We start from the raw sequence: 144,179 nt of genomic DNA on the forward strand, positions 1-144,179 counted from the left end.
CTTTCTGGGTCAGGGTGACACAGTCTGCCCTCGTTTATATCCTCAGGGCTTTAAATCATGGTGACAGCCCCGCTGGGCTCTGACTGCCTGGGGGCTTCCAGGGCCAGCTCGGCTGCTCCTCACCTGCTGGGGAAGAGGGAACAAGGGAGGAAGAGGGCTTGCTGCACTCCCCTCTCCCATCTGCTCCAAGCCACACCCCAGCTCCTCTTGGGCCTCTGTTTATAATCATCAGAGCCAGACTCTCTTTTCACTGACTAGAAGCTTCCTAAACAGAAATGTATATACATACATATACATATACATATATATATATATAAGCCAGAAAAAAACTGATTGACACAACAGCTCACACTTACCTTGTATTATTGCTAAGCTTCAAAGCAAACACCTGCTACTGTCAACAGAGCAAATGCTAGAGCACTAGGCTGGCTAAGTTCTTTCTTTAAACAAATTCTACCAAACCTCTTCAATCCTACTGGGCTGGAGGAAATTCTGAGTGCCCAACCAACTTTCAGTGCCAGACCAAACCTCTGAAGTCTAATGCCTCTTGCAAAAAAAAAAGAAATTAAAAAACACAGCACACAAGAAAGCCTTTTTATGTTTTTGAGGGGGAGGCCACAGTAGCTCACTCTCCATATGGTGGCTGCAGAAACATGTAGAAACAGAAATTAGGCAGGAAATAAAAACCAGGCTATCCAGAGCTGTAGGAAAGTTTGAGGCAGCAAAGTGACAAGGAGAAGGGAAATGGGTGGATGATTTCTTCTCTGAGATCAGAGCTGAACTACCCAGCCAACAACAGGGCGAGCCATGCAATTATCAGACAGCAAGCAGGTGTTTCTTATGCTCTCACTATGTGTTGCTGTTGAGTTTGGAGTTTGAGGTTGTCTCTGAGATGATCTGGGCTCTTCTGGAAAAAGAAATTCAGCCTTAGAAATCTAAATTATCCAGAGACGCCCATTGGAGCCTTTCCTGTCCTGCTTCTTATGACAGAAGAGATTCTGTTTCTGACGCAGGGGTGCCAGAGATGTACTGCCATCCGTTGATTCAACTCAAGGGAGATGCTCAGGAGGTCAGGAGACTCCTCAACTTGCATTGTGGTTGGTGGGCTGTCACATCACTGTTTTCTCCGAACAGGAGGCTAGGGTTGGGGTTTCCTTCAAAGGGTAGAGTGAGTGCCAACACCACCTGGAAAACGTGCTGCTCAGAGAAAGCATTGTAAGTGTACAGCCCGTGACAGCCACCTGGGCAATTTGGAGTTTTATTCTCTTATTATCAAAGTGGTAATTGAGGGAGCATTGTAAAATGGGGCTCTGATTAGGACTCCGAATTTATATTCCAGCTGGGGAAAAACACATGCATGTCACTGACAAACTCTCAATGAGCTATTGAAATGAGTAAGAGACACTTCATACTGAGAGTAATGGAAAGAGCAGCTGCTGGCAAACCCCAGACAAAGGAGAGGGCAGAATGGGCAGGGACCTTGGCCTTTTTGCAGGAGGACTGGGATGATTTGGGACAAGAAAAGGCAAAGGCATGGATGTCAGGGGCACCTAACAAAGTGGGCAAAGATAGGAAGTGCACACAAAACCTACAGATTTCTGAGGACATATAATCCACCCAGCAGGTGGGGAACTTTCCCCTGAGAAGGAGAGAGAGGATGAGGTCATCAGTCATATGGGAGTCATTGGGCTCCTAAGGAGGAGAATCAAGATATTGAAATCAATGTTTTACAGAGATTCATCTGGTATCGAAGAATAGACAGGATAGAAGACAGAAGAAAAAGAGAGAGAGTCTCTAGGAAGCTCCCAGAGCTCGCATGCTGAGGACCGCAGAGATAGGAGGAAGCAGGCAAGGTGACAGCTACTCCGCATCAGAAAGGGCAAGGCTCTGGGTCCAGGCGACTACAGCAGGCAGCGGGGGAGGGAGGCATGTGCAGATGCTGAGCTCTGTTTCCAACTAACTTGGTAGAACCTTCCACTGAAGCTTCTCTAGCTGCCACCATTGTCACATCCAAACTCTACCTGCACATTGGAATCTTTTCCTGCCAGTGGACTAAGCTCTGAGGCCCCTTGGGGCTATTTTCATTAACAAAAGTTTCAAGTGTTCTCACAGAGACCCCAAACAATCATAACTCCAGGTAGACATGGATTTATCTCTCTGTAATCATCCACATTTCATGCAAAGATGGGCACAATAAAGGACAGAAATGGTATGGACCTAACAGAAGAAGATATTAAGAAGAGATGGCAGCAATACATAGAAGAACTATACATAAAAGATCTTCATGACCCAGATAACCATGATGGTGTGATCACTCACCTAGAGCCAGACATCCTGAAACGCGAAGTCAAGGGAGCCTTACAAAGCATCACTACAAACAAAGCTAGTGGAGGAGATGGAATTCTAGTTGAGCTATTTCAAATCCTAAAAGATGATGCTGTGAAAGTGCTGCACTCAATATGCCAGCAAATTTGGAAAACTCAGCAGTGGCCACAGGACTGGAAAAGGTCAGTTTTCATTCCAATCCCAAAGAAAGGCAATGCCAAAGAATCTTCAAACTACTGCACAATTGCACTCATCTCACATGCTAGCAAAGTAATGCTCAAAATTCTCCAAGCCAGGCTTCAAAAGTACATGAACCATGAAGTTTCACATGTTCAAGCTGGATTTAGAAAAGGGACAGGAACCAGAGATCAAATTGCCAACATCTGTTAGATATCAAAAAAGCAAGAGAGTTCCAGAAAAACATCTATTTCTGCTTTATTGACTATGCCAAAGTATTTGACTGTGTGGATCACAACAAACTGTGGAAAATTCTTAAAGAGATGGGAATACCGGACCATCTGACCTGCCTCCTGAGAAATCTGTATGCAAGTCAAGAAGCAACAGTTAAAACAGGACATGAAACAACAGACTGGTTCCAAATCGGGAAAGGAGTATGTCAAGGCTGTATCTTGTCACTCTGCTTATTTAACTTATATGCAGAGTACATCATGTGAAATGCCGGGCTGGATAAAACACAAGCTGGAATCAAGGTTGCTGGGAAAAATATCAATAATCTCAGATATGCAGATGACACCACCCTTATGGCAGAAAGCAAAGAAGAACCAAAGGGCCTCTGGATGAAAGTAAAAGAGGAGAGTGAAAAAGTTGGCTTAAAGCTCAACATTTAGAAAACTAAGATCATGGCATCTGGTCCCATCACTTCATGCCAAACAGATGGGAAAACAATAGAAACAGTGAGAGACTTTATTTTGGGGGGCTCCAAAATCACTGCAGATGCTGACTGCAACCATGAAATTAAAAGATGCTTGCTCCTTGGAAGGAAAGCTATGACCAAGCTAGACAGCATATTAAGAAACAGAGACGTTACTTTGCCAACAAAGGTCTGTCTAGTCAAAGCTATGGTTTTTCCAGGAGTCACGTATGGATGTGAGAGTTGGACTATAAAGAAAGCTGAGCGCTGAAGAATTGATGCTTTTGAACTGTGGTGTTGGAGAAGACTCTTGAGAGTCTCTTGGAGTGCAAGGAAATCGAACCAGTCCATCCTAAAGGAAATCAGTCCTGAATATTCACTGGAAGGACTGATGCTGAAGCTGAAACTCCAGAACTTTGGCCACCTGATGTGAAGAACTGACTCATTGGAAAGACCCTGATGCTGGGAAAGATTGAAGGGGGAGGAGAAGGGGATGACAGAGGATGAGATGGTTAGATGGCACCAGCAACCCTATGTACATGAGTTTGAGTAGGCTCTGGGTGTTGGTGATGGACAAGGAAGCCTGGCATGCTGCAGTCTATGGGGTCACAAGAGTTGGACATGACTGAGCAACTGAACTGAACTGAATCGTCCACATGTGATGGCCCATGGTCGCCTGTATCTTAGACCAGCTCCCCCCTCCCCAGTGGCTCTACTATCCCTGTGGTATTCTCTTCTTAGTGTTCTCCGAACTGGCTTGCTCCAGCCTCCATGGTCTTGGCAGCAGGATGGAGGAAGGTGTGGAAGGAGAGAACACCGTTTCCTTTTAAGGAAATGACCTACAAGTTGCACCTACATCTTTGGTCAGACCCAGTGTGTTGCCACATCCAGGGGCAGAGAACTTGGGAGATGGAGTCGGTGTCATGGGCAGCCTGGGTGAAAGTTCCATAACCCTGAAAAAGGGACAGACGGCTGCTGAGGGGTCAGCTGCAGTTTCTGCTACAAAAGCACTTCACCTAAATTAATAAACCAGACCTTTCTGAGCAGTGGAGAAAGAATGGCCCAAGGAAATGATGGGACCATTAACAGAAACAAGAGGAGTGAGGAGGGGCCAGCAAGACAAGCGAGATGATTAATTCGTGTGGGGATGTTGTTTGTTTTATTGAATTATGGTTGATTTACAATATTGCATTAGTTCCTGGTATACAACGAAGTGGTTCAGTTATACATAATTCTTTTTCAGATTTTTTTCCATTATAATTTATCTGACAAGATAGTGAGTATACTTCCCTGTGCCATACAGGAGAACCTTGTTGGTTATCTGTTTTATATATAGAAGCTTGTATCTGCTGATCCCGTACCCCTAATGTGTACTTCTCCACCTCCCTCCTTTGGTAACCACGTTTGCTTCCTATGTTTGTGAGTCTATTTCTGCTTTGCAAGCAAGTTCATGTATCGAGTTTTACATTCCACATATAAGTGATATATCATACTTGTCTTTCTCTGTCTAATTAGTAGGATAAGCTCTAGGTCCATCCACGTTGCTATAAGTGGCATTTCATTCTTGTTTATGGCTAAGTAATATTCCATCGTGTATATGTACCACATCTTCTTTATTCCTCTGTCCATTCCTCTGTCCTCTGTCCTCTGTCAGTGGACAATTAGGTCGCTTCCATGTCTTGGCATTGTAAACAGTGCTGCTATGAACACAGGGCTGCATGTATCCTTTTGAATGCTTTCATTTTTTTGTGGATATATACCCAGGAGTGGGATTGCAGGATGATAGAATAGCTCCATTTTTAGTTTTTAAGGCTCCTCCACACTGTTCTCCATAATGGCTGCCATAAGTTACCTTACCACCAGCAGTATAGGAGGGTTTCCTTTTCTCCACATCTCACATGGGGTGGTCTACTGAACCTCCCAAGGGACACAGCTCCTACATTTGGAGACCTGGCCCTGGAGCTCAGGAGAGACAAACAGTCCTGATGGCCGAGACCATGAATGCCCTGCCCTAGGACTGAGAGATGAGCCTTCTCGAGGCCTGTCCAGCCGGCTCACAGCACTGTGGGTGAGTTCCTAGATTGTCTCCAAAAAGACACCATAAATCCTACTCTCCATTACTGTTGCATGTTCCCAGTGGCACTGGAGCTTAACCTTGGGGGAAGAAGAATCAGTATTTGAAACTTTGATTGATAATGACTTATCCTTACTAAGCAAGCTGCTGCCTTCTTGATGACAATCCCTTGTTATATGTGTGCATCTTGGTGGAAACGAGAGACCAAGACAAAAACAGAAGCACTGAGCATTTTCAAGCCACCTCTCGAAGCACCAGCTGCCTTTTGTTGTGGGCGCCAGCATTTTACAGTATCCCGAGTGTTTCACCCCCGTGGCTCTGTGGACCATTTTTAAGGTCTTTATACCAAAAAAGTAGGATTAGTGTCAAATAGATAGATGGATGCCATCACATTCACCTGGCAGAAGAAAGGGTCTCTGGCTGGAATGAAGTTGGCTCCAGAGCATAAAGTGGTCCCTGCTCCAGGCTGCTTGGCAAGATTCTAGCTGAACTGGGAGCCGGCAGCCCAGTGCTCTAGAAGATCAGTGTAAATGTCAAGTGCTGAGGGAACGTGTCAGATGTGGCAGAGAAGTGGGGCACTTTTCTAACCCACAGATCTGTGGAAGGCTCTCAAAATCACAACTGTAAGAATGCTGTTTTGTCTGGTGACATTCTGTGTAGGATGTTTAGATTTACCCTGTGTGCAGGGGAAACCAAGAGTCAAATGTAGTCCAGGTGATGCTTGGCAGTTTGCGTTTCTTTCCAGCCAGCAAGGTACAGTTAGCAGAGAAGTAAAGTCGTGCCCACTTTAGTAGCTCTGTGAACTCATGAGGCAAATGTAGCAAAGAGGCACCTGATGCCTTTGCTTCCAGCGCAGAAGGAAACTAAGACTGACGGAATGCGTCGTGCACGTGGAACACTTTACATACGCCACCTCATTACCATCCCAACACTTTACATACGCCACCTCATTACCATCCCAACAATCCTAAGGGAGGGGTCTTGTTACTCCTACTCTACAGACAGGGAACCCAAAGCTCTGAGAGGTTAAGTCACTAACCCAAGGTCACACAGCTAGTAAACTGTGTGGCCAAGATATAAGCCCAAGTCAGTCTTCACACTGTAACTCGGGGAAAAGGACGTTTAAGAAGAGGGTCTTCCCCGGTGGTTCAGTGATTAAGATGCCACGTTCTAAATGCAGTGGGGCATGGGTTCAATTCCTGGTTGAAGAACAAAGATCCTGAAGGCAAAATAAAGAACAAGCCATGCTGAATTTATTTCAGCTTAATATTTATGCCATGTCTTAAATAGGGCAGGATAAGACAAAACTTAGGAGTAAGGTATTGGATACCATTTCATAGGATGAATGAGAAGTGACATAAACACATTATCAAAAATAAATGTGCAGGATATACATGAAGAGGAGTACAGAAAAGGGTGAAATCATCATAAAGGGACTATACCAAGAATTTTTTACTAGGTAGTATTATATAAAATCCTGTACGGTTTTTCTATAAAATCTAATATCTATAGATTAGTAAGATTAAAGTCTATTTTAAAACTAAACTAAATAAGAACAGAAAAGTAAAAATACAATATGTGGCAGCAAATGAGCTTATTGAAAGAAATATGGAACCTAACAGAATGATTAAAATTAGAGGACTGAAAATACCAAATGTTAGTAAAAGTCTAAAGCAGCTGAACTCTCAGACACCATTTGGTCAGAGGTTAAGCTGGGTCTTTTTAAAACTGTTTAACATTATCTACTAAAGCTGAACACACACCTGCACTCTGGGCCACTAATTCCACTTCCAGGTAAATACGCAACACAATGCAGATGCTCGTCTGCCAAACACCCCGGCACTCAGGCATGTCTGTCTGTGATGGCCAGTGTCTGGACAGAACCCAGATATCTCTCCAGCAGATGGACAGTTCCAACCTTTTGGCTTTAAAGCCATTCATGATTTCCTGCTGTTTCGCTGATCTAACTTTATCCTCCATTCCTTTTCCTTAAAAGCTCAAAGTTCCAAAAAGGCAAAGTATCTCAATACAGGCCTCTGCCGGGTGCTGCAGGGAAATGGTGTTGAATACCCTCGGGCTTATGCAGTCAAGGCAGCTGGGGTCAAAGGATGAAGGATTGTGAAAGGACTTGGGAGTCACACTACTATATATAAAATACTGAATTAATAAGGACCTATTGTATAGCACAGGGAACTCTACTCAATGCTCTGTAATGACCTATATGGGAAAAGAATCTTAAAATCAGTGGATATATATCAATATAGATGTAAAACTATTCACTTTGCTGTACAGCAGAAAGTAGCACAACATTGTAAATCAACTATACTCCAAAAAAAATTTGAAAAAAGAACAAAAACAGCTAAGGAGTCAGACAGACAATTCACTACCCTGGGAAGGCTTGCCTGTACTTACATTTCAAAGCATAATAAAAACTGGATCCACTCACTTCTGTTCCAAAGGGCCATAACAATCCAAGAACACCAGTGTTTTGATTTAAAGAAAGAAGAGATTCACAAAAGGGCTAATAAACATACAAAAATGTCCAAGCTCATCAATACTCAAAAAACAAACAAAACCCAGCACAATTTTTGTAAATGTTTTGACATAAAGTGGCGGAAAGGTGGAGATAAGCCTTCTTACTCACAAGGGGAGGGAAGGGGGCAATGGTGCCTTGATACTAAGTCATTGAACACCTGAACTCACATATACACCTTGTCTTTTTTTCGAATCATCTAGGGAAATGATAGTGGATGCATGCAAACCGCAGGGTTAATCTTGGTAGCAAACCTAATAGCCCAACCACAGGAGGTTGATTAAATAAATTATGATGTATCTATCCATTTTGAAATGCTGCAGGAAAATAATGATACAAAAATATATTCATAATATATCATTTGCAAAGTGTATTGAACATATACATAAATCTATGCATAGACACATGAATAGAAACACTCAAAGTCTATATACCAAATTGGTGGGAATATGGGATGTTTAAATGTCCTTCATTCTGTTTATCTATGTTTTGAAAGTTTTCTAAAATGAATTCCCATGACTACTGGATTAAGAAAAACAATAAACATTATTATGTTCAATAGTATAAAAGAGTCAGCTGAGAACTGGCTGCAGCCTCGTGGTTCCCGGGCAGGAGCCCACCCCACACCAGCTCCTACCCACCCACTGCCTCCTGCCCCTGGGCTTCTCCAGCCTTGAAAGCCACAGCCAGCCTCTGTGATGGCGGTTGGCGAAGGATAGGGAGCTTGTGATGCTCCTGGGCTCCTGGGGGAGGAGGAGTGAGATCCCGTCAATGTCTCCTGACCACCCCCAACACACACACACACACACACACACACATGAATGCCCCCTACACAACTGCCAGTCTTTGCAGGATTAACAGATGAGGTCACTAGGAGTTGAATCCGTGTAACTGAGCTGGCTGCCACCTCACCACCAGACACAGCATTGTTTCTAGGAAATACATTCCAGGTTCCAAAACACTGACTTATTAGCAGTTTTTGGCAGCTGACACACAAGTAAACTGGGAAATGCCCAATTACCTCTTCTGGCAATTAGGGATTGTTCAGTGCCAGCCAACAATGAGGATTCCTGGAGGAGGGCTGCCCTCAAAGGTTCCATCTCTTGCTACTGGCTCGGCGACTGTTAAGTAAATCCAAGCTACGTGACAGTGGAATCTGCAGGTTCACTGACTATGGACACGGGGTCTGGTCAACTCTGCCAGACTCCACGGAGACACCCGCAGGTGCCGAGGATGATGTCACAGAACCCCACTGAGGCAGCCGTCATACTAAGTGAAGTCAAACTAGAAAGACAAATATCGTATGATATCACTTACATGTGGAATCTAAAACACGACACAGATGAATTTATCTATGAAACAGAAACAGACTTACAAAGAGAATAGACTTGTGGTTGCCGGGGGGAGGGAGTTGAGGGAGGAAAGGATTGGGAGTTTGGAGTTAGCAGATGAAATAACAAAGTCCTATTATATAGCACAGGAGACTATACTCAATATCCTGTGATAATCCATAATGGAAAAGAACATGAAAAAGAATATATACATATATATTACATATATATAACCAAATCAGTTTGCTGTGCAGCAGAATTAAACACAACATGGTAAATCTAAATAAATAAAAATAACAGAGCTACGTATAAAGTCACGTGTTCTTATAGCCATGCCACTTCCACGAGGTACTTCAAATATATCCCTCTGCCCTTTTTCTTCAAGCTTCTTTACTTTATTTATTTATTTATTATTTTTATTTTTGGCTGTGCTGGGTCTTTGTTGCTGCTCTCTAGTTGCGACTCTCTGGCTTAACTGCCCCACGGCATGTGGGATCTTCCTGGACCAGGGGTTGAACTTGTGTCCCCTGCACTGGCAGGCAGATTCTTACCTGCTGGACCACCAGGGAAGTCCCCTTCAAGCTTCTTAAAGCTACATTAAGGACCAGCTTCTATAGCTCATGAATCTAGTTAATCAAAATGATTTGTTAAGCCCATTAACTTGTCAAGAGTTCGGGTTTTATGAACAGAAGTCAACAGACTTTGGGCTATGGCAGCTCAGGATAAGAGCCAGCCTCCCAGTGACTTGGAAATTGGTGAGTTTGTAGGGTTCCCTCACCAGCAGCTGTGAAGCAGGCAGAAATGAAGCTGAGTTTGGGGACAACACTGTGCTCCTGTCTAGGTTGTGGGGCTGCCCTACAAGTGGGTGAAGGACCTCAGCAGTAGGGCCAGGCCTCCCTCAGCAGCCACGCAGGCAAATCTAGAAGGAAGACCAAGAAATGGGAGCGGAAACAAAGGGCTTTTCTATGCCAAAGTGCGGTGTGAAAGCTTTAGTGTATCCATTCCAAAAGCAAAAAGTACAATGATTTAACAGTTCTGTGCCCAGCTTTGCTAGGTGCCAGAGAAGTCAATGGCAACCCACTCCAGTACTCTTGCCTGGAGAATCCCATGGACAGAGGAGCCTGGTAGGCTACAGTCCATGGGGTCGCTAAGAGTCAGACACGACTGAGCAACTTCACTTTCACTTTTCACTTTCATGCACTGGAGAAGGAAATGGCAACCCACTCCAGTATTCTTACCTGGAGAATCCCAGGGACAGAGGAGCCTGTTGGGCTGCCATCTATGGGGTCTCACAGAGTCGGACACAACTGATGCAACTTAGCAGCAGCAGCAGCAGCAGCAGGGTGCTGAAAAGAGTACCAGGGTTACAGCCCTGAAGGGACTAGTTCGGCTTGGGATAAGAATTTACAGGACTACTAAAGACTATAGGGACACCTATTTTACAGGGCAGGGGACATTTAAGATGAACTTTGAAGGATGTGTAGGAGTATGCCAGAAATAATAAAGAGGAGCAAAGCCCTGGAGAGGTGAGCAGATGTGGCAGGTTTAGGGGATAAGAGTGGAGTAACCAGAATATAATGGGGCTTAACATGAGATGGGAAAGAGAAGGGTCAGATTATGAAAGATTTTATGCATAATGCTAAGAAGCTTGTGTAGTCTGATCATAAAATAAAGATCTCCTGATGCTTTACTAGAGCCTTGCTTCTAAGCATCATCTGATCTCTTAAGGATGAACAATAGTGTTCTTATCTCATTTCTTTGTTCATCTTTTTAATCTCAAGTGAGTACTTTAACCATCATAATTTCTTGTTCTTTCTTACTCTGACATGAAGCTGCTCAACAATGGAATAATTCATTTCTTTATTTCTCAATATTGCCCTTTTGAAGATTTCAGGTTTTATAAAAATCTGAATACTCATGGCTATTGTTACGCAGGGATAGCCTGAAGGCACTTCCAAAGCACAGCAAAGAGGCTAGTTTCCTGGGGACAAAAGGGCCTGTGTTAGATCTGATCCTGGAGCTCTGGCACCAGGGCACTGGGAGGGAGATTAAAAAGCAGAGTCAGAAACTGAGCTGAAATCCACATTAATATCAGCAGCGAGTCCAGCTGCACAGTCTCCACAAACCATCTCCCATGACGCTGAGAATATATGCATTTGAGGCACAGTAAGTAATGCCAGGCTTCATAACCCCCTTCCTTTCCACTCATCCCAGATAGCTGTGATACCAGCTGTATACAGCAGCCTCCACATTTTATTTTTCTGACTCTGACCTCTTTTGATTCCTGCATCCACCTGCCTACACAGCATCCCAACTCACACTTGACAGATCTTGATCTCTGCATCCCTCCTGTGGCAGAATGTATTTCCCAAAGAGGGCAACAGGATATCCACCATCCCATATGCTCCTCTAGAATATGATACTGACACCCCCCATGGACATCCAGGGTCCGTGTCCCCTGCCCTTGAGCTTGGCAGACCTCTATGACTCCCTTAAGCAATAGAGAATAGTAGAAATGAGCCAAGGGACTTCCAGGGCTGGGGCATTAAAATGCCACACCCTTTCACCTTGTCTGAGTCTCACTCTTGGAGCCTGGCCCCCCAAGAGGGGAGGGACCGAACACTGGTGCAGAAAGGTTAGGTGTGGGGGTTATGGCCAACAGCCAGTGTCAACAGCAGGCGTGCACGGAGCCTCAGCTGGCCCAGCCAGCGTGTGAGCCGTCTCACCCACCAGGTCCCCACTGAGTTCTGCCCACACAGCAGGCTGGTGAGCAGAACTGAGTTTGGGATGGTCTGTCACTCAGCGATTGATCGCTGAAACCCCCAGTCCTGCTCCCTTCTCCCCCACCTCCCCAACCAGCTGCTTCTCTTTCTCAGATATTAGAAATGTTGATTACCCCATGGCTCAGGCCAGTGCCTGGAGACACTCACTGTTTGCTCACTTTTCACATCTAATCTATCAGCAGATTTAGCTGATTTTACCTTCAAAATACATACAGAACCCATCTACTTCCCATTAGTTCACTGCCCATGCCCCACAAGCCTCTATCATCTTGGAGGACGGTGGGAACAGCACCCCCTCCCCAGCATGTGGAACCTCTCTTCTCCCAGAGAGGACACATTCTGTATTGGCTTGTTATTTCCCTAGTGTCCTGTCTCCTCCGACACGTAAGTGAGCTGCAGGGGGCAGGACCATGGCTTGTGCGCTGCTGCAGCCCTAGAAACAGAACAGACCCAGAATTGACAGGCATATAGTGAATGTCTGTGACCTAGACTCTGAAACCTGCAGCAAAGACCACTGTCAACGTAGAACATGAGTCAGTCAGAGGAGCCCACCTTTGTTTCTGCCTCCTTAACTCAGATTTTTGTTTTTAAAGGCCAATACAACCCAAATTGGCTTCTTTCCAAGATATGGTCTTAGACGAGCCATATCTCAGCTCCAACATTTTCCTTGTGTCCAAAACAGGAATAGTAAAACTCAGTTCTTGCAGGGGTCTTTGAAGGATGAGAAAGAGCATGAAAAGTCCCCACCACACAGAAGACACTGAGTATGATGTTAGCATTGTTGTTGATATTAATAAAAGTAAGTGGCAATCAAATTGGGCCATGAAGGAGTTTTTGTCCTGGGGGACTGGGAGTCATGGAAGGATTTTAACCAGGAAATTACCCAGTTAGATTTGTGTTTCACAGAGCTCTCTGTGGACCTTGGAGCCTCCCAAAAGTCTCTCTGGGACATTCTGTGTTGTGGGTGCATGGGCTTCACTGGAGTGTCCCTAGGTCTCTTTAGATCTCAGTGAGTCTGTGTCCCTGTTAAGGTCAGAACCACTGGGAAGGGAAGAAGGTGGTGAGGTAAGCAGACAGGGGCAGTGGGAGGTATGAGGAGGTGGCAAGTCAGGAAAACACTCACGCGGACCTACAGGGACCACGTAGTAAGGGCCTGAGGCTTCCCATCAACAGTCACGTGAGGAAGCCACCCTGGTATGGAGCCCCAGCCCCAGTCTGAACTTCAGATGCTGCAGCCTCTCAGGAGACCCCAATCCAGAACTGTCTAGTTAAAGTGCTCCAGATTCCCGAGTCACAGAATCTGTGTGCAGCAACACACTTATTGTATTAAGACACTAGTTTTGGTGTAATTTGTCACAGTGCAATAAATGACAGATCCCTTTAACTTCCTCCAACTCTGTTCCTGGGCATCACTGCTTTGACCCACTTAATAATCCCGTCTTCATCATATTTTTGCACATGGACCAAGGCAAATGGACATCAGAGCCTAACTCTTAGACTCTGCACTGCACAACCTCCCAGCTTCCTTTCCATAACAATATAACATTGGCACCACACTCTAAAGCTTACAGATTGCATGGTCACACTTCGTCTTCACAGGAAACTTAGGGTAAGGGAAACACTTGCATTTCCCCATTTTGTAGTTCAAAAAATTGAGGCTCAGGGGAACTGAAATGATTTGTCCAAGGTCACAGAGGTAGTGAGGGGTAACAGGAATACAAACCAGGTCTTCTGATTCAAAGCCCAGCCTCTCTCTGTATTAGTTTGCTGGGGCTGCCTTAACAAAGCAGCATGAACAGAATGGCTCAAAACAGTAGAAATGGATTCACTCACAGATCCAGAGGCTGGAAGTCCAAACTCAAGGTGTCAGCAAAGTCCTCCTGGAAGGTCTGAGGGAAGATGTGCTTCACAGCCTCCCAAGATCCTGGTGTTGGTGGCAGTCTTACCCACGAGTCCCCTTGTGACTGCACCATCTAACCTCTGCCACCGTCCTCATGTGACCTCACCTTATGCTGTGTCTCTCTACTCTTCTTATAAGGACACCAGTGTTACTGGAGTAAGGGTCCACCCAAAAGACCTGATCTCACTTCTTAACTACATCTTAACTATACCTGCAAAGACCCTGTGTTCAAATAAAGTCCCATTCACAGGCACCAGGGCTTAGGTTTCCATCTTATCTTTTGCCGGGACACAAATTAACCCAGAAAACCTTCATAGTTATTTTCTTGCCTAGTAGACAATCTACAGACAGTCACTGAACTGGGCCTAAACAGGATTCCTGGGATTCTCCTTTTCCCCTGGTGAAGCCTGGGAGAATTCACAAATGGCCACGAGGGGGCACCACTTGACCAGAAAATAACTGAAATGTGTGTTGGTTTATTAAATTCCTTCATGAATTGTTTTGTAATTTTATTTCTTAAATTAGGATCTTCCCATTTGATAGTCCAGAGAGATTCAAGGATTTATTGGTTTTCCAATTACAGGTTTCTGAGCAGCTTTAAAACTCACTGCTCCCACCTTTGGAGCCACCTTGTGCTGCTAGGTTCTTCAGGAAGAGGGTGTCTCCTTGGTACTTATTCAGGGCACTCCCTTGGGATGAGCTCAGTTAGAGGGGCCAGGAGCTCCCACTGATCCTGAGATTCAAGTCAGTACAAAAGTACGTGGAGGAGCAGGATGGTCATCCCTCTGGGACTGGCTCAAGCTCCTATCTCGCTAAGGGAATTTCAACTCTCAGAGAAGCTGCCCAAGAAGAGAAGTCTGTTCTGGCCACCGCTTGCTCCCCCACCCACCCCCTTACCCCTCTCTTTCTTCATGTCCCACAGACTCGCCCCCAAACCTACAGCACTGCTGCTGCTAAGTCACTTCAGTCGTGTCGGACTCTGTGCGACCCCATAGACAGCAGCCCACCAGGCTCCCCCATCACTGGGATTCTCCAGGCAAGAACACTGGAGTGGGCTGCCATTTCCTTCTCTGATGCATGAAAGTGAAAAGTGAAAGTGAAGTTACCCAGTCGTGTCCGACCGTCAGCAACCCCATGGACTGCAGCCTTCCAGGCTCCTCCGTCCATGGGACTTTCCAGACAAGAGTACTGGAGTGGGGTGCCATAGCACATCAGGTCACAAAAAGCCATCAGTTCCCCAGACCACATCTCCAACAAAGAAAATCTCCAGTCCCTGAGGGTCAGTAGTGAAGAAAAGCCCCTCGTTACTCACATTCAGTGTGCAGCTTGTAAGCTGAGCAAGAAGGGACAGCAGGAAAACCCACAGAAGCAGCCTCAGAATAACTGTCCCTGAGTCCCAGCCCTGAGTGGTTCACCCATCCTGGGGATGCTGGCTTGAAGCCTTGGCACAGACTAGGGGCTCCCCTGGGATGGTTTAAAGACTTGTCATGGTCTCCATGGGCCTCCCTGGGGGCTCAGACGGCAAAGAATTCACTTGCAATGCAAGAGACCCAGGTTCAATCCCTGGGTTGAGAAGATCCCCTGGAGAAGGAAATGGCTACTCATTCCAGTATTCTTACTAGGAAAATTCCATGGACAGAGGAGCCTGGCAGGCTACAGTCCTTGGGGATCGCGAAGAGTCAGACATGACTGAGTGGCTAACACATTCACATAATCTCCATGGCCATCATTCCTGTTCCCACACAGGTGGTACCAGCTTCCACTGATCCAGTCACTGATCCCACACATATTCAGGGGCATCTAAAAAGTGCCTGGATCCAGTGCAGGTGCTAGAGAGGGGAAAAGGGAGCACAACAGTGGTCAAGCGGGTCCTTAGACACTCCTGGGTCCAAGGCTTCAGACTCCTGGCCCAGTGACACTGAGCCATTGCTCAATTATGGAGTCGGGAAACTAAAAGAAAGAAAGAAACTGAACAAACTGGGCTGTAAGAATGGAAATGGACCATCTCAACAAAGGGGATCAGGGAAAGTCCTGAGTTTCAAGAGCCTCCTGAGAATGGTGAGAGAGTGAGGAGGGGGCCCTGCACACACACTCTGTCTCCCACCTTTGATGGCTGACATGGTGTGGCTGCAGCCCTGGAGAGCTCTGCTGACTGGGAAGTGGGGGGAGCAGTCTTGAAGGGGAGAGAGCAGCCCCCAAAATGGATAGCTTGCACTTTAGCCCACGGTGTATTTTCAACTCTTCTATACTTCTAATCAGAGGACTACCTCCCAGCAAGACATCCTCACTTCCAGACATGGTAGCTCCGACATCCACTGCATTTAAACACTCTACTTAGCCTCTGCCTGCTCCCTTGCATGTCCCTCAGGCAGCCAGGGCCCAAGTCCTTCAGTAAGGAAGCCCACCCCGACCTGGCCCATACCAGGACTCCCCGTGTGTGGGGACCACCTGTATCAGAAAACTGAGAAGTTGGTTAAAAAATATATGGATCCTTGGGCCCTGATGCAGGACCAGTGAATCAGAGCCCCTGGAGTTGGGATCCAGAGTGTGTGTTCCTGCCAGTCTCCTAAGTGTTTACAGTTTCAGACTCTGAAGAAGCCTGGTCTTCACGTCTGAGAAGACAGTGGGACCTGTATACTGTGTACCCTTTTGCAGCATTTGGGTGATGAAAAGTGTTACTTATGAGTTGAATTGTGTCCCCACCCCCACACCCATATGTTGAAGTCCTAACCCCTAGTTCCTCAGAAAGTGAACTTTTATTTAGGGTCGGGTTTGTTGCAGATGTAATTTGTTGAGGTCATTGCGGTAGGCCCCAGGCAGTGCTAGTGGTAAAGAACCTACCTGCAGGAGAAGACCTAAGAGATGCGGGATCAGTCGCTGGGTTAGGAAGACCACCTGGAAAGAGCATGGCAACCGACTCCAACACTCTTGCCTGGAGGATTCCATAGACAGAGGAGCCTGTCGGACTATAGCCTATGGGGTCTCAAAGAATCAAACATGACTGAAGTGACTTAGCACACATGGGGTAGGTTTAATTCAATGTGACTGGCGTCCTTAAAGAAAGGGAAAATTTGGACACAGATACGCACACAGGGAGTAGACCACGTGAAAATGAAGATGGGGGGTTTCAATGACCACCAGAAGCAGAGAGCAGCAGGAACAGATCCCCTTTCACAGCCTCAAAGGGAGCCAACCCTGCCCTCACCTTGATCCCGGTCATGTTGCTGCCAAAACTGAGGGACAATAAACGTCTACTATGTAAGCCTCTGAGTCTGTGGAATTAATACTTTGTCACAATAGCCCTGGAAAATTCATAGAGGAATCGAGGTGGTATTTGGCACAGTTTGGGTCCAAATAAATAGATGTGGAGACCAACAGAAAATTCCAAGTTTGGAGGAAGGAGGGCAGGCTGCAGATGGAGGATAAGGCAGGTGTCCTCACAGTGGGAAAATCTGCCCTGCCTCCCCTGCAATTTTACAGAACATATTATATTTTCCCATAGGAAAGCCAGTAATCTTCTACCAAAATTTCTTAAAAATCAGCCTAGAGAGGGTGGGGAAAAAGCATGAATGAGCTTTTAGGGTGACATAAAGATTCTATATCATGATGGTTGTTGTTGGTTGTTCAGTTTAGTCCAGTTCAGTCACTCAGTCATGTCCGACTCTTTGTGACCCTATGGACCCCATGGCTTCCCTGTCCATCACCAACCATTGGAGCTTACTCAAACTCATGCCCATCACATCAGTGATGCCATCCAACCATCTCATCCTCTGTCATCCCCTTCTCCTACCTTTAATCTTTCCCAGCATCAGGGTCTTTTCAAATGAGTCAGCTCTTCCCATCAGTAGGCCAAATTATTGGAATTTCAGCCTCAGCATCAGTCCCTTCAATGAATATTCAGGATTGATTTCCTTTAGGATGGACTGGTTGGATCTCCTTGCAGTCTCAAGAATCTTCTCCAACACCACAGTTCAAAAGCATCAATACTTCAGCACTCAGCTTTCTTTATAGTCCAACTCTCACATCCACACATGACTACTGGAAAAACCATAGCTTTGACTACATGGACCTTTGTTGGCAAAGTAATGTCTCTGCTTTTTAATATGCTGTCTAGGTTGGTCATAGCTTTTCTTCCAAAGATCAAGCTTCTTTTAATTTCATGGTTTCAGTCACCATCTGCAGTGATTTTGGAACCCCCCAAAATAAAGTCTCTCACTGTTTTCATTGTTTCCCCATCTGTTTGCCATGAAGTGATGGGACCAGATGCCATGATCTTTGTTTTCTGAATGTTGAGCTTTAAGCCAACTTTTTCACTCTCTTCTTTCACTTTCATCAAGAAGCTCTTTGGTTCTTTTTCACTTTCTGCCATAAGGGTGGTGTCATCTGCATATCTGAGGTTATTGATATTTCTCCTGGCAATCTTGATTCCAGCTTGTGCTTCATCCAGCCTGGCATTTCACATGATGTACTCTACATATAAGTTAAATAAGAAGGGTGACAAGATACAGCCTTGACATACTCCTTTCCCGATTTGGAACCAGTGTGTTGTTCCATGTCCAGTTCTAACTGTTGCTTCTTGACCTGCCTACAGATTTCTCAGGAGGAAGGTCAGGTGGTCTGGTATATAAGAATTTTCCAGTTTATTGTGATCCACACAGTCAAAGGCTGTGGCATAGTCAATAAACCAGAAGTAGATGTTTTTCTAGAACTCTCTTGCTTCTTCGATGATCCAACAGATGTTGGCAATTTGATCTCTGGTTCCTCTCCCTTCCCTAAATCCAGCTTGAATTCTGGAAGTTCACGGTTCATGTACTGTCGAAGCCTGGCTTGGAGAATTTTGAGCATTACTTTGCTAGTGTGTGAGATGAGTGCAATTGTGCAGTAGTTTGAAGATTCTTTGGCATTGCCTTTCTTTGGGATTGGAATGAAAACTGACATTTTCCAGTCTTGCGGCCACTGCTGAGTTTTCCAAATTTGCTGGCATATTGAGTGCAGCACTTTCACAGCATCATCTTTTAGGATTTGAAATAGCTCAACTAGAATTCCATCCCCTCCACTAGCTTTGTTCGTAGTGATGCTTTGTAAGGCCCACTTGACTTCTCATTCCAGAATGTCTGGCTCTAGGTGAGTGATCACACCATCGTGGTTATCTGGGTCATGAAGATCTTTTTTGTATAGTTCTTCTGTGTATTGTTGCATCTCTTCTTAATATCTTCTTCTGTTAGGTCCATACCATTTCTGTCCTTTATTGTGCTCATCTTTGCATGAAATGTTCCCTTGGTTGTTACATGACTGTATAAAATTTGTCAAGACTCATTGAATTGTATATAAAACTGGTGTATTTTTTTGCATGTAAATTATACCTCAGTCAAGTTGATTATTGGAGAAGGAAATGCCAACCCACTCTAGTAATCTTGCCTGAAAAATCCCATGGACACAGGAGCCTGGTGGACTACAGTTCATAGAGTTGTAAAGAGTTGGATACAACTTAGCAACTAAATGACAGTGACAATGACCTGAATAAAGCTGATGCTGAAGCTGCAGTATTTTGGTCACCTGATGCAAACAGCCAACTTATTGGAAAAGTCCCTGATGCTGGGAAAGATTGAGGGCAGAAGAAGAGGAAGACAGTGGATGAGATAGCTGGATGGCATCACCGATGCAATGGACATGAATTTGGGCAAACTTCAGGAGATGATGAGGGACAGGGGGGCCTGGTGTGCTTCAGTCCCTGGGGTTATAAAGAGTCAACACAACTGGTCAACTGAACAACAAGAAAGCTGATAACAGCTTCCCAGGTGACACTAGTAGTAAAGAACCCTCCTGCCAATGCAGGAGACATAAAAGATGCAGGTTCAATCTCTGGGTTGGGAAGATCCCCTGAAGGAGGGCATGGCAACCCACTCCAGTATTCCTGCCTGGAGAATCCCTTGGACAAATGAACCTGGCGGGCTATAGTCCATGGGGTTGCAAAGAGTTGGACATGACTGAAGTGAGTTAGCACACATGCACACAAAGCTGATTAAAGTAAAAATAAATCAGTCCAAAAAAGAAAATTCAGGTAAAATTAGTTTGGTGGTGACTGGGGAGAAAATCCAAAATATCAACAAAACAAAAAAAAATTTTAAAAAGCACTTATTTTTGCAAACCATCTTTTAAGCAAGAAATCAGGCTAACAATAGGCCATTTGATTTGAAACATAGTATAGAAAGAAAGGGGCTTCCCTGGTGGCTCAGACAGTAAAGAATCTGCCTGCAATGCAGGAGACCTGGGTTCTATCCCTTGGTCGGGAAGATCTCCTGGAGAAGAAAATGGCAACCCACTCCAGTATTGTCTATGCGGTCACAAAGAGTCGAACACGTCTGAGCAACTAACACACACATGTATTCGTGCTAAGTTGCTTCAGTTGTTTCTGACTCTTTTCGACCCTATGGACTATGGCCTTTGAGGCTCCTCTATCTGCGGGATTCTCCAGGCAGGGTTACTGGAGTGGGTTGCTATGCCCTCTTCCAGGGGATCTTCTTGACCGAGGGATGGAACCTGTATTTCTTATGTCTCCTGCATTGGCAGGCAGGTTCTTTATCGCTAGAGCCACCAGGGAAGCCCCTAACAGACACACACACACACACACACACACGCACACACAGAAAAGAAATAGAAAAATAGAATAAGTATAATTCCATGGTATTTTAATCAGAAAAATGGAAAGAAAAAAAAGTTTTGTAGTTCAGGCACATAGTTAATCTGATACAGAAAATATAATAAAAAGAGGAACCAGAAAATCTTCTTCTGAAAAAAAAATTAGAAGAATTCATGAATAATCCCTGAATATAAGTGTTATTAAATACAGAAATAAGCAGAAAAGCACTACCATTAGAACTAATGGAAGATTCACTTGTAAGTGTCAAATTAAAAGATGAAGGTGGGGAATGACCACGTCACTGAATTGTACCCACAGCTCCATCCTCAACTGAACACTGTCCATGTGTACTCATATAGAGCATTTGCCGTACATCCTGGTCAGGTCAACAAGTCTGCGTGCTTTTAGGGAAAGTCCAAAGCCTTGAGCTCAGTCTTCAGTGCCTATTCTGTCTCACAATCAGAAGTGCTCCCATAAACTCTCTCCCTCTCACATCTCCATACATTCAACATGGTGTTGCCCAAGCAAACCTGGATTGGCACATCCTTGGCTGTAAAGGAGGGTGACAAGAGCTACCTGGGCAGGTGTTGTGGGGGTCAAGAGAAGAGACAGACAGCCCCCACATGGAGCATTGTTTTCTTAGGTTCCCCTACTTGAAACAATTTAATGCCTTTTCAAGTCATGCTTCTGTGTTTTTGATGGCTTTTATACTGCATTTTTTCCTCTTACCCAGATTATAGATAAAAGGAAGACATGTCTAGTTTAGTTTGGCTTTCAAGAAAAATCCCAACATTGCTACATACTGGCAGTGAGAACTGGGGCAAAATATATATCCATTTGGACCTTTAATTCCTGACCTGCAAAATGAGATGATACCTACCTTATGAGTTTGTTGTGAGGATTGGGCTTTATAATACATGTAAAGCACTTAGCACTACATCTGATGCTTAAGTCCTCAATAAATAGTATTAGATGATACTTTCAAATGGCTTTCTTGCAATCTTTCCATAATTACATGGTGGCATATAAAACACTGACTTTTAAATTTCCCATAAATCAACAAGTTTAAAATTAAGTTCATTATATTAAATTAATCCAAATTAATAAAGAGCTTCTGAGTTTTATTCCAGTCATTCCTCATTCAACAGCTTTTTAATTATTGAAGCTATGTGACCAGTACTATTCTAGGTATGAGGATAGAACAGGAAATAAGATGAATACATCCCCTTCCTTTACAGAGCTTACAGCCTAGAGGACAGCAGACACTATATTAATACTAATAATTCATGCACAGGGTAAATGCTGCAGTTGTGGCAGGGGGCAAAGTAGGAGCTGTGTGAAGGACTGGGGAGGGGAGGAATCACTTTTTATATCTGAAAGTGAGGGCCTGAAAGTGAGGTGACATATAAGCAGAAAACATGAAGGTTCTGGAGGTATAAGCAGGGAGATGTCTGGGACAAGAGCATTTCAGGCAGAGGAAAGAACATGTGCAAAGGCCCTGAGGCCAGGAAATGCCTGGTGTGTTCAAGACACAAGAAGAAGACCTGTGTGATCAGACCCAAGAGACTACTTGTGGGGGTGGGGGTGGGAGGAGAGCTTCAGAGGAGAGGCAGACGCAGAGCCCTGGCAAGTGATGAGAGGAAGGCTTCTGAGTAGAGCGTGATCGCCCCCCAACCCCACCATTATCAGCTGCCCTAAAGGATTGTTTTTATGTTTTGCTTCAGTTCAGTTCAGTCACTCAGTCGTGTCCAACTCTTTGCAACCCCATGGACTGCAGCATGCCAGGCCTCCCTGTCCATCACCAACTGCCAGAGTTTACTCAAATGCATGTCCATTGAGTCGGTGATGCCATCCAACCATCCCATCCTCTGTCATCCCCTTCTTCTCCCGCCTTCAATCTTTCCCAGCATCAGGGTCTTTTCAAATGAGTCAGCTCTTCGCATCAGATGGCCAAAGTATTGGAGTTTCAGCTTCAGCATCAGTCCTTCCAATGAACACCCAGGACTGGTCTCCTTTAGGATGGACTGGTTGGATCTCCTGGCAGTCCAAGGGACTCTCAAGAGTCTTCTCCAACACCACAGTTCAAAAACATTAATTCTTCGGTGCTCAGCTTTCTTTATGCTCCAACTCTCACATCCTTACATGACTACTGGAAAAACAATAGCTTTGACTAGACGGACCTTTGTTGGCAAAGTAATGTCTCTTCTTTTTAATAAGCTGTATGTTTTGCTTCAGTTCAGTTCAGTTCAGTCACTCAGTCGTGTCCGACTCTTTGCGACCCCATGAATTGCAGCACTCCAGGCCTCCCTGTCCTTCACCATCTCCTGGAGTTTACTCAAAATCACATCCATCAAGTCGGTGACGCCATCCAGCCTCTCATCCTCTGGCGTCCCCTTCTCCTCCTGCCCTCAATCCCTCCTAACATCAGAGTCTTTTCCAATGAGTCAACTCTTCGCATGAGGTGGCCAAAGTACTGGAGCTTCAGCTTTAGCATCATTCCTTCCAAAGAACACCCAGGACTGATCTCCTTTACAATGGACTGGTTGGATCTCCTTGCCGTCCAAGGGACTCTCAAGAGTCTTCTCCAACACCACAGTTCAAAAGCATCTCTACATATTAATAGGCTTGCTCCAGCAGCTGTATAGAAAGTAGAAGGCAGGGAGGTCAGGAGAGATGCAGAGAGTCCAGTAAGGAGCAGAGGGTACACGGGGAGGGACAGCACAGATGATAAAGGTGGAGCCCAGGAGACTTGCTGAGGGTCACATGCAGGTACAAGCGACAGTGGAGTCGAGGACTGCAAGGGTTTGTCCTGAGCAAACTGCCGTGTGCTGAGACAGGAAAGCCCACAGAGGGCATGGGTTTGCTGAGTACTTTGATGTTTGGGTTTTATTTTGTGGGTATTAAGAAACCTCATACTTGTTTAAGTGAGAGATATCAAGTAAGCGATTGTATACAGAAGGCAGGAGGAAGATCTGGAAGGATCAACTTGACAAGATATTGAAAGCCCTGCGACCGGATGAGATCAGCTAATGAGGAAGTGAGTGAGGATAAGAGACCAAGTACTGAACATGGCACACACACACCTAAGATCCACTTCCAGAGGTGAAACTACAATGTCTGGAATAGAAAATACCCTGGGTGGGATTGACAGCAGATGAAACACCGCAAGAAAGATTAGTGATTTTAAAGATAGGGCAACAGAAATTATCCAAAATGAAACACAGACAGAAAGACTGGCCAGATATGAACAGAGTAGCCATTAACTGGAACAAATTCAAACATAGGTGTGGTCTAAGTCACCAGTGCAGAAGAAGGGGAGGGGAAGAAAGATTATCTCAAGAAAGAATGGCTGAAAAACTTCCAAATCTGATAAAAAGTAGAAACTCATACACACACACACCTAAAGAAGTTTAATGAAACTGGAGGACAAAAGCCATGAAGGAAACCACACCAAAGCACATTGCAGCACATCATAATCAAAGTGCTTAAACCAGAAATGAAGATAAAATCTTAAGTACTGGCAGAGAGAAAAGACACCTTGCCTACAAAGGTATAAAGATAAGAACGACAGCAGACTTCTGACCAGAAACAACATAAGCCAGAGAACATTTTAATAGGGGGGAAAACACATTAATTTAGAAATAAAAATTTATCAAAAATATTCAAAAGCAGAGATGAAATAAAGACTGTTTTAGATAGACATAAGCTGAAAGAATGCATCATCAGCAGATCTGTGCTTCAAGATCCACTGGGAAAGTCCTGCAGGCAAAAGGGGAATCACAGCAGTGGAGATCTGCATTCTCACTAGGGACTGGGGAATCCTAGATATGCTACCTATAGGCTCAGTATGAAATGCTTGCTTTTATTGTTGAACAAGGAATTTGCTGGAAAACGTGGTAAAACATACTGTGGAATATATAGGAAGGAGATTTTGACACGTGCTACAACATGGATGAGCCTGGAAGACATGATGCCCAGTGAAATAAGCCAGTCACAAAAGGACAAATGTGTGATTGCATTCACATGATGCAGTCAGATTTGTAGACAGAGAAATGGAATGGTCGTTTTCTGGGGTAGGAGGTGAGGGGAATGGGAGTCAGTGTTTAATAGGTGCAGTTACATTTTTGCAAGATGGAAAGAATTTTGTGAATGGAGGATGTAATGGCTGAATACTGTAAACAGAGGTGACCCTTGAACACTGCAGGTTTGAACTGCATGGGTCTACTTATATATGGATTTTTTCAATAAATATACAGTGAACCCCCCTTATGCATGGGTTTCGCATCCACAGATTCCACCAACCACTGATTGAAATTTTCCTCTGTGGTTGGTTGAATCTGTGGCTGTGGAACCACAGAAGCAGAGGACCAACTGCTCCACATCGTTTTATCCAAAGGATTGAGCATCCATGGATTTGGGTATCCACAGGGGCTGCTGAGACCAATCCCCCACAGTCACAGAGGGCCTGAATGACTGAACTGTACTCTTCAAGTCAGATGGTTGAGATGGTCAATTTCATGAGAGGAACTTTATCACAGTTTTAAAAAGAGAGTAAACTGGCTGCTTAAAGCAAAAATAGCAACAACATATGTGGGGTGTATAAGAAATGTGAGGATACAAGATGCACAGCACAGTGGGTGGGGAAGTTAGGGGTGAGTTGCTGGGAATGGAAAGTGGACAGTGATGAGGTAAAGGATTTACTATAAAATTGTTTTTTTCTGAAAAATTTTGTTTATTTTTGGCTGCACTGGGTCTTCGTTGCTACACGGGCTTTTTCTCTAGTTGCAGCAAGCAGGGGCTACTCTCCAGCAGCAGTGTGAGGGCTGCTTAGTGTGGTGGCCTCTCCTGTTGCAGAGCAAGGACTTTAGGGTGCTCTGGCCTCATTAGCTGCGGCTCCCGAGCTCTACAGCACAAGCTCAATAGTTGTGGCACACAGGCCCAGCTGCTCCTCGGCATGTGGGATCCCCCCAGACCTGGGCCTGAACCTGTGTCTCCTGTATTGGCAGGCAGACTCTTTAACACCAAGCTACCAGTGAAGCCCCAAGTAAAGTGAAGTGATTGTTGCTCAGTCACGGCTGACTCTTGGTGACCCCATGGACTGTAGCCCACCAAGCTCCTCTGTCCATGGGATTCTCCAGGCAAGAATACTGGAGTGGGTAGCCATTCCCTTCTCCAGGGGAATCTTTCCAACCCAGGGATTGAACCCAAGGCTCCTGCATTGCAGGCAGATTCTTCATCTGAGCCACCAGGGAAGCCCCAAGACCTAAAACAACCACTAAACAACCACTGAAGACCCTAAAACAACCACGAACATAATCTCACAAGTACTTATTCCTAATAAGCAAAAAGCAAATGAAACAGAATCATTAAAAAATGCCTCTGTCCACCTTAAAGGCTTGGAAGCAGGGACATCCAAGTAGCAGTAACAGGTATACACAGATACCAAAAATTATTGAAGTGTGTAGTTTAAATGTCAGCTATACTTCAGTGCAATTGTTCAAAATAAAAGCAGAATGAGCTGCCTGCACAGGTGAGAGCTCCCAGGGATGGCGTGGCAGGGGAGGGCAGGGAAACATCTCTCCACAACCCTCTTCTCTCTTCCTGGAGCAAGAATGACATTGGGCTCTCTGCCTGAGCTGTAACCACATCACTTGCTTTGGCCTGTAAAATGTCAAAGAAAGTGATTCTGTCAGCTCCCAGTTGGTCCTCACAAGCTAATCATGTGGCGCCATGTCCTTCTTCTGCCCCAGAGATGGTGGGACTACATGTGCAGCTTAGCCTTGGGTCAGCCTGGGTCTGCCAACAGCATGCAGAGCCGAGTCTCTGCCAGGACGAGGGAGCGGGGCAGGCAGGCTGAGGCAGAGACGGCCTTCGCAGACGTGTTGGGGCCTCTCTGTTACTACAGCTGACTTAGCCTATGCTGACTGAATACGCCCTGACACCACACATATCCCATTACAGAGGTAGTCTTGTTTGGCCCTAGAAGGCAAACCAGCCCAGCAGCTTCTGCGGGCTCCTCCACCTTAAAAATATGAGTTATATGTCACAGGTGTCACCAGCCTGAGTGTTTAACTAAGGGACCTTTTCAAGACTCCACCAACCTGTGCAGAACTTGGCACTTTCTCACAGTATCATCCAGATACTTCTGAGTCCCCAAACACTCAAACACAAGTTGGCTCCTGTTCTTCGCTTTCAGTTACCAAGGAAAGTCACTGCCACACAGACCGTGACCAATGCCTTCCGCCAAGCCTGGCACTGCCAAGATGCCACGTCCTTTTGTTCCCAGTGTCACTGCTCCCTGAAATGTCAGGGTCATGCAGGATTCTCATCTCTAGATCTTTCTAATGCCCCCTCCAGGGGACTAGGCCACGGTTCCAGGTCCGGCCCTGTGCCTAGGAGCCCATCTGTCCCACTGTCCCCAGCCACGTGGGCTTCTGCCAGTCCTGGGCAACAGGACTTTTTTGGAGCCTGGCAATCTCCAAAGCTCCTAATTGCTTGTTAAATGTGAGGCATGTCAGGGAACAAAAAGGAAAGTGCCCACTGACCTGAGGAGGAGGCAGTATCTATTTTGGAAGAAATCCTTCTCCTTTCATTTCCCTCAGAAGTATCTCCAGTGTGCCTTGGCTTATGGAAACCTTCTGTGAGGAGAAAGGAGAAAATAGCTGAAGAAAACACAAATTAATTTTGTGGTAAGTTTCCCTTACACACAATCATCACCACCTCAGAATCAAAGCAGTTTCCAAGAACACTTAGGAGAAACGTATTTTCTCTCAAAGATTCAAAAGTAGCTGAGATGCAAATCACCTTTCCCATTATTATTCAAGTAAGCCCAGCTCCTTCAAACCTCAGTTCTTGAGTATTTCCCCTTCTAGTTGTGATGTTTGGCTTTATATTTGCAAACTAAGACAAAAATGGCTTCTCCGGGTGGTTTTTCCAAAACAAACAATCTTTCCTGAAGGCCCATCTAAGTATTCATCTTCTAAGGAAACCCGCTCTCAGTTTTGAAACAGTCATTTAATTTTTATTTCTATCACTCTGTCCAGGTTTCACAATTCATCAGGTCCAGTTTCAATAACTCAGTGACTTCTTTCTTATCATCTACAGAAGTTCCTGACAAGAACACTTAGATGTAAAGAATGGATCACTATCTTTCTTCTGAAATAGCTCTAATCAGAGTAAGACTACTATACTCAGGAGTGTAGATCAACCCTAACCTGAAGAAAGTAACAATGTGTTCCAGCCACTGAACCAGGGATATATACAAAATAATCCTAGAGAACTACAGTTCCTACCACATTGCCTCTTGAGAAACCTATATGCAGGTCAGGAAGTAACAGTTAGAACTGGACATGGAACAACAGACTGGTTCCAAATAGTGAGAGAGTCATTTCCTAGGCAGGTTGATAGGGAGTCTAGGGGTCCCCGAGGAGAGAGGGGTCTGGAATTCTCAAGGAGGAAAAAAGGACAAACTTTTTTTCTTTCTCCACATTCCTTAGGATTATATACCAATAATGTATCCTGCCTAAGGACAGTCTTTGGATTCAACCTTCTGTTATCTTAAAATGTAAATTATGGGAGTAGGTCGGAGGAGGTCTTTACAACCTCCAGACATTCTTTGGATTATATAACCTCATTGTTAACACTAGCAAGCGGGTACTCTTTCTGCCCCCTTCTGATGCCTATGTCAGAAGCTTTCTCTATCTCCTTTATACTTTAATAAAACTTTATTACACAAAAGATCCAAGCGATCAAGCCTCGTCTCTGGCCCCGGATTGAATTCTTCTCCTCCGGGGGCCAAGAATCCCGGTGTATTCGTGTGATTCAACAACAACCTTTCAATAGGAAAGGGAGTACGTCAAGGATGTCTATTGTCACCCTGCTTATTTAACTTATATGTTGAGTATATCATGAGAAATGCTGGGCTGGAAGAAGCACAAGCTGGAATCAAGATTTCCGGGAGAAATATCAATAACCTCAGATATGCAGATGACACCACCCTTATGGCAGAAAGCGAAGAGGAACTAAAAAGCCTTTTGATGAAAGTGAAAGAGGAGAGTGAAAAAGTTGGCTTAAAGCTCAACATTCAGAAAACTAAGATCATGGCATCTGGTCCCATCACTTCATGGGAAGTAGATGGGGAAACAGTGGAAACAGTGTCAGACTTTATTTTTGGGGGCTCCAAAATCACTGTAGATGGTGATTGCAGCCATGAAATTAAAAGATGCTTACTCCTTGGAAGGAAAGTTATGACCAACCTAGATAGCATATTCAAATGCAGAGACATTACTTTGCCAACAAAGGTCCGTCTAGTCAAGGCTATGGTTTTTCCAGTGGTCATGTATGGATGTGAAAGTTGGACTGTGAGCCCCGAAGAATTGGTGCTTTTAAACTGTGGTGCTGGAGAAGACTCTTGAGAGTCCCTTGGACTGCAAGGAGATCCAACCAGTCCATTCTAAAGGAGATCGGTCCTGGGTGTTCTTTGGAAGGAATGATGCTAAAGCTGAAACTCTAGTACTTTGGCCACCTCATGCGAAGAGTTGACTCATTGGAAAAGACTCTGATGCTGGGAGGGATTGGGGGCAGGAGGAGAAGGGGATGACAGAGGATGAGATGGCTGGATGGCGTCACCGACTTGATGGATGTGAGTTTGAGTGAACTCCAGGAGATGGTGAAGGACAGGGAGGCCTGGCTTGCTGCGATTCATGGGGTCGCAAAGAGTCGGACACGACTGAATGACTGAACTGAACTGAACTGAACCACATTGCCCAGCGGGGAGGCGGCGCAGGAAGGGCTCCTCTGTGATGTAGAAGCAGAGTATCTATTTTCTAGGAGAATCAGAGAGAGGAACCATGTAGAGCCAGACAGCTGCTGGGGAGGAGAGGAATGACCAGGGAAGGACTGATGCCAATTTGGAGGACAGACTCAAATGGACTTCAGTAAAATGTATTTTCTGGCATTGCCCCCACCACCCACGTCACTTGGGAGGTTAGCCAGGGCATACCTACTGTGTCTTTTGAACAAGATTGAGTCTTATGCGATACCACGTGGTCCTGATCATGCTCCAGTGGAGCAAAATCCCATCCAAAAATCTTTTCCTGTTTATCACTACATTGCCAACAGAAGGGGATTCTGAATTCAGCTGTACTCCTTACATCAAAATATTCAACCAACAACTCCTACCCGTAGAAAATACACCCGCGGCTGAGGGCCGAGAGATGCTTCCTGTCCAAAGGCCACATTCCCCTAAATTGGAGTGCAGAGGGGTGACGACTACAGTTTTCTAGGGACTCTTCGGAACAGGTACATCCTGAGACTTTGTCAGCTTTCCCCAGAGGCCAGCTCAGCCCCACCGGCGAGGGCCCCGGAGGTTAGGAGTGAAAGCTCCATCCCCGGCAAGTCAGCCTGCCTCCCAGGCGGCAGCGCTGGCCTCCCGCTGGACACCTGCGGCCACCGCCTCCTAGGTACACATTCACCCCGCCGCGGGTTGATCATTACAGCTCAGAGGAAGTCCTTCCTTGGCCGAGTGCCCCAGATGACGACGACCAAGTCTTTGCGGAGGCGGCCCACCTGGCAAAGGGCGGCCTTCCTCTCCAAGGCGGGCACTCAGCCTTCCCTGTGAGGGAGCGGACCCTGCTGGCTCAGCCCCGGACACCCCCAGCCCCTTCTGTCACCTCCGGGCCTGCGGGCCGCCGGCGTCTCCCGACCCTTGCAGAGGCCGCGCGCCCCCGCGCGCCCCCGGCTTGGCTACGCCCCTCGCCGGACCCGCCCCAGCCGCCCCGTGCGCGCGCCCCCAGCGAGGACTGGGTCTCGCGCCCCCTCTTACCCTCCGCCCCTCCCCTCCCCTCCGCCCCTCCCCTCCCCTCCGCCCCTCCCCTCCCCTCCGCCCTCCCCTCCCCTCCGCCCCTGCCCCTCCCCTCCGCCCCTGCCCCTCCCCTCCGCCCCTGCCCCTCCCCTCGGCGTCCAGACCGGCGGGGCGAGGCCGTGCGCCTGCGCGGAGCCCGCAGTCCGGCGGGGCCGCAGCAGCTGGGGGCCGGCAGTTGCCTTGCGGACCGCGGGCCCCTCCCTCCTCCTCTCCCCTGCCCCTCGCGTACCCCACCGAGGCGCGGCCGACTCCCCGGCCTCCCTGCCGCCGGCTCGGCGGAGCCGCAGCGGCGCCCCGCGAGAGGCGGAGCCGCTCCCAAGATGTCGCAGACGGCCATGTCCGAGACCTACGGTACGGGGCGGGGGGCGCGGGCCGGGGCCGGGGGCGCGGGGACCGGGATCCCAGTGCTGGGGCGCGGCCGCCCGAGGGTAGCCCGGCTATGTGATCTGCTTCTCCGAGGGTCTGCTTGCTGCTTCTCCGCGTACTTGCCGGTAGGGTTTCCGTTTCTTCGTCTCATGTTAGTTCAGGGTTTAGGGAAGCCCATTAGAGACTGCGATATTGTCCCTAGCGAGGTATGTGAAGGACTTGGGACGACGCCTGCAGTTGAGTGTGTTCTTCGGCTCTTCCACTTTGACCTTTCCTTGCTTGAAATTCCTTCCTTTGCACGGATATTACAAGGACTTATGGATAGGCATTTCTTCCTTCAGAGATCTTTCAAGCTGTATGATGGCTCTTTATAAATGTGTCTTTGCAAGACTATAAACACCTCGGAAGCACAGCCTATTCTGCTTGATTTTTGCTTCTTCTGTAGCACTCACACCCGAAGGCAGCCAGCAGAGATTTCCTTTTTTTTTTTAATAAACGAAAGCCTTCCCAATTCATAATGTGTGTTTTTGTCCTGCGTGGTAAAAATAAACAATGGAGTACATCTCTGCTTTGTATCAAGGTTTACTAGTGTTTACCAGTCTGGAGTCACTCTGAGATGTGTGCATTCTCAGATTAAGTCTAATTTGGATTTTACAGCCCCAGTGAGGGGCTCGAGTTCAAAAACATTACCTCTAGTCAAATTCATCATGTCTTCCGTGTGCCCTGGCGTGCTGCCCCTTTTCTGTCAGCAGATAGGACCGGCTTTATGGGCTGGTGTGGTTTCCAACACTGCAAGGTACCCACCTGCACGGTTCTGGTCTTGGCAAGTTTACAGTCCATTGGGGGATACAGTGTTAATCCACTTATGATACTAATGAATGTTAAAAAAAACAACAAACAAACCCAGGCTGGAGTTCTGAAGGAATGTGGTCTCTGAAGGTATATTAAAAAGAAATGTGACTCAGACCTGAGGCACGGAGGCATGAACTGGTCTACAAGTGCCCAGGCCCTGAGGGATCCAGGATGCCTGTAAGAGGACTGTGGTTGAGGCCCCTCAAGCACCCAGGCATTTGCTCCACCTTCAGCCACTCCTATGCCTGGTACCTGCCCTGTTCTTGATAACACTGGGAGCAAGACAGCTATTCCTAGAAGGTTTAGGGAGTCCGAGAGCACACCCCTGGCTTGTAAGGATCAGTGTTGTCAGAGCCTCTCATGCTACTGCACTTGCCACATCCACGTGGTCTGCCTCTCCAGCAAGTGTTGGTTACGCTTTTGCTTTTTGTTTTTCAAGTGCTCCTTTCCCCACACTTTCTTTTCCTCTCTGACGTGGAGAAGGAGCACATGGGAGCAGTGCAGAGTCCAAGTAAGAAACCAAGTGGGGTTATGAGTTAGGAGGAGCACTGGAAGATGGAGCTTTTGTGTTTCATCTGTCTCACGTGAAACATGCATGCTAAGTTGCTTCAGTCGTGTCCGACTCTTTGTGACCCTATGGACTGTAGCCCTCCAGGCTCCTCTCTCCATGGCATTCTCCAGGCAAGAATACTGGAGTGGGTTGCCATGCGCACTTCCAGGGATCTTCCCAACCCAGGGATAGAACCCACATCTCTTATGTCTCCTGCATTGACTGGCGGGTTCTTTACTACTAGCATCACCTGGGAAGCCCCCATATGAAACAGTGTTTGCATGCTAAGTCATTTCAGTTGTGTCCAACTCTTTGTGACCCCATGGACTGTAGCCTGCCAGGCTCCTCTGTCCATGGGATTCTCCAGGCAAAAATTCTGGAGTGGGTTGCCATTTCCTCTGAAGTGGAGACACCATATTTCGTATGAAATGATAACCTTGATAAAACATGGTATCTCCATTTCAGACAGAGCTCATCGAGCATCACAGGTCAACTGATCAAATTCTGTTCATCAGGCTTTGACCTTTATTACTCTTATTTCATGGTAGCTTCCAAATATGTTTTTACTTTTTACCTTCCCTCTAATAGAAGAAATTAAGGGAAACACATAGAAAATTAGTTTTAGCAAGAGCAAGTGTGGCACTTCACAGTGCTAACCCAAAATAAAAGTCACCCCAAACCAAGCTATGACCTTCACTTATCAGTGATAGATTTGCATAGTATTGTTTCCCAGATGGAAAACAGTTTCCCTCCTTCCAGACGTTTGCCTCTTAGGTAGATGGTAAAGGAATGTTTTCCTAATCTTTAAACTCCGTAGTACTCTGTGCTCACTTTCTCTCTTCTGGAAAAGGAATCTCTGTAGTTTGACAGGGATATGATGAAAAATGAAGAACTATTGCTTACCAGTGTACTGTTCATGAGCTGTGTCTGCATGCCTTTTAGCTTTTTAAGGCAGTATTTCACCCTCCAGTGACTAGTGTTCAACATTTTGCTGCTCCAGAAGCACCAACCACATGAATACCACACCTTATGTAATACTTTATGTAATATTGCAATACAACATTGAAATCTCAAGCATACAGATTTCTGACTGAAAGTTCCTGCTGATTATCCCTAAACTGAAACAGTGCTTCACAGATACTTTAAGCATTCTTAAAGGCCTGGCCAGTTGATGTGGCTTGGGACTTCCCAAGGAGGTCGATTGGTTGATCACAGATTGGCTTTAGGTGATTTCTGATACCAAGATTTGTGAGACAAAAACTAACAAGTCAAATATTAATATCAAGCAGTGATGTTCAGAAAGGAGCTAAAAAGTGTAAGTGGTATAGAAGATGCTAGAAATTAAAAAAAAAAAAGATTTAAGGGCTGAGGCAGTTTGAGAATGAGGAAAAAAATCTAAGTCACTTCTCTATACACGCTGTAATTTATGCATTCTACCATGACAACAGTTTATGAAGCAAGAACACACATTGTTGGTCTTGTACTAGCTTTATTACAGTGTACTCGTAATATTTTTATTTTGTGCTTTAGTTTGAAAGTATTACAGTATTTACCATATAATTTTGAGAATTATCAGGATATTTTCTTTTTAAAATGTATGACTGTATGCTGCCATGGGTTGAATTGTATCCCCCAAAAGGTATGTTCAGGTCCTAAGCCCAGGCACCCTGTGAATGTGACCTTGTTTGGAAACAGGGTCTTTATAGGTGTAATTAGGTTCAGAGGAGGTCATGTCGGGTTAGGCTGAGCTCTCATGCATTGGAGTTCTTGTAAAATGAGAGGAGTTTGGATGTGGACTCACGAAGGAAGGAATGTGGTTTGAAGAACTACAAGCCCAGGAGCACCAAGAGTGGCCAGCAGCCGCCAGAAGCTAGGGAGGGGCAAGGAGGGAGCCCTTCGCTGGTGTCCTCGGATAGGCTGACTGGCAGCTTGACTTGGGACTTGTAGCCTAGAACTATGAAGACTACAAAATAAACGATCCAGTTTGTGGTATTTTGTTATAGCAGCCATGGGAAACCAATACATAGTAGTCAGAGTATGATTCAAGGAGAAATTTAGGCCTGAGAAGGCAAAGTGGAGTAAGCAGAATATTCTAGGCACAGGATATACGTCTTCAAATTCACCTTGGTTCCAGTGAAGTATGAGATAACTTGCTGTTAGGGAGATCACTTAATTGCCATTACTGTATTTTGTTAGGGCATATAAAAAATGTCAACAGAGGAAGCATGTGACCTCAGAATAAAGGGTATTTCCCTCAATTGAATGAATTTGTCATTTTAAATGCTTGTATTTTTGTCACCATGGAAAATTGGTGAACAAAGACCAGAATTTGGGGAACACTACCACCATGGTTCCAACTGCACGTGCCACAGCCCACTGGTGTGTGAAAGATGCAAAGTCTGGTTTTGCGTATTCACTTCTGCACCTGCGCAGCTCCCTGGCCATGCAGGTGCTGTTGGTCTAAAGACCACAGTTGCGTTATCAGGGCACTGTTCTGTGTGGTGCCGCCAGGCCATGGAAGTTTGAAAACACTGGTCTTTGAGAAATCAAAAGTTTATGAGAACTTTTCATGTTCCTTTGAACTGTGAGGCATTCCAGTCCTTGCCTGTTGCTTGCCTTTCTCTGAAGTCTCCTAAATATTTCTAGCCACATCAGTCCTTCAAGCTAAAATACGTTTGTTTCAACTTCCTACCTACTTCTTCCATGTGGATGGCCTAGGTGTAGCCTGGCCTATGTCCCAAATCCAACTGATTACCCATGGCTACTCCACAGACTCTTATTTTCCGCATTTGCCTAGGAGATAATCTTTGCTCTGAATATTTTTTGGAATAAGAAGGAAGCTGAAGTTTCTTTGTTTTTTTCCTTTTCTCTTAAACCATCCTCTAGAAATTGCTCAGACGATGTAATAGATTTTTTTTCCCCACTTCTAATAACCATTAGAATACTCACCAGTGAAAATAGTTTGTGGGCAAACCTTTGATTCCTGTGCATCCTGTAACACTTGTCTTTGGATGTCACAGCTTTCCCTGCCAGTCTCATCTTGGTAATGGATTGAGTTCTGTGTGTTTGATGAATACTTTTGCTTCTCTTTAGCTGTGAATCAAAATCTGAAGTGATGTGCAGGGTACTGTCATTTAAAAGATGGATCACGAAAGACAGATGTAGAGGATAGTGGACTTCAGCACAGCACATACGTCAAAGGACTCTGTCTCTACAAATTGTCTCCCTTGGTAATCCCCACTGAGCTTTCAAAACAAAAATAAGTTTGCATTGAGAGAAATTTGTCCAATAAACAAATCCCTGATAATGACAGATGTGATACCTGGAGGAATCACACTTGGTTGCTCTGCCAGAGCCAGATGCAACACTGCGCTCAGAATGGTACCTACCTATGTGTTGACATTTAGTGACCTTAGCCTTATAACTCTTTCTGTTTCTCTTATGTGCTAGGTTTTGGGCATTTAAAGTGGCTAATATTTAGATATGGAGGGAAGGACACCATTTATAAAGTACTAATAATTTATGGTGAGAGTATTATTTTATTAGTTAACTTTATTTGTTCGGCTTTGCTGGGCCTCCGTCGGGGCATACAGGCTCAGTTGCTCCATGGCATGTGAGATCTTCCTGGACCAAGGATCAAAGCAGTGTCCCCTGCATTGGCAGGTGAATTCTTAACCACTGGACTCCAGGGAAGTTCAGAGAGGATGTCTTTTAGAAGGAGGTTTATCATTTTTAAGTATGAATTTTTAATCTTCCAGAAAAGAGACTGAGGACTTAAAAACACAGCATGTCTCCCTTTTTTGTTGTAATATACAATATTATTATGTGCGATGTGCTCACTTCATTACAGTAGGTTCTCTGGTTCACTTGCTTACATGGGTTATGACAGCCGTCCTCATAAAAGAAACACTCGTTGCTGCCTGTGGGGACTTAGCAGATCTGTTTTGCAATTCAGTCAACTCTCAATGGTGACAAACCTTGTCTCTTTTGAGACCAGACCACAGACTCTTTGAAAGCAGGGGATTGCTTGTCTGGCTGTCTGTCTCTCATGCTGTGACCAGTCCCTGGACAGCCTGCGGGGAAGGCTGAATGAGCCTTTGCTTTGATTCCACTAGGTAGGTGGTCTGTTTCCCTCCTTGCTACAGAACATGAAACAGAAGGCCAGGGTGAACAGAAAAGCCAATTGGAAGGTTAGTTTAATTCTGTTCTTTACGGTAGAAGTCTACCAGTTTTTACATTGTATGTGACATAAACGCAACTCGAATTCAGACGTCCCCTAAAGAGGTTACCCAGGCATTCTTTTTGTAAATGGACTTCCCTCAAGAAGTCACATCTGAAATCAGCTTCCAGTGCCTTGGAACTGAGGGTGCACAGGCACCTTTGCTGTGCTTCTTGGGTGGCAGCACTTGACCCCTGCTCAGTTGAATGTACGGAGAACGCAACAGTCAGATGGCAGCTGGCGGCCTGGAGCTACGAGAGCCCAGAGGCAGGCCTCGGTGTGCCCATCAGGCTCTTCAGGGGGCCCTGCGCCCTGCCCTGGGGCCTGGGGCACCCAGGCAGACCTCTCCCCGCAGAATGGACAGACACCAGGTGACCTGAATCTGTGCTCACCAAATATTAAAATACCTAGCAGTTGGTAGTTATTAAATATGTATTTGTTAAATGTACTCCCCTGGTTTTATATCCATGTTTACTTAACCACCTCTGTTTATAAATTGACTCTACATGACCAAAAATTTAAAAAAAAATTCTTTTTAATTATGCTTATAAGAAAATTTCCGTTTAATAGATGTAAATAGTTAGCTCTTTTGGTCGTTTTATCAAGTAGGCTTCCAACTGCAGGTGGCATGGATGATATGAAAATGTGTTTTTGCAAATAGCTATAGATGAGGTTTCAGGACCGCTTGATTGAGAAGCACAGTCATGTTAGCACGGACCTAAATTCTTAGCATCTCTCTCCTCTGACCGTGTTATCCTCTTCTCTCATTTCCTGAGTCATGTAATCTGAGTACCCTTCCTTGTTTACATCCACAGAAAAGAGGAGTGCTTTCCCATGTTTATGAAATAAAGTCCGTCCTTCCTATGTGATTGGGCCAAGTTAGGTCAAGTGCCTGCCCTGGACCACTTACAGGCAGGTAATGTCTGGCTATGATTGTCTTAAGCCTGTATTTCTGGCTTCCCAGGTGGCTCAGTGGTAAAGAATCTGCTTGCCAGTGAAGGAAACAAAGGAGATGCAGGTTCGCTTCCTGGGTTTGGAAGATCCCCTGAGTTAGGAAATGACAACCCACCCCAGTATTCTTGCCTGGAAAATTCCACAGACAGAGGAGCCTGAATGTTAGATAGACCTCTACAGCAGTGGTGCCTCCTAGTCTCCAGAAAAAATGTCAGCTGCAGTTCAGTTTGAACTTAATTTCTTCCAGTTAGTTATCTTACTGAAGTAGATGACACACTTAGATGTCTCTTCTCCAGTGTGGAAGCTGCAGCAGAGCTGTGGAAAGGGCATGGGCCCCGCCATGGTTGTGTACAGGTCAGAGTCCCTGGTCTTCGTAGGAAGAGTGAAATTGTTCTTATTTTGCAGGCACAATATACTTTCATTTAATCTTTGTTCTTACTGTCTTTGTGAAACTGATAGAAGTATTTGGTATTTTGAAGACTAACATTCACCTTCAGAACCGCCTTGACCATGACAATGCTTTGGAGGGGAAATGAAAGTCAGTTATTTGATGACCATTGCTATTTTCCCACTTTCCTTAAATTAGCACCATAAGTAATTCTGTCATAAATACCTAAGTAAACTAGGATACTATACCTGTCACATACCTTTATAAGAATGAAGTCCTTATTTTGGATTGTCTTTTTAATATTAAAATCCATAGAGACCTTCCTAGTCTAAACATCAATAAAACTTTATTGGTAAAACTGATATTAAAGTTTGTTTTTAGATAAACAAGTTCAATAAATATTCACAACTATAAAAAGCATTATAAGTTAAAACTGACCCTCTCCGTATTTCTTCTTATATGTATTATTTAGTAATAAAGTAAATTTTCTCTAGTTACATTTCCCAAGAACAGTGTCATTTCTAGCAGTCATGTGACTAAAGTACCTTTCAGGTCAATATCATTGAATAAGATTCTTCTGGTATTGACCTGTTACTCTGTTTCCCTTATATCAGGAAATCTTTCCTTATTAAGGAAGCCATGGGTATGTCAGCCTGAATTATAATCTTAATCTCTAGATAAAGGGTGAAATTAGAATAATCTACACAAAGTACTTTCTGTTCTCATCAGGACAGAGTAAGGTGAACACTGGGACCCACTTACAGGTGAGGAAACTAAGAGGCTAGGTGCCTGCTCAGGGTCCCAGAGCTGAGGGCAGCGGGGCTGGCATTTGAACTCATTCTCAAAGGTAGTCAAGTTCGTACTCTGTTTTTCTTTCCCACAGAAATCTTCTCTTCCTTATACTCTTTGATCAGTGGTGACCCCCTGGATCGCACAGCTCTAGGGGCATATTCTCCACAAACACTGGATATTTGATACGAGTCAAAATCTAACTCTTAAGACAGAATTGGGAAGTGGGTGCTAATGCTGAAAACCTCTCCCATTTGGGAGGGGTGCTTTCATAGATGTGTAATCTCTAAAGTTGCAGATACTATTATGTACTCAATGCTTGCTTCAAACTTGTGGTTTGGAAAGACACACTGTCTGTGGAATCCTCAAATACAAAAATAACAGTTCAGCTTTTCCCCTTTTATTACCCTAGTTGGAGTGTTCTCTAAAACTTTTTGACAAACAACTTGCCTTTATTTCTTTAAATGATTTTTTCCTTTCAAATACCTCAATCAGATTTAACATTCTACTCCTTAAAGGATCCTAACTTGTTTCCTGGTTAAAGATAGTTGTTTTTTATTTAGTTCTCTTCATTTCTATCTACTTCACCAGCTACCAGCTTCCTTTTCTGGGTCATTTTCTACTTCAGGAGAATAATTTCTTTTCTTTTTTAAAAAAAATACTATTACATCAAGTAGAAATCACCTAAGAACGTGTGGTTTTGATGCTGGGTTGCTGGCTAGGCTTACTCGCCTGCTGAGGAACCTGGGTGCACACCTCAGACCTGCAGTGGGTCAGATCCCCGCGCGCTCGTCCACGCGGTACGGAGCCCGCCCTCCGCCGTGAGCAGCGCTGGGGGCCTGTGCCTTGGACATGAATTCACAGTGCCACGGTCCTCTCTGCTGTCACGTGGCACAGGCAAAGCCCAGCACCCGGCCTTCAGCCCAGCCGTGTGTGTGTGTGTGTGTGTGTGTGTGTGTGTGTCTGTCTCCCTGCTGCCTGCAGCTCACTGCTCTCCTGCCGCCACACTTGGCCACCTTGCCTCAGCCAGTGCTCTGCCAGGGGCTCTGCTGCTTGATTCCTGCCACCCAGTAAACCAGAGCTTTGTTTGAAGAACGTGTCGTCTGATGTTCTGTGCCTTCCTGTCTCCTCCCCGTTGCTGTTCCCCGGTGTCCTTGTGGCTGTTCCTTTACCCGCCCCGCAAGGTCCCCTATCTTGGGGTCCTGCTCTCCACCCCTTGCTCCACCCCAGCTCCTTGCCCACCCTGGGCAGCCACAGGGTCCCCATGCAGGAGTCACTCAACAACTTTGGCTTCTCGATTCCTTGATGTCATCGCCAGTCCCCTCCCAAGCCTCTCTTCTGCCCCTACTTCCAGGCTTTTACGTCTTACATCCCCAGCTACTCACTGCCCGGTGTCCCATGCCCCTCCAGCCCCTTCTGTTCAGGAGGTGAGCTGCTCTGTCTTCAGCTGTGCCGCCCGCAGCCCTGCCTTCCCCTGTCCGCTCCTCAGCTGCCCTCACCCTGGAAGCCCGGCCTGACTCTCCACCGCCTGCCCTGCCTGCTGCCTTGTGGACAGAGCTCTTCTCCCATTGAGATCCTGTAGATGGGTGGCCTTTGCCTCTGGCAGGGAGCTCACTGGTACCTGGCCACCTCCCCCTCTCCTGGCCCTCTTGCTTTTCCTCTGCATCGGTTGTTTTAAACCTTCCCTGTGATCTCCTTAAGCCCCAAGCTCCCCTACGCTATATGACTGGAGGAGAAAGGGGCCGCACTGAGGAGCCTCCCTGCTCTCCTGCCCTTTCTCCACCTGTGTCTGTCTACCTCCACGCCTCACCCCAGGCCTGTTCCTGCTGCCTGTGTCCCCAGCTGAGACTCAGCCCTGCCTTCTACTCAGATCTCATCTCTTGAGTCTCAGGGACGGGCGTCACTAGTCATCCGCTTTTCTTGTGGTCACTTCTTGTCTGCTGGCGTCCACACTACCCCCTCCTCTCACTGCCCCGGCTTTACTTTCCATCCTACCTAAGCTTCTGGTCAGAGCTGCTCGTGACGTTTATCTGCATCCTCTCACTTCCCCAGTTCTCCTGCAGCCTCTCGCGGCCCCCACCTCAGGTGACCTGGCTCCCCTTGGGGTCAGACCCTGGGCATTTCACAGCCGACCCTCATGAGCTTCCCTTCACAATCGGCCCTCACAGGCCCTGCCTCCCCAGATCTGCTCCATGGTCACAGGTGTACGTTGTGAATCTGCATCTGCAACAGGGATGCGTCCTCCAGATCTTCAGGCTTTCTTATCTCAGTTGTTGGTATCAGAGGCCAGAAACCATTCTCTGATGACCCCACTGTCCCAGGAAGTGGAATACATGGAGTGAATCCTGCAGTCAAGGCCATCTTCCACCTGTGCTTCCTTTCAAATCTTTGGGAACCTTAAAAGCAGAACCAGTGCTTGTGGGAGAAACTAGGAAGGCAGCGGGCATCTGGTCTACCCAGCATGACTGTCTCTGAAGGCTGGGGGTCAGCTGTTGGATGTGCGGTGCTGTCTCTGAAGGCTGGGGGTCAGCTGTTGGATGTGCGGTGCTGTCTCTGAAGGCTTGAGGCCAGCTGTTGGATGTGCGGTGCTGTCTCTGAAGGCTGGGGGTCAGCTGTTGGATGTGCGGTATTGTCTCTGAAGGCTGTGGGCCAGCTGTTAGATGTGCGGTGCTGTCTCTGAAGGCTTGAGGCCAGCTGTTGGATGTGCGGTGCTGTCTCTGAAGGCTGGGGGTCAGCTGTTGGATGTGCGGTGCTGTCTCTGAAGGCTGGAGGCCAGCTGTTAGATGTGCAGTGCTGTCTCTGAAGGCTGGGGGTCAGCTGTTAGATGTGCGGCGTTGTCTCTGAAGGCTGGGGGTCAGCTGTTGGATGTGCGGTGCTGTCTCTGAAGGCTGGGGGTCAGCTGTTGGATGTGCGGCGTTGTCTCTGAAGGCTGGGGGTCAGCTGTTGGATGTCCGGTGCTGTCTCTGAAGGCTGGGCGTCAGCTGTTGGATGTGCGGTGCTGTCTCTGAAGGCTGGAGGCCAGCTGTTAGATGTGCAGTGCTGTCTCTGAAGGCTGGGGGTCAGCTGTTGGATGTGCGGTGCTGTCTCTGAAGGCTGGGGGTCAGCTGTTGGATGTGCGGCGTTGTCTCTGAAGGCTGGGGGTCAGCTGTTGGATGTCCGGTGCTGTCTCTGAAGGCTGGGCGTCAGCTGTTGGATGTGCGGTGCTGTCTCTGAAGGCTGGAGGCCAGCTGTTAGATGTGCAGTGCTGTCTCTGAAGGCTGGGGGTCAGCTGTTGGATGTGCGGTGCTGTCTCTGAAGGCTGGAGGCCAGCTGTTAGATGTGCAGTGCTGTCTCTGAAGGCTGGGGGTCAGCTGTTGGATGTGCGGTGCTGTCTCTGAAGGCTGGGGGTCAGCTGTTGGATGTGCGGTGCTGTCTCTGAAGGCTGGAGGCCAGCTGTTGGATGTGCGGTGCTGTTAGCGCCCCTTCTTGGCCCAGCGCCCAGTTCCCTGCCACTGGCTGTCATTGTCCCTGTGGCCACAGCCATACTGTAGCATGTGCTGCCAATCTCCCGTGCTCCAGGAAATTGGAGGCTGCTTGAAATGAGTGTAAAAACGAGTCAGTACATTCCAAATGAGGTTTCTCCCTGGAGTTACTCCCCTGGCTTTGTGTTAGCTGTTTCAGTGAAGGCCATTTTTTCCTGATGTGAATTCGTCTGTGTTCCTCAATGACTGACTTTTGCCCAAGACTGATTTCTAATTACTCGATACCTTTCCTGTTATTTCATTCTACATTTATCATGCAAAATTAAAAATACAGGGACTTCCCTGGCAGTTCAGTGGTTAAAACTCTGAGCTTCCACTGCAGGGAACTAATGTATCCTGCCTGCCATGCATTACCCACCCCCCCTCCACCACCCCCCGCCAAAGTACATTAGTAGCATATGTCTATTTTAGATTTTCTGTTTTAGAATATGGTCTTTCCGCCACCCTACAGCGTAACTCATTCTGAGGAAACCCTCATCAGGTGAATGTAACGATCGTAAGTTGTATGCAGAAAATGTCTTTGTCATTTTGAGCAAAGCAACATCCACTGTAATAAAACAACATCAATCCCACTCAAATGGACAAAACTATTTGGTTCACACTTAGTTATCATATACAACCTAACAATGTATCTTACACCCCTCCATTAATTCCTCTGTGACATGGCTAGCTTTCTGCTCCTGGTAAGCCTTTTTGTAGCTGTTAGGCACTGTGCACTTGACGTGTAAAACATACATGACATGCAATGTGTATGACATCCAACTTCAAGCAAAGAAAGAGAAAAAATTTGTTTTTACAGATGGTAAAAACAAATAAATCAGTAAAATCAGCACATTTTCTGCTAAATCCATGGCTGTGTGCCTGGTGTGTTAAGAGATTTGCTGCTGTGATAAGCCATCCAACCTTATGCTCGAAGGGGAGAACGTTTGTACAGGAAGGCACTCAGCTCTGAGAGAGGCTGTGAAATTCACATCCCGTCATCCACAGGAGGAACTGAGTAGAACCTCTTCCTAAGTTGGAATTTTGTCACCTACAGGGAATGAGTGGTTGCCTTGGTTGTGTTTGCATCACCCAAACACGTGTATCTCCAGACTGGAAACAGGGCACATACCTCGCATCTCACCTGCTTCCCTCCCTCTAGGTAGGACTTCTGTGAAGCCCATCCTTCAGTAATCCTTTCAGTTTGGGATGTGCAGAGTAAACTTACAGAGTCATTGTCCTTTTGAGATCTTTATAGATTCATAGCCAGGTTTAAGAAAAATAGAAAATTTCCCCGTCCCCCCTGCAAAACTCTAAGGTAACCAGGATGTTGATGTTGGCCATAACTGCTGATACAGATCACTTCTATCAGCAGAAGTATCTCTCCTGTGCCTCCGAATACTCTTTCTTCCTGTCCCCACCCCTCCCTGTCCCCTGGCAACTACCAATCTTTTCATCTGTTTCAAGACTGTTCAGTAAATAGAATCATGCAGTGTAGAATCTTTGGGGATTGGCATTTTCACACAGCGTAATTCTCTGGAGATCCATCTAGCTTATTGCAGTATCAATGGTTCACTCCTTTTTATTGCCGAGTAGTGTTTCTTGATCTGCATGTATAATTTGTTTAACCAGTCACCTGTTGAAGAACATCTGGGTCTTTTCAGTTTTTGGCTGTTACAAATAAAGCTACTATAGACATTCATGCACAGGGTTTTGTGTGAACATAAGTCTTCATTTTTTCTGGGTAAATGCCTGGAAGTTCAGTTGCTGAGTCATCTGGTGGCGTGTTTAGTTTTTTTGAGAAACTGTCAAGCTGTTTTCTAGATTCACTGTTCCATTTTATATTTCTTCCAGCAATGTATGAGTGATCTAGTTTCTGTGCATCCTGGTCAGCTTTTTTGTTGTCATGACTTTTTATTTTAGCCTTTCCTGATAGATGTGTAGTGACACGTCATGATGGCTTTATTTTCATTTCCCTGATTATTGGTTAATGATCTTAAACACATCTTCACATTCTTATTTGTCATTGGTATATTCTTTTAAGTGAATATGCCTGTTCATGGTGTATGCCCATTTTCTAACTGGGTTTGATTTTTTAATTAATGAATTATTGGATTATAGTTCATTTACAATGTTGTGTTAGTTTTAGGCATCTAGCAAAGTGATTCATTTACATACTTTTTGCAGATTATTTTCCCTTCTGGGCTATTATATTGAATATAATTCCATATGCTGTGTGGTAAATCGTTGTTGCTTATCTATTTTTTGTATAGAAGTTTGTATCTGTTAATCCCATACTCTTAATTTATGCCTTCCCCCCACCTTTCCCCTTTGGTACTTATAAGTTTGTTTTTTATGTTTGTGAGTCTACTTCTGTTTTGTATATAGATTCATTTGTATTTTTTTTAGGTTCCACATACAAGTGATATCACGTAATATCTGTCTTTAACTTCACTGAGTATAATATTCTCTGTGTTGCTGCAAAGGGCAATATTTCATTCTTTTTATGGTTGAGGAATATTCTACTGTACATATACACCACATCTTTCTTTTTTTTATGTCATCTTGGGTCAGTGATGCACCACTTCTGTGGACCTTTATTTTATATTTTAGCTATATCACGAGGCATGTAGGATCTTAGTTTCCAAACCAGGGATGGAACCCACACCCCTGGCATTGGGAGCACAAAGTCCTAACCACTGGATCACCAGGGAGGCCCCTACACCACATCTTAATCCAGTCGCCTGTTGATGCCGTGGGTTGCTTCCATGTCATGGCTATTGTACTTAATGTTTCCATGAATATTGGGGTGTATCTTTTCAAATTAGAGCTTTTTTGTCTTTCTGGATACACACTCAGGAGTGGTATAGCCGGATCATATGGCAACTTATTTTTAGTTTTGTAAGGAACTCTTCTCTGTAGTGGCTGCACCAGTTTACATTCCCACCAGCAGTATAGGAGGGTTCCCTCAACCCTCTCCAGCATGTGTTCTCTGTAGACTTTTTGATGGTGGCCATTCTGACCAGCCTGAGGCGGTACTTCATTGTGGTTCTGATTTGTATTTTCCAGATGATCAGTGATGCTGAACATCTTTGCATGTGCCTGTTGGCCATCTGTTAGTCTTCTTTGGAGAAATGTTTATTTAGGTCTTCTGCCCATTTTTCAATTGGATTATTCATTTTCTTTATATTAAGTTGGATGAGCTCTTTGTATAGTCTGAAAGTGAATCCCTTGTTGGTCTCATTATTTGCAAATATTTGCAGTCGATAGATTGTTTTTTCATTCTGTTAATGGTTTCTTTTAATGTACCAAATCTTTTTAGCTGATTAGGTCCTGTTTATGTTTGCTTTTATTTCTTATTTCTAAGAAAATATTGCAAACATTTATGTCTGAGTTGGTGTTGATTCTTTTTTGAATGTTTATAGGATTCTCTAGTAAAACCACCCTGGCCTGAGTATTCTTTTGTTTTAAAATTACAAATTCAGTTTCCTTAATAGTTATATCACTATTTAAATTATTTTACGTTGGTGAGTTGTAGTTCTTTTTGTTTTCGAAGACTTGGTCTATTTCATGTGTTACTGTCGTTGACAGATTAAAGTGTGCGCTGTCACTTCCTCGTTGCCCTGCTGGGTCCAGTGCTGTGCCCTGAAATCGGCCATTTGTGCCCTCTTTGTGGTTGCTGTTGTTGTCAGTCTTTGTTACATAAACGAGTTAAAATAGCCCTGCGTATTGGTCCCTCTGCGGTTTTCTTCTTCATAACCAGCCTAGACGGTAGTTCGAAGCCTGCCGGCACCAAACTCTGTTCTTAATGAAAGGGTAACAGGCAGGAAGGCCAGGGGTCTCCAAACGGAGGAAATGGGCTGCAAGGGTTAGACATTTTTTAAATTTCTCTTTTAAGCGGCAGGAGAAAACAAACTACAAGTGTCAGATTTTTTTCCTTCTCTATACAAAATTTAAAGGAGGTTTCTTTTAAAATTCTGTGTTGCCATGATGACCCTGGTGTATTTACCCTCGACTCTGTCTTCAAGTTCCGCTTAAGAACTTTAGGGTTTCGCTTAAGACTCAGAACCAGTAAGGGCTCAACAAACCAGTATGTGTTACTCATACCTTGTTCTCCTAATCTATGTTAATGAAATGATATATTCACCTGGAAACCTGCCTTTCTTCAAGATTCATGTCAACCGTTTTGTGGCCCAGGATGACTCACCGGTGCCAGTGTTATCTCAAAACGCATGTTGTGGGCGAGGGGCCTGGCGCCACTCTGAGTTTGAGACATCGCCTCTTTCTCATTAACAGCTTGCTGATAGTATATAACGTACTGCTAAAGGCTAGCAGGGGGCACTCTTTCTGCCTCCTTCTGATGTCTATGTCAGAAGCTTTCTCTATCTCTTTTATACTTTAATAAAGCTTTATTTCACAGAAGCTTTCACAGAAGTGCTTATTTCACAGAAGTGCTGAGTGATCAAGGCTCGTCACTGGCCCCGGATTGATTCCTCTCCTCTGGAGGCCAAGACTCCCGGTGTCTTTCGTGGCTCAGCAACAACCTTTTACTTATACACTCAGTTACTTTAAATTTAGCCCCAATATGCATATTTTTAGCCATTCAGAGGCTGCCTGCTTTGAATACCCTGTGAAGCCACACACTCATCTACTCATCTTTGCTTAAACGAACTGTAACAGAGCTCCCGCAGGTGCTGCCAGCCCGGCTGCTGAGCAACATGACGTGGACACTGAGTTCGCTGGGGTGCGATGCTGGATGTCTGGGAGTCTCTAGGCCCTGTTCCCCCTTTGGAGACGGTAGGAAGGCCTCCTGTGGTGAGGGTTTCCCTCCCGTGCACCCTGTCAAAGCGCTACCAAGACAAAGGTGGTGTGTGCTGTGACCATCTCAAGGACGCTTCTTTTTCCTTGATCAACTTCTAGACCTTGACTCATCAGTTATGCTAGACTGATGAGTCAATTTTATTGACCTTTTCAAGGAACCAGCTGTATTTTATGGATTTTCTTTGTCTTTCATTTCCTGGATGTCTGCTCTTTATTTCCTTCCTGTGTTTGCTTTACATTTATTTGGCTCTTCTCTTTCCAGGTTCTTCAGGATGGGTGCTTAGACAATTGAGACTTTTCCTCTTTTCTAATATATGCGTTCAGTGCTCTGACTTTTCCTTTCAGCACTGCTTTAGTTGTAATCCACAGCTCTTGATGAGCTGTAGTTTCATTTCCTTTTGGTTCAGTGCATTTTTCGATTTCCCAGGAGACCTCCTCTTTAAATCATGGTTTATGTAGACGTAGATTGGTTAGTATCCAAGTATTTGGAGATTTTCTTTGTTGTTCAGTCACTCAGTCATGTCCAGCTCTTTGTGACCCCAGGGATGCACGCTAGGCTTTCCTGTCAGTTACCATCTTCCGTAGCTTGCTCAAACTCATGTCCTTTGAGTCGGTGATGCCATCCAACCATCTCCTCCTGTGTCATCCCCTTCTCGTCCTGCCTTCAATCTTTCCCAGCATCAGGGTCTTTTCTAATGAGTGGGCTCTTCGACTCAGGTGGCCAAAGTATTGGAGCTTCAGCTTCAGCATCAATCCTCCCAATGAATGGAGATTTTCTTATTGTATATATATTATGAATTTCTATTTTTATTCCTTTGTGTTTGGAGGACACATTCTATATGATTTTAGTTCTTTTAAATTTGCTAAGATTTGTTTTATGGCCCAGGGTGTGGTCTATCTTGATACATGGGCCCTTGAAAAGAGTGTGTGTCCTGCTCCATCCTAGTGGTTTTCTGCGCTGAATTCTTCTCTATCTTTGCTGATTTTCTGTCTAGTTTTTCTGTCAATATTGAGAGACAGGTGTTGATGTCTCTACCATAATTTGGGGTTTGTCCATTTCTCTTTTTAGTTTTGTCAGTTTGTAGTTTGATGTGTTTTTAGCTCTGTTTTATGGTGCACACACTGAGCTTTCCTATGTCTTACTGGTGGATTTTCCCTTTTATTGTTATAGTGACCAGTTCTGTCTTTGGTCGTTTTCTTTGCCATGAAGACTGTTGTATCTGATAATGATTTACTTTGATTAATATTTGCATGGTAGATCTTTTTTCATCCTTTTACTTTCAACCTGCCTGAACATCATAATTTAAGTGAGTTTTTTTTAGGCAGCTTATAGTTGGGCTTTTTTTCATCTTTTCTGTCAATCTGTCTTTTAATCGGTATATTTATGTAGTTTATATTTAATCTAATTATTGGTCTATTAGAATTTATTTTTGCCATTTTATATTTTTGATTTCTGTTCAATTTTTCATTTTTCTCTTTTCTTTTTCCAGTCTTACTGGGTTTATGTGAACGTTTTTTAGAATTCTTTTTGAATTACCTATAATGTTTTTGAGTGTATCTCTTTGCATAGCTTTTTTAGTGGTCGTGCTAGGTGTTACATTATAGGTACATATTGCAGTCTACTTGTGTCATTGTTTTACTAGTTCAAGCGAAGTGTAAACCTTACCTTCTCTTACAGGCAAACCTTGTTTTATTGTGCCTCACAGAGACACAAATTTTTTTACAAATTGAAGGCTGTGGCAGTGCTCCATTGAGCAAGTCTATTGGCATCATTTTTCCAATAACATTTGCATACTTCTTGTTTCTGGGACATGATTTGGTAATTCTCAAAATATTTTAGAGTTTTCCGTTATGACTATACTTGTTACAGTGACCAGTGATCTTTGATGTTACTATGGCGAAAGATTATGGCACTATGACTTGCTGAAAGTTCAGTTGATGGTTAAGGTTTCTTACCAATAAAATACTTGTAATTAAAGTGTATGCATTTTTTAGACATGATGCTGTTGCACACTGAATAGGCTGAAAGATAGTATAAACATAACTTGATATGTCCTGGGAAACCAAAATATTTGTGTCACTCATTTTATTGTGAGTTTTGCTTTGTTGCAATAAACTGGGACTGAGCCACAGTGCGTCTGAGTTGGACTTGGCGTTCCTTTACCCTCCCTCACTTACAATGGTCTTAAATATTTCCTCCTGTTATATTCAGAGTTACATCAAACAGTGTTAACCATTTTTGCTTAAACAGCAAAGTATGTTTACCAATGTTTTTATTTACCATGTTCTTCCTTTGTAGAATTTCACTTTCACTTTCCTTTGTATAATGTTTCATGATTATAATTCCTTTTATCACTTCCTTTCAGGCTTTTTTTTTTTTTTGGCATGGCTTTTGAAATCATAGTTCCCCCACCAGGGATTGAACCCTGGGCTCAGCAGTGAAAGCACTGAGTTCTAACCCCTGGACTGCCAGGGAATTCCTTTCCTTTCAGTTTGTAGGACTTCCCTTAGCCATTCTTTTAGGGTAGATCTTTTGGTGACAAATTCTGTTAGCTCTTTTTTTCCTCTAAGAATGTTTCAGTCCTTCACGCTAGAAGGATGTTTTTAGGGTATAAGATTCTGGATGGAGCGTTCTTTACTTTCAGCCCTTGAAAAATAGTGTGCCCCTTCAGGCCTCAATGGTTTCTGATGAGAAACATGCTGTCGCTGGTATTGCTTTTTCCCTGTAGGTAAGGTATCATTTTTCTCTGGCTGCATTCAAGATATTTTTGTTTATTTGTTTTAAGAAGTTTAAGTATGATGTGCCTTGACATGAATATATTTAGATTCTTGCTGGGAAGAACCTGGATTCCCTGATAGCTCAGTTGGTAAAGAATTTGCCTGCAATGCGGGAGACCTGGGTTCGATCCCTGGGTTGGGAAGATCCTCAGAAAAGGGAAAGGCTTGCCCACTCCAGCTTTCTGGCCTGGAGAATTCCATGGACTATACAGGTTGCAAAGAGTCAGACACAACTGAGCGTCTTTCACTTTCCCTTTGGAATAATCTAGCTTTTTTAATTGCCATCTTGCTAAATTTAGAAAGTTTTCAGCCATTATTTCTTTTGAGTACTTTTTCAACCCTATCCTGTTTTCTCTCCTTCTGAGACTCCAGTGACATGAAAGTTAGATTTCTTTTTTATTTTTTTGGTGGTCTAAAAGGTCCATGAGGCCTGTATCAATACATTTTCAGTCTATTTTCTCTTTGTTGTTCAGATTGGGTATTTTCTATCACTTTGATGCTCATTTCACTGTTTCCTCTGCTCCATTTTGTTTTGAGCCCATTCACAGAGCCCCGTACTTCAGTTATTGTATGTTTTAATTCGAAAACATCCATTTGGTTCTTATATATTTTTTCTTTGATGATACTTTCTTTTTTGTGAAGATTTCAGCTTTTCATGTGTTTTGAACATGTTCTTAATGCTTGTTGAAGCATTCACGATGGCTGCTTTAAAATCTTTGTCAGAGTTTTCACATGTTTCTATCATCTTGGCATTGGAATCTGTTGATATTTTTCCTTTGTTTGAGGTCTTCCTGGTTCTTGCTATGATGAGGGATTTTTATTCGAAACATGGACATGTTTGTATTATGTTATGAGACGTTAGATCTTGACTTAAATCTTGTTTAGCTCATTTCTGCTCTTGGGTGCTGCCTTGTTACTGCCAGGTAGAGGTGGAAGTCCAAGTTGCCGTCTGAGCATCTGAGGACATCCGGCTGGAGGGGCTGCTTCTTGTGCTGCTGAGTTGGGATGAGAGCTCTTGTGACCTGTGCCCTCTGCCCCCTACCACCGCCGTGTCTCCCCTGGCATGCAGTGGGCGCAAGGACAGCTCAGAACTGGCTCGCAGGAATGAGGGCCCCAGCCCTGTCCCTGGTCTCTGTGACAGCACCCAGCTGGTGTTGGGGGAACCTCATTACAGCCTCAAAAGCGTGGCGGTCTGGGTTCCCATCCGTCCTTTGCTGGCGTGGGCAGGGTGAGACCTGGGGTGAGTTTTTCCTGTAGTGTTTGTCTGGAGTAGAGCAGTTTTGTGTAAGTTTTCTGTCTTGCTAGGCTGGCCTTTCCTGGTCCTGTGAGAAGAGAGACCAGGCTTTTGCTGTGACTTCTTAAAATCTGCCTCCATTGGCTGTTAGCTTGTTCAGCTCCCTGTCTGGAAGATAGGAGGGAAAAGGAAAAAACCCACGGAAAAACCAGTGTCACTCCTCAGGCCCCTAGGTCTCTGGCCAGTTTCTCACCTTAGCTAACTTTTCCAAGTCTCCTTGTGTTTCTTTTATGTGTGGTGCCTAGGATCCTAGGTGGTACTGAGCAGGACGAATGAGGGAAAGTGCTTCTTTCTGTTCCCTCTTTTTGGAAGCAGAAGTCCATCTTGGTGCTTAGGGTAATCATTGCCTGTTGAATTCTGCATTAGACAGTGCGTTGTTTCTGTGCTCCTGTCCCAACGCTGAAGATGGTGACCTTTGGTTAACCCCAAAGGAACCTAGTTTCTTGTAGGGAGTTTTTCCTTCCTTACTGATTGCTGTTACAGTTTCACACCGGCGTTCTCCACGCATTCTCTCTCTCTCTCTCTCTTTTTATTCCAAAATACATTTAGACCTATGTTGGGCCCTTTCTTTCAATTCTGCATTTTTCTTAAACTCTCATATTTTCTCTCTCTTCAGTTCTCTATTTTGCCTCATGGTAATTTTCTCCAGTCTCTATTCCAGTTCACTAATTTTCTCCTTAGTTTTGTTAATTCTGCTCTTTAATTTATCCATTGACTGTTTCTAATGACTGCAGCTTTTATTTTTAGACACATTCTAGAAATCGATCTATTCTTTCATATTGTTTTATTCTTTGCTTATGGATTCAATCCTTTTTTATGGTATTACTCATGTTGAGTATACTTCATCAGATTCTTATTCTTTTTTTTGGATCATGAGGCGTGTTGGATCTTAGCCCCCGAGTCGGATCAAACCTGCATTCCCTGCATTGGAAGGCAAAGTCTTCCAATGCACCACCAGGGAAGTCCCTTATCAGGTTCTTTTTAAAATCAAATTCTTAAGAGTGTAATATCTTTGGACTGCGGACTCACTCATCACAGACTGTTTCCTGGAGTGTTTTGTTGTGTTAAATTGTGAGCTCGTCTTCAGAGCAGCTGTAAAGCCGGGACTCCTGAGTATTGGTTGGAGGATGTGTCCTTCCAGTGTGCTGAGTCCCTTCAGTTGTGTCCAAACGCTCGGTGACCCTATGGACTGTAGCCCTCCAGGCTCCTCTGTCCATGGGATTCTCCAGATAAAAGTACTGGACTGGGTTGCCATGCCCTGCTCCAGGGTATTTTCCCAACCCAGGGATTGAACCTCAGTCTCTTACGTCTCCTTCATTGGCAGGCAGGTTCTTTACCACCAGCACCACCTGGGAGCCAGTGTGATTCCAGAGTGATCTGCTTTGCTTCTTCCAGGCATCCTGGTGACATCACTGTCTAGGGCCATTTTTACTGTTTTAAATTTCTTGACTTGGAGTTTCACCATGCACATGTTTTTTGGTTTGAATTTCAAACTCCTGTGGAGTCAGCCCATAATAAATCTTCAAAGGGGAATGGGTTTTTGTTTTGTTTTGTTTTGTTTTGTTTTTGCTGAGAGGCCAGACAGAGTCAGAGAAGGCTCCTTGTCCCCCTGAGCTGGTGAGAGGATTTCCCAGCCTGTCCTTCACTTCAGGCCAAGCCTTGAAGAAAGTTCAGGTTGACCTCTGTACTCCGTCCTTCACATGGGTACAGTCTTGAACCCTGTCCCACATGTCTTAAGACCCAAAGTGACAGCCCTCCAGGGCCCCTACTGCTTTTTCCAGTCCTTTTTCCTGAAAGGTCAGTTGTATAGTTTTTTTTAAATGTGGTATGTTTTATCCAGCATTTCTAGATGTTTGACTCCAAAAGCGTTTTCAAACAAAAAGGTTTTCTAAGTAAGAAAACTTACCTCTTTGAGCTACAAGATTCAGAGTGTGAAGAGTTTTTTGGTGGAATTAAATATTTTCATATATGGAAATTGCACATCTTACTTGTCTTTTGTCCAGCAAGGTGAAATCAGTTGACATTGTTACCCTTTTACCTGTTGAGACTGTGGTGTAATCTGGAAGACAATTACTGTGTGTGTGTGTCTGTGTGTGCGCATTCTTACTCAGTCGTGTCTGACTCTTTGCGACCCCATGGACTGTAGCCCACCAGGCTCGTCTGTTCAAATGAAGTCCATTTAAGCAAAACTTCCAAAGCAGAAAATAATAAGGGGACAAGCTTTAAGTCAAAGTCTGTGCTTAGACATATGAGTTTTGTTTCAGGATTAGATGAATTAGTGAAACTCCCTTGCTGTGTACATATGAAGCATAAGGAACACTCCCATTTGTGTGTACAAATTATTTTCTCTCTCAAGACTTACTTTTGCCTCCACGGTGGCAGCATTTTTACCTGGTTCTCATCTTCCTGTGTTTACAACTTATGCAACAATGTATTGGGCTTTATTTCTCAGAGAGGATATTGAACAAAATTGAGAAATTTTAGTATTGTCATTTTAACTTAGAAATTTTAATTTCTTGGGCTGTAAAAGCTGTTCAGTGCAAATGATCAGACCTGGCATGTTTTATTTTGTGCGTGTGATAAAATGCACACATAACATGAGATTTGCCATTTTAAAGTCCCTGGCATTAAGTACATTCACATTCGTTGTACAGCTATCACCACCATTCATCCTCAGAACTTTTTCATCTTTCCACACGGATGCTCGTAACTGTTAAATGCTGACTGCACATTCCCTCTCCCCCAGCACCCCTACAACCACCATTCAACTTTCTGTCTCTGTGAGTTTGAGCACTCTGGGCACCTCATGTGAATAAAATCTTCTGGTATGTCTTCTTTTGTGTCCGGCTTATTTCACTTAGCACAGTGTGAAAATTCATCCATACTGTAGGATGTATCAGAATTTCCTCCCTTTTCAAGGCTGAATAATATTCCAAAGTATATATGTACCATATTTTGTTTATTATTTATCTGTCAATGGATAGTTGGGTTGCTTCTGTCTTTTGGCTACTGAGAATAGTGCTGTTATGAATGTGAGTGTGGCATGCTTTTAAAATGGTCAGTGAGATGCATATAACTGTATTTGTAAATGCTAACAATCCTAATAGCACTGTCTGATAAGTTTAAGTGCCCATAAATATGAGAGGTGGAATAGGCTTAATCTCTGAGTGATAATGAGTGTAGTTCTTAGGAACAGGGCTGGGCCAAGCCTAGGCAAAGAAATGGACTGCTTGGGCTTAGCTGGGGGAGAGAAGGAGCCAGGGCTGGGAATGTGTGGTCAGGTCCTAAACGGGAGTGTGGAGGTGATAGCCTCAGAGGTGCAGCCAAGGGAACCAGGAGCATAGAGCAGGGCCTTCAGAGCCACAGGTGAGCCTTGCAGCCTGGAGGTTGGCAGAAGTGGGTAGAGCAGGGCCTTCAGAGCCACAGGTGAGCCTTGCAGCCTGGGGGTCAGCAGAGGTGGGTAGAGCAGGGCCTTCAGAGCCACAGGTGAGCTTTGCAGCCTGGGGGTCAGCAGAGTTGGGTAGAGCAGGGCCTTCAGAGCCACAGGTGAGCCTTGCAGCCTGGGGGTTGGCAGAGGTGGGTGGCAGTCAAAATGTGAGGGTGGGAGCTGTGCTCCCAAGGCAGAACTAGACTCCTTTGCTATCAGAAAAAGCAGCATGAATCACCAGGGCAGTGTCAGGCTACTGGTGCCCCTCATTCTGACTTACAGGTTCCATGCTAGAAAGCCTCTTTTTACAGTTTATGCAAAATAAGATCCCAAATTAAATATATTCCTCTGTGTATAGAAGTGAAGAGCTCTCCCTGTATCGAATGAGACAAATTTCACACGGGAACACTGACCAAATTGGGCAGTACTGACCAGAAGCCGGCCTTCCCGTGAGCCGCAGGTGCAGGAACAGAGGCCAGGCCACAGAAGCAAGTGCGGGGAGAAGCTGCACCTGCTTTTTAAAAGAAGAAAGGAGTGAACTTCTCAAAGCCCATGAGTCTACCAAGTTTTTTCTTCTGTATAGAAAGCATTTGAAAGTTCTAAATGATTTTTACTTGTCACTGGATATGCACATTTATTTGAATAGCAAAAGAGAGATTTCAGTCACTTTTGTCATTATAGTAATTACATTCCAAACTTTCAGAAAAGAAATTATCCCCAGAGAAGTTAGAAAAGGCACTGGGTTAGCATGTAAGCCAGATATTGAAAATGTGGAAAGGTAAGTCAATGTATTTATTGCCATTTTCTCAAAATATTCAGTGACCTCTTTTTTCTGTGATGTTAACAATTACAATGTCATTAAATTTTATGACTGTAGTCTAAGTTCATAGCACCTGTTTTAATGTTATTGTTCACAGTCTCTTTTTGTGTTTCAGATTTTTTGTTTAAATTCTTGGTTATTGGAAATGCAGGAACTGGCAAGTCTTGCTTGCTTCATCAGTTTATTGAAAAAAAATGTAAGTGACGTCCACGGTCAATGCTCCTTTTATGTCGTCTTCTGAGAGCGTGCTCCTACACAAATTTGTTTACGGCAAAACTTCTGAATATGTTTTCAGGAAGAAAGTTGTAGTTTACAAATATTTTTAAATGACAGTAAAAGTTTATGTTATTAAATGTTTAGTAATCTGATTTTTTATTTAGCACTTCAGTTTCATAGTGGTTCATTGTTCATGATGTAGTAAATTGTCCTGTACATTTTCCAGATACTAAAATACCTTATAATGCTGTGGAATTCCATTTCCTGACAAGGAGTGGCCCAATAACCCTAGTTGTACATTTTGGATAAAGTAGTGTTTGGGCCCCAGTGGCCTTGTATTGTCGTTAAGGCAGCTGTTGTCATCAATCCTGTTTTACAGGTAAAGAAACAGGTAGTGATTGTACATGTGAGACTCAAACCCAGGCCTTTTGCCCACAGAAATATCTTTCGCCATTGACTTGCCCCATGTTGTAAGGGAAGTTACATTTTGTATTCCAAACTATTGTAAAACATGGTGGGTTTGAAAGGCCCTTAAAACGTACCGTTCTTTTATAATTATCGGAAGAGTTGTGGAGAATGACCTGTCTGTATTACTATAGTCAGGTGAAGGCACAAAAACAGAATTAATTTCATTTAATGAAGTTCATCCTAAGTAAGGGTGTGTGAGATATGTTAGATGGTGGGTAAAATGCACACAGAGGGTGTCCTGAGAAAGAGCTCAAAGAGTAAGATTCTAGAATGTTTTCTGCTGCTTCCATTTCCATCGACCAGGAGCTCATTGGAGTCTCTGTGTGGTGACAGAGACCCAGTGTGGCTTAGTCACGGAACCAGTGCCCACTGCGTTAACAAGCGTTCATCTGCTGGGTGGGCCCAGGGTTCTGAACCAGTCACTCAGACGTTGTATTGTTCCGTCTCAGCAGAGGGGACGCTGGCCTGAGCAGGCGCTCTCCCCACACATCCTCCCTTTGCTTCTCATGACCACAGCGACGGTATTTCTCTCCGCCGTGTGTTAACCTGGCTGTTAGTTGGCACCTTTGGAGGCGTTTCCTCCCAGGCTGGCCCACTAGCTGGGTGCTGGTGAAAGTCCAGGATGAAACAGCCTGCTGGACTCAAACCCTTTCCTACCCCAGGTCCCCAGGAAGCAGGGAACACAGCTGTCAGATGATTTCTGGTGCAATTAAATTTCATCCTATGGTGATAAACTATAAACCAGTCAGTGGACTGTGTAGCCAGGATGTTTGTTTTATCCCTTTTATATCATCACAGATATTTTCTTTTATAGACAGCTTATTCCAGTTGGGTTTGGCAAACTACATATTTTGCCTACATCCCTGCCCATTTAGACAGTATTGATTTTGCCAACAAATTCATTCCAAATGATTGCCACACACAGTGCTGAAGTTCATGAAAACTCAACAGCTGTAATAATTGCATCGAGGTCTTGGTTTGGGGAGGGGGTGGTATTTGCATTTTTTTACTCTATCTTTTCCTCTTTTTCCCTTAATCTTTGGTATCCATCAAGTTTCCTTCTTGGGCTACAGTGCTTTTCCTTCCCTTTACTTTTTTTTGTTCAGAATATTTGTCCAAATAGCTGAAACCATCATTGGCCGAGTTGCAGTCTGTCACTGGGCAGTAAGCCTCTCAAGATGGTGCCCAGTATTTTGTGCAGTTACCATTCTTGAGAACCTTAACAGTGGTCGGGTAGATATGATTTCATGTGGCAGGGTCACCAAGCGTTGGCTTTAATATATGGCTTGTTTAGGGGTTTTGAGAAAAAACTTGATTGGCTCTTTGAGAACAGAAACTGTATGTATTCTGTTTAAAGCAGTGAGTGCTTTTTATCATTTTATGTTTGGAGAAATTGAATGGCATAAGTAAATTACATTTTCTATTGACTTAACTCTTGATTTGAATGTTGCTTGTTTAAATTTATAAGTTGTTACCTTAATGTCCTAAAATTAAATTTCTTTTTCTTTTGCAGTCAAAGATGACTCAAATCATACAATAGGAGTGGAATTTGGTTCAAAGATAATAAATGTTGGTGGTAAATATGTAAAGTTACAGATATGGGACACAGCAGGCCAAGAACGATTCAGGTAGCTTTTTCTCTAACTTAATAATAATATTTGAAAACTTGGTTTGAAATAATCAATTATGGTCTCTTAATGTATATAATCCCCTCCTCCCCACCACAGGTTTTAGAAACTTCACCTGTGAAAGCTTTAAGACAAGCTAAAACTCCATTTTTCTCCATTCAGCATTGATTTATGGAAGAATACATTAGAATAGTGGTCCCCAACCTTTCTGGCACCAGGGACTGGTTTCACAGAAGACAGTTTTTCTACAGACGAGGAGGGGGTATGGTTTAGGTGGTAATGTGAGTGATGGGAAGTGATGGGGAGTGGCAGATGAAACTTCACTGGCTGGCCCACCAGTTATATCCTGCTATGTGCCCTGGGGGTTAGGGAATCACTTCCAAATGAACATTTTCTAATTTGGAGGATAATTTATTCTTTGAGACCTAGTGGCACATTAGGAGGTTATAGCATTGCACATTAAGAATTTTTTTAAATCTCTTTGGGGGTTGGTTTTGCTTTACATTAAACAGTCAGAATACCAGACCACCTGACCTGCCTCTTGAGAAACCTGTATGTAGGTCAGGAAGAAACAGTTAGAACTGGACATGGAACAACAGACTGGTTCCGAATAGGAAAAGGAGTACACCAAGGCTGTCTGTTGTCACGTTGCTTATTTAACTTATATGCAGAGGACATCATGAGAAACGCTGGGCTGGAAGAAGCACAAGCTGGAATCAAGATTGCCGGGAGAAATATCAATAACCTCAGATATGCAGATGACACCACCTTTATGGCAGAAAGTGAAGAGGAACTAAGAAGACTCTTGATGAAAGTGAAAGAGGAGAGTGAAAAAGTTGGCTTAAAGCTCAACATTCAGAAAACAAAGATCATGGCATCTGGTCCCATCACTTCATGGGAAATAGATGGGGAAACAGTCTCAGACTTTATTTTTGGGGGGCTTCAAAATCACTGCAGATGGTGATTCCAGTTATGGTCTCTTAATGTATATAATCCCCTCCTCCCCACCCGCTTACTCCTTTGAAGGAAAGTTATGACCAACCTAGATAGCATATTCAAAAGCAGAGACATTACTTTGTCAACAAAAGTCCGTCTAGTCAAGGCTATGGTTTTTCCTGTGGTCATGTATGAATGTGAGAATTGGACTGTGAGCGCCAAAGAATTGATGCTTTTGAACCGTGGTGTTGGAGAAGAGTCTTGAGAGTCCCTTGGACTGCAAGGAGATCCAACCAGTCCATTCTGAAGGAGATCAGTCCTGGGCATTCATTGGAAGGACTGATGCCAAAGCTGAAACTCCAATACTTTGGCCACATTATGCGAAGAGTTGACTCATTGGAAAAGACTCTGATGCTGGGAGGGATTGGAGGCAGGAGGAGAAGGGGACAAAAGAGGATGAGATGGCTGGATGGCATCACTGACTCGATGGACATGAGTTTGGGTAAACTCCTGGAGTTGGTGATGGACAGGGAGGCCTGGCATGCTGTGATTCACAGGGTCGCAAAGAGTCAGACATGACTGAGCAACTGAACTGAACTGAAAACAGTCCACAAAATATTCTCTCCTTAGCACTTTCGTTACACTCAAGTCATAATCAAAATTTGGAATAATAACCGCCAGATCACTGCAGATAAGTTCCGTGTTTGATATTCCATAACTACTGAAGTGGGCTCAGTGGCAAACGATCCCCCTGCAGGAGGTGTGGGTTCAATCCCTGGGTAGGGAAGATCCCCTGGAGAAGGAAATGGCAACCCACTCCAGTATTCTTGCCTGGAAAAATCCCATAGACAAAGGAGCCTGGCAGGCTACAATTCATGGGTTCACAAAAGAATCAGACACAACTTAAACACTAAACAACAACTAATAACTGCTAAAGCAGGAAAGTAGATTAATATTCTGGTTGTGTTTTTTGAGTTAGTACACAAAGTCAAACAAAAGATATTCACAATTTCAAAATTCAGTTAAATAAAATTCAATCCTAGTGCAAGAATTTCACTTAAAAAGTCAGGTATAGTATTTTAAATGCTTAATAATTGTTTGCTTCAAAAAGTATCATAACTAGACTTCAAGCAAGAATACAAAGCTACAGTAATCAAAGCGGCATGGCATTGCACCGAAACAGACATGTGGATCAACAGAACAGAACAGAGAGCCTAGGAGTAAATCCACACAGTTAACCTTCCACAAAGATGGCAAGAATATACAGCAGAGAAAAGACAGTCTCGTCAATAAGTGGTGCTGGGAAAAGGGGACAGCCTCACGTAAAAGAATGAAATTAAAACATTCTCTAACACTGTGCACAAAAACAAACTCAAAAGGGATTAAAGACCTAAATGTGAGACCAGATACTATAAAACTTCTACAGGAAAACAGAGGTAGAATACTCTCTGACATAAGTCACAGCAGTATTTTTTTGGATCCATGTCCTAAAATAATGGAAATAAAAGCAAAAATTTTCAAAATGGGACCTAATTAAACTTAAAAGCTTTTCCACAGCAAAGTGAACCATAAACAAAGCAAAAAGACAACCTACAGACTGGGAGAAAATACTTGCAGACGATACGACTGACAAGGGATTCCTAAATTACAAAATGCACAAACTCATACAGTTCAGTATTTTAAAAACCCGATCAAAAAATGGGGCGAAAACCTAAATAGGCGTTTCTCCAAAGAAGACATACAGAGGACCAATAGGCACATGAAAAATGTTCCACATTGCTAACTATTAGAGAAATGCAAAGCAAAACTACAGTGAGATATCACCTCACACTTGTCAGAATGGCCATCACAAAAAATCTACAAACAGCAAATGCTGAGGAGGGTGTGGAAAGGAAGGAACCCTCCTATGCTGCTGGCCGGAATGTAAGTTGGTGCAGACACTAAGGAGAACAGGGTGGAGATTCCTGAAAAAACTAAAAGTAGGGGCCCATTAGAGGGCAGGGTTAAGTGAAGCAAGGACTAGAAGGATGGGAGTTAATTGAAAGCTGCTGACCCTTATCTCTTCCCCCACATCCTCTTAGTTACTGACAGCCAGGTGTGTGTGTCTCAGGCAGAGGAAATGATTCTTCTCCACAGAAAAACAGCCACAAGGAAAAGGCTTAAAGGTACTAACATTTTGATTTCCCCAATGAAATAGCCCAGTCTCTGTCCAGCCATCTCACAGTGGAGCCCCCCAATCCCACACATAAAGAGCATGTTTTACACGTTGGTATTCCTTGCTCAATATAAATGATCCATGGATCACCAGATATGTGAAGAAAGCTTCTGAAATAAAAGAAAGAGCCCAAAATAAGTAAGAACTTTCAGGGAATAGACAAAAACTAAAAACTACTATGTCCTCACAAGTAAGAGTAAAGGTTGCATCAAGGAAATAAAATTTAAATTTAAAAAGAGAAATTAAAATCATGTATTGAATAGAGTAATACTCTTCCAGAAAGTTAAACAATAAACTTAAGGTGAGAAAGAGAAGAGACAACATAGAGGATCATCCAGAGTTAGTCCAGGAAGGCCAAGACCTGACCAGTAACGCCTTCCTGAAGGCAGAGGAGGAGACGAAAGAATAAAAGCAACAGTTGAAGATTTTCCACGGAAGGAAATGAGTCTATAAAATTCCATCTTACACCAAACACAGATGAGGCCGGGGTCTGCCATGTGAAATCTCAGAACGCCAGAGGTGGGCTGGAGATACCAGAGATTCTGAGAGGGAAAAGCAGGCACATCTCAAGGATCACTATGACCATTGCACTGGGCTTTTCAGCAGCAGCAGTTGAAAGCTGGAAGATAATTACAACCTTGACTTCAAAACTCAACATGAAAATTTTTTTCCAACCTAAAATTGTACACTCAGCCAGACTCTCCATTAAGTATGAGAGTGAAATCAGAGTGTCTCAGTGATACAACACGGAGTGGGCTGTAGAGCAGAGGGAGGAAGCAGGGGCCAAGGTAGAGGGGAAGGGCAGGCGGCACTGGGTCATCTGTCCGTGAAGCTGTGTGGCCCAGACGGGCTGTGTCATGGAAGAGGAGGAGGAAGAGGCACTGGTGAAGCAGCTACTGAGAAGTCTGGGTACAAAAGAATCCCCTTTGGAACAGTAGCAGGAGCATCCTGCTGCCTGCACCATGCTTGTTCAAGACGGGAAGTGCCAAGCATATTTTATTCTGCCCCTGGGAAAATCTAATTAACAGGGAAAGAGTCATGATTCAGGCGAGTGCTTACTGAAGGAAGACTCCTGGAGGTTGTGAGAAGGGACGTGATGTACCTGGGTGGGCACTCAGTTCAGACTGGTGTGCCCCCAGGAGGGAGGGAGCATGAGCTGCACCGCTGGGCCTGGGGCAGGGCGTGCGATGGCCCGTGCCCTGGAAGACATGGACCCCACGCAAGCAGAGGAGCCACTGAGGGCCTCGTGCGCTGTAGTCTTGCTGCCGCCTTCCTGTCTTTCCCCTACATGTTCTCAAAGGTCCCCTCAGTTCTGCGGGGGCCTCCCCCACTCCATGAGGGGCACACTCATCCCCAGCCTCATGGCCCCACCTCCTTATCAATACTGTGATACTGTTTTGGACAGAACAGCCCTTTGTGTCTGCTTTCAAATGTCAGTGTATCATTTCTCTTTAGAGCGGTATCTGTCATTGTATTGCAGTTGTCAAGGCAAAAAATGGGTGTTTTGCATGGGAGGCTGCTGCTCATGAGCAAGGGCTCTGCTCCCATGAAAGTAAAAGCCTGTAACTCTTCCAGGTCTGTGACAAGAAGCTACTACAGAGGTGCAGCGGGGGCACTGCTTGTCTACGACATTACCAGGTAATAACACCCCTGCTCAGCCTATGCTCCCTGGGGTCTGCACCTCCCCATAGGCCGCTGGTGTGTCAGCAGACAGCAGAGGTGGGACTCAGCAAGACCTTCCGCCCTTTCCCTGAGGGTCTTGCAGGTTTTCAGAGCACCCCTTTACCATGTGAAACATGTTCCCAAGTTTCAGACGGATAAAGTATCTCCAGTGTCATTGTGTTTCCTTAAGGTTCACAGCTTGAAGCTTTGCATGTGGTAAATTGTTAGTAATTGTCCTCCATCAAGCACGGGCTCTATGCTGCGATGGTCTGAGTTCAAATCCTGGTTCCTGTCCCAAAGCAGTGTGAGCCCTCTGGACTGTAGTTTCCTTGTCTGTTCCACTGAGTCATGATGACCACATAATACTCGTGAGGCTGTTGGGTGGTTAAATTAGTTCCTATAAAGCTCTTGGCCCATCTTAAGGATCTGAGTGCACTGTCCTGCATGTAGCTGTCACCTTGGTTTCACAATTAAATTTAATTAAAAATTCAGTTCCTTGGTCGGTCCTTAGAACATACGAGGATTTTGCCCTTAGATAAGAGCTGAACACAGTCCTGGAGGCAGACAGACCTGGTCAAGTCCTGGCTCTGCGTGTGTGACTTTGGGCAACTTAACTAGTCTCTCTGGGCCTCAGGTTTCTCGTGTAAATGGGAGATGATAAGAGTGTGTCACAAAGAATCAGTGTGATAAATTCCTGTGAAACAAAGGACCATCATGTTGCACGGATTCGTCGAGTGACAGCAGTTAGCCTTAGGTCTTGCTCGCATGTTGTGTGAACCAAGACCCCAGTAAATACTGCACCCTGCTTGGGGAAACAACAGGTGGCAAGCTGACTCGCTGTGGCATCGCCCTGGAAACAAGGCGGAACACACCCTTAGCATGTGGTATGCTCTTGGGGCACCCAGGTCCTCTGAGCGCTTTGAAGGTTGTGGGCACTGCCCTGCGTGTGTAGAGGCGGTCTGAGTGGTGTGAGTGACTGGAAAGAGTTGCTAGCTTTATAAAATACATGTACTGTTCTCACAATCTTATATTACGCAGCCGAGAAACCTACAATGCGCTTACTAATTGGTTAACAGATGCCCGAATGCTCGCGAGCCAGAACATCGTCATCATCCTCTGCGGGAACAAGAAGGACTTGGACACCGATCGGGAAGTCACTTTCCTGGAGGCCTCCCGATTTGCTCAGGAAAATGGCAAGTGGCCTTTGACCTGTCACAGCTACTGGAGGTTTAAGATGAAGCTGTATTTAGGGAGTGTGAAACCTCCTGTTGTTTTTATTAGACATTTAGATATTTAGCATATTTTCACCCTGTTGCATTGTGCCTGCAGAGGTTGCTATGATGATAAAAGCTAATCTCTCTGCATTGTGATGGTGTTTCAGTTTAGGATCTTTAATATCACAGCTCTTGGTTTGAAGTGAAAATTATAACAATTTTTAAAGGCCCTAATCAGATAATGTTATCATTTTTAAAATGAAATTTGAAGCTAAGTTGGTGAAATATTAGCTCTAAATAGAAAGTGAAGCAGTAGATGAGATACTGGACTTACTGGCTTTATTTTGCTTACATTAAATTTAAGTCATTTGGCTAAAGATGCCTTTGAAACTTGCTGAATTTTTATTTAGAATACATAAGGATGACATATAAAATGAATGATTCCTTATAGACAGCAGAATGACGAGAATTCAGACATTTTAAAATAACTTTAATTTTTAGAACCAGTCAGGAAATAAAATACCGCTAATAGCAACTTTCAGTGGGACAAACAGGTTTTCTGCTAAGAAAATAAGCATGCAATAAAAACATAAGTCGTTATGAGTTTGTAAAGAAGCTGTTTAGAAATATGTAAGCTTAGAATTTTAATGTTCAAAAGGAATTTCTCTATCATTTACATGCACTCATTTTTACTAATAAGGAAACAAGTGTTTGGGGAGGTTGTGGTTTGCTCACAAAAGCAAGGAGAGAGGGCTTCCCCTGGTGAGTGACTGCCCGGTGGAAAGCGGAGGGCTCGTTCGTATAAGATCTCTCACTGTCAGGGACCACACACCATGTGGCCCCAGATGCCAGCACTTGCAGGCTGTATCTGTGGTGACCTGAAGCCCGTTGGAACGGAAGTTGCTGCTTTGTCTCATGTCAGCAGCTGGGTGCCTTCAGCCAGCCTGCTTCCCTACCAGCGTCCTGCTTGCTTAGTTTCTTCTTCAACACACTAAGTGCTAGCACACACTGCTAGTTACTTTTCGGAAAAAGTTGGAATTCTTTTAAGACTTAAAAAATATGTATGTATTGACATTTATTGATTTTATATTTGCAGAAATACCTGGTTATAAGGACAAAATTCTATTTTGTCTGCTAAGAGAATAATATATTAAGCATGTAGTTATGAGTTGAATAATTGTGATTATCTTCTAAATATGGCTTCATGTTTTGTTTGATGTTGATTTTAGAGCTGATGTTTCTGGAAACGAGTGCACTAACAGGGGAGAACGTGGAAGAGGCCTTTGTACAGTGTGCAAGAAAAATACTTAACAAAATTGAATCAGGTAAGAACTTCCCATTAATAAACTTTGCTTTAGCACATTCTCCTCTCTAGCTCAGTAGTGTCACTTTTCAGTATTTCCAGGAGTGATTTGGTCATGGAGTTTCCTCTCTCTACCTGCCGACCTGCAGTGGCCTCTTAGGGGTTTGAAGGTCTTGTCTGCACTGGAGGTGGAAGCCCAGGCCTCCTTCGCAGGGACTTCTTCAGCCGTGTGGTGGCAGGGAAGCAGCTGTGTGACGGGAAATGAGTTATGGGCACCTCGCTTAATGCTGCTGGTTACAGATCAGGCATTGTGGAAAATTTGTTTCTGAAGCTGACTGAGCATGTCACAGTAATAACCTGTCTCATTATTGTTCTACTTGTTGCTTCAGTGAAAATAAGTTTAAAACAACCCTACTATAGGCAGCTGACAAAATAATATGTAATCATTTATTAGAGTTAATTTTTATTTAAATATCACCAAAATCACGTGTGGGCATTACATTTTTAATTGATTCATTTAACTGAATGCCTATTCTTTTCAGGTGCTAGGATACAAAAGTAAATTAATCCCAACCCTTGCCCTCAAGAAACTGTCTTTCAAGGGAAACACTCAAAATATAATTATAACACAGTGTGGTGACTGCAGTAACTGAGAAGTACACCGGATCTTGGGGCCACACAAAGGAGAGCCTGCTTGTTTAGGAGGTGATATCAGGAAGAGCTTCTAGGAAGAGACACTGACTGAGCTCAGGCTTTCAAAGTGTGAGCAGGAGGAACCGGGCGTGAGGGCGGGAAGGAGGGTAGGCCATCAGAGGGGCAGCATGAATGGAGACTGGGGGGAAAGTTGCAGTTACTAGAAGAGAAAGACCACAGTGGAGAATGGCAGGAGAGAAGACTGAGGAGAGGCAGCAGCCAGGCCAGTGATCTTCACCCAGGCTCGAACTTTGCTCCGTGGGTAACTGAGTCTCCACCTTGGCTGGACACAAGAGTCGCCTGGGATACATACAACTTTTAATTCTAGGCCCCACCTCTGGAGATGCTCAGTTAAGATCTCAGCATCATCATTTTAAAAAACTGTCCCGTGTGATTCTCATATTCGCCCAAGATAGAGGACCACTGCCGTAGGGCTGAGAAGCCACTCGAGGGTGGGAGGCAGAGAGTGATATGGTCAGGTTGTGGCTGCAGACACATCGTGTGTGTAGGCATTCACATCAGTGACGGACCAAAGGGAGCCCAGGACTGATGGCCAGGATACCAACCGAGGCATGTTTGAGTAATTCAAGAAAAGATGCCTGATTAAAGCTGTAACAAGGATGTGGAAGCAGAGATGAAGAGACATAGATGAATCTAAGAAACATGTTGGCAGTGGCATCCTGACTCAGATGCTAAATAGCAGGGCAGGGCCTTTTGACTTTGTGGGGTATTGGAAGAGCAGGGATCAGAAGAGGGGAGGAGCCACAGGTAACTCCGTGTCACAGCTGGATAGCTCAGTGATGAGATGGCAGAACCAGAGGAGAAGCCAGTTCATGCGAATCAGGATGGTTGTGTTTTGAAATGTTCCCTGGGTGGCATCACTGGAACAGGCACAGGGCGTCATCCAGGAACCTGTGGGAAGAACCCAGCTGGTGGTGCCCACTTGGGAGCCGTCGGTCTATAGGAGTAGGTGCACCTGGGGAAGGAATGTGATCCCGCAGAGAGCAGTGAAGAATGGGCAGAGCAGTGGCCCAGAACAGAGCCTTGGACGGAAGGATGAGAGAAGGGGGCGAAAGGTCAGAGATACAGGAAGATACCCAGGAACATGAGTGTCACCTGTGCCCACATTCAACCAGAAGGTTGTTCATTATCAAATACATGGGAGGAAAGTCTCGTAAGCTAAGACTGGAGCTGAAAAGTATCCCTGGGGTGGGCAAGAGGAAGTCACTAGTCATCTTTACCAGCAGAATGATGCAGGGAGGAGATGGAGCAACTGAGCACAGAGGAGATGAGGAAGCAGAGCCTGGGTGCCTCCCTGGAGGAGGAGGCAGAGGGTTAATTTAACATGAGAGGTTTCAGGAGAGGAAGAAGTCTTAGCACCTGTAAATGCTGAGGGAGAAGAGAGAGGAAGGTAAGGGAGAGAAGGTGAGAGGGGAACTGACAGAGAGGGTGGGGCAGGGAAGGTGGTGGGAGAGTGTTGGGGCCCAGACCTCTGGTCTCAGCAGAAAGAGGGGTGCTCCATCCCTCTGTGGGCTTTTGGTCTGAACATAGCAACAAAATAGTTACTCAACTTGGTACAGTACTGTTACTTTTCTAAAGAGCCTGTAGCATAAGTAGTTAACATTAAAATTGGCATTGTGTTGAGTACAGTCAGGCGCAACTTATGTAGATTACCTTCCCCCTTTGGTATCCACCCATGAAGACAGTGCATATAAGTTAACACACATAAAACTTTCAAGATCTTTTTCTCCTAAAACCATCAAAATCATAATTACATCAAGTGAAAAAAATATACAGATGTGTTAGAATTCTTCAGCAGTACTTTTTCATTGTAATCTTCTAAATAGGCAGTATATTCATATGGTTCAAAAACCTTTATTTTCTCTACCACTTTATACAGAAAGGTTAGCATACTATACATTCTGCACTTACTGTGCCTACCCATCATTACAAGTCAGTATTAGAGACGTCCACATACGCATTGTGCTACTGTATATATACATGCAGTGTGTATGTGTAATATTCAATTTGGTATATTGCCATAATTTACCTAACCAGTCTGCTTTGGACATTTGAGTTGTTGCCAGATGTTACAAACAACATTGCAGTAAATAACCTTTTGTATATCATTTCACATGTGTGTGAGTGTATATGTAAGATAAATTCCCAGAAATGGAGTTGTTGGGTCAAAGAACATAGGCATTTGGAATTTATGTAGAGGCTGTCAGATTCCTCCTTTCAAGCTTGAGGCAGTTTATCATCCCACTAGTATGAATGAAGGTGTTTTATTTCACTAAAGCCATGTCCACAGGGTGTATTATCATGTTTGGGTCTTTACCAGTCTCATAGTAAAGAATGGTATCTTTGTGGTTTCATTTCAATGCTTTTTGTATACATAATATATTCACATAATTCCAGATTCAAGTAAAGAGGATACAATGAAAGTCACCCTCTATTTCCCTCCTCTCCTATCCCCTAGCATCTAGAGCTCTTTCTTGAAGTCAGCCACAATTACCAGTTTATGTACCCATCCAAAGATATTTTTATGCCCATGTAAGCAAATATGTGTGTATTTTTCCTTTTTATTCAAAATAATGTTTTATATATACAGTGTTCTGCACTTTGTGCTTTTCACTTAATATATTTTGGGGATCACAGAAACATAAAAACTTTTTCTAAAGATTTACTTGATCCTCAGGTGAGCTGGACCCAGAAAGAATGGGCTCAGGTATCCAGTATGGAGATGCGGCCTTGAGACAGCTGCGGTCCCCGCGCCGTGCCCAGGCCCCGAGCGCGCAGGAGTGTGGCTGCTGAGGCAGCTCAGGCGCGCAGGTAGGTGCCCACATTGCAACAGTCCTGTCGCCCTCAGACCTGTCCTCTGTTTCCCACCCAGAGCCCTACACAGGCTTAAAAGGGGAGGTTGTCGTTGGTTTTTGAAGGTGCATTATGAAAAGGAGAGGTGATTGCATAACTTAAAGTTTATTCTCAGCAGTGGAATACACATTCTTCTCAAGCTCACATGGAACACTCATCAAAACAGACCACACCCTAGGCCATAAAACACACCTGAAGACATTTAAAAGAACAGAAGTCATTCCATGTCTTCTCTCAGAGCACAGTGGAATAAAACTAGAAATCTGTAGTTGGAAGATAACTGGGAAATCCAGAAATGTGAGTATTAAGCAGCATGCTGCTGCTGCTGCTAAGTTGCTTCAGTCATGTCCGACTCCGTGCGACCCCATAGACGGCAGCCCACCAGGCTCCCCCGTCCCTGGGATTCTCCAGGCAAGAGTACTGGAGTGGGTTGCCATTTCCTTCTCCAATGCATGAAAGTGAAAAGTGAAAGGGAAGTCGCTCAGTCGTGTCCAACTCTTAGCGACCCCATGGACTGCAGCCTACCAGGCTCCTCCATCCATGGGATTTTCCAGGCAAGAGTACTGGAGCATACTTCTAAATAATAAATGGGTCAAAGAAGAAGTCTCAAGAGAAATTTAATAGTATTTTGAACTAAATGAAAAAAACACAACTTATCAAAATTTGGGGGAGATTCAACACAAATAGTACTTAGAGTAAAATTTGTAGCATTGCAGGCATGTATTAGAAAAGAAGAAAGATCTAAATATAATCATATGTGTCCTCCATAAAAAACTAGAAAAAGAAGAACAAATGAAATCCAAAGTAGAAAGAAGAAAAGAAATAATAAAAATTAGATCAGGAAATCAATAGAAAAAATTTAGTGAAACCAAAGTTGGTTCCTTGAAAAAATACAGTAAAGTCAATGACTAGCCAGGCCAAAAACAAAAACAAAAAACCCAATATAAACTACTAATATCAGAAATGAAAGCAGGGACATCACTGCAGATTCTATGGACATTGAAAGGATAATAAAGGAACACTATGAACAACTCTGTGCCCAAAAATTTGATAACGTAGACGAAATAAACCAATTCTGTCAAAGACAGAATTTGCCAAAACTCACACAAGAAGAAACAGATAATGTGAATAAGGCCTATATCTGTTTTAAAGAACTTGAACCAATAACTAGTAACCTTCCAAAACAGAACGTACCAGACCCAGGTGGCTCCACTGGTGACTTCTTCCAAACATTTAAAGAAGAGATTATACCAGGTCTCTGCAGTCTTGTTCACAGAACAAAAGCAGACAGAACACTTCATAACGCATTCTATGAGGCCAGTGTTATCTTAATCCCAAAGCCAGACAGAGACATTACAAGAAAAGAAAACTATAAACTAGTATCTCCTGTAAACATAGATTCTGTAAACACAGAAATTCTCAACACAATAGTAGATTGAATCCAGCAATGTATAAAAAGAATTACATACTTCCAAGTGGGATTTATCCCAGATACACAAGACTGGTTCAACATTCCATAATCAATTAATGTAATCATCACATCAACAGGGAACAAAAATCACATGATTTCATCAAGAGATGTAGAAAAATCAGTTGACAAGTTCCAATATTCTTTTGCAATGAGAACTCTCAGTGAACTAGGAATAGTGGGGAATCACCTCAACTTAGTAAAGTCTAAAATCAGACCTAATGGGGAGAAAGTTGGAGCTTTTTTTTTTTTTTTTAATTATTATTTTTTTAATTTTATTTTATTTTTAAACTTTACATAATTGTATTCGTTTTGCCAAATATCAAAATCAATATCAGGTACAAAGCAAGATTGTGCCCTGTCAGCACTCCTTTTCAGCATCGAACCAGAAGTCCTAGCTGATGCAGTAAGAAAAGGAAATAAAAGGTATACAGATTGGGAAGGAAGAAATTAACTAACTTTGCTGGCAGATGACATGATTATGTAGAGAATCCGAAAGAATCCACAAACTCCCATATAAGTGATTATACATTAATAGCACAGTTGCAAGATACGAGATTAATATACAAAAGTCCGTCACTTTTCTGTATCCCAGCAGTGAACAAGTGCGATCTGAACTGAAAAACACAATACCATTTACGTTAGTTTCCCCAAAAGGGAAATACTTAGGCAGAACTCTTAACAACATCTGTATGAGGAAAACCAAACTGATTCTGAAGTTTATGTGGAGAAAAGACAAAAGACCCCTAATAGCCAACACAGTACTGAGCGAGAAGAACAAAATTGAAGGACTGTCACTACCCAGCTTCAAAGCACTGTCGAGCTATTGGAGTCAAGACAGTATGGTATTGGTGAAATAAGACATCAGTGGGACAGAATAGAGAGCCCAGAAATAGACCCATACCCTGATGTTTGACAAAGGAGCAAAGGCAGTAACGGTGAAGCAGAAATAGTCTTTTCAACAAACGGTCCTGAAACCATTGGCCACCCATATGCAAAAAATGAATCTAGACATCAGACCTTATACCCTTTACAAAAACTAGCTCAAAATGAGTCATAGAGCTAAAGTAAAATGCAAAATCATAAAACTCATAGAACATAAAATGAGAGAAAATGTAGATGTCCTTGAGTATTTTGATGATTTTTTAGATACAACACTAAAGATACAATCCATGAAAGAAATAATTGGTAAGCGGAACTTCATGAAAAGGAAAAACTTCTGCTCTACAAAAGACAGTGTCAACAGAATTGGTAGACAGGCTACACACCAGGACAAAATGTTTACAAAAGACATATCTGATAATTGTTACGGTAAATATACAAAGAATTCTTAAAACTCAACAGTAAGAAAGAAAACAAACCCAATTTAAAAATGGACCAAAGACCTTAACAGATACCTTGCCAAGGAAGGTATCCAGATGGCAGTAAGTACAGGAAAAGATACTTCATAAATGAGCTATCACTGCTGCTGCTACTGCTAAGTCACTTTAGTCGTGTCTGACTCTGTGCGACCCCATAGATGGCATCCCAGCAGGTTCTCCTGTCCCTGGGATTCTCCAGCCAAGAACACTGGAGTTCTTAACAGATACCTTGCCAAGGAAGGTATCCAGATGGCAGTAAGTACAGGAAAAGATACTTCATAAATGAGCTGTGACTACAAGCCTATTAGAATGGCCAAAATCTAAGACAGTGATAGCAGCAAATGCTGGTGAGGATGTAGAGCAATAGAAATTCTCTTTCATTGCTGGTAAGAGTACAAAATGGTGCAGCTACTTTGGAAGACAGTTTGACATTTTCTTATAAAACTAAGCATATTCTTACTATATAATCCGCAGTCTCACTGCTTGGTATTTACACAAAGTATTTGAAAACTCATGTCCACACAAATACCCTCACATGGATGCTTATAGCAGCATTGTTCATAATTGCCAAAACTTGCAAACAAATAGGATGTACTTCAGAAGGCAAATGGGTTAACCATGGTCCATCCAGACCATGGAATATCATTCAGCACTGAAAAGGAATGAACTACCAAGCCATGAAAAGACTTAGCATATAACTTCAATGCATATAACTAAATGAAAGAAGAACCTTCAGCGCATATAACTAAGTAAAAGAAGCCAGCCAGGCTACATGCTACCTGATTGCAACTATGTGACATTCTGAAAAAGGCAAAACTATGGAGACAGTGTAAAGACTGGGGATGAGAGGAATGAATGTATGTCTTCCTGTATTTGTCCAAACCCATAGAATCTACAAGAGTGAACTGTGGTTTAACTATGGGTTTTGGGTGATTATTATGTGTCAGTGTAGGTTCATCACCTGTAACAATGTACCAGCTGGCGGGATGTTGATAATGGAGGAGGCTGTATATGTGTGAGGGTTGTGGGGCAGGGGGGGTGTGGTGTTTGGGAACTGTATATAATTGTTTCCTCCTCAGTTTTACTGGGAACCTAAAATTGCACTAAAAAAAATTAAATCTTAAGAAAAAAAACCTAACGCAACCACTGAAACAACACAACAAAGAGTTTTGGCAAATTTAAATCAATATGGGAATTAAAATGGAATAAACACATAATTACTCTAAATAATCTGAAAGAAAGACAGTAAAAGAAGGAAAAAGGACATAGAACAAACAGGGAAAATATGGAACAAAATGCTAGCATAAACCTTCCCTATTCAAAAAAAATTAGATATTCTGCTTGAAATAATTTGTAGGAAATCCTTATGCTCTTGCTCAGAAAGAAAGGAAAGTTGATAGCAATGATTGAGTTAGAGACTCTCCTGCCTTCATGTCAGTGACGAGTCTTTCTTGGGTTAGTTGAAGTCTAATAGAATGTGCCTCTAGCTAAGGCTTATTTATAAAATTTGCAAATTGATATTTTAACTTTATAAAGCTTCCTCTTTTTTATGTATAGTCAACATTATCTAATAGGCATGCTGCTGCTGCTGCTGCTAAGTCGCTTCAGTCGTGTCCGACTCTGTGCGACCCCATAGACGGCAGCCCACCAGGCTCCGCCATCCCTGGGATTCTCCAGGCAATAGGCATAAGTAAGCTTAAATAAAAGTTGGAAGTGTTCACTGGTTCCCTTTGTGACTTTAAGCTATGTTTGGACATTTATAATTATGCATATTTCTAAATCGTTCTTAATATTTTTTAGGTATTCATACAGTGGTATTTGGGACACAATTATTGAAGCTTGAAGAAGAAGGTTTTTTTTTAACCACCATCTTTTTCTACTTTATATGGAAGTAGATCTTTGTGCAAAAAATAATAATAATAATAATTTGGTATATTATACAAGCTAGTAGATGTGGCACAGCAAACTGTATAATAAATCCAGTTCAGTGGACGAGACCATTAAATGTATACACATATGTAAAAGTGTTCTGTCCCATATTCGCCCTTTCACCCTGGTTTGGATCCTGGCTGTGTACTGTACATACGCTCGTCCAGTGCATCTCCACAGCATGGTATCTGACGTACAGTATGATAGAGCACTGCACTAAATGCAGTCTAATACTTTATTTTTTTTTTAATCGTCTGAACTAAAATCTGTTCATTGTGAGGTGTGCTCTGATCATTATGTTGGTTATGTTGCACAGTTGGTTATGTTTGTGACCTGATATTCAGAGATTCTGGCATTGATGGCCGATACAATACTTAGTTAATTCCATTTACCACAGTCCACAAGGTGTTACATGAGCCACACTGGAAATACTAGATCAGAATTTAGTCACATACTGAAATAAAATGATAAATGAAATTTTCTCATGAACTGTCTAGCACTCTGATTTTAAAGCATCTTCATCAACTCAGTTCAGGAAGTAGAACCGAGCACCTGATGTGTTTCAGGCACTAAGGATGCTGGTACCTTTCACCAAACTTCCTAGGCAACAGATGCGACTCTCAGCATTGGTCAGTGCAGTAGCTGTACCAGGGCTGTTTACCTGGTCCCAGTTTGCTGATCATCTGGTCTTCCTGTTAGAAAACACATTTTTGCTACTGTGCTTTTTCTGGGATTCAGTATTACAGCATCACTGCCTCCTTTTTAGTCTTTTGTTTTGCGTTCATTTTAAGGACACCCACTAAAGTTAATATTAAAGGGACACCTCTAAGAAATTTCTGTACACTTTTGCTAAATACTTAAATGCCTTACAACAGTTATCAAGTTGACATGTTTTTAATTCACATGAGTTAATGTATATTGTATTACAAAGACTCGTTCTAATATTTTAAAATGTTTATGCAAAAATATATAATAGAACTTTTCTTTAAAGCTAAAATACAGTACTGTTTAAAACTGAAAGGTTTAAATAGCATTCTTCACCTTACATGTGTTCTTCCACTGTGACTTTTAGCTCAAACTGATAAATTTGATTACCTTTATGTTGGAAGCTGCCTACTGCTTTTGTTGTTTTGTTTTAACCAATGAAGCACAGAAGCACTACAAACTCTGGAAGTGACTTGGATAAAAATATCAAGATGTAACTGTTTTAGATATTTTAATTTTGCTTCTTTATATCTTGAATATTTGATTTTGAAAAGTCAGAATATGAAGCAAATTCTCAGACTGATCTGCTTCTTGGACCTCACTGGAAGAATGTTTGATTCAGTGTCTTGTTAACAGTGGGTTTGCAAGCTGCTCATTTTTGAACAGCTTTTTGCATGGGGTAGGAGCATGTCTGTTTGACTACAGCAGTTTATGCAAAAGCAGAATTTTAAAAAAATAAGATAAATGTTGGTTTATAAGTGAGCCTGTTAATTTAAACCCCAGGTATTGCATATAATTCCACATCCCTTGACCAATAAAATTTGCTGGAGAACCAAACCATGGTGGTTCGTAATAAAAGCCTTTAGGAAAAAATGAAGAGGAGAGATGTGGTATTTGGTCCCTGGAGTGTTTTCTACCACCAGCCAATCCTCTGATTCTTCTGACACCAGATGGGTTCTGTTCTGACATTGTCTACTGGAAATGGCATCAGATCGCACAAGTTAAAGCCTGTGTCAACACCCACCACCACCCAAACCAACACATTCTAGGCCAGTCACAGGTGCAGGGTGTCACATGTGCTTTCCCAGCCGGCCCGAAACCTGAGGCTCCTATGACCCACTCCTTGGGTTTAATTAATTCCTAGAGCAGCTCACAGAACTGAAAGTTTCTTTATGAGATTCTGGTGTGTGCTAAGTCGCTTCAGTCGTGTCTGACTCTTTGCAACCCTATGGACTGTAGCCCACCAGGCTCCTCTGTCCATAGGATCCTTCAGGCAAGAATACTGGAATGGGTTGCCTTGCCCTCCTCCAGGGGATCTACCCAACCCAGAGATCAAACCCATGGCTCCTGCATTTCAGGCGGATTCTTTACTGCTAAGCCGCCAGGGAAGCCCATGAGATTATTGGTTTATTACAAGAGCTACATATGAACAGCAGATGAGGAAGCACATAGGGCCGGGCCTGGAAGGGTCCCGAGCACAGGAACCTCTGTCCCCATGGAGTTTGGGGTGCCCCACCCTCCTGGCTCATGGCTGTTTTCCTGTTCACCAAACAAGAGGCTCCTCAAATCTTGTTATTTAAGATTTTTTCTAGCTCTTAATCTCTAGCAACCCCTTCTCTCAGGTCAGTGGGTGGAGCTAAAACTTCCTTAGATCTTTCTTGTGACCAGCTGCACCCTGAACCTCTCTAGGGTGACCCTGAAGTCATTTCATTGGCATAAACTGTGCTCAAAAGGGACCCCTGAAATTCAGGAAATTCTTAGTCTTTTAGGAGCTTTGTGTCAGGAACCAGAGATAAAGACCAAATATATCTAATAGTGAATGTTATTAAATGTGTACATTTCCCACAATTTGTTAAGTTTGCAGGATGTCCTTAATTTACATTTCTAGCAAAGCATTTTCTCGGTCTTCCTAGAAGAAAATTCTACACTCCATTTAGACTTGAGATTTTAATTTATTTTTTCACAGTCCAACATCTAAGTGAGAATGAAAACGTTACAAATTGGGATACTGTAATGGTTTTATTGAAAAATAATAAGAGTTCTTAAAAATTTAAGAGTTCTTGAAATCGTAAGAACATTGATTCCTAGCAGATCAATATTATTCAGAATGAAGAAAATGCTAAAATTAGTCATCTAAATGATTTGCATTTCATACTGTGACACAGTAGATGGTACTTTATTTTCTGTCAAATTTGTCCTATTTTTTGCTTTTTTTTCAGAGGGGAAAGTTAGTCTTTAAAACACCTGTAAATTTTAAATAATTTTTTGTACTAGTTATAAAGTGATTTTATTAATCAGTTGAAAACAGTCCAGATTTGTCCCAGTTGTTGCTTGGTTGCTTCCTGATTATGTTTACTTCTTTAAGGAGTTGTTTTTAGAAATGTTTAGAGGGATTTATTTGAGAGCACTTAACTTGCCAGGTTCAGGAAGATGAAATACATTGTTGGCCATCACCCCCTAACGTTAGAAACTAACTGCTAGAAAATAATGTGATCAGGGAGTCTATTTTTTCTTTTAAAATAGAATTTATGTTGTTTTCCTTTTTTTTTTTAATTTTAGGGTTTTTGAGCATACACAAGTATGGAGAAAATAGCATATAGAACCACTACATCAGCTATTTTCCACAATTGTCTATTCATTATGCCAGTCTTGCTTTATCTACCTTTGCCCCACTTTTTTACACTGTAGTATTTGGAAACATCCAAAACCTCTGTCATTTCACCCAAAAATAGTTCAGCATACATCTCAACAAGAATATATATGTAAAATATGTTATTGTCAATATACCGTTGGGAACTTCAGAAGAGATACTGTTACAAGCCAAGAATAGTTATGGTTTTTTTTCTTGGAATTATATAGTTGTTTTTCTAGATGTATTGAAGAAGCAAGATACACCTCCTTTATCCAATATTACTAGAGGTGACTTCCCAGCATGTGGCTAATTGTACTGGAAGTTCTGTCTCCAGCCCAGAGGACAGTGTACCTTCAGGAGGGACACAGGGCAGCCAACCTGCACCCACAGCCAGTGCAGCCTCGGAAGCGGGAGCCCTTGTCGTGCTGGTTGTTAAGACATTCTCAGTATCACTCCTGCCACTGCAGTAACGCAAGGCCCTCTTAATTAATTCTTCTCAGTGTGTCCACATGAAGGAATGTACTGAACGTGATGTACACATTTGTGGAACTTAACGCTAACCAAGGATGATGTGGTTGAGTCCGCAGGAATGTCAGCTTGCTCCTTCATGCTAAAGGATGGATGTTGTCCTTCACCTGTGGGAACTGGATGAAAAGTAGATAGCCTGTGCTCTGATAGCTCCCTTCTCTAATTTCTTGATGTCATGTGTAAATTTCATTTTAAAGGAAAACTAGCATTTTAAGAAAAATTATAAGAAAAAATGCTAAATTTCTGAAAATGTCATATTCCAAAATACCATATAAATAATTGGATTATTAAATATTTGTGGGCCAGCTAACTCTGTATGAGAGTAAAACTGCTGATTTATGTATGTTGGGTAGGAGCCCTCAAATCATTTTACACTGATTAGGAAATTTTGTGATATGATTATTTCTGGGTAAGTCTACAGCATCAGAAAAGCCATCATATTGGTTTCTGTAGTCATAAACATTGGTCATATGCCCTCATGCTGTGCCTGTTTCCTGGGGAAAATGGGGCTTTTACAGGACACTTGTGTTTGTCTGAACGCCCCTTGGTTTCTCATCACCTCTGTGCCTTTGTAGGGACTGTGTTTTCTTATCCTCACCTATGCTGCACCCCACTGTTTGTCCAGGTCTTTCAGGCTGAAGCCCCCTTGTCCTGACTGGTACAGTTGGGAGCTGTCCCCAGCCCTGACTCCTGACACACGCAGACACACGCTGCTTCAGTATGTCTCTGTCCTGGCCTTTCTTTTGCTATTGGTCACGTTGATTCATGTATTGTCTTTGTCTTCTCTGCTGGGCTGAGATGTCCTTTGAAAAGGGTGCCTTCTGTGTGCCCAGGGCCTGGCACATAGAAGGGACTGAAGTGCTTGTGAAAAGAACAGATGATCGGAGTTGGGTTTGTTCCCAGGTCCTTCTAAAGTACATGGACATCAAGCCTATCCACCGCAAGGTGCCTGTTGTACAAAGTCCCTAAAAAGTGGTCATGTGATCCCGCTCAGTCCCTTCCTTCCTGGGAGGGAGCCTCATAACTCCTAGAGCTCATTTTCAATTGACATCACTGAGATGGTGAAGTAGGAGGCCCCAGCCGCCATCCGCCCACCCACCCGCCCAAAGACCAGCAATTAGCTATCTGCAGAGATAAACAGTTCTGAGAGAGCTCAGGAGTCTACTTAAGAAAATTCAGCAACTCAGTGGGACAAAAACCTGAGAATAATCACACAGAAATGGAAGGAAAAAGAGCTTCATTTTGTCTGCAATCTCCCATTCCCTAGGCAGGCTCTTCTCAGCACCAAGAGAAACCTCCCAGACTAGGAAGAGTTCGCCACCCCAGGAAAGGGCATGGGTGTGACCAGCTTCCCCAGCCTTTTGGGGCATCAAACAAAGGACCTGTTGAGTTTATCCCACTCAGAGACTGGCAAAGCTGAGACACAGAGCAAGTATCGACCATGCAGCTGTTAAAAACCATGGTTCCTAGTGCCCTGGTCCACAGTCCTCTGCAGCACCACCCCATGGAAATTTCAATCCCCAACCATCTGCTACCTGTTCCCCACCCCCCCAACCCCCTCCCACCCCCACCCCCCACCCCCCACCCCGGCCCCACTAGAGCCCAGGATCTGGACTGGCAACCTATCCAGACCTCTGAAGCTACACAGGTGCAAGATGCCAGCCTAGGCCCTGAGGCTGACCCCCACTGCCAAGTGCATACTTGTGGCCAGCCCCTTCCAGCTGTGTACCTGCACACGCCCAGGCTGATCCCTATCGCTAGCTTCCACTGCTGTGTACATGCCTGTGGGAAGATACTGCAGCTCTGGGAAAGCACACCACCTGCCTGATGGGCCCACACTTGGCCCAGACCCTTGCTACTGGCTCCCCACCACTCGTGTGTGTCTACAACCAGCCCCTGCCGTCGCACGTGCACCTGCAGCGGGTGGTGTGTGCGCCTCGAGCTCCAGGTCATCAGTGCTTCCTGCCTTGATCAGCTGGCCTCCCAGCCAGATGTGTGCATGCCTCGAGCTCTAGGTCATCAGTGCTTCCTGTCTTGATCAGCTGGCCTCCCCAGCCAGATGTGTGCATGCCTCAAGCTCCAGGTCATCATTGCTTCCTGCCCCGATCCCTAGATGCTGAACCTGGAGGTGCCACTGGGGAACCCACCAGCCCTTGCAGACACTGCAGACCCCCAACAGTGCTTGTCAGGAACCACACAGTGGATGCTGTGACCCTCAGTGACCTGAGTCAATGACAATATCCCTCCCACCCAGACACATACCTGCACTTGACACCCTGTACCACTGGGCCTGGGTCACAGCATGTTCCAGCACATCCCCAACCTGAGGTGAAGGTCTTATACCAAAGGCAGCTCATGAAGTTTGGATGAGGTAAATGCATACACACCTATATGCAAGACTTCAGGGATCACACAATCAGGGAATCATGAGACCACCAAAGGAACATGGTAAATTTCCAGCAACTCTCCCTAAAGAAATGGAGATACATGAGTTGCCCAACAAAGAATTCAAAATAATTGTTCTAAAAATGCTGAGAGAGCTACAGGAGAACATAGATAAAACAATTAACAAAATCATGAAAGCAAGAACAAAATGAGAAGTTTAATAGAAAACATGAAGAAGAACCAAACAAATTTTGAAGCTGAAGAGCACAATGACTGAACTGAAGAATTTAATACAGAGCTTCAACAACAGACTAGATCAAGCAGAAGAAAGAATCAGTGAGCTTGAAGACAGAGCATTTGAAATTATCCAGAGAAGTGGGTGGGGGGAAGAATGAAGAGAAATGAAAAGCTTATAGGACTTCTGAGACACCATTAAGAAAGTCTGCACATCAATGGAGCCCCAGGAGAAGAGGGGCGAGGAAGGGCAGGAAGCTTGTTTAAATAAATGATGACTGAGAACTTCCCAAACCTGGATAGGCATTTGGACATCCAAGTTTCAGTCCAAAACACCTTTCTCCAAGACATATTTTTAACAAAACTCTAAAATCATAACTGTCTAAAATCTCTCAAATGAAGAGGCATTTGTGACTGTTGGCTTCACTGCATAGTTCTCCAGTTGTTTTACATTCTAGGTGAAGAGCCTTACTGTTTAAGTTGCAGGTTTTGTTGTTTGGATCAGTATTTCTTGGAAACTCTATCTGTACACTCTTAGTTGGCCTATTGTTACATGACAGTACAGCCTGTGGGCAAGCAGTTGTCCAGGATGCTGTGTTGCCTGTCTGCACTGACTGGTACATGAGGCTGTGAGGAGCAGCTGAGGATGTGATTGTCGATAAATGTCTGCTTTCAGGCCTAGACCCACTCAGCTATCCAAGAGTTGCAGGATGGGTCATAAATGTTTGGGGTTAAATGTGTGAAAATTCTGTTAACACACACTCTGTTACAATTGACAAGTCCTTGTGTTGAAGCAGAAGCTGGAGCTATAAAAATTAACTGCTGCCTTTTCAAAGCAGTAGTAGAGGAATGGCAAATAATAGTTTCCCTACTCTAATTTTAAGATGAAATGATTTCACCTGAAGCTTTTAAATTTGTTTTTCTATTTAGGTTGTTTATACCTGTTTTTAGCTGATTTTTCAAATCAGCTAGTTTAGTCCTACCTGAACTGTGAGAACTCTACTTTTGCACTTGGTGACATTCAGCACCCAAGTGCTGCTTTGGTTGTTCACTGTGTCTCTGATCAAGGTACAGGATTTCATGCCCACTTTTCTTCCTTTTAAAAAAAAAACAGTTTATCAAGAAATTATGGAGAATTTTTAGTTTAACGCTCATTTTTAATATTGTCATTTGAAATGTCTGTAACTGAGACCTAAAGGGGCATAGCATTTTTTACAATTTAGCAGTGTTCTCACATGTAACATCTGATTGAACCTTCAAAACAGCCCTTTGCGGTGGCACAGAACAGAAGTAGGCCCACTCCACAGCCCAGGTGCCTGAGATGCAGAGGCAGGGGCCACCACCCCCAGGAAGTGGACGGCAGGTCCGGGGAAGCCCTGTGCTTCCACCATGCAGCACCATCGGACAGAGCACTGGGTTTTCTGTTGACTGGAATCTTTTTTTTCTTTTCCTTCAAAATTGATGGCAATTTCAAACACTCATGTTTATTGGAATTTCAAGAACTGTAAAGCATTCTTTTTTATATAATTAATTTATTTGTTTTAATTGGAGGATAATTACAATATTGTGATGGTTTTTGCCATACATCAGCATGATACATCAGGTACACATGTGTCGCCCCCCCCCCCCCCATCCTGAACCCCTCTCCCACGTCCCTCCCCACCCTAACTGGTAAGAGTATTTTCCATGTTTAAAATACCTTTAGTGTTAAACCGTTCGAGGTGGGAAACCAGTTGACTTCATCACTGTGAAGCCATGCTTTAAAAAAGAGAAATTTGCAAGTTTGATAACTTGTTTTGTTGTCCTTGCCTTCAACACATTGAAAATATTATCAATTGAAAATGCATGACTGAAAATGCATGCCAACTGGTTTTCAGAATGCTTGTCACAATACTCTTGTGGTGAAAGCTGTATCGAAGTTGCTGTGGGTCAGATGTTACTCTGTAAAGGTGAGACCCTGCCTGAGGGCCTGTGCTCTGGCCGTGGCCCTCCTGGCCTTGGGTGGTGGTCTCTGCCTCACACCCCTTCCCACTACATGTACTGTATGTGGTTACTGTGGCAACACTCCTGTGCCGTCTGTCAATAAAGTCCTGACCCCGGCTGGCCCTCATCTGTGCTGCTGCTCTTCTCTGCTTATTTAACTTGGTCCTTGAGCAACAATAGAAGAAAAGTCTTTATACACTTATTTTTACTTGATTTGTAACTATCTGATTATTCTACTCTGGCTTTCCTTTTCTAATTTCCAAGAGTAATGTTGGCTTTAAACACTGCGGGGTGACTTCAGACTTTTACCCAATTCAGTTACATTTTGGGATCCATGTATCAGCCTCAACTTTAGGCCAAGTCTACTGTTTGTCCTCAGGGACGTCCCAGTGGATGGTGTCTCCCTCACTGTCAGAGCTGTTCTGATGGGGTGACCTCATCAGAACATGTGGGTACCTCATGTGGTACCTCATGTACCTCATGTGGGTACAAGTCTAGTTCATAGAAAACATCATTGAGGGCACAGCCAGCAGTGTTGGGCGGGAACCATCCATGAGGGACCAGGTGCAGTGCCCAGCATGGGGCCCCAGCAAGGTGGGCTGTTGAACGGGGCTCTTGACAGGAAGCAGGTATTTGGTTCTGACCCACAAGGTTCCTCTCAAGGGGCAGAAGCATACAGACAGAAGAATCTCCCTCTGCCCCCATTCTCATGAAGTCCTCAAAGATCTCAGGGCCCAGTCAACACCTAGGGCATAAAACCAGTAAAAGATGGATTAACAGCGATGATAGTTGTCACAAGGACTTGTGTGCTTAGTTGCTCAATTGTGTCTGACTCTTGACAACCCCACAGACTGTATCCACCGGGCTCCTCTGTCCATGGGGTTGTCCAGGCAAGAACACTAGAGTGGGTTGACATTCTGTCTCCAGGGAATCTTCCTGACCCAGGGATTGAACCTGGGACCGCTGCACTGCAGGTGGATTCTGTACCATCTGAGCCACCAGGGATGCCTAGTTGTCACAAGTAGTCACTCTTAACTAGTTCAGTCTACCTCTCACAGTCAACATGGCCAGTGTTTTGGCTTTAAATCGAAGCCACATTCACAGCAAGATCCTAGGCAAGGGGCATAGTGTCCCCTGCCCAGAGGCCACCAGGCTCCCTGCGCTGGTGCGGACGTGGGCAGAGGGCATCTGCTGATGCTGAAGACACCCCTCACTTCCCTTTCTTCACTGTACCCCCTGTAGGTAGCTCCTGATGGGTGGAGGGGAGTAGCACGTGAATTACCCCCTTCTGCTTGGGACACTGCATTGTCATCAGCTCCCCGGGCCAGGGCATCTGCCCGCGTGTGGATGTGGGGGAAGCCTGGGAGTGGCGTTGCCAGTCAAAGATGTGCTCGTCTTTAAGGGCCAGAAAGCCGAACTGCCCTCCAGAGAGCCTGTGCCCATTTACCCTCCCGCCAACAGCGCGGGAGTGCCGTGCTGTGCTTAGTCACTCAGTTGTGTCAAGTTCTTTGTGACCCCATGGACTGCAGCCCACCAGACTCCTCTGTCCATGGGGATTCTGCAGGCAAGAATGCTCGAGTAGGTTGCCATGTCCTCTGGGGGATCTTCCACCCTAGGGATCAAACCCAGATCTCCTGCATTGCAGACAGATTCTTTACCTTCTAAGCCACCAGGGAAGCCCAGGAATACTGAAGTGGGTAGCCTGTCCCTTCTCCAGGGTATCTTCCTGACCCAGGAATTGAACCAGGGTATCCTGCATTGCAGGCAGATTCTTTACCAGCAGAGCTACCAGGGAAGCCCAACAGTGCAGGAGACCCAAACTTAAATTCATGCTGTTTTTTTTCAATTAAGGTTTATATTTTGTCTTTATTAAATTTAAACCTTTGTTGGTCATGAAGAAGGTATTGTTTAATCTATAAACAGCAGTCACAGGCTACGTGTGCTCTTGTTGTGAAGTGGACACCACAGTTGTTCCTGGGAAGTCAGTCCTGCTGTAAAGGAAAGTGGAGCGGAGTTTGTGTGTCCAGAAGGGAATGCTTGAAAAACCAGCAGCCTGGCTCACCTAAGCAAGCCCGGGTTCTTCTGAAAAACTTGATAAGCTCCTATTGTTAGTGTAATCAAGTTAAAATTTTATTCCTAGGAAAGGTTAGTCTATTTGATGCAAATTCAGGACTTATACCTCACTATCCAACGATCTCCATGTTTTGAATATGGTAAACAATCTGCCTGCCAGTGCAGGAAACTCGGGTTTGGTCCCTGGACCAGGGAGATCCCCTGGAGAAGGAAATGGCAACCCACTCCAGTATTCTTGCCGGTCAAGTTGCAAAAGAGTCAGACACGACTTAAAGACTAAACAACAACAAATGTTCAAGGTATGCTCCCAACCGGCTCAGGCCCAGGAGAGGAGGCTGTGGTCCATGGCTCTACAGGCCCCCAGCTGTGGGTATGGGGGCCAGCCTGGCTTAACCATCACAAGCTTAGTTTTCAGGGGGATACATATTTTCAAAGGGTGGGTAAGGGTGGGTATTTAGTTTCTGCTTTTTCCTGTTTTCTCTAGGAGTTTTTTTTTTTAATGCTAATACATTCTTATGTGTCAAAAGTCAAAGCAGTGTGGAAAGTCACCCTGGGGCCTCCTTGCCTCCCCCTGGCTCCCTGCCTTCCCTACACCTCATAGTAACCACTGGCTAGTGTGTGTATCCCTCCAGAGTTTCTTGACGTGGATACAGATGTTATTACTCCTCCCTTTCTTAAACAAAAAGCAACATGTTATGCACATTGTCTTTTTCCATATACATTGTATCTTGGAGTGAGAGCTTTCTCCTTACTGAAGGCAGCAGAATGTTCCATTGTGCAGATATGCCATATTTTCTGTAACCAGCTCCTTATTGATAAAAAACTGGGTTGTTTCCAATTCTCTGGTTCTCATGAGGTAATTCCAAAATATATGATTAGTGACAGCATCATCAGTTTCTATCTTCATTGACATTCATTAGAAAAGTAACATCATTCCTTCTAGTTCAGCCTCTTCTTATGCAGAGGCAAGAACAGTTTACAAAATCGGATGGAAAGGGGAGAAGAAATCCAGCAAGAAATATGAAAGACTTTTTCAATGAAGACTTTATTAAATAAATACATAAAGACCCAACTTAAAAGGAGACATACTCTATTTGGGAGTACAAAGACTCACTACTACTATAAAGATGTCAGTCGCCTCAAAATTAGTACATTCAATAAAGTTTAATAAAATTGCTGAATGGAATGTTAAAATAGAAATCGACACGCTCGTTCAAAAGTTCATATAGGAAAGAAAATAACCAAGGAAAGTAAAGAACAAGGTAGGGGTGGCGAGACTTGCCATCAGTTCAGTTCAGTCGCTCAGCTGTGTCCAACTCTTTGCAACCCCATGAATCACAGTATGCCAGGCCTCCTTGTCCATCACCAACTCCCGGAGTCCACCCAAACTCATGTCCATCGAGTCGGCGATACCATCCAGCCATCTCATCCTCTGTCGTCCCCTTCTCCTCCTGCCCTCAATCCCTCCCAGCATCAGGGTCTTTTCAATGAGTCAGCTCTTCGCACCAGGTGGCCAACGTATTGGAGTTTCAGCTTCAACATCAGTCCCTCCAGTGAACACCCAGGACTGATCTCCTTTAGGATGGACTGATTGGATCTCCTTGCAGTCCAAGGGACTCTCAAGAGTCTTCTCCAACACCACAGTTCAAAAGCATCAATTCTACGTTCAGCTTTCTTGATAGTCCAACTCTCACATCCATACATGACTACTGGAAAAACCATAGCCTTGACTAGATGGACTTTTGTTGACAAAGTAATCTCTCTGCTTTTTAATTTGCTACCTAGGTTGGTCATAACTTTCCTTCCAAGGAGTAAGTATCTTTTAATTTCATGGCTGCAATCACCATCTGCAGTGATTTTGGAGCCCAGAAAAATAAAGTCAGCCACTGTTTCCACTATTTCCCCATCTATTTCCCATGAAGTGATGGGACCAGATGTCATGAGCTTAATTTTCTGAATTGTTGAACTTTAAGCCAACTTTTTCACTCTCCTCTTTCACTTTCATCAAGAGGCTCTTTAGTTCTTCACTTTCTGCCATAAGAATGGTGTCATCTGCATATCTGAGGTTACTGATATTTCTTCCGGCAATCTTGATTCCAGCTTGTGCTTCTTCCAGCGCAGTGTTTCTCATGATGTACTCTGCATATAAGTTAAAATAAGCAGGGTGACAATATACAGCCTTGACGTACCCTTTTCCTATTTGGAACCAGTCTGTTGTTCCATGTCCATTTCTAACTGTTGCTTCCTGACCTGCATACAGGTTTCTCAAGAGGCAGGTCAGGTAGTCTGGTATTCCCATCTCTTTCAGAATTTTCCAGTTTATTGTGATCCACACAGTCAAAGGCTTTGGCATAGTCAATAAAGCAGAAATAGATGTTTTTCTGGCACTCTCTTGCTTTTTTTATGATCCAGCAGATGTTGGCAATTTGATCTCTGGTTCCCCTGCCTTTTCTAAAACCAGCTTGAACATCTGGAAGTTCACAGTTCATGTACTGCTGAAGCCTGGCTTGGAGAAATTTAAGAATCTTGGGTAAAAGAAACCCAGGTTAAGACGGGAGGCGCTGAGAGAGAGCATCAGAGGGCAGACAGACTGAAACCATAATCACAGACAAGTAGCCAATCTGATCACATGGACCACAGCCTTGTTTAAGAATGAAACTAAGCCATGCTGTGTAGGGCCACCCAAGGTGGATAGGTCATGGTGGAGAGGTCTGACAGAATGTGGTCCACTGGAGAAGGGAATGGCAAACCACTTCAGTATTCTTGCCTTGAGAACCCCATGAACAGCATGAAAAGGCAAAAAGAAAGGACACTGAAAGATGAACTCCCCAGGTCAATAGGTGCCCAATATGCTACTGGAGATAGTGGAGAAATAACTCCAGAAAGAATGAAGGGATGGAGCCAAAGCAAAAACAACACCCAGTTGTGGATGGGACTGGTGATAGAAGCATGGTTCAATGCTGTAAAGAGCAGTATTGCATAGGAACCTGGAATGTTAGGTCCATGAATCAAGGCAAATTGGAAGTAGTCAAACAGGAGATGACAAGAGTGAACATCGACATTCTAGGAATCAGCAAACTAAGATGGACTGGAATGGGTGAATTTAACTCAGATGATCATTATATCTACTACTGTGGGCAGGAATCCCTCAGAAGAAATCGAGTAGCCATCATAGTCAACAAAAGAGTCTGAAATGCAGTACTTGGGTGTAATCTCAAAAACGACAGAATGATCTCTGTTCATTTCCAAGGCAAACCATTCAATATCACGGTAATCCAATCCGATGCCCTGACCAGTAACGCTGAAGAAGCTGAACAATTCTATGAAGAACTACAAGTTCTTCTAGAACTAACACCCAAAAAAGGTGTCCTTTTCATTATAGGGGACTGGAATGCAAAAGTAGGAAGTCAAGAAACACCTGGAGTAACAGGCAAATTTGGCCTTGGAGTACAGAAGGAAGCAGAGCAAAGGCTAATAGAGTTCTGCCAAGAGAACGCACTGGTCAGAGCAAACACCCTCTTCCAACAATACAAGAGAAGACTCTACACATGTACATCACCAGATGGTTGACACTGAAATCAGACTGATTATATTCTTTGCAGCCAAAGATGGAGAAGCTCTATACAGTCAGCAAAAACAAGACCAGGAGCTGACTGTGGCTCAGATCATGAACTCCTTATTGCCAAACTCAGACTGAAATTGAAGAAAGTGGATAAAACCACTAGACCATTCAGGTATGACCTAAATCAAATCCCTTATGACTATACAGTGGAAGTGAGAAATAGATTTAAGGGACTAGATCTGATAGAGTGTCTGATGAACTATGGACGGAGATTCGTGACAGTGTACAGGAGACAGAAATCAAGACCATCCCCAAGAAAAAGACTTGCCATACCAAATACTAAAATTCACTGCAAAATTAAAACCTTTGAGCTCAGGTGTAGATCCACAGAGGAGCAGCATACCTTTCCCTTGTATCTGTTGCAGTTTATGAAAAAGTACTATGTGACATTTTAAATCGGTAAAAGCTCTTTCACTGGATGGTGTTAAGTCCTTTTTCTACCCATTTAATTCAATTTTTTCTAAAAAAGGTTGATCTCAAATTCATATTCACTAAAAATTAATTCTAGTTGGATTAAAGGTCTAAAAGCAAAAGGTGAGTTTTTTGTTTTGTTTTTTTGTTTTGTTTTGTTTTGTTTTTTAAGGCACTGGAAGAACATACAGAATTTTTATTATGACCAAAGAGTGAATCTTTCTATAGGTGACACTAAATACTTCATCTGTAAAGAAAGTGTTTGAGGTTTGACACCACAAATTAGTATTTCCTATACAACAAACATAAGCAGAGGAGATTAAGAAGAGGTGGCAAGAATACACAGAAGAACTGTATTTAAAAAATCTTAATGACCTGGATAACCACAATGGTGTGGTCACTTACCTAGAGCCAGCCATCCTGGAGTCTGAAGTCAAGTGGGCCTTAGAAAGCATCACTATTAACAAAGCTAGTGTAGGTGATAGAATTCCAGTTAAGCTATTTCAGATCCTAAAAGATGATGCTGCTACAGTGCTGCACTCAATATGCCAGAAAATCTGGAAAACACAGCAGTGGCCACAGGACTAGAAAAGGTCAGTTTTCATTCCAATCCCAAAGAAGGACAATGCCAAAGAATGCTCAAACTACCACACTGTTGTATTCATTTCACACACTAGCAAGGTAATGCTCAGAATCCTTCAAGCTAGGCTTCAACAGTATGTATGTGAACTGAGAACTTCCAGATGTACAGGCTGGATTGAGAAAAGGCAGAGGAGCCAAAGATCAAATTGCCAACATCTGCTGCATCATAGAAAAGGCAAGGGAATTCCAGAAAAACATCTACTTCTGCCTCATTGATGACACTAAAGCCTTTGACTGCACTGATCACAAGAAACTGGAAAATTCTTTAAGAGATGGGAATACTAGACCACTTTACCTGCCTCCTGAGAAACCTATATGCAGGTCAAGAAGTAACAGAACTGGACATGGAACAACGGACTGGTTCCAAATTGGGAAAGGATGTATATTGTCAAGGCTGTATATTGTCACCCTACTTATTTAACCTACATGCAGATTGCATCATGTGAAATGCTGGGCTGGATGAATCACAGCTGGAATCAAGATTGCCAGAAGAAATATCAACCACCTCAGATATGCAGATGATACCACCCTAATGGCAGAAAGTGAAGAGGAACTAAAGAGCTTAAGGAAGGTGAAAGAAAAAAAAATAAAATAAAATTTTTAAAAAAAGGAAGGTGAAAGAGGAGAGTGAAAAAAATGGCTTAAAACTCAACATTCAAAAAACTAAGATCATGGTATCTGATCCCATCACTTCATGGAAAAAAGATGGGGAAAAAATGGAAACAGTGACAGATTTTATTTTCCTGGGCTCCAAAATCACTGTGACTGCAGCCATGAAATTAAAAGATGCTTGCTCCTTGGAAGAGTAGCTATGACAAAGCTAAGCAGTCAGTTCACTTTGCTGACAAAGGTCTGAATAGTCAAAGCTATGGTTTTTCCAATAAGCATGTACTTATATGAAAGCTGGACCATAAAGAAAGCCAAGCCCCAAAGAATTGATGCTTTTGAATTGTGGTGCTGGAGAAGATTCCTGAGAATCCCTTGGATAGCAAAGAGATCAAACCAGTCAATCGTAAAGGAAATCAATCCTGAATATCATTGGAAGTACTGATGTTATAGCTCCAATACTCTGGCTACCTGATGCAAAGAGCCAACTCATTGGAAAAGACCCTGGTGCTGGGAAAGATTGAGGGCAAGAGGAAAGAGGAGCAACAGTCTTGGTTGCTCCAGAGATGGTTGGATGGTATCACCGACTCAATAGACATGAGTTTAAGCAAACTCAGGGAGATAGTGAAGGACAGGGAAGCCTGGTGTGGTGTAGTCCACGAGGTCAAAAAGAGTAGGATACCACCTAGTGACTGAACAACAACAATGCAACAAAAGAAAGCATAAAGTTAGCATTTGGCTATGGGAGAAGGCAATGGCACCCCACTCCAGTACTCTTGCCTGGAAAATCCATGGACGGAGGAGCCTGGTAGGCTGCAGTCCATGGGGTCGCTAAGAGTCGGACATGACTGAGCGACTTCACTTTCACTTTTCACTTTCATGCATTAGAGAAGGAAATGGCAACCCACTCCAGTGTTCTTGCCTGGAGAATCCCAGGGACGGGGGAGCCTGGTGGGCTGCGGTCTGTGGGGTTACACAGAGTCGGACACAACTGAAGTGACTTAGCATAGCATAGCATTGGGCTATGACAAAGTATTTGCAATGTGTTTACCAGAAGATTGGTATCTCATATACAGAGACCCTAGGTAGTTAAGCAGATAGAAACCCACTGAAAAATTAAAAGGCAGTGTGCTTTTCCAGTTTTTCCCAAATAATTTTAAGCTTGGTAAAGCACATAAATACACCATTCATCAAAAAAATAGATGATTGATCAACATGAAAAGCTAACCCTGGCTAATAGTGAAATTCAGATTCAGATAACCACATTTTATTCCTGATACTGCTAATGTATGGCTTGTTCTTTTTTGTCAAGCTTGCTAGAGGCTTATCAATTTTATTGATGTTTCCAAAGAAACAGCTTTTGGCTTCATTTGTTTTTGTTCTCAATTTCATTGATTTCTGCTCTTTTCTTTTTCCTTCATTCTTGAAAATGTGGTCTTGCTTTGCTTATTTTTTTCTAGTCGAAGATGGAAGCTTAGATTATTGCTGAGATCTTCTTTCTTAACATAAGCTGTCAATGCTAATCAGTTTCTTCTAAGCACTGCTGTAACTGTGCCCAAAATTTTTAAAAATTTTTAAATTACAACATTTCATTTTTCTCCCATTTAAAATATCTTCTCAAAAAAATAAAATAAATAAAATAAAATATCTTCTGATTTCTCTTGAGACCATCTTTTTGGTGGATTATTTATGAGCAGGTTATTTAATTTCCAACTGACTTGAGATTTTCCCTTCTTTACTGATTTCTAGTTTAATTCCATCATAGTCAGAAACATGAGTTGTATAATTTTTAATGTAAGATTATTTTAATAACCAGGATATGGACTTTTGCTGAATGTTCCATGTGCAGTGAAAATTTTTTGTTCTTTTTTTTGGTAGAGTGTTCTATAAATGTCAGTGAGTTGGTTAATGGTATTGTCTAGCCCTTCTAATATCTTTATTAATTTTTTGTCTACTAGTTCTATTACTGATAGGAGTATTGAAGTCTTTAATTGTAAATTTGTCTAGTTCTCTTTTCAGGAGTCAGATGTGTTCCTGCATAATAGTTTGCCTCAGGACAATTTGCTTTGTAGTTTTAAAATTTTTTTAATAGAGTAATAATTTTTATTTCCGGGGAAGGCAATGGCACCCCATTCCAGTACTCTTGCCTGGAAAATCCATGGACGGAGGAGCCTGGTAGGCTGCAGTCCATGGGGTCGCGAAGAGTCAGACACGACTGAGCGACTTCACTTTCACTTTTCTCTTTCATGCATTGGAGAAGGAAATGGCAACCACTCCAGTGTTCTTGCCTGGAGAATCCCAGGGACAGTGGAGCCTGGTGGGCTGCCATCTATGGGGTCACACAGAGTCGGACACGACTGAAGCGACTTAGCAGCAGCAGCAGCAATTTTTATTTTATTGTATAATCCATATTAAAGACAGTGATTTATATGGCTTCTGTGATGTATGGAGTATTAGCTATATCAAAGGCCCTGAGTCCAGGCTATAAAAACCTTAAAACTTTATAAGATGATTGGCATGTATTTTTTTTTAACTATTTATTTTTTTCCCTTTTACTGGAAGACCAGTTTAAGAGACTGCACTAAGAGGACGGAGGCAGATCAGTAAAATCCAGCCACCAGAGCCACTTTGTTTCCTGTCATAGTGCTGCTGTCCCCATGCGTGCAGAGAACCCCAGTTCATCTTGCATTCTGTCATTTTGTAGAGATGCTGTCTGCCATGCTCCCCACAAGAGTCTGCCAGATTTTAGGAACATTCACACATTCACACTCTCACTGTTGGCACAGATGCTCGTCTCTTTGGAAGCTCTGTTGTTAGGGTCTGAGTGAAAGCCCACTGCTGTGTCTCCTCCACTATAGAACTCTTCTGCCTCTGAGCAACTCTGACCCCAGGTGAGAAGAGGCTTCCCACATATCAAGCAGTTTTTCAACCTCAGCTGAGTGTCCTTCAGTTCAGCTCCATTCTGACAACATACTTGGGGAGAGCGGCAGGTCCCACGAGTTAAGGGCTCAGCCCCATGAGCTGGCCCTGCCCCAACTTCAGATGCCAATCACAGGTCCAGGCTCCTGCCCCAACTTCAGATGCCAATCACAGGTCCAGGCTCCTGCCCCAACTTCAGATGCCAATCACAGGTCCAGGCTCCTGCCCCAACTTCAGATGCCAATCACAGGTCCAGGCTCCTGCCCCAACTTCAGATGCCAATCACAGGTCCAGGCTCCTGCCCCAGCTTCAGATGCCAATCACGGGTCCAGGCTCCTGCCCCAACTTCAGATGCCAATCACAGGTCCAGGCTCCTGCCCCAACTTCAGATGCCAATCACGGGTCCAGGCTGTCACCTGTGCTTCTGAGCAACCACCCCAGGGCCCCTCCTGGGGTTCAACTAATTTGCTAGAGCAGCTCACAGGAGTCAGAAAAACAATTTACTTACTTGATTACTACCTTATTGTAGAGGATATAACTCAAGAACACCCAGATGGGAGACATGTGGGGGGCATGGTAGGGGAAAGGGTGCAGTTTCCCTGCTCTGTGGGCACCATTCTCACATCTCCACCTGTTCACTGACCAGAAAACTCCATGAACCCTGGATTTCTGGGTTTTACAGAGGCTTTATCATATAGGTGTGAGTGATTAAGTCATTGGCCATTGGTGACTGACTCAATCTCCAGCCCCTCTCTCCTCCCTGGAGGTCAGAGGTCGTGGGTAGGACTCAAAGTCCCAACCCTTTCTTTGCATTCAGTTTCCCTGGCAACCAGACAGTATTCTTAGGGCTGGCCAAAAGTCACTTCAAAAATGTGTGTTGAAAAGGGGGCCTATTATGAATGACAAGGCACTTCTTTCACCTTTCTGGCTCTGGAGCTGTTTCTGGGACCCAGAACAAATGACCGAATTCTAGAACTGCTGTTCTCATTCCCCCATGCTCCCAGCTTCCTTTGGTATCACTTCTCTCCTGTCTGAATACATCCTTTGGCTGTTTCTTTAAAGCAGGTCTTCTGGCTCTCGATTCTCTTAGTTTTCCTGCATCTGAGAATGTCTTTATTTCACCCTCATTCCTGAGGGATATTTCACTGGATATAGAATTCTAAGTTGACAGTTCTTTTCTTTCAGCACTTTAAGAAATGTGCCACTTACTTCTGGCCTCCATAGTTTCTGATGAAAAAAATGCATCAGCATATGAACTGTCCCCATGTAAGTCACTCTCACTTTTCCCTGGCTGCGTTCAAGATGTCTGTTAGTTTTCAACAGTTAATGATGTTATCTGGGCTTGGATTTCTTGGGTTTATTCTGTTTCAGCTTCACTCAGCTCACCTGGAAGGATTTTAGCCATCATTTCTGCAGATGATTTTAAAGCACTACACTTTTCTTCTTCTCTTTCTATGATTCCTATAACACAACCTGGAAACTTTTCTCCAGCCCTTTTCTGTTCTTCAGATTGGATGATTTGTATTGATCTATTATCTTTATTTTGTCATCTTCAACCTGCTATTCTGTCTATCCAGCAAGATTTTTTTAATTTCAGTTGGGGTATTTTTCAGTTCTAATATTGTCACTTGATTTGCCTATTATCTATTTCTCTACTGAAAATTTCTAGTTTAATACTTATTTCAAGAGTGTGATCATTCATTTGAACTTTTCAATAATAGCTTCCTTCAAGGCTATGATGGCAGCTACTGATTGCCTTTTTCCATGATAGCCATTTTCATGGTTTCATATGCTGAGTAATTTGGAGTGCCTCATAGTTATTTTGAATATTACATGATGAAACACAACTAAGTCCTATGGAGAATGCTGGCATTTTTGTTTAATCAAGTAATCAATCTGTTTAGGCTCAGGCCCCAAGTCCTGGCATGCTGGTTCCAATGCCAGTTCAGCCTTCAAAGCTTTTGCAGTGCTCTTTGGACCTGCCTCACATGTACAGAATTTTGTGGTCAGTCTGAGACCTGAGGAGGGGTCTGCCAGGCAGCCCACTCTCAAAGGTGCTTGGCTGGCTAATTAGGATCAGGGAGACAGTATGAACAAGGAGAGCAGGTGAGGGAAAGATGGGGAGTTACAGAATATGCATAGCATTATTCCATATTTGTGCAAAAAAAAAAAAATATATAACAGTGTATATGTACCTCCAAGTGCCTGGGAAAAAAGGTCTGGTTTCCTCTAAGAAGGGATGTAGAATATTGGTGAGGGGGTGGTATTGAAAGGAACTTTGACTTTTTACTCTACACTTGACTTTTTTGTTAGGGCTTCTCTGGTGGCTCAGTGGTAAAGAATCTGCCTGCCAGTGTAGGAGACTTGGGTTTGATCCCTGGGTCAGGAAGGTCCCTAGAGAAGGAAATGGAAACCCACTCCAGTATTCTTGCTTGGGAAATCATATGGACAGAGTAGCCTGGTGGGCTACAGTGCATGGGTTCACAACGAGCTGAACGCAACTGAACAACAAATCTCTTTAAGCTTCTTTTGCCCATGCCCTATCCCTTTTGTAATTTTCAAAGCAATAAGGTATGAGGGAAAGACTGGGAAAATGTGGAGTTTAATTCAAAGTGTATACACAGAAAGTATCTCTTCCTGGATGTAATATACCTTACTAAATATTTATCTAATGAAAAATACATTTAGGAGTCCATATAATCATCGAATTCTCTTCAACCATTAATGTACTAATCAGAATTACTGCCCACAAAACAGAAGCTTAGCCTGTAGTATTAATGAACTTTATTCACATTTTTCCAAGTAACTACAATATTAAATACAAGCTAAAAGCAACACACAGTTCTTAGAAAACACAGCCCCGAATGCCCACCGCCTGAGCTCTGTGACTGTAGGTGCCCGGCCTTAGTGCCTTCAGAATGGTAAAGTGAGTGCAGTGCTCAAAATACACATACAACAACAACACAGGCAGACAGCTCTGAAAAAGTTCTGCTAATTATAAAGAAATCCAAAAAGAGGCCTCTAGTGTCTTCACTCAGGTGTCCTGACTTTCAAAATGGAAATAAATGATAAAGGAGCAGCTTTCTCCTCTCACACCAGCAGGCTGGGAGGAAACCTGGGCCTCAACCCTGGACGTGGCTCCTCTCACGGAATTTGGTACTAAGTAAACAGAGTGGACAGCTCCCTATTCAGCCTATTGTACAAAATCCATTTCAAATTTTACACATGGTTACACGTTTAGGACCACTTTTTAAATACTACTTAACTGATCATAAGACTATGGTAAGGACCCATGAGTCGGGCATTGGCAATTTGATCCCAAACCAACTACAGAATCAGACTGTATAAATATTAGCACCATTTTTTATCTAGTCCAGTGAAACGTAAGAGTGCCCACTGAGCTATTTTCCACTGAAGTAGTCAACAAGACAGTTGTTTTCACTTTTAACATATGCTTGGCCCCTCTTCCTCTTTGCCAGCAATACATTTGAACACTCTGATGAGCAAGTACTGACATTTCCGCTGATGAAGTTGACGTCCGCACAGCCTCAGCGCTCAGAAGCCGCCTTTCTGCTGTGCATTGTAGCTGGGTCACGCAAACTCAGCCAGCTACGACGGGCAACAGAAAGGCGGCTTCTGCTGTGCATTGTAGCTGGGTCACGCAAACTCAGCCAGCTACCACAGGCAACAGAAAGGCGGCCGTTCAGTGCTGAGGCTGTGCGGATGTAGACGTCATCAGCGGAAATGTCAGTACAGTAGCTCATCAGAGTGCTCAGAGCTTTCAGATTACTAGCAATCTACATCTGATGAACCAATGACAAAGCTATTTCATAAGAAGCACACAAATGTGTGCTTACTACATTACGAGCAATTCAGATAAACTACACCCTATTTTACTTTTAGTAGACTTTAAAAGAAATGTATATAGGTACTTGGGAATTTTCTGGCCATGGGGGAGTACAAGCATTTGACACCTCATAAATAGAGCAGTCTTCTAGGTTTTAAAAGCAAGAAAAAGGACAGATTCCTATTCTCATTCACCTCAGTCCAGCAGAAGTATTCAGGTGTTACCTAATATTTTATTATTGCTTTTAGTAAACACAGAAAACATGTTACAAGTTGTTTTAATTAAGAACTTAAAAACTAAAATTTTAAAAGGAGACTCTTATGCAGCAGTTATTTCAATCTATATTTTAAATATCACTGGATTCTCAGTTTCAAATTTTTCAACATGAAAGGCAATTTTAAATTACCTCGCTGTTTCATAAGCTGTCTTAAGGAATAAGAACATGATCACAATGACATTAGTGAGAAGGAAAAAGTAGGACATCAAGTTGTTACAACTTAAAAATTTTTTGTAGGTTCAAAAGATCATCTTTACCCCTAAAGAGAAAGAACAAAATGAAACCCTAACCAACCAATGGCTTGGACACAGGAAGGGGACTCCCAGTTACTTCATATTGACTCATTCATTGTTCATGCACATTAAAAACACTTTAAAAAATCTTGTTCATTGGTCCTCTACTTAAAAGGGGGGGAAATACTGGCCAATATCACCCTCTAGGTTCTTCCAGATCTGCATGTGGAGTTTGCAGTAGTAATTAACCATATTAAATGCAAGTCTGTGTTTTAAAGGAGAGAGTCTGGCTTGCTCAGGGTCTTGAGGGGTCGGGTTTCTAAGGCAGTCCATCAGCGTAGACCTGAGCTACTCCCCACAGCCTCTTCCTAAGACTGTCAGGGGAACAGAACACTGGAGCTGGTAGTTGAAACTATACATGCCGGAAGTGGTCTTAAAGGCAGTTCCCACCACATTACCACAGAAATTTCATCTTTAGGTACCTGGAGTGTTTAAGGATTATAATAACAGCAAGATTCACCAGAATCCCTAGCAAGGACATTTTGGACAACACATAGACCTTTCTCTTACTAAACATACATCATAGTGACTAGGAGAGCTCTCTATATATTCACCTCAAAATAACGCAGATATTTTAAGTTGTTTCTAAAAGCTCATGATTCTTCAATACAAATTTGCAAAGCTTAATATGATTGTGTAAGATGATACTGTGTGAAGATTTTACATGGAATGAAACATTTTTGTAGAAATCAACCACAATACTTTAAAGACCCAGAGTAAAAATATCAAGGAAATGCTCAAATGCACATCAAACACCAAATTTTCATTCACACATCTCTACATGGTAAGTGGGCAAAGAACTTTTTTCTCTCTTATCAGGAATTTAGCATTCATCCTTACTGTAGATTCCTATCTCTGCTGAATGGAAAAAATGTTTCTCAAAACCACTTTCTACCCCAAAAGCAAATGTACTGGAGAGAAGGAAACACTTCATTGAAATGCTCACATCTATGCCCATACACACAGCAGCATCCCCTCACATTAGCTTCTACACAAAACCTACCAGCTAGGAACCTGTGAGGCATGTATTTCAACCAAAAGTCTGAACGATGTGCATCATCAAGGCTTTGTTATTGGTAATTCCATGGAGGAGGAAAGTAGGGGTGACCCACATCTCTCATAGGTAGCTTAACATCTGTCCCCCACCCCCGGTAAGCAAGACAATCTCAATTTACTAAGTAAAAGTTCAGATTTTAAGTTGTAAGTATCATTGCTAAACTCTTCTAGAAGAGGCAGAAGTCCACAGTGGGTGACTGCCAAAAGGCAAGACTGCAGCAAGTGACTGGTACCCCATTAAGTGTCCTTAAAAAATCTCAATTAAAAAGTGACTCTTTGACTCAAAAGAAACTTCAGTACTACTTCTAAACACTTCATTTACTGGAATGCACTTGAACTAAACTATTAATATAAGTGCCTAGATGACAATTTAAAGAGAAAAGATGACCCTCACCCAGCCCGGATAGTTCTTAAATATCACAGTCCACATGAAGTGGTACTTGAACTGAAACGCAAAAAACATGTAATTGTTTAGGAACTACCAATGTTCTACAATACTTTCACTATACATGGAATCAAAAGTAGTGTTGAAACTCACTTTTAACTTGATGTTCAAAGCAAACTACACATAAGGAAAGGGAATCTTCTGTGGCAAGCTGGCGTGACCTTACCAGCTATGGGATCTGAGAAGCTGTTCAGAACAGGAGGAAAACAGGCTTCAGCTAAACTGAGCATAGATACTGAAGTTAAGCATCTGTCAGCCATTTAAAGGCATTTGGTGTCAGTATCTTAAAAGATTAAGATGCTTTAAAACAAAACCCTTATAAGAATATCAAAGATTTAGGGAATTCTCCTCATAAATAACCAAATTTCTATGGCTTCAGTTGTCACCCTACTGCTGAGGTAGGTGACCAGGATTCATCAAAAGAGACAATCTTTTGGAAATTCCCCAAGAAAAATCTTGCATAATCAGTTGGTTTCTTAAACCTGTGTCCAATTGCTTTTGATAGTTTTTGTCTTGTTCTTTTCTTTCATTTACACTTTTAAAAAGAGGTTGTCCAAGCAACTGTTCCTTCCCTCAAGCTCTGGCAGAGTAGCATCTCATATACTCTGTCATCCATGGGTTCTCTGAGGAGGCAGGCTTGACCCGCCTATTTTTCTCCACATCAGCAGAGTGAGCCCGCTGCCTCTGAGCCGCCAGCCTCCTCTTCTCCACCTGCCTTCTGCTCTTGGCTCGCAATGCTGATTCATGGATCTAAGGGGAGTCAGAATGAATGAACAGTCACTCAAGTGGCTTTGGCACTAATTTTCCAGAATATTCACAATGAAGCTTCCTCCAGGTCACCTGCAGCAGGGCAGAGGCAAGTCAGTCTCACCATATTCAGGACTTCTGTGAATAAAAGTTTCTCCAGAAGAGCCATTCCCCTGAGTTCTGTCTTACCCATTGTCAGCAATACAGAAACTAGGCAACAGAAAATGTCCACCGGACTACATTTCAGTTTAAATGGTAAGCAACTAATCTACATGTGCCTTGAGAAACTGCCTCTGGAAAAGGATTGGAACTCCTTAGCATTAAGCAAGAATAAGTATTCCATTGAAGGAATTTATATATTTTATAGCAAAATACTAAAAGATTTCAAGATTTTACCACCTAAGATGTTTAATGAACCCGATTCAACTTAACTCCACAGGATTGCCAGAGGACAACTGTTATCTCAAATATCACTCCAAACAACACTATCTGCTAGAGTTCAGAAGTCTGTTCTGTAAACTTGGACTGCAGTATTTAATGAGAATTCAAACAGCCTGCACCTCTGCTTCTCTTCACTCCTTTGCTTTGGGCTGGTGGATGCTGTTAGCACTAACACAATCATTGCTATATGACCCCACACGTGAGGCGCCCTCATCTGCCTTGTTCTCAGGTCTTTGCACGGGGACATGCCAGGCCTGGGTCCAAGGAGAACTAAACCTTGGGGGAGGGATGATCAGGGGACATGCAATCACTCTAATTTAATCCAAAGAGAAAACAGGAGTCTAGATAGATGTGGAGAACCACAGAAGATGTGATCTGATAGACAGATAGCAACAAAGGGACTGAGGCGTGAGATGCCAGTTATCAAGTCCAACAGAGCAGGAGCCTCTCAGGAGGCCAGAGGCAAATCTAGACTGGCAGCTGCTAGCCCTGGCTGTGCCCCTCGGCTATACCTCCTGGGCCCCAGGAACTTGAGAGCCCTGTGTCCTGCCCCTTCTCCACCTGGCTCGGTGTCAGTAAAACCTTTCAGCTACCAGTTCAGTTCAGTTCAGTCCCTCAGTCGTGTCCGACTCTTTGCGACCCCATGAACTGCAGCACGTCAGGCCTCCCTGTCCATCACCAACTCCCAGAGTTCACCCAAACTCATCTCCATCGAGTCAGTGATGCCATCCAGCCATTTCATCCTCTGTCGTCCCCTTCTCCTCCTGCCCTCAATCTTTCCCAGCATCAGGGTCTTTTCCAATGAGTCAGCTCTTTGCATCAGGTGGCCAAAGTACTGGAGTTTCAGCTTCAGCATCAGTCCTTCCAATGAATACCCAGGACTGGTCTCCTTTAGGATGGACTGGTTGGATCTCCTTGCAGTCCAAGGGACTTGCAAGAATCTTCTCCAGCACCACAGTTCAAAAGTATCAATTCTTCGGCACTCAGCTTTCTTCACAGTCCAACTCTCACATCTATACATGACCACTGGAAAAACCATAGCCTTGACTAGACCACAGTCCAACTCTCACATCCATACATGACCACTGGAAAAACCACAGCCTTGACTAGATGGACCTTTGTTGGAAAAGTAATATCTCTGCTTTTCAATATGCTATCTAGGTTGGTCATAACTTTCCTTCCAGGGAGTAAGCGTCTTTTAATTTCATGGCTGCAATCACCATCTGCAGTGATTTTGGAGCCCAAAAATATAAAGTCAGCCACTGTTTCCACTGTTTCCCCATCTATTTCCCATGAAGTGATGGGACCAGATGCCATGATCTTAGTTTTCTGCATGTTGAGCTTTAAACTAACTTTTTCACTCTCCTCTTTCACTTTGATCAAGAGGCTTTTTTTTAAGTTCCTCTTCACTTTCTGCCATAAGAGTGGAGTCATCTGCATACCTGGCTCGGAGTCAGCAAAAACTCCCAGCAAAACCCCAGTCTCTAGGCAGCTAACATCCTGCATCCTGTTTGCGATCAGATGCCCAGTCCTGGGCTTTCCTTGGCCCATCTGAGACCTACCATGTCCCAAAACATCACAGCAACCACAGGTATGATAGCCAGTGGCAGCCAGGCCAACCCCACCCTCCAGGGGAAAGCAGAGAAGCCCATTCACTGGCACCTACCTCATGCATGGGTGCAGAAGCACAGACGTTGTGAGTTTTCTGGCTTCCTGTATCCGTCTGTTTCTCTCCCCACCCATAGAGGGCAAACGGGTGCCTGTGTTCTTTTATTCTAGTGGATGACCTCTGAGGACTCTTGGTTTTCCTGCTTCCTCGGGCAGCTAAGGCACTTGGTGGTTGCTGAGGGTCAGTACTGCTGGCTGATTTTTCAGGGTCTCTCATCCTGATCTGTCGTTCAGGTTTCTCTTTTACATCTTTCACTGGCAGTGCTTTTTGAAAAAGGAGATAGAACAGGATGAATGCTTTAAATTCAGGTTTACATACAATTACACATAATTTAAATATTTGGGATGAAAAATTCATAATGCCTAATTAAGTAACTTTTTTACTTACAGCTTGATTCTACAAGTTTCACTTAAAATGGACAGACAGAAACAAGTTAGTCTATCTCATTTTAAAATCAACAATAAATACCAAGACTGAACCAAGCCTATTCAAAAGTAACAACCATCATTTGCATTCTGAGATTACGAGTCTCAATTGAATACTAAAAGCTAAAAGGCTAGAAAACACCAGGGCCTAATGGCTTTCCCCATGATAAATCCAGTCATTTACCATCTTGCTTCAGGGACAGATTTGGACTGGCGGCAATCATTCATCAGCTGCAAAGGATTAGTTTTTAAGTTACTCAACTGGAGTTTTAGGATTGTACTGCTTTGTCATGCTCCAAGACTATGGAAAATGCTCCTTTGAGCTCTCCCGAGCTCCTTATAAGAGCTGGCTGGTGACCTTAACATGAAAAGCCCTCCATCACAATAAGGAGCGTTTTCCATAGCTCCTCACCTCCATGTACAGCTGCATGCACCCAGGGGGAGGAGCTGGGAAGAGGGCTCTTATTCATGACAACATGAACCAGGGCCCCTAGCCTACACAGTCCTAAATCTGGCATCAAGGCTGGTAAAACTCTGGTGGGGAATGCACTGCACACCTGAGGTGTACTCAGACATTCAGGACACACTCCAGAACATAGCTGTTTCCCCCTTATGACTGCCCAATCATTATTTTTACAACCATTTGTATAGTCCTATACGATCTTATAATCTTATGTGATCTTATACAGGTTGTATTCCTTGTGTAAAGCCCCAGGGAGCCTATGTTTTAATCTGAGTAAGAGCTCCTGCGCATCCAGGGCACCACTTTACAGACCCCCTTGCTCACATCTGTAGAAAAGCCCTTGCTCCTGAGGCTCCAGAATTTGGCTCTAGGTAGTGATTTTACAGGTTCCCCTTCCCAAACCCCATCATCTTTAGGACGCACTCATGTCCCTCACTCAGTGGACCCTTCCCTGATGACATCCATGTGATCCAGACACAGCACACGTGTGTGCACCCTGACACATCACCTGCATTTCTGTCTTCAGCAATGACCTTTATCTACCAAGTCATTTCCTTTATTACTAAGCATTCTAAGGAGTAGACAGCACGCGTCCAGCCCTGGGGTTCAGTGCTTTGCATGGCTGTGCACCGTATCTATAAACCCAGCACTCAGGCTGTCTGGGGACACATGAGATACCAGTCTTATACTGAATCCTGAGAACCCAAATCCCCTCATCACTCACGCTTCTGAGTGATGTGTCCTCACCTCATCCTCTTCCCTCCCCTGGATCTAGGTAGAAGGGAAAGAGCCCATCAGGACCAAGACAACGGGAAGTAGAAGGGGGTCCATGCCTGGCGCAGTTACGACACTGAGAGAGGGGGAGACAACTCAACTCATCTTCAGGGATTCATTTCCTTCTCTTCCTCTCCAGCCCCCATATGTCTAACTCAGACCTTCCAGGGAGTATGTCCCAGAAGATGATAATGATTTGGCTCACGGGACAAGCTGAAGCCAACCAAGGAGAGATTAGGAAAGAGAATTCCAGCAAGTGGGGAACTGGCTTCTACAAAGACATGAAGAAAAGAAAGAATAATTACAAATGCCAGGTACACAGAGAGTCTATGGGTGAAGGCATGAGTGGGTAGCAGTGGGGAAATAAAGACCTTCTATGCCAAACACAGGGGTTTTATCTTTTCCTAAAAATGAAGAAGAATCACTGAAGGATTTTAGGCTGAAAAATGCTATGGTCCTATCTGCATTTCAGGAAGGCGGCATCTAGCAACAAACGTGCCCCAAAGAGGTGGGGGCAGAAAGCATGGAGAGTCCAGGGTAGGGGGCAATGCTGGCAGGGGCCAAGCAGGGAGAAAAGGACCAGATAGTGCCCGCCACACCTGGCTGGTGCTCGGACTCACCTGGGCACCTGTGAACTGGGAGGTGGTACCCCGGCCTCTCCAGAGAACCACAGAGGGCTAGACGGGCAGCTGAGTGGGTGACAGACACAAAGCAAATGCTGGGAGGCAAAGAGGAATCTTGGGGCCCCTACAGGGGTTGGGAGTGGATGGTCACACTATCCTCCAGCAGAAAGCCATCAAAGATGGGAAAAGGGTACTTGACGACTCAGGTATGAGACACCCCTGGGACCACCACGCAGGCCACAGCAGAACCCTTAATCAGGGGCCCAAAAGAGAATGTGGAATTGGAGAGAGTCATAAGCAGGTAGGTGGGGGCTGAGGCTCAGACACAGAGCAGATCCCCCAGAATGAACACAGAGTCAGCAGAAGGGGAGCAGAGGTTGGCCCCCTGGACACCAGCTGAGCCGGTAGAAGGGATGAGGAGAGCCAGAGAGGAAGCCAGGGAAAAGAACAGCCAGCAAAGTCTAGAAGCTTCCAGGAGAGAAGCTGGAGAAGGATGTTCAGAAAAGGACAGAACAATTAACAGAGCCAAATTTTACAAAGAGGGCAGGAGAATGAGGACAAAACAAGACTGGGCATTCTAGGGTTTAAGAGACACAAACTACTATGTAAACACAAATAGCTACAAGGGCACATTGCACAGCACAGGGAATACAGCCAATATTTGTCTAGCTCTAGATGGAAATCGTGAATCACTATGTTGTACACCAGGGCTTCCCTGATAGCTCAGTTGGTAAAGAATCCACCTGCAATGCAAGAGACCCCAGTTCAATACCTGGGTTGGGAAGATCCACTGGAAAAGGGATACGCTATCCACTCCAGTATACCTGGGCTTCCCTGGTGGCTCAGCTGGTAAAGAATCCACCTGCAATGTAGGAGATCTGGGTTTGATCCCTGGGTTGGGAAGATCCCCTGAAGAAGGGAAGGCTACCCACTCCAGTATTCTGGCCGGGAAAATTCCATGTATAGTCTATGGAGTTGCAAAGAGTTGGACATGCCTGAGCGACTTTGACTTTCATGCTGTACACCTGAAACATATAAATCAAATATACCTCAATAAAGAAACTGGATGGTTAAGTGTTATGTTAGGTGTGCTGCACCACAATTAAATAAAATAAACGAACATAAGATAAAATATTTACACAAGTTTTGTAAAAGACAGACTTGGGTCTGGGCAGTCAGGCTGTCTCACGTGACCGAGAGGAGCACAGGCGATAGGGAGAGCCAGGTCACAGCAGGTTGCAGATCAGGGGGACCCCAGTGATCTCCTCACCATGGATCACTGAAAGGTCAGTGTCCACCGGTATCCAACACAAGAAACTGAAATCCTCTCTAGGGAGCCTGGGTCTCAGATTATTCCTACAGATAATTTTCTGAACACAACAGTGAGTGTCCTGGGGATGACCAGTCACACAGGAGACAAGATGATAAGGAAGTCCAGCAGGAGCAAGAGACTTGGGGAAATGGGGTTATCACTAACAGACCATAAAACTAAAAGAAGAAGCACAAGCTCAAAAATATCTGCAGCAGAGAAAAAAGATGGAAAACAGAAGAGATAGAACTTATCACTATAAAATTAATACTTATAAAACTCTTGAAACAGTGCCTGGTACAAGATAAGTGTATGTATGTTTCAAAATCCTATTCAAAGTTTTAAATAAAGCCATTTCCAGGCAAATAAAAACAGTGTCATCACCAGTTATTGTGGAAGATTCTAATAGCACCTTTCTCAGTAACTGACAAAAATCAACTCAGCCTTGATTTAGGACTATGCTGTTCATTACAAAAGCCATGAAGCAGAGGTGACCTAAATATAAGTTTACATTAATTAAAATTAGCTAGAAACAAATTTTCACTTCCTCAGTTATACCAGAGTTCAAGTGCTCAAACATATGGCTCATGGTTAGCCTGTTTCACGGTCCAGACAGAGAAACTGCCCATCATTACAGAAAGTTTGACTTGAACAGAATGATTTTTAAAACTATTTGAACAAAATTAACACATTTGACCCAATGGGTACATACAGAATACTGCACTCAAAACCACAGAATACACAATCTTATCAAGCACATGCGGAACATTTACAAGAATTTACCCAGCCAAAGCTATAAAGAAACTCTTAACATAGTCACAAAACTGGAATCATACAGTATGTATTCTCTGACTTGTGCAATTAAGCTAGATCGTGCTCATGCTCAGTCACTTGAGTCATGTCCAACTCTTCGTAACCCTATGGACTGTATAGTCTGCCAGGCTCCTCTGTCCACAGGTTTCTCCAGGCAAGAATACCGGAGTAGGATCTTCCCAACCTAGGAATCAAACTCCCATCTCCTGCTTACAGATATCCGGATTCTTTACTGCTGAGCCACCAGAGAAGCCCTAATTAAGCTAGATACAACAGCAAAAATATCTTTCACAGTCTCCAGCTACAGGAGAATTCCCTGGTGGTCCAGTATTAGAACTCCATGCTTTCACCACTGAGGGTCAGAGTTCAATCCCTGGTTAGAGAACTAAGATCCTGTGAGTCTCATGGCATGGCCAGTAGATAAATAAAATCTCCAGTTATAAAATTAACATTTCTCTTTTTTTCTTAAATTGAACTACAATATGGTATTAGTTTTAGGTTACAGCAAAGTGATTCAGTTATATAGATACATTCTTTCAGGCCACTTTCTACTATAGGTTATTATCAGATATTCTCTATAGTTCCTTGTGCTATACAGTAAATCCTTGTTACTTATCTGTTTTATACATGGTAGTTTTTATCTGTTAATCTCATACTCCTAATATATCCCTTTCCTTAAAAACATTTCTAAATAATGCATGGGTCAAAAATAAATCATATTATTTCACAAAAATGTAAATGTTCTCCATGTCATTGAGCTATGCACTTAAAAATTGTTAAAATGATAATTTGTGTTGTGTGTTTACTACAATTTTTAAAAAGAAAAAAGTAATAGCGATAGAGAACATAATCCCATTCTTATTAGAAATATTTCTAAATTTCTTGATTAAGTACAATGCAGCTAAAGAAGTAATCAGAAGTAAATCTAGAGCCTTAAATCAATACATCAAAAAGAAAAAAAGGCAAGGGAAGAAAAAAAAATCAATGATAAGCATCCATCTTAAAATGTTATAAAAAGGGCTTCCCTGGTGGCTCAGTGGTAAAGAATCTGCCTGCCAATGCAGGAGACATGGATTTAATCCCAGTCCAGGAAGATCCCACATGCGACAGAAGAACTAAGCCTGTGCACCACAACTGCTGAGCCTGTGCTCTAGAGTCTGGGAACCCCAACTGCAGAGCCCACGTGGGACAACTGCCGAAGCCTTTGAGCCTTAGAGCCTGTGCTCCACAATGAGAGAAGCCTGCACTGCAATGAAGAACAGCCCCACCGCCGCAACTAGAGAAAAGCCCGTGCAGCAAGAACCCAGCACAGCCAAAAATAAAAATAAATTTAAAAAATAAAAAAAGATTAAAAAATTTATAAAAATAAGCACTAAAAAATGAAACTAAGGGGAAAAAATCATGAATTAATAAACACATAATAAACAAAACCGATATGGCCAAGGGTTAGCTTGGAACAAAAATGAACAGAATTCACAAACCTCTAGCAAGACTAATAAAGAAAGAGGGTAAAAAATAAAAATGAGTAAAAATAGAGCAAACGAGGCCATCAGGTTAAATGTGCACTGGTGACACAAGATTACAGCCCTTCCTCTTCAAACCCCAGTAAAGTGAAGGAGCAAAGGCCAAAGAGGGAAAGGACAACGAGCAAGCGGGCCAAGACACCAGACGGATTTTGGAAGGTGCAAAGTGATGAAGACTTAGAAATGACTCACGGGACTCAGCGGGAAGATGCAAACTCCCTGCAGGAGAAGGGCCCACAGGACACCGTGGAGCTGTGCAGTACCTGGCATCGAGGCACCAGACTTCCCAGAAGGCTACGCCCAGCATCAGTCAGTGCCCCAGGCCATGTGCTCCAATGGCAGCTTAACAAGGATGTGCCTCGGCTGAGAACCAGGGTCCCTGCTGCTTGCCCTTGAACCTGGGCAGATTTTTGTGAGCAGAGAATGGGGTGAAAGAGGTGGCACATGGCTCCTGGAAATAAGTCATGATGGGCAATACAGCAGCTGCCCAGCTCTCTCTCAGGAGTGCTCACTGTTAGAGGCCGGCCTGCAAGTGATGAGGAGGGCCAGGCACATGAAGAAGTCACCTGCAAGTGTCCTAGCAGACAGCTGCAGTCAGCACGCAGCAGAGAGAAGGCACACCCTGTGCGTTGGCCAAATTCTAATTTACAGAAACCATGAGCTCACAGGTGAGACCTGGAACCTGAAGTACTAGTTTCCAGGGTAAGCCTGTTGTGCAGCAATGGATACTCCCTCAACAGTCCTTCCTGTGGTCCTCAAGGCCGGTGGCTGCGCCCCCGCCACCTCACCCCATAGCCCAGGTCCCTAAAGGAGGAGGACCAGCGCGCAGCAGGCACAGGAGAACTGAGGGGGGCAGGATGAAAACAGGATGGCGTGGTAAAGAATGGGGTCCCTCCTCCTTTCCCCCAGCTCTGTTCCCAGGATGCTGACAGCCAGGCTCAGGCCCTCCCAGGCAGGAGGATGGAGGAGCAGTGTCTGGTAAGCTGACAGAAGAACAGGCGGGTACTGATGTGGGCAGCCCCCAGAAAAGCAGCAGAGTCCCCCTAAAATTTACAGTCACAAGCTCCTTCATGCACACAGCTCCCAAAAAGCCCTTCAAGCTTCCCTCTTAAATAAGCAGACAGGCTAAAAGCAAGCATTAGAGTACATCCTTTAATAAGAAAGAGACCAAAACAAAGAGGAAAAAACTAGGCTTGGAATATAAGAGAGCTCTCAAAGGATATTTACGGCTTGGGGAGGGTGGGTGGGGGAGGGGAGTGGAGGGGGAGTTAGAGAAAAGGATGCTATTTTTTATTAATTTTTAAAAGAACACTTGGGACAAAAAAAAACAATCTCTTTGAAATTAAAAACCAGAATGGTAGAATTTAAAATTTCAACAGAAAATTTTGAAGATAAAATTGAAGCATTCTCAAAACAAAACCAAAGTTCCAATTTTTTCAAAAATAAATAAATAAAAATATTAGAGGTTTGCTCCAGGAGGTATACAAACCAGCTAAAAATAACTATCAAGAAAAAAATGAATAGAAATTTTAAAAAAGCTTTTAAAATGTTTTTTGGCCTCTCTGAATGGCATGTGAGATCTTAATTCCCTGACCAGGGATCAAACCCATACTCCTTGCAATGGCAGCATTGAGTCATAACCACTGGACCACAAAGGAAGTCCCCAGAACAGAAATTATTTTAAACAGTACCTGAAAATAAATGTTTCTAGATTCAAAAGGCTCACCAAGGGATTCCCCTGGCAGTCCAGTGGTTAACTCTGTGCTCCCAATGCAGGGAGTATAGGTTCAATCCCTGGTCAGGAAACTATATCCCACATGCCATGCCACGAGGTGTGGCCTAAAATAAGTTTTTTAAAAAACTAAATAAAAAGTCCCACCAAGTTATCAGCCCAATGAACGAAAAATGACACATAGTATTTTAGAATACCTAGGATAAAGGGACGGTCCTAAAACTTAAAAAAAATAAAAAGGTCACGTATCCAAAAGAAGTGTTGGAATGACATGGTACTTCTCAACAATAAGACCAAAACCTAGGATTCAATATAATACCTTCAAATACTGAAATATCTAACCTAGGAAGTCTCTGTCTTGCCCAAATGGCAATCCAGCCTTGGATAAAGGCATTTTTAGACTTCAAGGTGACAAAATTTTCACTTCCCTTTTAACACTTCTCAGGACTTACAGAAGATGTGCTCCACCAAAAGGAAGGGAGATTGGAGGCTTCTAGAACAGGGATTAGATAAAGGAGGAAAGCAAAAGGAATACTCGGCAAACATGAAGAGAAGTCTCAGCTTGACAGCAGTGTCAGACCTGGACAGCATAAAGTCTAAATTAAAACAAGAGAGTCAAGGGTTCCCCAAAATTATTTCCCCAAGGAAAATAATGCAACAAATCAACACCTAATGTGCCTGGCATATAACAAGTTTCACAGTCCCACCAGACTATTTCTGGCTAAATTATAAAAGGAAAAAGAAAAGCAAATATACAAGTAAAGCAACAATTACCTCTAGGCAAAACATAAATAACAAAATATAATCAAAATGCACTGTATGGATTATCTGCAAATAACACAGAGCCATGATCATCCAAATATAGAATACTACTTCAGTGAAATAGTCATATAGTTAATACTTTGGGACAAAAGAGGTGCTTGTGTATGTCTAGGTGGGAAGAAGGGAGGGTTTGAGGAATGGCCAAGCTAAGATCTTAAACTAAATCATCTCCCATTACGGGAAGTCAATATACAATTTTCAAAATAAAAAAGCCAACATTACTCTGAATGAGAAAATCATTGGCCACAGTGCTGAAAAGAAAGGTAAAGAGTTACTCCAGGGAGCAAGGGGCATGGGTGGTGAATGGGCCAGGATTACTTTTTCATTTTAAGCATACTTTTAAAAATTCTGCATATGCATAACTGGTTTAAAACTAAAATTTAATTTAAAAAGAAATGTAAATATGAAGAAAAGAATTGGACACATTCTAGACACTCTTGAAAGCATGATGGCTACAGAGAGAAGGCATTTCACAGCGAACAAGCATTCCCACACCCACACCCACACCCCACACCCAGGCAATTTCCCAACAGCTTTTTAGTACCATCTCTTAAATAAGAACAAGAAGCCAAGAATCATTAGACATTTGAGGAAAGCTGCTAACTTGAAATACAGGATTACAAATTAAATTAAAACACACACACACACACACACACACACACACATCCAGAGAAAGGGAGTGGAAACCTGTGCCAATGAAACATCCAAAAACTAAAAACTCCTAGTCCTCAGCAGGACAAGTGAGGATACTATACGTACAAATCAAGAACAGAATACTATTTTTTAAAGAGGATTAAAGAGAAGGAGAGAAGGAAGGAAAACCCAGAAAACAATTCAACAGTTCTTAAGACAGATGGATTGGAAGCCAAAGTAGAAAATTAGAGGATATATTTGTAAAGTCTAACATCCAACTAAGGAGTTCAGAAAGAAAAGAGAAAAAAATAATAGTAATAAGAAAACAATTCAAGAAAACTTTCCAGGATTACAAGATAGGAGTTTGATTTGCAAGGATTCATGAAGCACATTAGAGGAAAACAGGCCTAGACAGAGGATAATTTTCAGAACACAGAGGACAAAGAGAAGACCCTAGAAGCTTCCAGAGGAGGGAACATGTTATCTATGAGGGATTAAGAGTGAGAACCACACGGGAGTATAACAGCAACTACAGAAGTCCCAGTACCAGACAGCACTGCCTCTAGATTTCTTAGAGACAAAAACTTCCAACCTAGAATTTCATGCCTAATCACAAACTTATTGAATTGTGAGGGCAGAATCTTTTGACATGCAAGATCTCAGAATATTAAGCCTCTCACACACTCTTCCTCAGGAAGGTACTAAAGATAATCTCTGCCAGGAGAGGATAAACCGGGCAAGATGATGTGAGAGGCACACAACAGAGGGTCCTACCAAGCGGGAAGGCAGGGAGTCCCTGGGATGGTGGCCAAGAGCCCTCCCAAGACGAAACAAGGCAGCAGGCTGCCAGAGCAGCAAGCAGGCCAGGTGGAAGTAGGTCAGAGGCCCTGGGAGGGATGTCTTAAGATGGGGAGGGTGACAGTGAACCTGATGCATTGGTGGTATTGCAACAGAGAGAAAAGGGAATCACAGCAAACAAGATAGGGTAGCTCTAAGCAACCTCTTCCATAGGCCCTGCTGCTGCTAAGTCACTTCAGTCGTGTCCGACTCTGTGTGACCCCATAGACGGCAGCCTACCAGGCTCCCCCGTCCCTGGGATTCTCCAGGCAAGAACACTGGAGTGGGTTGCCATTTCCTTCTCCAATGCATTAAAGTGAAAAAGGCCTTCTTCGACAGGCCCTAACTGAATCTAACTAATTCTATGATGACTATACCAGAAGGGTGAGGATGGACCAGGTGTATGGATTAGGAGATCACTAAAAAGAATTAAGGGCTTCCCAGGTAGCTCAGGGAGAAGGCATTGGCACCCCACTCCAGTACTCTTGCCTGGAAAATCCCATGGATAGAGGAGCCTGGTAGGCTGCAGTCCATGGGGTGGTGAAGAGTCGGACACGACTGAGCGACTTCACCTTCACTTTTCACTTTCATGCATTGGAGAAGGAAATGGCAACCCACTCCAGTGTTCTTGCCTGGAGAATCCCGAGAGGGCAGAGCCTGGTGGGCTGCCATCTATGGGATCACACAGAGTCGGACACGACTGAAGCGACGCAGCAGCAGCAGCAGCAGCAGCAGGTAGCTCAGTGGTAAAGAATTCACCTGCCAATGCAGGAGATGTGGGTTTGATCCCTGGGTCAGGAAGATCCCTTGGAGGAGGAAATGGCAACCCACTCCAGTATTCCTGCCTGGGAAACCCCATGGACTGAGAAGCTTGACAGGTTGCAGTCCATGGGGTTGCAAACAGTCGGACATGACTGAGCAATTGAGCACACTACACAAAAAGAATTAAAGCCAATTAATAGATGGTACTAAAAACTCAACAACAACAACAACAAATCAACAAATCTTAATAAAAGCCATGTTACTTGGAAAAACAGAATTACACACCAAGGAAAAACCAGAGGACTGGGAAGTGGTCACCTAGGGAATAGGTTAATTGGTGTGGGGGAGGAGGGTTGCTGTATCTCTGTACTAAGCCATATATAACCCTATGATTCTATGTGTACATATGGCTTCAGTAAAGACAAGAACTAAATGTTTATGTTTCATAGAAACTCAAAAGAGTGCTCATCATTCTGTCCACTTAAAAACAAGGACTTTCAATCCTGCCAGACATAGGGATGAACAGAGGCTTGATAGGCATGAGCAAAGCAAAAGATCCTGGGATGGGGAGTCCAGAAACATTTTTTCTTCCCAGATTCCTAAACCAGAAATATTAACAAAGAAGAAATAACTACCTCAGCCAGCCCCTGGGAGGATTCAGTGTCTCTAAGGGAACAAAAATAATCATGAACTCTTACGAACACAAGCCCCATACTCCATACTACAATGCTGTCTAAAAACTGCATTTATATACACCTGGAAATAACTGACATCTTTTTCATAAGCAATGAAGGGAAAGAACCAAGGAGAGAGAAAAGCTCATTCAGTCTGATAAAATGCATCTCATAATTGAGCTAGTAGCTCAGTGCCCCATACTCTCCCCATCTTCTGTTATTCAAACTTCTAGCAAAGGTCAGGAATCAGTGGGAATTCACAAGTAACATGAGGATGAAGGGGCAGCCCTGCCACATGATGAACCGAGAACAGCTGGGAACAGTATAACAAGACTCAACTTCCTCTCTTCCTCAGCATCTCACAGACAAGCTAGGATGAGAGTCAAGAGAAAAATCTGATCAGAGTACCACTTACAAGGCGGTAAACAAAAATAGTCACCAATCGTTGATTCTGAGCTTCTATTCCTTCATCTATAAAATCGAGGTAAACGAGGTAAAAACTCCCTTGGTAAACGAGGTAAATGGTCCTCCCTCTTAGAATTGTTTTGAGTGTTGACTAAGAAAATATATACTCTAAGATCGGAGACTGGATGCATGACAAGCTCTCAGGCCATTTTAGTTATTTGGCTGGGGTCTCTTTAAAACTGAGTGACGTCGGGTGGTGCCTGACCCAGGTTAGAGTAGAATAGAACCCCACGGGGTTCCTCCAGGCTGAATCTGGGGCATTCATTCAACTGGGCCCTGAGCACCAGCGGCCGCTCGGCCCGCCCCACTCTCCGAGAGCCCGCCGGCAGGAGAGAAGGCGCAGGGCCCCGACGGGAGCAGCAGATGCACCACCCCCAAGAGCCATTTTCCAGCTGCCGCTCCCCAAGCTCACAGTAGCAGCTGGAGGAGAGGAGGCGAGCAGCCGAGAGGACCTGGCATTTAGAAGGATTATCTCCCAGCAGCCGGGACTTATGCAACAGTCTGTGGAAACAAATACAAAATATTCCCAAGGGAAAGCGCGGCCAGATCAGGGAGTTAACACAGAAAACAACAGCCCCAATCACAGGACAATGCGCTTAGCTCACAGAGGTTAGTTCCTAACCTCTGGCCGTCTGATGAAAGCTGGGCTCCTCTCATAAAACAAATGAGCGTTTAGAAATAAATAGAAAGGAGTTTAGCGGTCCAGAGGCCATCAAGGCTACCTGGTGAAAATCTGGACTTCGCCAGCCGCAAGTCTACGGCGTTCACAGCTGGCTCAACCCAGAGACACACTTTACGGAAATACAGGGTCGGAGGGCGGGGGCGGGGCCGCCACCTTCCTTATTTTGTCAAGGGTGGCGTATTCTCCGCCTACCAAAAATAGATTAAATAAAATTAAGAAAGAGCTCGCCCTGAGCTCTCACTGCGAGAAACGGCTGCGCGGTTCAGGAGACGCAGGAGCAAATCCAGTCCCGCGAGCTGGGCCCTCGCAGCCCCCTCCCCAGCCCGGTACCTGGCAGCGCCGCGTCCTCTGCGTCCACGGCGTCCCTGGTCTCCGCGTCCCCCGCGGCCTCCACCTCCCGCTCCTCCGGCCCTACGCGCCCCTCAGGCTCCGCGGGCGGCGGCGGCGGCGGCGAGGCCGGGGCGCACTGGGGCGCGGGGGCCCCGGTGCCCGACGACGCCGAAGACGCCGAGTCGTCCGAGGCGCCGGCCTGGCCCCAGTCGTCCCAGAGCCAAGGCGCGTGCGCCTGCTCCAGCAGCCGGCGACCCAGACGGTAGTGGCGCAGCGCACGGTAGCACGGCCCGTACTCGTCCCAGCGCGGCTCCTGGTAGCGCTTCATGTACTCGCTCTTCACGCCGCTCCCCGGGGACATGGTGCCGCACGTCGGCCCCGAATGCCCGCCTTTCCGCGCCGCGCGGTCGCCTACAGGACCCATGACACGACACAGAGGCGCGCCCCACCCCTCCGCCAGCCCAGCCCGCCGCGACGTTTAAACCCAGAGCCCCGCCCGGACGGGGCGGGCTGGGGCGGAGCGTGGGAAGTGGGGTAGGGAGCGGGGGCGGGAGTGTGGGGGCGGGGCGTGGGGCCGAGGGGCGGAGGGAGAGCGCGGCCCGCCTGGGGAGGGGGCGGAGACCTGGGAGGGCGGCCCAGGGGCGAGGGAGGGCCGAGCGGCCTGGGCTGCAGGGCTCGGGGTCACCGGGGAGGGCGGCTCGCGAGCTCAGAAGCCAGAGGCCGCGGGAGCCCGCGGATGGGAGGTGAAAGAGGGAGGCGTGGGCGCGGGGAGCGGGGCGGCCTCTGGGTCTTCGGAGCGGGATGTGTGGGCAGGAGGGGCAGCCCCGATTACCTCCTTCTTGTACCTCCAGCCCCGCGGCTCCGGCGGGTCCTCGACGCGAGTGGCGCAGCAGCCCGGATCCGCCCGCTCTCCCAGGGCTTTCCTGCCGAGCAAGATGTCGCTCCTGCTGCAACCGGTAGGGGAAGGCGCCGCCTCAGTCCCGGGAGCAGTCGTCTCCCGCGCGCGCTCCCGGTCCCCGGCCCCCACCCCTCTCGGTGGGGGCGGCGACTTCGGCGCCTGGCGTGGGCTTGCGGGCGACTTGGCTGGCCCAGGACCCTAGCCAGGTCCCCGCCCGCCCGAGGCGCCCACGAACCTCGTTGTGGGAGGCGCTGCCCCTGGCCCCCGCCGCGTCAGGAGGCGTCAGGGAACGGAGCCGCCCACCAGCCCGCGACGTTGTGTGTTCTCTTCCCGACACTTGCCAGGGTCGCGCTCCCAGAAACAACCCCAAGTGCGCGCGTTGGCTCTTGCTTCCTTTCCTCTGTTCACAACACCTGTTACTCTGGCTTTAACTCCTTTCAGTGCTTTGGTGCAACTCCTTTCTTGTCTACGCCCCCGAACATTTTTTGAAGCTATTCATTAAAACTGCCAAGCCACCCTCCCAGAGGCCCAGGTGCACAGAAAACCTTGGTGGACTCGGTTGCTTTGTGCTAAGTATGCAATGTTGTGCTGATTGTTAACAGTTTCCAGAGCGGTCCCGTGCAGCTTCTTCCCCTTTATGAAAAGGAGCCTGGATACATTAGTAACAAAGATTTGGAAGAAAAGAAGTTCAGTTCAGTCGTTCAGTCGTGTCTGACTCTTTGCGCCCCCATGAACCGCAGCACGCCAGGCCTCCCTGTCCATCACCAACTCCCGGAGTTCAGTCAAACTCCTGTGCATCGAGTCGGTGATGCCATCCAGGCATCTCATCCTCTGTCGTCCCCTTCTCCTCCTGCCCCCAGTCCCTCCCTCTTAACATCAGAGTCTTTTCCAATGAGTCAACTCTTCGCATGAGGTGGCCAAAAGTGTTGGAGTTTCAGCTTCAGCATCAGTCCCTCCAATGAACACCAGGACTGATCTCCTTTAGGATGGACTGGTTGGATCTCCTTGCAGTCCAAGGGACTTGCAAGAGCCTTCTCCAACACCACAGTTCAAAAGCATCAATTCTTCGGTGCTCAGCTTTCTTCACAGTCCAACTCTCACATCCATACATGACCACTGGAAAAACCATAGCCTTGACTAGACAAACCTTTGTTGGCAAAGTAATATCTCTGCTTTTCAACATGATATCTAGGTTGGTCATAACTTTCCTTCCAAGGAGTAAGCATCTTTTAATTTCATGGCTGCAATCACCATCTGCAGTGATTTTGGAGCCCCCCAAAATAAAGTCAGCCACTGTTTCCACTGTTTCCCAATCTATCTGCCATGAAGTGATAAGACCAGATGCCATGATCTTCGTTTTCTGAATGTTGAGCTTTAAGGCAGCTTTTTCACTCTCCTCTTTCACTTTCATCAAGAGGCTTTTGAGTTCCTCTTCACTTTCTGCCATAAGGGTGGTGTCATCTGCATATCTAAGGTTATTGATATTTCTCCCGACAATCTTGATTCCAGCTTGTGCTTCTTCCAGCCCAGCGTTTCTCATAATGTACTCTGCATGTAAGTTAAATAAATAGGGTGACAATATACAGCCTTGACATACTCCTTTTCCTATTTGGAACCAGTCTGTTGTTCCATGTCCAGTTCTAACTGTTGCTTCCTGATCTGCATATAAGTTTCCCAAGAGGCAGGTCAGGTGGTCTGGTATTCCCATCTCTTTCAGAATTGTCCATAGTTTACTGTGGTCCACACAGTCAAAGGCTTTGGCATAGTCAATAAAGCAGAAATAGATGTTTTTCTGGAACTTTCTTGCTTTTTCCATGATCCAGTGGATGTTGGCAATTTGATCTCTGTTCCTCTGCCTTTTCTAAAACCAGCTTGAACATCTGGAAGTTCACAGTTCACGTACTGCTGAAGCCTGGCTTGCAGAATTTTGAGCATTACTTTACTAGCATGTGAAATTAGTGCAATTGTGTGGTAGTTTGAGCATTCTTTGGCATTGCCTTTCTTTGGGATTGGACTGAAAACTGCCTTTTTCCAGTCCTGTGGCCACTGCTGAGTTTTCCAAATTTGCTGGCATATTGAGTGCAGCACTTTCACAGCATCATCCTTCAGGATTTGAAATAGCTCCACTGGAATTCCATCACCTCCACTAGCTTTGTTCGTAGTGATGCTTTCTAAGGCCCACTTGACTTCACGTTCCAGGATGTCTGGCTCTAGGTGAGTGATCACACCATTGTGATTATCTGGGTGGTGAAGCTCTTTTTTGTACAGTTCTTCTGTGTATTCTTGCCACCTCTTCTTAATATCTTCTGCTTCTGTTATGTCCATACCATTTCTGTCCTTTATTGAGCCCATATTTGCATGAAATGTTCCCTTGGCATCTCTAATTTTCTTGAAGAGACCTCTAGTCTTTCCCATTCTGTTGCTTTCCTCTATTTCTTTGCATTGATCGCTGAGGAAGGCTTTCTTATCTCTCCTCGCAAAGAAGTTGGGGGAAGTCAAAACATTAGCAGTTAAAAAGCAGGCCTAGGTTCTGGCTTCCATACTGGGTTTCCATCAACTCGCGTCTGTTTTCCCTTCTGCCTCCACCTCCTGTGCCGCCCTGCATCATAACCAAAAGATCCGTAGGTAGACAGTGCCCAAGCAGGACAAGTCAACCTGTTCTGAGACCTTGAAGGTTATTGTCCAGAAGTCATTAACACTAATTGTTAACCGCAGTTTTCTGGAGAAACACTTGTGACCTCTGTTGTTGACACCCACATGGTGGCCCTGATTTCTCCCCTCCCCAACTTTATGTTCTATAGCTTGAAATATCCCAGGAACCTGCTAATGCATTTCTCTTTAAACTGGTTTCCCATGGCTGCAAACAAAAGAACCTTAATAAATATATTAATAATGTGGGGGAAATGATGATGTGCGGTTACATAAAAAATTCAGAACACAATCTGTTTCAGTTAGCTTTGGTTGCATAATTAAGTACCCCAAAACTTGTGGTTTAAAACAAAAGATGTATTACTTCTCACAGTTCTATGGGTTAGCTAGGCCATTCCAAAGCTGGTTTCACTCTGCTGGTTTAGACTCGAACAGTTGCATTCAGCTGGAGGGAGAACTGGTCTGGAAGGTTCAACATGGCTTTACTCACATGCCTGACACTGGGGCTGGCTGTAGGCTGGGCTGTCTTGATATCTTCCCTGTATTCTTGTCCCCCAGGAAGTTAGCCTAGCTTCTTCACCTGGCCCTTTCTTCTAAGAGGTTAACAGCGGAAGTTGGAAGGCCTCTGAAGGTCTTATACGTCTCTCTGCTGCAAGCTAATGCTCAAATAAGTCCCAAGGCTAGCCCACATTCAGAGAGCAAGAAACTCCACCTCTCCCTGAGAGGAGTAGATGCAAACTTGCATTGCAAAGGGGTGTGCATACTGGATGGAGGAATTTGTGGCTGTATTTTACAATCACACAACCACACACACACAGTATATAAGGTATGACACCATTTTCTGTATAACTGAAAAATAGGGTTAGGAATTATTTTTTTGTTTTACATTTCTCTGTTGTGCAGATGGAGAAGGCAATGGCAACCCACTCCAGTACTCCTGCCTGGAGAATCCCATGGATGGAGGAGCCTGAAAGGCTGCAGTCCATGGGGTCGCTGAGGGTCGGACACAACTGAGCGACTTCACTTTTTACTTTCACGCATTGGAGAAGGCAATGGCAACCCACTCCAGTGTTCTTGCCTGGAGAATCCCAGAGCCGGGGGAACCTGGTGGGCTGCCGTCTATGGAGTCACACAGAGTCGGACACGACTGAAGTGACTTAGCAGTAGCATTGTGCAGATAGGTGCATGCCATTCATTCTAATTTTTTAAAGTATTATTATTCACGGCTCACCACTTGGAAGTGACAAAAACCTGATTCAACTAGCTTAAACAGAAAGGGTATTGATTGTCTCTGGCAAACCTAGACCCTGGAATCCAGTCAATATCACTGGGACTCTACTTCTCTCTTTGGTCTCTGAGCTTTCCTCTGGGGGCTGGCCTTTTCTCCCACTACAATGGACTTCCTCTTCACAGCTGGAGAAAGTGCAGCTTGTACTCCAAGCTTATGTTGTCTTAGCTGAGGACCACCAGCAACAGACAACTTCTTAGTATTCCAGTTATAGAGAAAGATTCTTGGCTGTCACCTAACCCTACCCCAGGGGTAGGAGGTGATATGATTGGCCAGGAATGGGTCATGTTTCCATCCCTGTGAATGGGGATAGGGTGGGAGGCTGAAATTGACAGCCCCAGGAGACCCACAGGGAACAAGAAAGGACTGACTCCCCAGAGGAAGGAGCAGTAGGCAGATAAAACAACATATGTTCATCCATATATTCATCTTTGTGTTTAAAAAAAAAAAAACAGGATAAGAAAGATCTAATTTGACAGCATGTGTGGGGAGAACCTTCTGGGTCCTAGTTGACCATAAGTAAGGTGCAACTGTTAAGATGTTGAATACAATCATAAGCAGTAGCCACAAAGTTGTATTTCTTTATCAGGGGCAGTAAACCTTTCCTGTAGAGAACCCTCTGTTCCTAGAGCACTGAAGGACTGCCTGTGGAGAAAACAGTGTTGTTTTGTTTTACAGATAGAATCAGGACCAGCAAGCAGAGATTATAAGCTACAACTGTGGCAAATATGGATCTGCAACGGGTTTCTGAAGCAAGAGGGAGACTTTAGGGCTGGCCTCTGGAGCTCACAGAAGAACAGAGTAGAAAACAGACAGACACCAAAGGGTCATCAGAGACTGGACATCAGGGTCCCCATAAGGACAGGAGAGGACTTTGGTAGAAGGAACTCAGTGAGAGGCAGCCCTGGGTGGATCCCTCTACAAGATACAGTGGGAGCTGAAAGGAAGGTCAGTGCTAGACTCCTGAAAGATCATAGAAAGATAATCGAGATTTGCTACCCAAGTGCACAGGTTCCATGTCTGAAAACCTACTAGTGACTTCATCTGGCAGCCTCACAGAGTAGCAAGCCCCGCAGGCTGGCCTCCATCAGGGAAGCTGGGCTGCACTTCCTAGCTCCCTGCTTCCAGAGTCCTGCATCCTGAGGCCCCGGGCACTGCCACTCCCTCCCCTCAGAATACCATCCCATCTATGTCAATGTCTGTGTCCTTCTGAGCTAAGAGAGGCCATCTTCCGAGAGCACCCCCGATTCACCATTCCTTCCCCCTGAGGTGTTCTTTCCGGGCATGTGCCTTCTGCCTTTCCTGACCCCTCCCAGCCGGTGCTCCATCAGCTTTCATCTTCCCTTTTGTCTCTGGATTTTGCTTCTTTTTCTCTCTATTTCCCTCTCCCTTGCATTTTCCCTCACCTTCTGTCTCCAAACACAGACTTGGGAATCCACTATCCACTCTACCCTTTTTATAAACCCACCCCCCATTGTGGAAGCTCACATGCTTATGTGCTAAGTCGCTTCAGTCGTGTCTGATTCTTTGTGACCCTATGGATTGTAGCCTGCCAGGTTCCTCTGTTCATGGGATTCTCCAGGAAAGAATACCTGCATGGTTTGCTGTACCCTCCTCCAGGGGATCTTCCCAATCTAGGGATAGAACCCATCTCTTATGTCTCCTGCATCAGCAGGCAGATTCTTTACCATAAGTGCCACTTGGGAAACCCATGGATGCTACAGATGCTAGATATTTTCCATAGCATCCTTTGCAGCTAGAATGTAGGCCTGTGACCTGAAAGTGAAAGTCTCTCAGTCATGTCTGACTCTTTGTGACCCCCATGGACTATACAATCCATGGAATTCTCCAGGCCAGAATGGGTAACCTTTCCCTTCTTCAGGGGATCTTCCCAACTCAGGGATCAAACCTAGGTTTCTTGCATTGCAGGTGGATTCTTTACCAGCTGAGCCACAGGGGAAGCCCAAGAATACTGGAAGGGGTAGCCTATCCCTTCTCCAGCAGATCTTCTTAACCCAGGAATTGAACCCAGGTCTCCTGCATTGCAGGTGGATTCTTTACCAGGTGAGCTATAAACTCTGCTAATCAGATACTCCTGCCCCCAGGCTTGGAATCAGGGTCTGATGGTGCTGAGAAACAAGGACCAAGAAGGTTTCTCTTTGGCTGAAATGCCAATTTCAGAGCCAAGTTCCTAGAGCAGCAGTGGCCCCAACACTTGGAGAAATGCCTTTGTCCAGAGCCAATGATGTCAGGGATGCAAGCTCCATTGGTCTCCATTGGTGTTCTTCCTCTCAGAGCCCCAAACCTGTTCCAGAGATTCTGGAAGCCACCCAAGCACTGTTTAAATATTGATATATCTTTTCTCCTAAAATTAGCAGTGTTGATTTCTCTAAGCAAGCACCCTGACGCACTGGACTGTCCTAATTCCTTCCTCCTTGCTAACTGTTATCTGGATTCTTTGGCAGCTTCCTATTCCTCCTCCTCTGTTTGTTTTCTTAAATTTATCTATTTATTTATTTATATGTGTGCTGAGTCTTTGTTGCTGCTCTGGCTTCTCTCTAGCTGCAGAGAGAGAGGGCTTCTCTCTAGTTGTGGCGCACAGGCTTCTCGTGTGGTGGCTTCTGTTGTTGCAGAGCATGGGCTCTCGAGCACACAAGCTTCAGTAGATGTGACTCCCCAGCTCTTGAGCACAGGCTCAGTAGTTGTGGTACATGGGCTTGGTTGCTCCACAGCACGTGGGATCTTCCCAGATCAGGGATCAAACTTGTGTCTCTTGCATTTGGCAGGCAGATTCTCTACCACTGAGCCACAGGCAGATTTTAAGAGAAGCCCTCCTCCTCCTCTTTATTAAATTAAGGACTCCTCATTCTTTCTGCACCTCTCCCCACCTACCATCTCTGCACAAGGGACCACTTATGCAGAGCAGTGATTACTATGTATACTGTGGCATCGATACCTCTGTGACCCCCAACCCCAGAGCCAGACCACTGTGCAGCTCACTGACCATTCCCCCTTGGTGCACAGCTTGCCAAAAGCTCATATTCAGTGTTCATATTTACCATCTTACTCTCCCCACCAATCCCTTTGTCTCTGTTCCCCATTTTGTTAATGGTATTTTCATTCTCCCAGTCATAGAGTCATCCCACTCCAGTACTCTTGCCTGGAAAATCCCATGGATGGAGTAGCCTGGTAGGCTGCAGTCCATGGGGTCGCTAAGAGTCAGACACGACTGAGTGACTTCACTTTCACTTTTCACTTTCATGCATTGGAGAAGGAAATGGCAACCCACTCCAGTGTTCTTGCCTGGAGAATCCCAGGGACGGGGGAGCCTGCTGGGCTGCCGTTTATGGGGTCGCACAGAGTCGGACACGTCTGAAGTGACTTAGTAGTAGTAGTAGTAGTCATAGAGTCAAAATGTCAGGGTCATCCTAGAGCCTGGGTGCCCACATGCTAGGCTAGGGTGATCTTGTCCATCAGACAGTGTCTCTTGAGTTCATCCCCACCTTATCACGTTGGTCAGGGATGGGAGGTACAACTCACAAGCATCAAGCCCCCTTCGTGGCCTTGCGGAGAACAAGGACCTGATCTAAACAAATGGTCTGCAGCAACAGTAGGCCCAGCTGTGTTACTGCACCCTCAGCCCCACCCCCATGATGACTGCCAAGGGAAGCCACTCCTGTGGCTTGGGATGGGATGGGGCTGTCAGAGCCACGAGCTGGTCCAGACTGCTAAATGTGGGCAGAGAAAAATCATATTTTTAAAAAATCATTAAATACAACTCAGTACTGTCTAACTGCCCTCTTTCTCTTCTTGTCTACAATGGAGGTAGTCAGGGACTACAATATAGAAAAATACATATGAACAGTTCCTTTTTTGTGGATAAGATCTGGGTGAAACATTTGTTTCACTGAATCAGTCCTGGTGGTCATAATCTTATGTCTGAACCTCGTACCAGCAACAGAAAAAATCAAAACTATCCATTGAAAACAACAAAATATTTAGGTTGAGTTCCTGCCAAGAAGCCTGGGAAAATACCCCCAAGTTGATAGCCTGGAGCCTGTTCTTGAGAAGAGGATTCCCGAACAGCAAACCCCAACCTGTGTGCAAAACTGTCTGTCTATGCAACAGTGAGGTTGCCCAGACTCCTACTTATCTCTGGGGCTTCTGGAGTTGTTCACTTCCTGAGAAGAGGAAAAGAGAGGTTCTGTGCCAGGACCCACTGACTGCAGACCCTGACCTGGGCCACCAGTTGAGCTCTGGCCTGAGAGGCTACTCAGCCCTGGGACGGCTCTCAGGTGAAGATGCATCTTAGTCTGATCAGGCCACTATAACAAAGCATCACACACTGGGCAGCTCATCAACAACAGACCTTCATTTCTAACAGCCCTGGTCAAGCTGCCAGAATGGACAAGTTCTGGGGAGAATCTAGTTCGTCCCTCACAGACTGTGTCCTCATATAGTGAGAAAAGGGGTGAGGGAGCTCTCCGGTATCTCTTATAATAGCAGAATCCCATTGATGGGGGCTCCACCCTCAGGACTGAATGGTCCTGCAAAGGCCTTACTCACTTCTTAGAATCATCACCTTGGAGGGTGGTTTTCAACATATGAACTAGTGGGACAAGGACATTCCGCCCACAGCAACACTCCTCCTCTACCATCCCCCTCCCCCCGCTGCTCCTTACCTTCTAGGGCCTTTCTGGAACAGTCCCCCAGCTCTCCCCACCACCGTCCCCCTCTCTACCCTTCCACTTCCAGTTGTGCCTGTCTCCCCTTCCTTGCTGTTCCCACTCTTGGTTCCATCTAACAGAGAAGCAAAAATATCCCCAATTACCTTGACTACTTGATAATAAGCCATCAAATCCAGAAGAACAGTGTGATTACCATGGCAATTTGACAGAACATGGAATTTTGTGTGCAACTCTTCTGACAGCATTGGGAACGCCTGTTTTGAGAGTGAGCCCAGACTCAAATTCCGACTGTCTTGCTCTGTGTGGGGGGATGCTGAGCCCAGGGCCACCTAACTGTGTAAATTTCTGAAGACATTCTTGGCCAAACTGCCTGTATTGAATCAGCCCATCACCATGCATGTAAGGTTATGTGTCTTTCTCTGAGGCTTCAGAACTTTCATGAGAGGATGACATTCTTAGGTGAGCAGCACAGACTCACTACATTTCAAGTTTTCTCCCCAGAGAACAGAGTCTCTAACTCTGCCAGGCTGGGGAGCAAGAAAATATCTGTCCTGGAGGATTCCCTAATGAATATGCACTCTCTCCATGGCTCTAGGATTCCAAAGTCTATTTTTATCCCTTGCATTCTAGCCAATTTAGTAGAAAACCATGTACTTAAAGAGCACTGCTCTGGCCCCTCACAGAACTGCTTTTACTGAATTGCATCTGGACAGGAAACAGCCAGACAGAACTGTTGGATCTGGAAAGGGAAATGACCTGGTCCTCACTTTGTGCATAATCCTCTGTGACAACCCATGGCAGAAATTCATCTCAGTCTTATATTGACAAGCTAACTAGTTTTTTACATCTTGAACATTGGAAATTCTTTTTTTTTTCTTTGCTTCAGCTGCTATAAAGTATAGAGCCAAATTTATGGTGCACTTTTGGGCATTAACATACCAGGGCTGTATTCTTTTCCTTGCTCTAAATTCCTCTCTTACAGATTTGATCTTGTAGCACACGTATTTCAGAAGCTGACTTAAATTTTTTTTTTTTTTGAAAATTGTTATTAATTCTCCAAAATTCATGTAAAATGTGAACTTTTTAATTCAATGAGATTTGCAGGAAATATGTAATATGAAGCTACACAGATGTCACATTGGCATATAAGATACATGCTGCTGCTGCTAAATCACATCAGTCGTGTCTGACTCTGTGCGACCCCACAGACGGCAGCCCACCAGGCTCCCCCGACCCTGGGATTCTACAGGCAAGAACACTGGAGTGGGTTGCTATTTCCTTCTCCAATGCATGAAAGTGAAAAGTGAAAGTGAAGTCGCTCAGTCATGTATGACTCTTCGAGACCCCATGGACTGTATGTAGCCAACCAGGCTCCTCCATCTATGGGATTCTCTAGGCAAGAGTACTAGAGTGGGTTGCCATTGCCTTCTCCGATAAGATACATAAGAGATATTAAATACCTTAATTGGAAATCAGTATCTAAATACACTTGAATCCTGAATATAAATATATATGTGTATATATTATATCAATTCAGTTCAGTTCAGTTCAGTTCAGTCGCTCAGTCGTATCCGACTCTTTGCGACCCCATGAATCGCAGCACTCCAGGCCTCCCTGTCCATCTTATACACATATATATGCATGCATAAATGAATCGCTTTGCTGTACACTTAAAAGTAACACTACATTGTATTAGGTTGGTACAAAAGTAATTGCAGTTTTGGACCCATGAATTTTAAATCGTAATAACTAGGCTCAAACACATTTTTATTAATCAAAATAGGAACCATTAAAATCAGCACGTCTTGCCTACAAGAAATAAGTTTGTTTATCCCTGTAGCATAAAAATCCATGCCTTAAGATTCGACAAACTCTTGGAAAGCATTTTCTGCCTCCTCCTGGTTGTGGAAGCATTTTCCCTGTGCATCCATGGGTACTCCAGGCGGAAAGATCAACTGGCCACTACCTGAAGGAGCTGAAGAAGAAGCTGTTCAAATGACAGCAGATTTAGAACCAGGATCCGCGACTGAAGCACTGGGTGGTCAGAGCTGTGAAGACTTTAAGCAGTGGCACCTCAAGAACTGGGCATCCAGTGCCAGCCTGACTCTGGGAAGAAGTGCAGAAAACTCCAGCAGATCAGGCTTGCCCATAAAGAGAAAGCAGCCATGGAAATGGACTAGTGAAACACAGCCCAAATCAAAACAGAAGACAAAAGCCCCTAGAATGTAGGCATGGAGGACTTTGAACATAGCTAACTCTGAATCTCACCCTCCTACCAGAGTCTTAGCTGGAGCCAGGAGGACTCGATGGTTGTTTCTAAAGACTGGAGAAAGCATTCCTCCTTTTCACTCTCCCCATATTTCTCTTCCCTGATGACCTACTGCCCTGTCCTGAAGGGATGCATTGAGAGGAAGAGTGTAGAAAAGAAAGTTTGAAGAGGGAGTTCTAAGCAGTCAACTGCATTTGTAATAAAGCCCTAGCAATCTCACTGAGATGTGTGTGACTAAATGTAGGGATGGGGATGGGCCAGGAAAAGGGATGGTGAGCATGGAAACAACAACTGGGAAACGGGACCCACAGCGCTTACTTGAGCAAAGGCGATAAGAAGTTAACCTCCTTGATGGCCCTGTCTCCCCAGTGAGTGATACTGCAACTTTCTATTTCTGACAAAAATAAAGATTATTATAGATATGGCAGAGGAGGAAAGGCTTTTGATACCAGCCCTGCCACTTTCCCTGTGTGACCAAAGTGGACAAGTGACTGTGATTGTCTTTGCTTCCTTTGCTGGATTATATTTTTAAGAAAGTGAACATTCTTTATTACTAAAAAAAAAAAGTTGTCAAGATGCTTGAAGAAGTGGTAGTCAGTTGGCAAACGGTCAGGTGGATATGGCAGATGGGGCAAAACTTCATAACCAATTCATTCAACTTTTGAAGGATTGGTTGTGTGACATGTGGTCAGACAGTGTCATGGAGAAGAATTGGGCCCATTCTGTTGACTAATGCTGGCTGCAAGCTTTGCAGTTTTCAGGGTATCTGATCGATTTGCTGAGCATGCTTCTAAGATGTAATGGTTTTGCCAGAATTCAGAAGGCTATAGTGGATCAGATGGGCAGCAGGCCACCAAACAGTGACCATGACCTCTTTTTGCTGCAAGTTTGGCTTTATAAAGTGCTTTGGAGCTTCTTCTCAGTCCAACCACTGAGCCGGTTGTCGTATAAAATCCACTTTTTGTCCCATGTCACAAATTGATCAAAAAATGATTTGTTGTTGTCCCATAGAATAAGAGAAGACAGCACATCCAAACGATGGTTTTTTTTTATTTTCAGTCAGCTCATGAGGCACCCACTTATCAAGTTTTTTCACCTTTCTTTCAAACGCCAAATGTCCATAGAATGGTCAACGTTGAGTTCTTGGGCAACTTCTTGTGTAGTTACAAGAAGACCAGCTTCAGTGACTGCTCTCAATTGGTCAGTGTCAATTTTTGATGGCCAGTGACTGTGCTCCTCATCTTTAAGGCTCTCGCCTCCTTTGCAAAGCTTCTTGAACCACCCCTGCACTGTACATTCATTAGCAGTTCATGGGCCAAATGCTTTGTTGATGTTGCAAATTATCTCCGTTGTTTTATGACCCATTTTGAAACTTGAATTTACTTTTTGTCTAGCATCATTTCTATAGTCTGAAATAAATATAAAATAAACAGCAAGTAATAAATCAATAGCAAAAAATAAAGTGAGGAATGCACATTAAAATGATACAAAAATGTTAAATGTGTGTGTGTGTGTGTGTGTATACACACACACGTATTATTTTTGTTTAGTTGCCAAGTTCTGTCTGATTCTTTTGCAACCCCATGGACTGTAGCCCACCAGGCTTCTCTGTCCATGGGATTTCCAGGCAAGAATACTGGAGTGAGTTGCCATTTCCTTCTCCAGAGCATCTTTCCTCTGGAGGGAAAGATCAGGGAAAGACTCAGGGATTGAACCCACATCTCCTGCATTGGCAGGTGGATTCTTTACCACTGAGCCACTGAGGAAGCCCTATATATGTGTGTATATGTGTGTGTGTGTGTGTGTGTGTGTGTGTGTGTGTGTATGCTCAGCTGCTCAGTCATGTCCAACTCTTTGTGACCCAACAGTATATAACCCACCAAGCTCCTCTGTTCATGGGATTTTCCAGGCAAGGAAACTGGAGTGGGTTGCCATTTTCCTCTCCAAGGGATCTTCCTGACCCAGAGATCAAACCTGCACTCCTGTGTCTCCTGCATTGGCAGGCAGATTCTTTACCACTGAGCCACTTGGGAAGTCCCATGTATATGTGTGTGTGTGTGTGTGTGTGTGTGTGTGTTTCTGTATAATTTTTGAATTGTGGATGAGTATAACAAACCACAAGTAGAATGGTAAAAATTAAACACTTTGGTAAATGATGTCAGATTTGTGATCTCTAAAGAAAAAGATTTAGTTTTGGGATGACCAGGGAACAGGCCTGATCGCTCAAGAGTTTTGTGTAGCAGAGTTTTATTAAAGTATAAAAAGGGACAGAGAAAGCTTCTGACATAGACATCAGAAGGGGAATAGAGAGTGTCCCCCTTCCTCACTAGTCTTAGCAAGGGAGTTATACACTTTTTCAATTGGTTATTACAGTAAATCAAAAGAATGTCTCAAGGTTGTAAAGGTCTTACCAGGCCCACTCCCACAATTTACATTTTAAGATAACAGGATTAGAACTAACAATAGAAAGATCTTACCAGAAAAGCTAGAGAGTTCCAGGAAAACATCTATTTCTGCTTTATTGACTATGCCAAAGCCTTTGACTGTGTGGATCACAAGAAACTGTGGAAAATCTTGAAAAAGATGGGAATACCAGACCACCTGACCTGTCTCTTGAGAAATATGTATGCAAGTCAAGAAGCAACAGTTAGAACTGGACATGGAACAACAGACTGGTTCCAAATAGGAAAAGTACGTCAAGGCTGTCTATTGCCACCCTGCTTATTTAACTTATATGCAGAGTACATCATGAGAAATGCTGGGCTGGATGAAGCACAAGCTGGAATCAAGATTGCCAGGAGAAATATCAATAACCTCAGATATGCAGATGACACCACCCTTATAGCAGAAAGTGAAGAGGAACTAAAGAGCCTCTTGATGAAAGTGAAAGAGGAGAGTAAAAAGGTTGACTTAAGGCTCAACATTCAGAAAACTAAGATCGTGGCACCCGGCCCCATCACTTCATGGCAAATAGATGGGGAAACAGTGGAAACAGTGACAGACTTTATTTTGGGGGCTCCAAAAACACTGCAGATGGTGACTGCAGCCATGAGATTAAAAGACACTTACTCCTAGGAAGAAAAGCTATGACCAACCTAGACAGCATATTAAAAAGCAGAGACGTTACTTTGCCAACAAAGGTCCATCTAGTCAAGGCTACAGTTTTTCCAGTAGTCATGTATGGATGTGAGAGTTGGACTATAAAGAAAGCTGAGTGCAGAAGAATTGATGCTTTTGAACTGTGGTGTTGGAGAAGACTCTTGAGTGTCTCTTGGACTTCAAGGAGATCCAACCAGTCCATCCTAAAGGAGCTCAGTCCTGGCTGCTCATTGGAAGGACTGATGTTGAAGCTGAAACTCCAATATTTTGGCCACCTGATGCGAAGAACTGACTCATTTCAAAAGACCCTGATGCTGGGAAAGATTGAAGGTAGGAGGAGAAGGGGACAACAGAGGATGAGATGGTTGGATGGCATCACCAACTCAGTGGGCATGAGTTTAAGTCAACTCTGGGAGTTGGTGATGGACAGGGAGGCCTGGTGTGCTGCAGTCCATGGGGTCACAAAGAGTCGGACACGACTCTGCAACTGAACTGAACTGAAGCAGACATATACTTTAGGATGACAGAATTAGTCAGAAGTTTCTTAAGAAGGAGAAACATGTCCTTGAGCAGGATACATTGTCATATAATCATTGGTATAGAGTTTAAGGAAGAACATATCCTTGAGGAAGATGAGTTGTTTTGTTGTGTAATCATTAGCTCTGGTTTGTCCTTTTCACCTCTTTGAGAACCCCAGACCCCTTTCTCATCCTTGCGGATCCCGGACTTCTTATCAACCTAAGAACTGACTCTCATTTCACCCCTTTTTCTTTTAGAAGAACTATGTTGCAAAGGAAAAGGGGTGGTGTTTTCATTCCATAAGTACTTCCTGCTGGGATGGGGCACTGTCCCTAAATTGTTGAGGCATCATATTCCCCTAACCCTCACATTGAGAGTCTCTGATCCAGGGCCCCCAAGTAATAGTTGGAGAGGCTGTGGCACTCATAGGAGCTTGGACAACCACTTTAACTTAAAAGCTTTCGGATGATTAGAAATAAATCCAGTTACAAATTACAGATGCAGGGAGCAAACAATAAAAACAGAACAATTAGAATTATTATTATTAAGATAGTTATCCACCATGGGGAGCTAGTTAATGTTTCCCAAAATGAGGTGACTGAGGCTTCTGGAGAATCCATAGCCTGAATCATCTTGTTCATGTGCTTAGTGAAGTGAGTAACATTAGTGCTCATATCTGGTATATATGTACAACATTGGGTATGAATAATGGCACAAGTTCCTCCTTGTGAAGCCATTAGAATATCTAAGGCCAATCTGTTTTGTAAAACCACCTTTCTAATTTGTATTTGTTCAGCATTAAAGGCTGAAATTGATTTTTTGAGAATCTTGTAAAGTCTGTTGAGTAAAGTTAGTCAGCATCAACTCGTAGCATAATATCAGTAGTTCCCAGAGGAAAGGAATATTGCAGCCAGATAATCATACCAGTGAAATACAGACCTTGTCCAGTGAGTTTTAAGGTGTGGCAGATTAGCAGGCCTCTCTGGAAACTCTGAAACCATGAAGTCATGAATAAAATCTAGACCTAGGGTGCATCTCCCTATCCAGCTGGGGGAAGCCACGCCCATAGGTAAGAGCCACACATCCAGTGGCTCCCGTCAGGAGCAAGCCAGCATGACTGAGGGATCCAGCCCCAGTCAGTGCCTGGCCAGGCAAAAGGAGGACTTGAACTGGGATTGGAACACATAGGAATTGTTACACTGCTTGTTTCTTGGGGCAAAAATCCCAATTATTTCTAGTCGTTATAATTGTTGGCTAACTTCTGGGTATGGCTCTTTTGGTTCCCAGCATATGGAGGTGTTAGATACTAGGTGTCCCTTTTCAGGACTTAGCCATATGACCTCATTACATATTTGATAAACATCAGAAAGAAAACCACCAGTTCTAGACCCATTTACCTACTTATGTGCAGCAAAATAGTCATTAAACCAGGATAATGTATGCTGCTGCTGCTAAGTCACTTCAGTCGTGTCCAACTCTGTGCGACCCCAGAGACAGCAGCCCACCAGGCTTCCCTGTCCCTGGGATTCTCCAGGCAAGAACACTGGAGTGGGTTGCCATTTCCTTCTCCAATGCATGAAAGTGAAAAGTGAAAGTGAAGGCGCTCAGTCGTGTCCGACTCTTAGCGACCCCATGGACTGCAGCCTACCAGGCTCCTCTGCCCATGGGATTTTTCCAGGCAAGAGTACTGGAGTGGGGTGCCATTGCCTTCTTCGAAGATAATGTATAATCAAAGTTAAAAGTCAGACAATAAAGTATAAGGATTAGACACCATGGGGTGTAAAGAAACCACAGCCTCATTTATTATTCATAAATCTTGAACTAGTTTCAATTTATCATTGGACTTTTTTTACACTCAAAATGTTACATGGACTGTTATAGGGAATTAATAGCCTTTGTTCCTTTAAATTTTCAATGATGGGTTTTAACCCTTCCTTAACCTCAGGTTTCGGTGGATACTGCTTTTGATATGGAAATAGATGAGGGTCTTTGAGCTTGACAAGGATAGGAACAGTATTTTGTGCTTGACTCGCAGTTTTTCCATCAGTCCACACTCTAGGATTTACATTTTGTTCAAATAATGGGAGAGAAAGAGCAGGCTCCATATTCATGAAACCAGAGGCCTGGACCTTGCTCAGTATATCCCTCCACAGAAGGCGTGAGGGAGACTCCAACATGATCAGAAATTCATGAGAAACTGCGTAGAGTCCCAGTTGCAGCTTAAAAGATGACTGAAATAATAGCATTTGGCTCATCCAGACAGTACCAGTAGTGGATCGGGAGGAAAGCAGGCCAGGGCCTTCAGGGAGCACAGAGAAAGTTGCCCCAGTGTCCAGAAGAAAATCAATTGACTGCCTCGCCCCCCCCCCCCCCCCCCCCCCCCGCCCACAGTTCTTAATACCCAGGGTTCCTCAGGTGTTATTAGGACGGGGGCTCATGTGGGGGCCTCCAGGCACCTTCAGTCCAGATTATCCAGAGAGTCCAACCCCTGAGGCCTACGCCTCTGGGGGAAGTCTCTCCTCCAGTGTGGTCCTTTACAGACCAGATGGGGAGCTGGAGCGGCTTAGATGCCTGAGGGCAACCTCACTTGAGATGCCCCTCCTTTCCATAGTAATAACAAGCCTGTCCCTTTTTGCCTGGGTTCCTCTGGGCATTTTTCAGGCTGTTTTAGAATGGATCTGAAAGCCATTGTTAGGGCTTCAGTCTTTCCTGGTCTTTTTCTGCCTTTTCTCCTCCTCCTCCTCCCTACCATAGTAAACTGTCTGAGCCAGTTGCAGCAGTTTATCTAAAGACTGATTGGGTACGAATGCCTGTTTTAGTACTTTACGGTGTATATCCTGAGCCGACTGAATGAGAAATCTCTTTTAAGATCATTCCTCCCTCTGTACTTTTGGGATCAATGTCAGTAAACTTGCAGAGAGCCTCCCATAGTCTATGTTAGGAGTTTCCTTTTCTCCCAGTTCTATGTCAGCCAACTTAGCATAGTTTAAAGTCTTAGCATGTGCTCACTTGAGTCCTTCAAGAATACATCTGACAAAGAAGGCTCTGATCCCATCTTTAGCCATGTTATAGTCCAGTCTAGCTCTGTTATGGGAACTGCTCATCTCCCAGTGGGGAGGAGGGCTATTTTGTGTTCTTTTCCCACTTGTCTCACATTCAAGCCATCTCCAAAAGTAGTAGCTTCCCAAAAACTTGAGCTCTTGAATCAGGAGTCAGCGTCTGTCCCAAGACATATGTTACATTTCTCCAAGTAAAGTCATAAAGTAAAATTAGTCCCATAAAGGCTTCTATGTATTTTTTAGATCCTCGACCACAATTGGGACTGTTTGAATTTCTACTGAGGCTGAGGCAACCCCTCCTGGAAGGGTGCCCTGATTCTCAGTCTGTTCAATTGGAAGCCCCAGATATAGGGGCAAAGTAAGAGGATAGGAGGGAGCTGACGGTTTCACACCCAAATCTGCACAAGTCTGACATGTCTCACAGAGAGAAAAAGCGCAACACATATGGCACTTCTACCCATTTCCCTTGTTTTCTACAGAACCAGTCTAATTGTAAAACAATATTATAATTAAGATACCCTTCAACTGGCCAGCGTTCCCCTTCTTCCAAATGATACTGTGGCCATTCAGTATCACAGAAGAAGATCAGGCATGTCTTTTTTAAACTCTGGGGATCAAACTTGTCCCAGTTTTTTAAAAATACTTTTTAAAGGAGTAGTTCTTGGAACTGCTAGCTCCCATCTGTAAGAGAGAAAAAAGCAGCATCCACAGCCATGGCTTTTTTCCACCGGAGGTGTCCCTCCCTGCTTTAGATGGGGGTGGAGACAGACTTTCCAGAGAAGCTTTTCTTTCCTTGTCTGACTTAGTCTGTCCCTTACTGACACAGACACCTTACTCATTCCCATCAGCCCACTCATTCTACCATTGAGGCAGGACAGAGATGCACCAGAGGTAGACCTGATGGCATCCCAAATTGATTTCCTCACAGGCCCTATCTCTAAACACAGTCATATTGAGGGTTGGGGCTTCAACAAATGCATTTGGAGGGGGCACCATTCAGTCAATGGGATATACTTTGACAGTTTTGGAGATCCCAATGTGATGTCCAAGTAGATTCAACTTTCAGCACATCATTGCCTCAAAAAAGTGCACCCCCTAGGCTGGGTAAGCCCAGGAATGTATTTTGTTAGTCCCTGGAGTGAATCCCAAGTGGTACTAGGAATCGTTTTTTTTGACTCTCTGCTTCTCTGCCCTCCATCCCTGCTCCATGGTTTGGGTTCTGTTTCAGGTCTTTAGACAAGCTTGCTTTTGGCTCTGATTTGGATATGGCTAATAATGTATTCCTTGTAGCAATGATTAGGAGTCTGGCTTTATGGTCTAACCATGTAAGAGGATGCTGATAATTTTTCTCTACCACATGAAATACAATGGAGACTTGTGTTAACAGTCTTGTTTGTCTATTTATGAACTCAAGTCAATTACATAAATATTTCATGCACACCATAAAGGAGGTCAGTTCTCTGAGCTATGAACTTGCTCTGCTCTAAACTATTAATACAGACTCTGGAAGTGGGATTACAACAGGGAATGACAGTCTTAGGATGTTGGTAGAAAAGATTTTACCAGAAATGTCTAACAATCGATACCTCAAGAAATAAATTTATAGCTATAGACTTACAAGTTGAAGCTGCTTGGACAACTCTCAGTATGAGATCAAGTCAAAATTTCCAAAACTCTTATTAGTGGTTCCCAGCCAGTAAGGAAGTGGCATTTGCCAGTGTCTGGGGGCAATTCTGGTTGTCACAAAGGGGAAAAATGCTAGTGGCATCTAGTGAGAAGAGGACAGAGATGCTACTAAACACCCTACAAGGCACAAGACAGTGCCCACAACAGTTAATCATCTGTCCCAAACATCAGTAGTGCCAAGGTTGGGAAAGCCTGCTCAGTGATATGTATCTTGCTTAATTTTTGATTAGACACTTTTTAATTGTGTAAGGAAGTATTGATGTTAACTTATAAAAATGCAAATGATTTTTTTTATTGTGGTAAATATACACAACCCCAAATTCACCATTTTAAGTGTATAATTCAGTGACATTAAGGACATTCACACTGCTATGCAACCATCACCATGACTCACCTCCAGAACTTCATCATCCCAAACTCAAACTCCATTTACCTTAAACAGTAATTCCTCTCTCTTTCCTCCCCAGACTCTGGCAACAAGCATTCTGCTTTCTGTCTCTATGAATTTTGATTATTCTAAGTACCTCATATAAGTGGCTCTGTAGGGTATTTATCCTTCTGTGACTGACTACCAATTAGCATAATGTCTTCAAAGTTCATCAATTTTGTAACATTAGAATTTCCTTCCTTTTTAAAGCTTAATAATACCCCATGCTTTGTATACCACATTTTGTTCATCCATTCACCTATCAATAGACATTTGGTTGTTATCATCTTTTGGCTATTGTGAATGCTGCTGTGAACATGAGTGTTCAAGTCCCTGCTTCCAGTTCTTTTGAGTATATACCTATAACTGGAATGTCTTCATCGTATGGTGATTATGTGTTTAATTTTCTACACAGCAGCTTCACCCTTTTACAGTCCCACCAGTGATACACAAGGATTCCAGTTTCTCCACTCTTTGCCAGTACTTCTAATGGGTGTGAAGTGGTATCACATAGGGGTTTGATTTGTATTTCCCTACCAGGCAGTGATGTGGAGCATCTTTTCATGTGCTTATTGGCCTTTGTACATCTTCTTTGGAGAGATATCTATTTAAGTATCTTGCCCGTTTTTAAATCAGGTTGTTTTAATTGTTGTTAAGTTGCAGAAATTCTTTATAATTCTGAATATTAACCCCTTATCAGATCTATGGTTTGCATATATTTTCTCCCAATCTGTGGGTTGCCTTTTCCCTCTGTTGATAGTGTACTTTGAAATGCACAAAGCTAAATTTTGATTAAGTCCAAGTTATGTATTTTTTTGTTGTTGCTGTGCTTTCTGTGAAATAGCAAAGAAATTGTTATGAAGCTTTTTCCTGTTTTCTTCTGACAGTATTATAGTTTTAGCTCTTACAATTAAGTCTGTGATTCATTTTGAGTAGATTTTTTGTATATGTTGTAAGGTAGAGTACAACTTCACTCTTTGCATAAGGATATCCAGTTTTCTCAGCACAATTTGTTGAGGAGTCTGTCTTTTCTTTATTGAATGGTCTTGGCATCCTTTTGCAAAGGTTTATTTATGTGAAAAGATTTGTTTCAGCACTCTCTATTCTATTTCATTTGTGTATGTGTATGTCTTTATGCCAGTATCTCACTTTTTTTTTTAATTACTGTAGCTTTGTAATAAGTTTTGAAATCCGGAATTATGAGTCCTCAACTTTGTTTTCTTTGGCTATTCAGGGTACCTTGAATTTTAAGATATGTTTTTCTATTTTTGAAAAAAAAAATCATTGGGATTTTGATAAGGATTTCACTGAAGCTGCAGATCACTTTGAATAGTATTGCTTCCCAGGTGTAGTGGTAAAGAAATCACCTGTGATACAGGAGACTGGGGTTCAATCTCTGGGTTGGGAAGATCTCCTGGAGTAAAAAATGGCAACCCACTCTAGTATTCTTGTCCAGAAAATTCCATGGACAGAGGAGACTGGTGGGCTACAGTCCATGGGGTTGCAAAGATTCAGACACAACCGAGCATGCACACATGGGATAGTATTGGCATTTTACAACATAAAATCTTTTCAATCTGTGAACAAATAATTTCTTCCCATTTTTTAGTGTATTCTTTAATTTCGTTTAAGCAATGTTTCACAGTTTTCAGGGTACAAGACTTTTGCCTCCTTGATTGTTTATTCCTAAGTATTTTATTTTTTCTGATGCTATTATAAGTAGAATTGTTTTCTTAATTTCCTCTTTGGATTGTCACTGTTTTTGTATAATCAGAAATTCAACTGATTTTTGTACAATGATTTTGTATCCTGCAACTTAGCTGAATTCATTTATTAATTCTGACAAGTTTTATGTATAATCTTTTGGGTTTTCTGCATATATGGTCATGCCATCTGTGAACAGAGATAATTTTATTTCTTCAAGAAATTGCAAAAGATGAGCATCCTTTTCTTGTTCCTGGTTTTAACAAAAACAGGTTTCAATCTTTCACCTTTGGATATGAAAGTTTTCTTATGTGGTCTTTATTATGTTGAGGTTATTTCTTTCCATTCCTAGTTTACTGACTCTTTTTTATCATAAAACGGTGTTATACACAAAAATTAAGACCAGAAACTATAAAACTCCTACAGGAAAACATAGGCAAAACACTCTCCAAAATAAATCACATCAGGATCCTCTATTACCCACCTCCCAGAATATTGGAAATAAAAGCAAAAATAAACAAATGGGACCTAATTAAAATTAAAAGCTTTTGCACAACAAACGAAACTATAAAAAAGGTGAAAAGACAGCCTTCAGAACGGGAGAAAATAATAGCAAATGAAGCAACTGACAAACAACTAATCTCAAAAATATACAACCAACTCCTGCAGCTCAATTCCAGAAAAATAATGACCCAATCAAAAAGTGGGCCAAAGAACTAAACAGACATTTCTCCAAAGAAGACATACAGATGGCTAACAAACACATGAAAAGATGCTTAACATCATTCATTATTAGAGACATTCAAATCAAAATCACAATGAGGTACCATTTCATGCCAGTAAGAATGACTGCTATCCAAAAATCTACAACGAATAAATGCTGGAGAGGGAGTAGAGAAAAGGGAACCCTCTTACACTGTTGGTGGGAATGCAAACTAGTACAGCCACTATGGAGAACAGTGTGGAAATTCCTTAAAAAACTGGAAATAGAACTGCCATATGATCCAGCAATCCCACTGCTGGGCATACACACCAAGGAAACCAGAATTGAAAGAGACATGTGTACCCCAATGTTCATTGCAGCACTGTTTATAATAGCCAGCACATGGAAGCAACCTAGATGTCCATCAGCAGACAAATGGATAAGAAAGCTGTGGTACATATACACAATGGAATATTACTCAGCCATTGAAAAGAATACATTTGAATCAGTTCTAATGAGGTGGATGAAACTGGAGCCTATTATACAGAGTGAAGTAAGCCAGAAAGAAAAACACCAATACAGTATACTAATGCATATATATGGAATTTAGAAAGATGATAACGATAACCCTGTATGCGAGACAGCAAAAGAGACACAGATGTATAGAACAGTCTTTTGGACTCTGTGGGAGAGGGCAAGGGTGGGGTGGTTTGGGAGAATGGCACTGAAACATGTATATTATCATATATGAAACGAATCACCAGTCCAGGTTCGATGCATGATACAGGGTGCTTGGGGCTGATGCACTGGGATGACCCTGAGGGATGGGATGGGGAGGGAGGTGGGAGGGGGTTTCAGGATGGGGAACTCATGTATACCCGTGACAGATTCATGTCAATGTATGGCAAAACCAATATAATATTGTAAAATAAAAAATAAAATAAAATGGTGTTGAATTTTGTAAAAAAAAAAAAAAAAAACAAACTCTGAATCAATTACAATAATCATGTGACTTTTTTCTTTCATTCTATTAATATTTGTTATGTTAATTGATTTCCATATGTTGAACCATCATTGCATTCTGAGAGTAAATCCCACCTGGTCCCAGTGTATAATCCTCTTACTATGCTGCTAATTCAGTTTGCTAATTGAGGATTTTTATATCATGTTCAAAAGTAAAGGTGTGTAGTTTTCTTTTCTTGTAATATTATTATTTTTTTTAATATCCGGCTTTGATATCAGAGACATGCTGGTTTCACAGAACAAGTTAAGAAGTGTTTCCTCCTCTCCAATAGTTCAGAAGAATTTGAGAAAGATTGGTAAAAATCCCAAGAGAAGCACTCTGATCCAGGGCTTTTCTGTGTTGGGAAATTTTAAATTAATGATGTAATGTCCTTACTAGTTAGAGGTCTATTTGTATATTCTATTTCTTCATGGTTCACTCTTGGTAGGTTGTGTGTTTCTAGGAATTTGTCAATCTCATCTAGGCTATTCATTTTGTTGGCCTGCAATTGTTCCTACTTCTTTCTTATATTCCTTCTTATTATATTTCTATAAAATAAGTAATAATGGCTCCATTTTCATTTCTGCCTGTAGTAATTTGACTTTTCTTCTCTTCCCCTTTTTTCCTAATCAATTTAGCTAAAGATTTCTAAATTTCGTTAATCTTTTTCAAGAACTAAATTTCGGTTTCACTGATTTTTTCCCATTGTTTTTCTATTCTCTATCTCATTTATCTCCACTCTAACCTTTTTCCTTCCTTTTGCTAGCTTAGAGTTTAATATTTTCTTCTTTTTCTCAATTGTAAAGTTAGGTTGTTGAATTGAAGTGCTTCTTTTTAAATGTGTTTACAACTGCAGATTTCCCTTTTAGCACTGTTTCTGCTACCTCACTTAAGTTTTGACCTAACATAATTATGTTTTTGTTTTCATTTTCATTTGTTGCAAGATATTTTCTAATTTAGCTTATAATTTTTTCTTTGACTTACTGGCTGTTTGAGAGCATTGTTTAATTTTCATATATTGTATATTTTCCAGTTTTCATTTTGTTATTGACTTCTAGTTTTATTCCATTGTAATCAGAAAAGATATTTTATATGTGGTTTAACAGAAATAGGTATAAAATAATTTTACTAATATCACTTACAAATTATTGTTATCCAAAGAACTTTGTCCTATAGAGATGCAAATTATTTATAGCTTATAGAAAATAAAACTCCAACAATTATTATTCCTCTATGGAACATTAACCAATTTGTATGGGATTCTGTAATCTTCTTCCAGCATTCTTTCTGTGCCTATAAATACTTCTGTATCTCCCATAACCCTTTGAACTATCTCTCTCAGCTTACTGGTTCCTTTAGTCATGAGTTAAATAAGTCTTTGGCATGTGTTTAATCTAATAAACAAATAACTCTAACAGAAAATTGGGATATAATTAGATAAAATTAAAATGTTTATCAAAGACAGGTGTAACTTGTTCATATTTGGTGAAGAAGAAAATCTGTAGAAAGAAATGGGCTAAAAGAGGGGTAAATGAGACCTCGTGCACAGGCAGAGGCCTTACCCTTAGGAGCCAGAGTGTCATCCATTTCTGAGCCTGGAGAGAAGACAAAAGTGCTGTTTGAAGGGGAACTGAGTGACAGTGACAAGTCAACTGTGGATTCTGGGGCTGCTGATATTGTTCAGCATCTCATCATGCTTCTTTTCAGAACCCAGGGAATTGGCAACCATGCCCAAAATGACAATACCGGTCAGAAGCCAGATTAAGCCTCTCCACAACCCTATCCCATACCAGTCAGAAGCCACATTAAGCCTCTCCCCAACCCTGTGCAGCCTGTGCTGCTGGCGCATGTTACATGTAACACACCAGGACCTTTGGCCAGTAGAGAAGACATACATGGCTAAGACATGGTAAGGTAGAATATGTCAACATTAACACTGGATTCTCCAAGCACAATAGCAGGTATTCAAAATGCATTTACTGTGGGTGATGTAGTTGGCTCTGTTTTGTCTCAAATAGAAAACAAAAATTTTTTTAAAGAAGACTGTTATTTCCAAATGTTTTAGATATAAAACATTTCTGCATGTGTAGTAAGAATTTTAACATTCACCAAAAGGAGGGCTGACCTTAGCCCCCATCCCATGGTGGGTAAGGAGGGCTGACCTTAGCCCCCATCCCATGGTGGGTGGCATCCTTTGGAATGCCATACTTGGTGAGTGTCTTTGTTGAACTGGGGTTTTGGACTGCACCAGAATATCTAACAATGTGTTGATGTGGGGGTTTCTGAATCATGCAGTGTCAGCTCAACCTCCAGAAGGTCTAGAGACTGAGGTCAGCCACATGGACAGCTGACCATGGAGCCCCAATAAAGGCTTTGGATACCAAGACTTGGGTGAGCGTCCCTGGTTGGCAATATTCCCCTCATACAGCCTCACATCATTTCTGAGAGGAGTTAGCACCATTCTTGTCTCCAGGGGGGAAGAGGCTGAAAGGCTTGAGTTGGAAGCCCACCACTCTCCAAGGCTCTGCCCATACACTTCTCTAATTATCTGCTTTCAATCTATATCCTTTTGCTGTTATAAACTGTAACTATGAGTATATCAGCTTTCAATGAGTTCTACCAGTCCTTCTAGAGAATAACTAGGGTAAATAGCTCTAACCGAAAATTAGAATATAACTAGGTCAAATAAAAATACTTATTAAAGACAGAAGTAAATTGTTCATATTTGGAGAAGGGGAAAATCTGCAGAAAGAAATAGGCTAAATGTGGGTAAAAGAGACCTCATGCACAAGCAGCAGTCTTAATCTTGAGAGCCAGAGTGTTGCCCATTTTGTGAGCCGGGAGAGAAGGAGAAAATGGTACGTGAAAGGGAGTTGAGGTCACCGAAGGATGGACTTCGGGGAGCCTCACATTTGCAATTGGTGTCAAAGGGAAGGTAGTTTTGTGGGCTGTGCTCACTAACTTCTCATTTTGTTGTTGTTTAGTCGCTAAGTCATATCTGACTCTTTTGTGACCCCCATGGACTATAGTCAGCCAGGCTCCTCTGTCTATGTTATTTCCCAGGAAAGAATACTATTGTGGGTTGCCATTTCCTTCTCCAGAGATTCTTCCCCACCTAGGGATCAAGCATGCATCTCCGCACATCTCCTGCATTGGCAGGCAGATTCTTGACCACTGAGTCATCAGTTCAGTTCAGTTCAGTTCAGTCCCTCAGTCGTGTCCGACTCTTTGCGACCCCATGAACTGCAGCACGCCAGGCCTCCCTGTCCATCACCAACTCCCAGAGTTCACTCAAACTCACGTCCATTGAGTAGGTGATGCCATCCAGCCATCTCATCCTCTGTCGTCCCCTTTTCCTCCTGCCCCTAATCCCTCCCAGCATCAGAGTCTTTCCAGTGAGTCAACTGTTCGCGTGAGGTGGCCAAAGTACCGGAGTTTCAGCTTTAGCATCATTCCTTCCAAAGAACACCCAGGACTGATCTCCTTTAGAATGGACTGGTTGGATCTCCTTGCAGTCCATGGGACTCTCAAGAGTCTTCTCCAACACCACAGTTCAAAAGCATCAATTCTTTGGCACTCAGCTTTCTTCACAGTCCAACTGTCACATCCATATATGACTACTGGAAAAACCATAGCCTTGACTAGACGGACCTTTGTTGCCAAAGTAATGTCTCTGCTTTTCAATATGCTATCTAGATTGGTCATAACTTTCCTTCCAAGAAGTAAGCGTCTTTTAATTTCATGGCTGCAGTCACCATCTGCAGTGAATTTGAAGCCCCAAAAAATAAACTCAGCCACTGTTTCCACTGTTTCCCCATCTATTTCCCATGAAGTGATGGGACCGGATGCCATGATCTTAGTTTTCTGAATGTTCAGGGAAGCCCAATTTGTCACTACTGGAGATTAAACACAAGGACACAGGTCATCAAGAAATCCTGATGATAAAGTACAGAAAGTGGAGAAAAAGTATCAGAAGAGCCTTCTGATCAAGGTTGCAATGTTAAATTAGACTTCCTGTTGGTGGGAGTTGGGGCAGTGGGGATGGGATGAGGTATAGCAAGTTTTCCTTCATGGGTCCCCTAAAATTCAGAGGCTGTTTAGATGTTGGTTACTCCACGTCCCATTAGTCTTAAAAACTGAGAGCACATTGTAGGGAATATACTATGCACAGGCCTGTACTCTAATTAACAGGGCCTCTTTGAAAAATAAAAATGACTTTCTCATCACCCCCAGATGAAGGGCTGGGAGCAGCAAAAAGTATATCCTGGAAAGACATCTTGAAAACAAGATGTTGAAGTACTGATGTGACTGATGGAAAACCATTAGTGACTGTTCCAGAGCCTTGAGGGAGTTGCTAAGAAAGGGCATCACTAGCCAAAGGGCTAAACAAAGTCATGAAAGGCCTGAAGTTTTGACATTGAGGACTGTGCATTGCATATCTTTATCCCCGATCTGAGATCATAAAGAACAGATATCTTTAGAGCACAAATAAGGAAGTAGAAGTTAGAAATAAAAGGCATGCGAGGATTAGGATCTGGGCTTTTGCCTGCAATTGGCGTCAGCCCCCTGATCCCCACTTTATTTCCAAGTCTTATTTTTCCTTATTCTTCTGCGGCACCACTCCCTCAGGTTTGTTCATTGTTGGGCTGGTCCTGACACACATTTATAAGATTCTAGTGAAGATTTATAAGGTAAATCTTATAAGGTCCCACAAGGTCACACCCTTACTGACAGAGCTGCAGAATTAAATCCTTCATTTGGCTCATTCACATGGAAGAAGAGACTTCTGTGGTGTCCAGTGGTTAAGACTCTGCAATTCCACTGCAAGGGCCATGGATTTGATTCCTGGTCAGGGAAGTTCTACATGCTCCAAGGTGCAGCCAAAAAATAAATCCACTTCCCCTTAATCCCACATGGAAGAAGATACATTACATTCTGTGAGAGCCACCTGTTATAAGCCACAAAGATGACTCTGAAGAAAACTGTTGTCTATGATTCATAATAAAGATGTTTCAAAATAGAATTTACATGTAAAATATGTTAAAATAGCAACAAAAGCACAGCACAAGATCCTGAGACCAATGGCAAGCATTACCCTTCATCCCTCACTGTGATGTTGAAATGTACTATGTAATACTCTTCAGTTCTGCTTCTCTCTGCAATGGACAGCTTGCCGGAAAGGATCCTCTTGCTCTTTCCTTTTCTTGTACAGACCCTTTGTCTCCTTAAAGTGGAAAGATGCATACAGAATATAGTGTAGAAGGACAACGATGACTCGTGAATGCTTCATGATTCATTTATTGGAGACCTGGGACTCAGATTTCACCTCAGGATGAATAACTTTCTGACAAATTAAAATGGGCCAGAAATGTGATTGACTGCTCTATCAAGTAGACTATGGAAGACCCTTGTTGGGACTCAAGCACTAGTGAAAGTGAAGTGAAGTCACTCAGTCATGTCCGACTCTTCGCGACCCCATGAACTGTAGCCTGTCAAGCTCCTCTGTCCGTGGGATTTTCCAGGCAAGAATATTGGAGTGGGTTGCCATTTCCTTCTCCAGGGGGTCTTCCCAATCCAGGGATCGAACCCAGGTCTCCTGCATTGCAGGAGCACAAGTGGAGAATAAATTATATCAGCAGACTCACTTAGACATTAGGAGCAAGGGCTCTGCAGTCAGACAGACGTGGACTGAGAACCCAGCTTCCCCACCTATCTCCACTGTGCCCTAGGGGAGCCACTTGCCTGTGTAACCTCAGCTTTTGAACCTGAAAAATGGGAATGGTAGCAATACATCTGTCACAGAGTTGTTGGAACATTGCAGCAAGATGTACACTGGGGGATTCACAAGACTTCTAAAACTGTTTACCTCAGACTGGGACTTGAACCCATGTGCTGGAATTCGAACTGAGCCAAGACCCATAATCTTCCAACTGAGATCACAGACCTGGTTTCAGTTCCAAATGAAACTCAGGTTCTTGATGTCTCATCACAGAAATAATTCAGTGAGAGACAAGGTGATAGCTAAGAAGTGGATTTATTCAGAGAGAAACACACTCCACGGACAGAGTATGGGCCATCTCAGAAGGTGAATTCAGCCTTGAAATGTGCTGTGGTTAGCTTTGATGGACTGGGTAACTAGTCCATAGGCTAACTAGTGGGAGGATTATTTCAACTATTTTGGGGAAGGGGTGGGGATTTCCAGGGGTTGGGTCACCACCCAATTTTTGGTCTTTGATGGTCAACCTTGGAACTGTCGTGGTGCCTCTGACTGTGTCATTTAGCTTGCTGATATGTTATAATGAGTGTATACTGAGGATCAAAGTCTAGTCAAGTTGACTTGTCTAACATCTTGGACCCATTTGGTTCGAATCAGTTTATATTGTGCCCTCGGGCTACGTCATTCTTTCAAAGGTTGTGCCCTGCCCCCTTCCCTTCTGTTTCACTTTCATAAATGTTAGGAAATTTCATTGATTTTGTGCCTCTTGAAAAAAGAGCAGAAGCATTTCAGTATAGACCATCTGACAAAGTGCACTTCAACAAGTGAAACAGATGAAACCAAGGTCACACTCCTCACTCTCTGGAAAAGTAGAGAAGTCTGAGCAAGTTTTTGCTGCCTTTCATTTCATTTGGATAAGATAATAGTCTCCATAAACACTTCCTACTTAGTCAGTGTATTAAATAGAACAGGAAACCACCAGCTTCTCCAGCAGACAAACACAAACATCTCAGGATCTATTACTCAGCCAGAATGAAATAATGCT

General features: G+C 43.8%; 3 protein-coding genes across 8 annotated transcripts; 2 read left to right on the forward strand and 1 right to left on the reverse strand.

Moving 5' to 3' along the window:
• The first annotated feature begins 30,410 nt into the window (after positions 1-30,410).
• On the forward strand, positions 30,411-103,590 carry RAB4A (RAB4A, member RAS oncogene family). Of its 3 annotated transcripts, none has more exons than XM_027530394.1 (8): positions 30,411-30,670; positions 55,193-55,273; positions 57,275-57,389; positions 62,116-62,178; positions 63,241-63,395; positions 64,646-64,741; positions 68,111-68,244; positions 102,361-103,590. In XM_027530394.1, exons 1-7 carry the CDS (start codon positions 30,640-30,642, stop codon positions 68,224-68,226), a joined length of 657 nt encoding a protein of 218 aa, XP_027386195.1. In that variant the 5' UTR covers positions 30,411-30,639; the 3' UTR covers positions 68,227-68,244; positions 102,361-103,590. The 3 variants fall into 3 exon arrangements, with proteins under 3 accessions (XP_027386195.1, XP_027386196.1, XP_027386194.1); XM_027530395.1 differs by lacking the exon at positions 102,361-103,590 and adding an exon at positions 76,609-81,638; XM_027530393.1 differs by lacking the exon at positions 102,361-103,590 and adding an exon at positions 72,916-81,638 and having other exon boundaries at positions 30,427-30,670.
• SPHAR (S-phase response (cyclin related)) lies at positions 73,226-74,626 on the forward strand. The gene is given in 3 exon segments (XM_027530324.1): positions 73,226-73,242; positions 74,193-74,260; positions 74,263-74,626. Coding segments are annotated over 3 exon segments (234 nt in total). The 3' UTR covers positions 74,412-74,626.
• Positions 94,552-114,352, reverse strand: CCSAP (centriole, cilia and spindle associated protein). Of its 4 annotated transcripts, none has more exons than XM_027530389.1 (4): positions 114,272-114,352; positions 113,427-113,837; positions 100,557-100,822; positions 94,552-98,452 (listed from the first exon to the last, which is right to left on the reverse strand). In XM_027530389.1, exons 2-4 carry the CDS (start codon positions 113,785-113,787, stop codon positions 98,276-98,278), a joined length of 804 nt encoding a protein of 267 aa, XP_027386190.1. In that variant the 5' UTR covers positions 113,788-113,837; positions 114,272-114,352; the 3' UTR covers positions 94,552-98,275. The 4 variants fall into 4 exon arrangements, with proteins under 4 accessions (XP_027386190.1, XP_027386193.1, XP_027386189.1 ...); XM_027530392.1 differs by having other exon boundaries at positions 114,259-114,341; XM_027530388.1 differs by lacking the exon at positions 114,272-114,352 and having other exon boundaries at positions 113,427-113,985.
• Between the last annotated feature and the right edge of the window lie 29,827 nt (positions 114,353-144,179).

The sequence above is a fragment of the Bos indicus x Bos taurus genome, chromosome 28, assembly GCF_003369695.1.
Source record: "Bos indicus x Bos taurus breed Angus x Brahman F1 hybrid chromosome 28, Bos_hybrid_MaternalHap_v2.0, whole genome shotgun sequence".
Classification (NCBI taxonomy): domain Eukaryota; kingdom Metazoa; phylum Chordata; class Mammalia; order Artiodactyla; family Bovidae; genus Bos; species Bos indicus x Bos taurus.

What these genes read in the sequence shown, in the direction of transcription:
- RAB4A (XM_027530394.1), top strand. Translation starts at nt 30,640, where the DNA reads ATGTCGCAGACGGCCATGTCCGAGACCTACG. An exon ending in GCAGGCCAAGAACGATTCAG is followed by an intron (nt 57,390 to 62,115) that starts GTAGCTTTTTCT and finishes TAACTCTTCCAG; the next exon opens with GTCTGTGACAAGAAGCTACT. An exon ending in CTTGTCTACGACATTACCAG is followed by an intron (nt 62,179 to 63,240) that starts GTAATAACACCC and finishes TATATTACGCAG; the next exon opens with CCGAGAAACCTACAATGCGC.
- CCSAP (XM_027530388.1), bottom strand. Translation starts at nt 113,850, where the DNA reads ATGGGTCCTGTAGGCGACCGCGCGGCGCGGAAAGGCGGGCATTCGGGG. An exon ending in AGAGGACGCGGCGCTGCCAG is followed by an intron (nt 100,823 to 113,426) that starts GTACCGGGCTGG and finishes TTTTTCAAAAAG; the next exon opens with CACTGCCAGTGAAAGATGTA. An exon ending in CTTCTGCACCCATGCATGAG is followed by an intron (nt 98,453 to 100,556) that starts GTAGGTGCCAGT and finishes GACTCCCCTTAG; the next exon opens with ATCCATGAATCAGCATTGCG.